We start from the raw sequence: 123,473 nt of genomic DNA, 5'->3' as shown, positions 1-123,473 counted from the left end.
TTGGCCTGTTTGGTACAAAAGTGCCTCTGTGAAGATTGAAACGGATTGTTTGAGAGTGCGTGCCAAAAGACGAGCAAAAGGTTTTTTCCCCTCCCTCATTCTTTAACTATTAAACATGGAAATGTTTGTGTGTGTCTGTGTGATCTTTAGTAAAAGGTGAAAATCTGATTGCTGTGATCTATGACTGCATACAGGGTATGATACATGATTTGATTATTTGTAGTAATGTGGAAAATTTTATTTAAATTTAAATCTGAGGAAGACTCCGTTTCAATGAAATAAGATCTTACCATATTTTTCTTTAAAAAAAAAAAAAAAAATCGAGTCTTACTAAATATCAAGCTTTGTTATACAGGTAGGATTTGCTCTCTGAAAAATATTTACAGAAGTGTTCAGCAGGTGTCAGCAGAGATCTTGTGTAGAGATGCGAACAGACCTGCTGAATACGTACTAAAGACTCTCAAAAAATGGAAAAAAAAATTGAAGAAACGTGGAGAAAAAAAAAAAAAACATTTTTCATGATGAAAAATAACTTTTGCATGATATTCTCTTTTATTTATGGGAAAAGATCTTTCTATCGCACTCTGATGGGAAAAAATCTGTCTGCCGCACTCTGCATTGAGTACAAAATCATACAGTAATCAATGATCACATATGTTTGCACCCAAGTCCCAGTCATTTGATTTGGAGGATCGTTAGATAAGGAGTATCGATCCTATACCTACGCAATGTATTAATATAATCAGGGCCGGAGTGGGACTCATTTTCGGCCCTGGAATTTCATGCCTCAGACCGGCCCACTCATTTAAAATAATGTCATTATGCATACACGTGTTAAGTTCATGTTATATAACTGACTGACTGTCTAGTTACATCGATATATATTCAGGACTCAGGAGGCACTTTCGTGTGTCGCAAGCTTTACTGAACTCTTATTGTGTCACATACAGATACGTCCGTGTCACAACACGAACCCAACACATATAACATCCACTTACACAACACCTCCCCTTCTTAGATGAAACTTTCAATAAACACACGTTATTTTTTTTCTATTTCCAAAACATTCTCATATAACACAATCTTTTACACATTTTTTTCCATTGAACACAATTTCTTTCACTTTTACCTTTCTTCTATTTTTTTTTTCTTCATAAGTCCAAACGAACAGGAGGACGAGACACTCGACCTGAAGATGTGATGTAGTGTGTTTTGTCTGAATTAGATGTGTTTTGATCTTGAGACATGTTAGTAAGTGTGGATGTATTAGCTTTATCTGACTCTACTTCTGGTGTTCCTGAATGTGGTTGTTGAAGTGCGCGCAAGTGTGTGCGATTTCTCCTCATCAGTCTCTACTATGGAGCAACGAGGAGTTGAAGCTGGTTGCACAACTCTACCTTCCACCTCTTCTCTCGGGAGCCACACATTTTGGCCAGGACCAAATGTTGGTAAGGAACGGGCCTGATGACGCTGATTGTAGTTGCGCTGCTGCTTCTCCTTTGCCCGTTTCTCGGATGCTCTGAAGCCTTTGATGTTTGGCCAACGTGGCTGATGATGCACCGGAAGCTGAGGAATAGTAGTGCGTAGCTGTCTCCCCATCAGGAGCTGAGCTGGGGAGTAGCCATTTTCCAGTGGTGTAGCACGATACGTTATCAAAGCTTTTGTTTTCTCACCTCCTTCTTTCCATAGTCCTTTTATGGTCGCCACTGCACGCTCTGCCTCTCCATTTGCCTGTGGGTACCTCGGGCTGCTGGTAAGATGGGTGAATCCATATTCACTGGCAAAGTCTTTGAAGAGAGAACAGCTGTATTGTGAGCCGTTGTCGGACACAACTGTTTGCGGAATTCCATGTCTGCTGAATGCATCCTTCATGGCTGCTATGACGGTTTGTGCTGTCGTGACATTGAGGTGGGCCACCTCAATGTACCTTGAGAAGTAGTCAACTATCAGCAAGTATGACTTCTTCTCCCAGAAGAATATGTCTGTCCCCACTCGCTACCATGGACGTTCCTGCACGGGTGTGGTCATCAGGGGCTCTCTGTGTACAGTCCTCTGTTTGGAGCAAATGTCACAATTTTGTACCACCTGACTGATGTGCACCGACAGACCTGGCCACCAGATGGAGTCGCGGGCCCTTGCTCTGCACTTAACAATGCCTTGGTGGCCACTGTGTATGTCCCGAAGAACTTCTTTTCTCATGCAGCGGGGAATCACAATTCTTTTACCTCTAAGAAGCAGTCCACCAGCCAATGTGAGATTGTCCTTTTCTGGCCAGTACGGTGCCAGCTCGGGAGGAAGAGAATTCTTCCCTGGCTACTTTGTGGAGCAATACTCCATGAGCTTGGCGCATACTGAGTCCGCTTTTTGTTTTTCCGCAATTTCTTTCAGTTTTGTTTCTGTAGCTGGCAGGCTGTTTATGACCACATCCACAAACACGGCAACCTCTTTTTCTTTATCTAGGTCTTCTTGTGTGTACACCTGTCTCACAGGCGCCCTGGATAGCGTGTCTGCGGTTATTAGCTCTTTACCTGGCACATGCATGATGTCAAAGTTGAACTTGAGTAGCCTCAAACGAAATCTCAGGACTCTTGGTGGAAGCTCATCCAAAGCTTTGGTGCTCAGAAGTGGTACCAGTGGCTTATGATCAGTTTCGAGTCTGAATTTCAGCCCCAGAAGGTACGATGACAGCCGCTCGCAGGCCCATGTTGCCGCCAAAGCCTCTTTCTCGATCTGTGCATAATGTCGCTCAGCATCGGACAACCCTCTGGAAATAAACACAACTGGTTTCCACTTGCCATCTGTCTGGCGCTGTGTGAGGACGCCACCTAGCCCGAACGATGAAGCGTCTGCTGAAACGCACGTCTCCGCTGCTGGTGAGTATGGCGCCAATACACATGGTGAACTCAGTTCACTTTTAAGTTTCTGGAAAGCCTGTTTTTGTGCGGTGCCCCAGCACCATTAATTTTTCTCGCTGAGAAGATATTTCAATGGTCTTGTGTATGACGCTAAATGGGGTAAAAACATCCCCAGGTAATTTGCCATTCCCATTACTCTCCTCACTCCTCCCCCATCGGTCGGCTCTGGCATGTCCATTATTGCTTTTATTTTCCCAGGATCTGGTGCCACCCCATCTGCTGAGACGTGGTGCCCGACGAACATGATGCTGTCTCTGGAGAATTGACATTTCTCGTTCAGGGTCAAGCCCTCGGCTTCCAGTCTCTTTAGCACATGATGGAGCCGTGCGTCATGCTCCTGGTTGTCTTTGCCGTAAACGAGTATGTCATCTGCATGACACACTACTCCCTCACAGTCCTCCAGCATCTGTGACATACGGCGCTGAAAGTGCTCGGGGGCTGAGGAGATACCGAATAGCAGCCTGTTGAATGCATAGCGGCCAAACGGTGTGATAAATGTTGTCAGAAGTGCACTCTCTTCTGACAATGGGATTTGCCAAAATCCACTTGTTGCGTCTAGTTTTGTAAAAACTTTTGCCCCTGCCAAACTAGCCAGTGTGTGGTCTCCTGCTGGCAGTATGTGTCTTTCTCTCCGCACCCACTTGTTCAGGTGTGTCAAATCAACACACAGCCTGATTTTGCCTATAGCTTTGGGCACTATGACAATGCCTGCACACCACGGTGTAGCCTGGGTCACTTTGGAAATGACCCCCATGCTCTCCATGCGCTTGAGTTCCGCCCGCACCTTCTCACGCATAGGTAGTGGCACGCGGCGTGGAGATGACAGTGCAAAGGGAACTGCCCCTGGCTCCAACTCAATTTTGTATGGCTCCTTTAATTTCCCCAATCCCCTGAAAACTTTGGGGTACTGAGCCATGATATCATTCTGCTCTGCTTTAATTGTGTGGAGGCGCTGAATTAAGGTAAGAGCTTCAATAGCAGGCAGGGCTAACAGGGGCTTGGACAGTTTATCAATTACATAAATGTCCTGCTCAGCCTTTCTGTTCTCAATGCTTAATTGCCCCTTAAAGAAGCCCCTCACCTCCAGCTTGTGATTTCCTGGTCCATACAGCACTTTTCTTGCTGGCTGAAGAACCCCATGTCTTTTGTGGGAAAACACGCTGCCTGGGATTGCCGTCACTGCTGCGCCCGTGTCCAGTTTAAACAGTCTTTTCTCCATTCAGCTGCAACAGTTCATTCCACTCACTATTTTCCCCTGTATTCATTTCTCCAAGGAAAAGATACTCCTCCGCCTCCAAACTGTCCTTGTTTTCCTCTGTGATGTTGTGAACACTGGCTTTTGATTTGCATTTCTTGGCAAAATGTCCCTTTTTGTGGCACTTCCTGCACTCCGCATCACGAGCCGGACAATCTTTCCACAGGTGTCTTTTTGTATTTCCACATCTCCCGCACTCTGCTGTCTGATCCGCCGCCGTCTGACCTCTCGTTGATCCTTTTGCTTTCGCTGGCCAACTGCTGTGCCATTTTTGTATCGCCTCAACATTTCCAGTCATGGGCTCCATCCCACGCATAGCAGGCTGCTGCTTTTTCACTGCTTCACTTTGTCTGACTTTGGTCATCGCCGTTTCCAATGTTAACGAGGCATCCAGCTGAAGATTTTCTGAAAGCTTGGCATCTCTAATGCCCACTACGATTCGGTCCCTTATTAATTGTTCTCTTAAAGTCCCAAATTCACAATATTCAGCCAAGGCATGTACAGCAGTCAAAAAGGACTCCACGCTCTCCCCGGGCTCTTGAACACGGCGGTTGAAACGTGCCCTCTCGTAGATCACATTTCTTTTGCTAACACAGTGTTTTGCGAAGGCGTCTGTCACGTCTTTGTACGAGCGTTTCTGCTCCTCCGTTAACGACAGCATGCTCATTATATCCTCGGCATCATCGCCAGCCGCATACATGAAAGCGTTCACTTGAAATTCTTCTGCTTGCAAGTTCAGTCCCTAAGCCATCCTATAACGCTCAAAGCGTTTTATCCACTTCGGCCATTCATTTACATTGGAGAAGTCAAACTTGCCTGGCGGAGCTAGCTGTGGCAAAGCTAATTGCGCAGGTGCCACTGCTGGTCGCTGCTCCTGTTGCATCGTCTTTTTTTTTTTATCCACAGACGCGACGTCCGCCTTCCCCACAAAGTGAATTTATTCTGACACCATGTTATATAACTGACTCTCTGTCTAGTTATATCGATATATATTCAGGACTCAGGAGGCACTTTCGTGTGTCGCAAGCTTTACTGAACTCTTATTGTGTCACATACAAATACGTCCGTGTCACAACACGAACCCAACACATATAACATCCACTTACACAACAGTTCACTGTTCTCTAAAGCCGTGTACTGTAATTCTGAGTATATAAAATGTGTATAATATGTAATATAAATGTTTATGCATATGTAAAATATGCAGGTCAATTGCATCTAACATTTATCACTTTCAAATGTGTAGTTTGATTGCAATCTAACTTTTGATAAATAAATGAGCCACTATTATCATTTGGGCATAAAATGTGACTATATTAGAATTGAAGCTTGCTTGTTCACACTGTTACAACGCCTCACCTGTTTTTTCAGCACTGACAGCATCAATGGCAGCAATCCCATCCTCACCACTTCCCCCTGTGTCTGCCACTGACATTAAATTACGTATTAAAGAAATAGTCAATTTTGAACATAACAACAATGCATTCTGATCAATTCAAGTCAGCTCTATGGCACTTTAAAAACGCCACGTAATTGATTATATTAATTCTAATTTTCACTCACTGAACAACATGGCAATCCTACCTTCCAGCTCTGCACCTGTGGTGTGTTCATTATGGCTAATGCTTGCTGCTACCTGTCCTTGTGAGTTGCTACAAGAAGCCAAAGTTTCCACAATTACATATTGTCGTATCACACGGTGCAAGTTGCATTTTATTCGCCATCTGGCCTTACCACTTTCGTTGTAATCCTCTGTAGTTTGAGGCAGCGAGGTCGTTGCATGAAAAAAATTAGCTATTTTTGCGCATTTTGCTGATTCTTTCACGAGTGCTTTTCTCTTTTTAATTTTAATTTTTTCAGCACCACCCTTGCTCTTTTTACCCATCCGAGCACCGAGATAGCTGCTAATTTGGCTCAATACAGACTACAATTAGGGGGCGGAGCTGCATGCTGTAGTTTTCGTCTGCACACGTGAGGATGCGTCTGGGGGGGGGGGGGGGGAAATATATATATATATATATATATATATATATATATATATATTTTTTTAATTTGTTTAGTTAATATTTTTAAGACGGCCCAAAGGGACAGCGGTAACAGAATGTAAGTTATACTCACTAACACTGTCATAAATAAATACCAAACAAAAAATTATAACCGGGAATCGTCCAGAAGCTCCCGATTAGTCACTCCGGGCCTGAATATAATAATTCATTTATAATAATTTTTGTTTCTTTTGACAATTTACTTGCCCGTCTTGATTATTTTGTTGCTTGGTAGCCATGAACGCATTTACTGCCATAAAGTGTTGGATCAAGTACGCGTTTTTTTTTGTTTTCAATTTACGTAAAAGGACAGACATCGGGTCAAAAATACTTAAATTACAAGTATCTAAGAAGAAATGGCTCAAGTTAAAGTACAAAAGTACTTGCTTTAAAATTTAATTGGCAAGTAAAAAAAAAAACTATTTACTCCCGATGCAAAAATTTGAAATATTTATACATGCGTTTTTATATCTGAGCCAATATTACTGCTACTGCTACTACAATACTGCTTAAAAGTGATGTTCCACATGCAAATTAAGCTGGACACAGGTTTCAAGCAGTATGATGGTCAAGGGGGTGCTGGAGCTTATTCAAGCTGACTACGGGCAGGAGGCAGACTAAACCTGGAACTGTGTATGCTAATTGGACACAATGGGACCGTTAATGCTCAAATTTTTACATGGGGACAAATTGGAGAGTTCAATCAGCCTTGCATGCATGTTTTTGAGATTAGAGGGTTTTCTATTTTTTATTCATAAAAATATGATCTGTCGCTGTTTTTTCCCCTGTTAATGACCTGTCTACGGGTGTGACAATATATCGAAATTTTGATATATGGCGATACTTTGTATCCCAAAATGTTATCGATATTCTCCTGCCAAGAATCGATATATCATTTTAAAAAGGTGCTACTGTTGAGAAAGAAAGAAAAAGGAACCAACAGGTTGCTACCCAAAATCTTCCACTATATTAGTATCTGTGTTAGCTTGTTGGCTTTCAGTGACAGCACTAGACGTCCAATCCATTTTTACTGGGAGATTCAAAGATAGAATGGACGTCTAGCGCCGTCACTGGCACTGAAACGGCGCATTCACAGACATTCTCCGGTTTCGGGGGCATTTACAGATCCTTCCTATTGATTTTGAGTCACTTCCTATTCATTTGGGGAAATTCCTGAGTCACTTCCTGTTCAGTAACCCAAAATCAAAAGGAAGTGATCCATAAATGCCCCAACATCAACATGAAATGACCAAAAATCAATATATTGTGTATTGTAGAATGATATCCTGACCCATGTATCGATGATTGTTGTATCGCCATATCGTAAGATAATCGTTATCGTGAGCCTTGTAATGCAAATTGTATCGTGAGGTACTGAAGGAATCTGATCTCTTAGCCAGATTGCCAGAATCAAGACAGCCAAACTGCCGCTCTGCGCTGGCCCAGATCCAATGACCCGGGCCGGCGAGAGCCCGGCCAAAAGGCCAAAGTCCGCGCTTTTACCTTAGTCTAAACCCCTTGTACTGACTCCATTTTGAAAGCTGGAAAAAGGCTTCGGAGCACAAGTTGACAATTTATTCAGGTCGACAGCGGTCAAACGGGAAGGCGAAACAGAATCAGGCGAGGAGGCAGACTCATTCCAAGGTCACCGTATCACAGGTCAACAAAAGGTTCCCGAGAAAAATGGTAACGATTAGTTAAACATTGTCTTTTTGAAGGCCCTCGAGGGGCGGACTGTGGGCAGAAGAAGGGTGTGTTTGGGCGTTGTTTAGGAATATTGTCTGTTTGTGGATTGGACAGGAGGATTCGGGAGTTACTGTTGTCAGGGCAACAAGGGTTGTGGATTTTGCCACCTCAGCGCCACGTTGAGTGCTGAGAGTTCACCTCTCGATCACGGGTTCCTCCTTATCAGATGTTCCTTGACATGATAAGATGTCCCGCCATTTGTTCTGAACTGTCCGGAAGAACTAATTGTGGGAGTCGGTAGTGCAGATGTGGGCTTGTAAATGTCTTGCCTGTCACCTAGTAGTCAGCCGCATGACGCACGCGTTGGGCTTCCGTGATAAAAAGGCATGTATGTCTTTATGCACTATGTAAAATATATTCTGCTTGCTTGTTTTCCTTAAAGGGCAACTGAAGAGCTTTTCGGATTTTGCTCTTGAGTGTTTTACTCAGTTGAATTGTATTAAATGCATCATTCGCTGTCTCAAAAAGTCACATAAAAAAAAAAAAAATAAATAATTGACCGCGTAGTTTTTGAGTTATGGCCATAGCAACACCATAGCAACGAGGGACGCGCCGTCCTGCCGACCGCTACCTCATGACGTAACTTCCAGGAAGCCTCGCCACTACTCTGAACACGGAAGTATAGCACCACGCTATCCTCGCCATATATTGCAAACATTTTCTGGGTTTTACTCGCGGGATTCGTCATGACATCCCGATGTGTAGCGATGAATTGCTCACAGGAAGACTCGAGACTCTAGGAGTGGTCCAAAAAATACTTCTCCTGCAAAGGTTTGGACCGTTTTTGTGAGCATGCATACAGGCTCATTGTTTTCATCATTTCAGCTACGACAGCTTTGAAAACCTACAACAATGCAACCTTGGTTTTACAAATACGTAAGTAGACCCTTACCTTTTTGATTCTAAAATTTGATGCACTTCTGATGATAAACAAGGGGGACTCCTACTGCCTGTTTGTTGAAGCGCGACATTTTTTGTTGTTGTTGCTGTTGCCCTGTCATAAGTAGATAGGTTTGCTGACAGATCTACTCATGTGATTTTATGACTATATCAATAGGTATTATGTACATTCAAATGTTCCCAGCAGCAAATAGGTCCTTGGCTCATTGTTTTTTGGCCTGTCACAGGGTAAATATAAAGCCTACATATAAAACAATCCTCTGCCAGGCCCTAATGTATCAAATACATCTCAATGAAACAATAACTATTATACTCCAACATCAAGGTCTGCCTATTTGAAGAGGGAACAATAGCATCAAATAGATGCTGCTTTGACAGGGGACAAGAAATTATTATTAAATTAAAATTAGGATTCGTCCAATATTTTCATGCTGCTGTGATTTTTTTTTTCTCCAGGAAGCCAAACATAAAAATTTAAGCGGCGGAAACCCTCAACACGATGAAAAAAGCGTTGCAAGTCAGTCGCCACCCAATTTCCCAAAATCAAGAGAGAGTGGGTCGAGTCATATAATGACCCAAGTGATGCGGTGTCCAGCAATGACAACTGAAGAGATCCTATGAGGCCTGCCAGATGCTGAATTTCTTCCGTCTGCGACATCAGATGACAATGACTTTGGAGAAATAAATGTAGCAAATTTTGATGACATGAAATCATAAACTAGTCATATATACAGTACACATTTTTTAAAAGAAAAATCTAGTTACCTTCATATTTTAATGATAATGTATTATCTTTGTATGGAGAACACAATGCTACAGAAAAGAGTATATAAATATTTCCCACTGCCATTATCATTTTTCAATGTTGTGCTAGTCCGTTGCTATCCTAACTTTGTGTTGCTTACTAAATTTATGTTCTTTGATGTGCGCCATTGTGTGCTCACTGCTTGGTATAACTTAGCTTATAGGTTGTGTCACAATCTGACAGCGAAAGCTGATGCTGATTCAACATAAATCTGGGATCACTGTTATTATTGTGGCCTATTGAATATTGTTTCAGAATGTAATATAATTACAATATATTATATACCAATAGAATACATTAAACAGTCAACAAAATGTGTCAATGTTGTTTACAATTTATGGTTTTATTTTTTTAATGTAATTCATGCCCCTGTCAGTGCTTCAGCCTCAAGTTTGGCTCTCACGTCTGGGATCTCCTGACGACATAGGCATACTCTTGGAAGGCTAATTACTTGACGGTTTACAGCAACACCTGGAAAATAAAATAGTTTTGTCATTTATATATATAAATCAATGCCATATCATTCATTTAGCCACATTTGGGCTAGCTTTACAATATTTAGATCGGTAGGAGCTGTCCCATTACCCAATATCCAGTTTTAGCTATGTGGAGAGCATGGAAAAATATACAACCATGTAATCGCATTCTCTCTAATAAAAAAATCACGATGCTGGATTTAGGCTTACCACTCACTCTCCCGTTCGTGAAATGTCGAGCTGTCAATTGGCGTCATGACGCCACCTGCTGTGTCAAGTAAATCGCCGTCATCTGACGCCTCAGGTTCAAACATGTAGGGATTATTAATTGTAGTTCATCTTTCCTGGGAGCCTTTGCCATCGGTAGCGTCACGAAAGAGCGATCCTGAATGGTTACCTTTGGTGGAAATATCACTGACATCGTTGTTGCTGCTATGCTAGCTGTGGATAGTCTTCTCTGTTGCGTCGGGGAATCTACGTCACACTTCCGGGTTTGCGAAGGGACCATTAACGGAATGCAAAAAAACTAAAAAAATGCAAATTATCCTTGCAATTACGTGTTGATAATGTCATGGTTGTTTTGACGAACTCGTCCAAAGTTTATATTCGTAAAATTACACCAAAATCCGGAAAGGTCTTCAGTTGCCCTTTAAATTATTATATAAATGCTATTCATTTTATCTTGGGTGTGTTAGTGATACAAATAGTCAAACAGTAAAAGAAAAGATACTATTCCCTGATTGATTATATTAGGTGTGTTAGAATAATGCAAACAGTTAGACGGTGGCTACGAGAAAAGATACTATCTCCTTAATTCCCCCTCAATGATCCCTGACTATCTCCTTCAGTACCCAGAGGCTTGTTTGTCAATTTTTACGGCAATCCTCGTTGCCTCTATTTTATTAACTGTGTAACTGGTTGCTCATTGATGGCTCTGGGTTACAAGTTGTTTGAGTTACAAATAACATTGGTTTGCATCTTTCTGCCTCCGCTTCATTTATTCTTACCTGCATTGTTTTCACCTGATCAGACAGTAAAAACAATATCAGCCTTTAGCGTCGCTTAATAAATATTACAGTTGAAATTGGAAATGACCACAACAAAGAGAGTCATAAATATTTTTATTCAAATATCATTCTAAGACACCGTAATAAATGCAGTATATGTTTTATTCTTGTGCCGCTTGATAACAAAGCAATTTTTTTGATAGGTGCCATCCGAGTGGCTGCACTCTACACCTGTTGCTGGCACTTTTTTCTTTTTTCAAAACTACAAACCTTGCATGTTGTAATCTGACAATTTTTTTGTGAATTTACATATCAGGAAATCAGGTTTCAAATATGCATATATCAAATTTATTCTCTCTTATAAATACATTCAACTCCCAAAAACTCAAATAATACGAGTTTCTACAATATAATTACGATACTGCTTTCAATTGTTAAATCTGAATTAACATGTCTTCCATTGCAAATGACTGCTGATGTTGGAAGTGGAAAAACTTCTTTTCTGGATATCTTAAAATGACTTCACAAATCCTTTCAACCTCAATTCACAGTAAACATATAATGGCATTTTATAAATTCGGTCTTAATGTCCTCACAGTCACCCGTCATCAGTTAGTCGTGCATCACGTGATCATTTTTTAATGCAATGGAACCATTTTGCTGATATGCCTTCCCTGTGCAAAGCACAGATAGTCAAAACTTAGAAAATAGTATTGTCCTCATGTCTACTGCCAAAAGGCCTATTGTCGACTTGATAAAAAAGCAAATAATATACAGTAGATAGACAAAGTTGGGGGGGGGGGGGTGTCAATAATCCTCTCGATTGAAAGTTAGACATTAGTACAGTTAGACATTAAAAAGAATTACATGAAAAGGCTGTTGAGAAGTTGTTACACACTGGAATAGAAAATGTTCATAAGCAGCACATACTTTTTGTCTGATGCTGGGTAAATGCTATTTCACACTAACAGCAGCCCAGCAAGTAAATCGGCCAGCAGCAAGCGCAAATTGGGATGAGCTACGAGTTGACGCTCTAAGAAAGTGAAAAGTGGGTGGACTCCAGCAAACATATTTACTATAGTCCAAAGCACCAGTGCATTTATTTTTCTTTGTTGCGCAAGAAAACAGCGACTTTTCCTATGTCTAGGAGTATGGAGATTATAATGGCCGTGCAAAGAGATTTACTTGTTTCGGTGAGAAGGTAAAGTCTTTTTTTTGGTGTTTGTTATTTGTGAACTACACTTCCACATAAACAAAGGGCGTAGGTTTGCATAGTGACCGTTGGGACATAGCACCAACGTTGTTGACATCAGCACTGAAAATAGAACACGTTTCTATTTTTTGCCCCGTCTCTTGGCAAAACGACTTGCCGCTCCATCTTTCACTTTCGCCAAGAAGTCTCCTCCCACATACACAATGAATGGGTTGCCACGCGCCCTTTCACACCGGGCTGCCGCGAGTGTGAAACGGCCTTAAGTGCCATACAAACAATAATTTACCCTGACATTTACAACTCTTGGAAATTTCTTGTCTTGAATCAACTTAATATACTTGTTCAATAAGCCATGCAAAATCCTAGTTATTGTTTGTGTTAAATTTCACTATCATGTTAGCATACCAGAAACATGCTATTTTTATTTTGTTTCTATGTCTAAGCAAACCTTAATTGAGATCATGTTATTACATGGTTTGTGCCACCGACTGATTTCATTATTATCTGATTAAAAAAAAAAAAAGGGTAAACTGGCATCGGATGTCACAGTACATGGTCAGATTTATTTAAACATTTACTATTTTTGACTTGTCAAACGTCCAACCCAAAATGTTGTTATATTAGAAATATAAAAGTATATTAGCGATTATGAAATATTCGCTCTTTAAGTAATCGTGCTTGTATATAAACATGACAGTTGGTGACATAAAAATACCCAGTTCTTTTTGACTGTTCTATATTGTGTGACAAAATTGTTAATGAGGGTGAACAAGCATTAAGAAGGAAGTTCAGAATTTTTTACTTTACAGTAGGTTAAATCATCGAGTTAGCGGGGTTTAATTAGTCGGTGGAGTTGATTTCAACAAATTCCGTGCAGTTTGTCAGATATTTGTTGGTTTCACGGCTCCGGAGTGGCTAAGCTAGCGCGAGCCAATGGTACGTTCTTAGCATGCCAATATACCAGTAAATGTTATTAACAGATCTAAGATAGTCAAATGAATTCAAAATGTCCGAAATTCATTGTTCGAAAAACCCATGCGGGCAAAACAATGTCAAACCAAACTGCCATTAACCATTTCATTCTGCAGAACTATTTGTTTTACAATGCGTAATGCAACCAGAATACAGAGGGGTGCTTCAGCCACGCGTGCTCATGCTGCCTTTGAAGAAGGTGGGAAGTCGCACTTATCCCAATGTAAATGGCAAAGATGGCTGAAACCCAAAACGTTTTTTATTTTGGCCATCAAGACATTTTGACCTTCAGCAAACCTGCCTTCTCGTAAGTGATCAAATAGTGCAGGAAAAACGACGGCTGAGGAAAATGACACACACTGTCTGCTTTTCAACGGTAAGCACCATTTTGTCGAGTGACGTCAGAAGCAACTCGTGATATTTGGGTACTTTTTTTCCGACTTGGCGACTAGGACATCCCAGTTCGAGTGGCGCTCCAATGATATATTTCCAGGTCGCAGGTTGGAAACTCCGACTTCCCACCTTCCTCGAATGCAGCATCAGACTGCTCAGTTGACTGTAGGAAAGCAACATAGTGAAATGTGCATTTTGAGGCTGTGGAAACAAGAAATGGGCAAAGGAAAGTTTCCAAAAATTCCTTATGAAACAACAAACAATATAAACTGTGGTTACTTGCTGCTGACTACGACACAAAAAAATCAGCGGTGGAAAAAAAATGATGTGATATCACTCCGCCCTGCTGCCCTGCAGAGCTGCTGGATTAAAAATGTTGCTGTTCATGCTACAATTATTGACATGCAATGCTATGTTTTAATAACTTTATCCTGAAAATGTAGTCAACACTATTGATTGCATGGGTCATTGGTGATTTTCATGCGTGCATATGTTGTTTTTTTTATTGGCATTCTAAGATTGTACCACTGACTCGTGCCAGCTTAGCCACTCTGGAACCCTGAAACTAACAAATACCTAACAAACTGCACGGAATTTGTTGAAATCAATTCAACCTCAATCAACCTCCGCTAACTCCAAAATTAAGCCGACAGTAAAAAATTCTGAACTTCCCTATCGAGAGAAAAAAAAAAGTGAAAAATGTGTGCAAATGTATATCAATGCAATTACATTCATTAATTATACTTTGATTTATCACCATTATTATCACAGTTGTGAATCGATCCCAAGCCAGGATCATTGACGAAAGCAAAAACACAAGAAGCAATTACTGAACATAATTTACATTCACAAATATAACATTTTTTTTTTCCTCCCCAAAAAATGTAACATTTTTTTAACAAGCGTGGTAAACACAGCCTAAAGATGAGCTTGCATCAGCTGAGTCAGTTTTTTTTTATACAAAGATATATTCAATCAAAAAAAGAGGAAAAAATTATTATAGCACTATTCACAAACATTAGTAAGCTTGTGTTTTCCTTTCAATTTAAAAGCAAATGAATAAAATGCATAGAGAAAGTAGTGATTCTCATCATTACTAAGATAAAAATGTTACTAAGATTCCAAAACGTAAACTGCAGAAGTACACTGTAATCCGGTATTATATATAACTGTGCTTTTAGAATACAGGTAGTCCCCGGGTTACAAATGAGTTCCATTCCTACGTTGGCGACGTAAATCGGAATTAACGCTTTAAGTACTTGTAAATCTCAAAATAACTATCCAAAAAGTCCAGAAGTATTGTATCTTGTTCAATGATGGAGGTTACACTGCCCTCTGGTGGCAGCATTGGGTCTGGCTGGACTGTCGCCTTGTATGAATGAGGAGTATACTCGCCTGACATGGACAAATGCAGCTATGGTTTGTCTGTGGTTTGGCCCACATAACACTGTAAGTTGTTTCAGCTAATATATGTTTGTGTATGCATTTGTAATTAAGTTTAGAGCTACAGTTTGTTGAGTTACGTGTGAGCAATTTGCTATGAGGATTGTAAATACTTTAGCATTCGTGTCATTTAAGCTAGCGGGCTTTTGTTAGGCAAATCAGGCTAATTTAATCTACGAAATTTACATATTGATCAGGCTAGATGGACATTTGAACACTTTGTTTTGTGTCAAGTGTTTTATTGTTAAAATGTGTGTCGTTTCGAAATTAAGTGGATATGTGTGTGTTACAGCTTTACAAATTGTCAACAGTGAAGTAAATAGCTTCAAAAACCACAACTGCCTTGTTTGCTGTAAGTCAAGCTAAGCAACTTCACATTTAGTGAGGACAGAACACGTCATATTAATAAAGTAAAGTAAAAAATAAGATACAGTGAGCTATAACAAGGTACTGTTTACGCCATTGGTCCCCAACCTTTTTTGTTCCACGGATCGGTGTTTATGTTGGTCTTTTTTTCCACAAACTGGCAATGTGTGGCAGCAAAATACAAAAAACAGAAAATACCTGATGGAGCTAAAAACGTCCGTTAAGTGTATGGTAAATATAACTCACCATATGTGTGAACCAACTCCTTGGTCGCAGGCATAAAAAATGTTTCTTGGCTTTAGCAATACAGTTCGCCACGAGGTATGATGCTCTCAGCGCATTGGTGATTAGTCTCTATGTGCCAAAGCAGCTTTGAAGGCTTCATTGCCTCCTTTGCTAGCTTTCGGCATCATATTATACAGAGTGGACTTGGCGCCTGAGTCACTTGTGACGACAAACCCATATTATCCCAGGTGGGATTTTTGGTATTTTCTGTAAAAAGTTTTACCGTTGTAAAAAGCTGTTAAAGACTTTTTTTCAGTCATCTTTGCGTTGGGCGGGCTTTTTTCTTTTTTTATTACCGGGAACAAATCTGATGTGCCTATGTCATAGGTAATTGTCGAGGACAGGTGCACATCGATGTAAAAAATAGATCCTAGATGATAGCGCTATCGGATTTCTATGACTACATCCTATTCAGTTTTATTATTATATATAAAGTGTAGAAAGGCAGATTGGTGTGTCAAGAGGCACATAGGCCAGAAGGCGGTGTTTAATACATTATTTTTTATTTCTGTACAGCCCGGTAGCAAATGTGCCACGGCCCGGTGGTTGGGGATCAGTGTTGTTAATCTTACTTTAAAAAAGTAATTAATTACAGTTAGAAATTACTCCTCCCAAAAAGTTATCGAGTTAGTAACTGTTACCTGAATGTGGGACTAATTACTTGGCAAAGTAACTGGTGTTACCTTTCATGGATTTTTTTTTCTCCATTCAAAAAAAACAAAAAAGAAAAAACAGGTCACACTATGTGAAGTTTAAATGGTTTTTGGGACAGTTGGTCCTATCCCAATTCTTTACCCTAAACTTAACTAGACACGGGTATTGCGGATGTTGCGATATCTAGATAGTAACCTTTGCTATGTTTGGAAGTCATTTAATATCGTGAATCAACCGTTAAAGTTGTTAAAATTGCTCCCGTTATTGCATTACTTCCCTTCTGTCTACTTTCGACATGTGAAAGTTTTAAAATGGTTTCATCATTTAAAGATAGATTCAAGTCAAGATTTTGCCCATTTAGAAGTATTTTAGATAAAAAGTTACTTCGGTTCTCTAGGAAGGTTCTCTACAACAGAGCCTTCCTGAGAAGTGTACTGCTTAAAGATAGCGGCTGTTTACTAAGGCTGTCGAGTCTATTATTTTGCATCTAGTTTTCTATAGAGCCTACCCACCAACGTCATAAAACCACGTGCTCGCTGTATGGTTCCGCCCACTTGTCCGTCATTTTGACTCTGTATTAGCATTGTTTTCAATTGATGGCGGAATTTAAAATGCATTTCATGGAAGACCCGGTGCTTTCTGATGGCGCAAACTCACTGGATCTGTTGCATAAAAGGCGTTATGAGGAAAAGCTTCGTTCTATACAGTCGCCAGATCCATATTAGATGCCCAAATCGGTGTTTTTCGACCCACTGTCTTCGCCCTGTCTGCCTGACATCTGCTACGCTGATATTTACAATTATCTTGTCCACACAAAATCAGCATATTCCCACGAAAATTTGAAAAACTTCAAGAGCTTGGAGGCTTATAAATACTTCGTTGCTGGTTGGGTGAAACAGGTCCTCGTTCGGCAGGAATCTACCTTGTGCTTGGAAAGGTGAGTTACGAAATTTTCAATTCAAAATCTTTTGTTATTGCTAACATCCACTGTCAAGTCTAATGTATTTCATGTCGTTTGTCAATGGAGTTAAGGCTTTTAATGTTTATATGGTTTAGCGATAGCACTCTCACGACATACAGTACATACGTGTATGTTGTCGGCGATTAGCCTAGCAATGATCTTAATTGTGGTTATTTGTCAGCCCCGTAGACGAGGCCAGTTTCTTTCACTTGGTACCAGCTAAATATTATTCAAAAAAATAACGATGGTGGAAGAAAGGGAAGTCACAAACATCTTGAATTTGAAACTATGTCGTACTACGTCGTATGTTGTCGGCAATTAGCCTCGCAATGATCTTAATTGTGGTTATTTGTCAGCCCAAAACCCCCTAAGTATATCTTAAATGCATCTTACCGGATATAAAATGACTACTACATAGTCTGTGGTGATTTTTTGGTGCCCAGTTTTCACGTCGAATTGCAGCCGTCCATTTCGCTCTCCTCTTTGGATCCCTCGGAATACGGTAAAACTTCAAGTCTCTCCTTCCATCTTCTCTGTTAGTGCAACCAACAGCCACACACGCCTTCACCATTTTGATTATTAATGTTAAGGAGCAGAAAAACACGCCGTAAATAGGAGAAATGTACGTAGCCGTAACAGGTTAACACTATGTTTTGACGGACAAGTGGGCGGTACCATTTAGGAGAGCGGAGCTGTGACGTCACGTGGGTAGGGTCTATACATGTGCTAACACCCCCATGTCTGTCATTTCGCATCTAGTTCTATAAACATGTGATATCAACCGTAGCATCATGTGGGCGTAGTTTGTAGGCTATCGGCTACAGTCAGGTATTATTGTGGACCCACCTAGCATTTGCGTTTGCAACGGCGTCACAACTCCCTTGACTCCCCCCCACTCCCGCTCTACTCTCTTGTCTCCGTGAGTCCGTGTCTCTCAGAATTTTCTCGCATCCTTCAATCACCGTAGTAACGCATAGTAACGCACGCCTTTACATCCTCAGTAACGGTAACGGCGTTGCCAAGATGAGAAAAGGAGTTAATGAGATTACTCACGACTGAAAAAAAAAAAAAAACGCCGCTAGTAACACTGTTATATTCAAACACCTTTATTAACAACATTGTTGGGGACCACTGGTTCACGAAACTAGAAAAAAAAAAAAAAAACGAGTGGAGAGAAAATGGCGGACGAGACTCCGATGTCGTAAAGTCGAAATCACGTAAGTCGAGAACATTGTAACCCAGGGACTACCTGTATTTGTTTACATTTAGTTTAGAGTTAAACTGTTGTCGGCTAATGTACAGTGGTATGAAAAAGTATCTGAACCTTTTGGAATTTCTCACATTTCTGCATAAAATCACCATCACGTGATCTGATCTTTGTCAAAATCACACCCAAAAAATGCAGTGTCTACTTTAACTAAAACCGCCCAAACATTTATTCATTCTTCTGCCTAAGGAGATTTAAAGAGCAACTGAAACCAATTTTACCAAACATTTTAAGTCAGGTGTGTGCCCAATCACTGATGAGTGGATTAAAGCTGCCCTGCCCACTATAAAACACACACCTGGTAAGAATTGTCTTGATGAGAAGCATTGTCTCATGTGTAAGCATGGCTCGGTCTGAAGACCTGCGATCAAGGATTGTTGATTTGTATAAAGCTGGGAAAGGATACAAAACCATATCTTAAAGTCTGGATGTTCATCAATCGACAGTCAGACAACTTGTCTACAAATGAAGAGAGTTAGGCACTGTTGCTTCTCTCCTAAGGAGTGGCCGTCCACGAAAGATGACGCCAAAAGTTCAGCGCAGAATACTCAGAGAGGTAAAAAAGAACCAGAACGTGTCTGTTAAAGACTTACAGAAATCACTGGCACAGTCCAATATCTCTGCACACACCAACTATATGTAAAACTATGGGCAAGAATGGTATTCATGGGAGGGCTCCTCGGAGGAAGCCACTGCTGTCTAAATAAAAACACTGTTGCTCGTTTAATGTTCGCAGAAAGGCACTTGGACACTCCACAGATGTTTTGGCAAAATATTTTGTGGAAATGATGAAACAAAAGTTTAATTATTTGGGAGTAACACACAACATCATGTGTGGAGGAAAAATGGAACAGCTCACCAACATCAACACTTCAACCCCACCGTGAAGCATAGTGGAGGGAGCATCATAATTTGGGGCTGTTTTGCTGCTTCAGGGCCTGGAAAACTTGCAATCGTTAATGGAGGCATGAATTCAAAACTTCATCCGGATGTTTTGCAGGAAAACCTGAGGGCGTCTGTCAGACAATTGAAGCTAAAAAATGATCCAAAACACAGAACTAAATTAACTTCACTTACTTATTTTCCCCCTTCTGTCATTGCTTATTTCCCCCTTTCTGTCATTGTTTGCATACTATCCTCATTAAAATATGAAAACCTATAAATGTTTGTTTTGGTTAAAGCAGACACTGTTTTTTCATCTGTGTGACTTTGACAAAGATTAGATCACATTTGATGGAGATGTTATGCAGAAATGTGAGTAAAAAGGTTCAAATACTTTTTCATACTAGTGTATGTTTTTGCAAGACAGCCTGGCAGTTCAGTGAAGTAAATGTTAAACCATTGACAATTAACAAACCTTGTGCTACTTCAAAATTGGGAGTTAGTCGCTACGTAGATCCTATTTTATGAATTGTTAAATTACTATGATCGTGGTGCCAGTTTGACTTGGGAGGGAGTATCGTTTTGCAATCTAAACAAACTCGAGGTCGAACAGCTATCTGGAATGGATTGTGTTCAATTTTAGGTGGTGTCACTGTTCCAAATGTCCTTCCTGTTTTCATGAGACATGCATTTGAGAAATGTGCACCTATAAGTGCTTGGAGGGGGAAAAAGTAATTTCCGCTCTTTTTTTTTTAATGACAGGTTTATGTCTATTCCCGTATGTCCCATAAAACAGATGAAAAAAAATATCTGGAAGTCATAAAGATGCTGCATGAAGACATAAAACATCTATGTTTTGTCCAGTATTGCCATGACTAAGCTAAAAAACTTTTTTTCAGATGTCTCTTATCCCTAAATTCTGTGAGATTCTTCAGCAGCCCGTGAGCTGCAATCATTGAAAAAAAAAAAAAAAAAAAAAAAACCGAAACAACAATTACAGAGATTCAGATGTTCTATTTTTTTTTTTTTTTTTTTTTTTTTTAAATGTATCCTGTATGTATTTGTCACCTCTAAATATACACTTGGCATCAGTGTGAAACAATCTTAGAGCAGGATGTCTATCTTATGTTCTGTTATACGTTCATAACAGATTCTTGGTCAAGTTAAGACAAATTGCAATACATGCACCGTTTATGACAATTAAAAAGTAGACTTATCACCCATCAGGAAAGTGAATTAAACGTCACAGTTTTGTCATTGTGGTTTTGAGAGTGATATAATGAGAAATATGATATACAGTGGTATGAAAAAGTATCTGAACTTTTTCACTTTTTTGCATAAAACCACCCATCAAATGTGATCTAAACACACAGATGAAAAAACTGTGTGAAGCTCCCTCCGGATGTTGCAACGAGCACGACACGAAGTTTGATTAAAAAACAGGGTTTAATTCGCTCTTGACAACTCTTGAAAAGCCTTGGCAACCCGTGAGAACTGGTCAAACACATACACAATGAAAAATACACTTAAGAATATATACAGAGATAATTGCAAATTAAATAAAGAAAGTGCACAAACCTCGTGGGCTCACATCCACAAGGAGCTAAAAAGTTCTTCTCCAAACTTCTTAATGCAGTCTTTTTAGGAGTTTGAACAACAAAAAAGAGCAGCACGGAGTTAGCTACCATCCGACCGCTCGCTCGCCTTTTCTTCTCCCTCGCTTAATGATTGCGTCATCCAAAAAGCATCGAGTAGAACAGTTATTCTCTAATTAAGTTCCTACTCACAAATCACCACCAGATGGCGGAAAGGTGCAAGTGCAAGTAAAATAAATGAGAATATGAGAGACTGTAACACTCCCACCAATCACTTGTGATTACTTTGCGTGACTAAAGGTCTGAACTTTTATAACAACTATTTGAAGTTATATTAAATAAACATTTTAATGGCAATGAGTGAGGCTGGACAATATCATTCGGCTTCTAGAAGTGTCACTGTCTTCTGAATCGGCCTTTCAAGGTAGACAGGTTTCAAGATGCGTTTCCCGCTACTATCCAGAGTTGAATCACTCATGAGTAGTTTCACTTTCCTCACTCTTCCATCTTGTCCAGGATACACTTCCACAATTTTTGCCAATTTCCACTGGTTGCGTGCGCTTAAGTCATCTTGTAGAAGCACAATATCATTGACTTGGGCATTTCTGCGTTCCTTAGTCCATTTCTGTCTTCTTTGAAGATTGAGGACATACTCCTTTCTCCACCTCGTCCAGAAAGTATTTGCTAAGAGCTGAACACGACGCCATCTTTTTCTAAGATAAAGATCCTCTCTTACAAATTTCCCTGGAGGTGGTGCAATGATCGTTGATTTCATCGTGAGTATGTGGTTCGGTGTTAGGGGTTCTGGGCCTGATGGATCACACAGATGGTCCGTTGTAAGTGGTCTGCTATTGACAATTGCCATTACTTCATACAGGAATGTGCGGAGTGATGGCCCATCTAGTTGTTTTCCAGATTGTTCGAGGATGGATCCAAGCACGCTTCTTATCGTGCGAATTTGCCGTTCCCATACACCTCCCATATGACTTGATGCTGGGGTATTCATGACAAATTCGCATTCAAGTCTTTCCAATTGGCCTTGATCCATTTCTTTGAATGCGTCCACAAACTCATTTCTGGCACCGATGAAATTTGTGCCTTGATCACACCTTATCTGTCGAACTGGACCTCGAATGGCAATGAATGCACGTAGGGCGTTGATAAAGGCATCTGTACTCAAATCTTCCAGCATTTCAATATGTATGGCTCGGGAACACATGCAGGTGATTACCAAACCATAGCGCTTCAACTCCTTTCTACCGTCTTTGATGTAGAAAGGACCAAAGGAGTCCATCCCACAATATGTGAACGGTGGACTGGTCTCCATTCGTTCTTCAGGGAGATCTGCCATTATCTGTTGTTCTGTGCGTCTCCTGAATTTTCTGCACTTCACACATTTGAAGATGAGTGATGATACAAGCTTACTGCAACCGAGAATCCAATAGCCATTGGAACGAAGTTCATTTACTGTGATACCTCTTCCTTGATGGTATGCTCTTTCATGATAATGTTTAGCAAGCAGCGATGACACATGACCTTTTCTTGGAAGAATCACTGGATGCTTAACGTGAGAATCTAAAGTGGCATGTGTAAGACGTCCTCCAACTCGAAGAATGCCTTGGTCATCTTTGAATGGGCATAACTTGTGCAGCTTGTTGACTTTGTCTTCAGTCTGCATTGTCTTTGAATGTTTAAGCGACTGCATAACATGAGAAAATGCTGTGTCTTGGACCAGTTTTAAGATCAGTACCTCTGCTTCCTTTCTGTCTTGAAGAGTACTTGCTTGACTGGATCCTTTCCTGGGATTCTTTTTGTCCTTCAGGAATCGTGTAAGTCTGGCAATAGCTTTAATCATTCTTGACCAGTTGGAAAATTTGCAAAGGCGATCAAGAAGTGACCTTTGTTCATTTGCTTGAGTGCTCAGAACTTGAACATTTTTAACTTCTGGGTCACAAACAGATAGCTCTCCCACCTTGACTTCAACACTGGGCACAACTTTCTGCCAGAGAAGAGCAGGGCCTGTGAACCAATTTGATCTTTGGAGCTGTTCTGCTGTCAACCCTCTTGACGCATGATCTGCTGGATTTTCTTCAGAGACCACATAGCTCCATTGCGTTGACTCTGTACTTTGTTTGATACGTTCTATACGGTTTGCAACAAAAACGTGGAATCTTCTGGCTTCATTGTTGATGTACCCGAGTACAACTTTGGAGTCTGTCCAGTACACTTCTTTTGACAGTGTAATTTCCAGCTCTCTTTTCAACATGTCACCAGTGCGAACAGCCACTACAGCTGCTGACAACTCAAGTCGTGGTATGGTTGTGACCTTAGAAGGTGGCACTCTTGATTTCCCCATTGCTAAGGAACAATGAACTTCTCCAGCTGTGCTTACTGCTCTAAGGTAGGAACACATTCCATATCCAGATACACTTGCATCGGAGAAATGATGGAGTTCATAGTGCTGAACCTTGAAGCTTGATGGTATGTAGCATCTTTGGACTTTAACTTTCACCAGATTTTGTAGGTCAAGAAGCCATGATTCCCAATGAGGTCTCAAACTGTCTGGTAAGGGGTCATCCCAACTGAGTTTATCCCGACACATTTGTTGCAGGATCTGTTTTCCCAGCAGGATAAAGGGCGACACAAATCCCAGTGGGTCAAATACTGACGCAACTGTGGACAAAACTCCTCTTCGTGTGAGTGGATTTTTCTTGACGACAATCCTGAATTGAAACTCATCCGACTCAACACACCACTGCACGCCAAGCGCTCTTTCTATGTGCATTTCACCTAGTGCCATATCCAAGTCTTTGGCTGCTACAGCACATTCTTCACTTGGGAGTGTAGCTAGGACTTTGGTGCTGTTGGAGATGAATTTGTGCAAACGAAGTTTGCCTTTGCTGCATAGCTCACGTGCCTCTTTTACTAGCTCAATAGCCTGAGGTTCAGTGTCAACACTTGCCAACCCATCATCGACATAGAAGTTGGTTTTAATGAACTTGATGGTGTCGTCACTGAAATGTCCTTCACCTTCAGAGGCTAGGTGCTTGAGTCCATAATTGGCGCAACCGGGGGAGGAAGCTGCACCAAAAAGGTGTACTTTCATCCGGTAAATGACAACCGGTGCTTCCACATCGCCATTCTCCCACCACAAGAATCTTAGATAGTCCTGGTCATTGGCACACACATGAAACTGATGGAACATGCGTTCAATGTCACACATAAACGCCACATGACCTTTACGGAAACGACATAAGACTCCAAGCAAGGTGTTGGTTAAATCTGGGCCTGTCAACAAATGGTCATTTAGACAGGTACCTTTGAATTTGGCGGAGGCATCAAAGACGACACGAATTTTACCTGGCTTTTGTGGATGATACACCCCGTGATGTGGGATATACCAAGCTGGTGTCTTATCACTGTCTTTTTCAGGAACTCTTTCAGCGTCGCCATGGGCTATGATTTCATCCATGAACTTTTTGTAGTCCTTGTAAAACTGCATGTTTCTTTTCAGCTTTCTTTCCAAGCATCTGAGACGATGGATGGCACATTCTTTGTTGTTGGGTAAATCAGGTTTTTCATTTTTGAATGGAAGTGGCATCTCATAATGTCCATTTTCTTTGTGTTTGATACCTTCTTTCAATTTTGCCATAAATCTGATGTCTTCTTGTGAGAGTTGTATGTCCTGTGTAGTTTTTTCAACAAAATCTGACTCCAGCATCTTTATGACATCTGCAGGCGTGACCATTTCTTTTATCTGAGTTCTACAGACATAGTGGACTTGACTGGTGAGACTTGAAGATGGTTGAATGCTTGGCATTACTTGCTTCACGATGATTTGGTGGCTTACACCGATTGCATCGCCATAATCAAGACTTGGATTGCCGAAGCCAACTATACTCCATCCCAAATCTGTTCTTTGCCCAAATGGTTGATTTTCTTTCCCTGAAACTATTTCTCGGGGAACAAGTGCTTGTGGGCAATTGTAGCCAATCAGAAGGCCAACATCACAACTTTGTAAAGGAGCGATTTCATTTGCGATATGCTCAAGATGAGGCCAAACCTTAGCTGTTTTTGGAGTTGGAATATGATCAAGGTTGGCTGGAATGAAATCCCTTGCATAAGAATCAGGTAGAGGAATTAATTTATTTGAATAAAATCCTCTCACTTGCAAACCAGATATCTTGTGACAAGCTATCACGGCATTTCTTGTAGACATTGTGGTGAGCTTTAGTTGGACTGGTTGAAGCGTGGTGTTCAGAGATCTTGCAGTTTCCTCAAGTATGAAAGTTGTGTCACTTTGTGTATCAAGAAGTGCATACACAAGAACTTCATTCTCTGGCTCCTTTTCATTTGACAGCCATACTGGGATGATGGAAGACGTATGAGTGTCTTCATCATTTTGCATAATTCTGTTAGATGTTGCTGCACTTGTTTGTGGAATATTATTGTCGTTTGGTGCACATTCTGTTTGTCTTGAATTTGAAGTGTTACTACTGTTTGTCTTTTTGGTCCTTGCTTGCACTCTCACTTCTTTCGCTTGGTCGTCATGAAGACAGGTTGGGTGTTTTTTACTGCAAGTGTCGCATGTTTCTCTTCCTTCACAATCCTTTGAGCGATGGCCAGACTTTAGGCATCCAAAGCATAACTTCTTTTCTTGGACTAATGCAAGTCTTTGACTGATTGGTTTGTTCATGAACTTCCAACACTTCTGTAGGCTGTGGCCAGCTTTCTCGCAGAAGATGCAACTTACATTGAAAGTCTTTTCATTTGTGTTAGTTGCCAAAACCTTTGTTTCGTAGTTTCTGCTTTTAACGACTTTTATCTTATCAGCTTCACTTGGTTTCAGAGCATGGAGAGATGTTATGGGGTTACATGCAATTTTTGCTTCAATGTTGAGGAACTCAACAAACTGGCTGAAGCTTGGAAATGTTTGACTTTGCTCTTGTGTTTCAGTCACCTTCCGATTCCATCTTGATGTAAGCCAGTCTGGCAGCTTTGACAGCATCTTTTGATTTTCATTGCAGTCATTGAGTATTTCAAGTCCTTTAATCTCTGACATGGCTGACTTGCAACTTCGAAGAAAATCAGCAAACTCTTGTAACTCTATACTGCCCTTTGTGCTTATTTTTGGCCATGCATCAAGTTTGTCTCTGAATGCTTTGGATATAAGGAATGGATTGCCATACCTTTCGTCAAGGACTGCCCATGCAGCATTGTAGGCTGATTCTGTGCCCAACAGAAAGTAGCTTTCTATGGCTTTTCTGGCAGGTCCGCTCACATATTTCCGCAGGTAATATGTCTTCTCTTCAGCTGGAATATTTTTCCTGTCAATGAGAGTCTTAAAGGAATTTTTCCAATCTTTATATCTGAGTGGATCCCCACTGAACATTGCTGGTTCCGGTACAGGAAGTCGACTACAACTTATTGACTCAGCAATGACTTTGACAAGCTCTTTAGTACTTATTTCTTGATTTGGATGAGACACATTTTGAGTTGATGAGCAGGATTTACAATGTGAATCACTTATATTCGATTTTACTTCATTTTGTTGCTTGAAATTTGAATGAAGCAGCTCATGTATTTCTTCATCTGAACATGCGCTTTGCTCATATACTTGTTGTCTTGCCTTAGCTGCTTTCAGCTTCTTGATAGTCTCTAGCCGCTCTAGTTCTCTTCGCTTTGCTTCTAACATTCTTTGCCTTTCTGCTATTTCTGCTTCTTGTCTTTCCATTTCTTTAATATGGCTTTCTTGTTCAAGCAGAACTTCCAAGACTGCTTCATTGGCTGCAACTTCAGCAGCTGCATCTTGTCTTTTAGCAGAACTCAGACTAGAACGTTTTGAAACCTTCGAGTGACTTGAAGACTTTGTGATGTATGATTTGATGCTCATCATTTCAGAATTTGCAGAACTGAACGCAAATTCTGTTTTTACTTTTTCTTCGTAATTTCCCATTTTTTTCATTTCTAAACACTCTTCAGCAGATTGAATAATTGTCTTCGTCACTGCTTCACATGTGTCCATTCTTCGTCTTGTGTCATTATCAGGAAAATCAATGCGTCTTAACTCATCATAAGTTGTGTTCACAATTTTTGAAACTTCCGTAACATTGTTTACAATTTCACGCAAGAGATCTTCTGAGCATCCTTCATTCAAGGCTTTCTTAGCATCCTTAGCAGCATCTTTCCACTTTGCGTAGAAAACACCAAATCGACGTGTAGCTTTACTTACAAGCTCATCGTGCAGCTCTTGGCCCTTTTCCGTCAGCTTGCGGGTTCTTTGGCTCCTTTGTTGCTCTTGTTGAGTTGTAAGTACGTCAATTTTGGCACCTTCACTTGAAAGTGGTTGCTCAATATCACTATCTCTGCTTTTTGACCGAGACTCAAACGTTGCCATTATTAGTTTGACTTACGTTTGATTTGCTTGAAACTTATTGTGAAAAAACGCAATATTTGAATTGGCTATATTTTGAAAATGTTTTGTCACTTACAATTACTGCTAGAATTTACATACACAGTAAACTGCCTTATTTTCAAATGGAAATTAAAGATTCAATTTCAAGAAATATAGTTACACATACATTAGTCAACAATTACACCTTACACACGATAACTTCTTATTTCTAAAGCAATTAAACATTTGCTATTTAAATCACCCCAAAAATGAATGGAAAAACAATTAAACTCACATATAACATTGAATAAAACAGTGTATGAAATAGTGAATACGTTATATTACAGTCCTTTGACAACAAATGTTTCTCTTTTTTTTTTTTTTTTTTTACACCATGAAATGACTCAAGATTGTTTTCAAAAGTGGCTTATCTTGTCACACTCGTGAAGGTGGAGTTCACGTCGTCATTTAAGATGGCGGCACGATGGTCGTTCGCTCTCGCTCTGGCACCGCCTTCCTCGTCAAACCATGCGCCGAGTTGAACAGCTCTCACTCGCCCTGGCACAGTCTTCCTCATCAAACCATGCGTCGGAGTTGGAGAGTTCTCACTGAAGCTCCCTCCGGATGTTGCAACGAGCACGACACGAAGTTTGATTAAAAAACAGGGTTTAATTCGCTCTTGACAACTCTTGAAAAGCCTTGGCAACCCGTGAGAACTGGTCAAACACATACACAATGAAAAATACACTTAAGAATATATACAGAGATAATTGCAAATTAAATAAAGAAAGTGCACAAACCTCGTGGGCTCACATCCACAAGGAGCTAAAAAGTTCTTCTCCAAACTTCTTAATGCAGTCTTTTTAGGAGTTTGAACAACAAAAAAGAGCAGCACGGAGTTAGCTACCATCCGACCGCTCGCTCGCCTTTTCTTCTCCCTCGCTTAATGATTGCGTCATCCAAAAAGCATCGAGTAGAACAGTTATTCTCTAATTAAGTTCCTACTCACAAATCACCACCAGATGGCGGAAAGGTGCAAGTGCAAGTAAAATAAATGAGAATATGAGAGACTGTAACACTGTGTCTGCTTTAACTAAATCCAGCCCAAAATTTATAGGCTTTCGTATTTTAATGAGGATAGTATGCAAACAATGACAGAAGGGGGGAAAAATAAGTAAATGAATAATCACATTTAATATTTTGTGCCCCCCTTTTGCAGTACTAACTTCAAACAGATGCGTCCTGTAGCTGCAGATCAGTCGGGCACATCGATCAGGACTAATTTTGGCCCATTCTTCTCTACAAAACTGCTGTAGTTCAGCCAGATTCCTGGGATGTCTGGCATGAATTGCTGTCTTTAGGTCATGCCACAGCATCTCAATCGGGTTCAAGTTTGGACTTTGACTTGGCCACTCCAGAATGTGTATTTTTTTCTTCTGAAACCATTCTGAAGTTTATTTACTTCTGTGTTATGGATCATTGTCTTGTTGCAACATCCATCCCCTTTTTAGCTTCAACCGTCTGACAGACGACCTCAGGTTTTCCTGCAAAACTTTTGAATTCATTCTTCCATTAATGATTGCAAGTTGTCTAGGCCCTGAGGTAGCAAAACAGCCCCAAATCATGATGCTCCCTCCACCATGCTTCACGGTGGGGATGAGGTGTTGATGTTAGTGAGCTTTTCCATTTTTCCTCCACTCACGACATTGTGTGTTTGTTAGGGTGCGCTGGGAAGTGGACCCCAAAGCAGACAAGGGTGGCTGTGGTGATTTTCAAAAGTTTATTTGAGCACACGTCGCAGCACCGCACGTGCACTTGGCGTGTAGCTGGCAGGTGTTGACAGGAGCTCAATCAGGCGTCGGTACAATTCAGGGAGCAGGCACGGGGAATCCTGGGACGGAACAAGAGGTCTGATTAGCCGGGTAAGAATTAATGTGGTAAATACCTGAATGCTGGACTTCACTGACGGGATTACTGAAAGTTTGGTCTGGCGACGAGCGGCAACGACGAGCTGGCTTATAAAGGCGGCTGATTTCGATGGCTTGCAGCTGTTGGCGTCTTCGCCCGTCTGGTCTCGAGCCTGCAATCAAGGAGCCCTAACAGTGTTACTGCCAAACAATTCAACTTTGGTTTCATCAGTCCACAAAATATTTTGCCAAAACATCTGTGGAGTGTCCAAGTGCCTTTTTGCCAACATTAAACGAGCAACAAGGTTTTTTTAGACAGCAGTGGCTCCCTCCGTGGAGCCCTCCCATGAATACCATTCTTGGCCATAGTTTTACATATAGTTGATGTGTGCACAGAGATATTGGACTGTGCCAGTGATTTCTGTAAGTCTTTAACAGACACTCTCTGGTTCTTTTTTTTAACCTCTCTGAGTATTCTGCGCTGAACTCTTGCCGTTGTCTTTGGTGGACGGCCACTCCTTGGGAGAGAACCAACAGTGCTAAACTCTCTCCATTTGTAGACAACTTGTCTGACTGTCGATTGATGAACATCCAGACTTCTAGAGATAGTTTTGTATCCTTTCCCAACTTTATACAAATCAACAACCCTTATCGCAGGTCTTCGGATGGCTCTTTTGACCGAGCCTTGATGCACATCAGACGGTGCTTCACATCAAGACAATTCTTACCAGGTGTGTGTTTTATAGTGTGCAGGGCAGCTTTAAATCATTCATCAGTGATTGGGCACACACCTGACTTAAATTGTTTGGTAAAAATTGGTTTCAATTTCTTTTTAAGTCTCCTCAGGCAGAGACACTTGCTTATTTTCCCCCTTCTGTCATTGTTTGCATGCTATCCTCATTAAAAAATGACAACCTATAAATGTTTGGGTGGTTTTAGTTAAAGCAGACACTATATTTTCATCTGTGTGATCTTGACAAAAATCAGTTCCCATTTGATGGTGATTTAATGCAGAAATGTGAGAAATTCCAAAAGGTTCGGATACTTTTTCATACCACTGTACTGTATATAGTACAATACAATATACAGAGAGTTGTCAGGTTACGATATCCTCGATTATAACTTTAAGATGCCCGTGCCTCGTCCGCCATTTTGTCCCAAGCACCAATGATTCTGCTTAGCTTGCGCATAGTGCTTGTCTGTGCGTATGTGCCAGTAGTATTTTTGCCTTTTTCACTCTCATTTTTCCCACATTATGACCCCAAAGAAGAAAGCTGGTCCTTTAGGTCTAGCCAAAAGAAAAGTCGCTACCATGGAAATAAGCTTAACATCAATAAAATGATCGGAAAAAGTAGAGACACCGACCGACATCGGCAAAGATATTCTGCGTTTCTGTTGCGCGAAAACACATTTCCTTGTCGCCAAAAGCAGTTTTGTGTTCACACAGACCTTACTTCACTAACAGTAAAAGTCCAGGGTTTCTCTATTAAATAAGATGTTTATTTAATGCTTTGAAATGCCACTTTAAACAATGAATATTTTTAATCGTTGCAAACACAAATACAACTTAAACGCAACAAACAGCTTGATGTAACTTCTGTTTCAGTGAGAACACAAGGCTTAACAAAAAAACTTCACCTCACCAAAACTCTTTACACGGCTGTTATAATGCCCCCTACTCCTTGAAATAGGAAGAGTCGCTGTTAAAACACAACAAACACATTGGAACTTGGGACTAAAGGATACATGCTTGCCACTTTTCACTTGATGACAGCGTCTACGTCAGGCTTCTCCCGTTATGCACTTGCCGTCGACCACTGTTCACACTGGGCTGACGCTAGTGCAAAAGGCCTATCGGGGGTATTTAGGGGCACTTAAAGGGTTAATTTCGATTTACGCGGAAATTCGGGTTACGTCGCCAGCGTAGGAACGGAACTCATTCATAACCCGTGGACTAAATATATTGTGAAATTCAATGTACTGTAACTTTAGCATTTGGTGTTGCTGAACATCTTGCACAGTAGTAGTATATTACTTGTATGATATTAGGAAGATTAAAGTGGCTACTTTGTTTTGCACAAATGTCATCAAATTTTGCAAGACTACAACTTTGTTTTGGTGCCATTCTTTAAATACATATTACTGAAAGAACACAGGTACCCTGAGGTGTGAATGTTTAGTACATGAAACATCATTCATTGAGTTTTTTGCCTTCCCATAAAACTGAATTTATGACATTGTGAAATTTCTATGAGCTTCAAAACTGAGGAAAACAATAGGCTTAAGCTTTTACTCTCACTACATAAACATTTTGTTCATTTTTTATAGTCTCAGCATCAGAGGGACTCTCCTGTTTTTCATAGAGTACATGAAAGACTTTTATCAAGAAAAAATGCATTGTGGGATTAATGTGGATGTAAGGTGCTATGAATTACTACAGTTAGTGACTTTAAAATAGCAGACCATATTTTGGACACAAATCCATCCAGAAAAGAGACAGAAAAGGCCTAGTAATTTGATTAGATCCTAATTAGTCCTCCTTTCTCGGCTGCTTAACCCCACTCACTAAAAAAATCTCCAAACAGAAGATGATGTCACACCCAGAATGAGCTGCAGCTTTTCCATAGGCTTTCTGTTATTCTCTTTTTGTCGTGTGACCGTTCCGTATTCAGTCATCATGTATTAGCTAGCGCAGCACTAGAAATTAGACATGATCAAAAATTCTGGATGTGATGTCACAACCAGAATTGATGAAAAAAAGTGGGTGTTCCCGGATTGTTTTTGTGGAATAACTATGAAATGGTTAAGAAAAAAAACCCAAGCCAAATTTGTTTTCATTTTTTTTTTTTTTTTTTTTTTTTAATTTTTTGAAAATGGTCACCATTTCATAGTGGGAGTCATGATGCAGTGTTGTTGCGAGGCGAATCTGACATTTGCAGGATATGCTGCAGACATAATTCTGAGCTATTACGGCTGATTGCATTGTCAAGTCAAGTGACTATTACCGTAATTTCCCAAATATAAGGTGCACCCGTGTATAACGCGCACCCCAAATTTACTTGTAAAATCTAGGGAACATTATTGTACCCGTGTATAACACGCACCCTAATTTTAGCACTAATAAATAGAAGAATACAAGAAAACAGAGCTTGTGTTCAGATACAGAAATGTCATTTTACTGACTGGTGAAACACAGCACAAGCATAGCACATTGGTAGTTCAAAATATTACCGTAAACTGACAATATGTACGGTAATGATATGATTTGAAAACTTCTCCAACTTACCAGAATCCAGGAGAAAACAAAACAGATGTGGCTTTTCTTTTAAAGGCTGCTGTATAACTTGCTCGTTTCATCATGATGAATAAATGTTTTTTCCATGGATAGATACGGTAAAATAAAAGTGAGGCTAGATGTCGGAAAACCGAAAGCGTGCATCGCTGTAGACTAACAAGAGGAACTATTGTTATTTGGGTTTGAGTTTCCCGAGGGACAGATATAGTTGACGGACACAGAAAGTGTGTGTTGTGTTACATTTGTTACGGTCCGAGTTGTGGAGCTGCAATAAACTTTGACTCAAATGAGTTCAAGAAACTAAATTCTGTGCTTTATGAAGAGTGAAAAAAGCAGAATTTAACACAGACAAAATAATTCGACCAATCAGCGTTAAGTATTACCGTGTAACGAGTTATAACAGAATTCACTGGCGGAACTCATGTTGGCACGTTGTATAGTTCCCGGGGGGAGGTATTTTGTTAAGGGAACAGCCGGAAAGATAGTTATATTCCGCGGGTTGCATGTCAGACAGACATAGCTACTGTATTTTGTTGCAGCCTAAATGTCAATAAAGCAACGCGGATTAGCTCTGTTGTTTGATACTCCGCCTCCTTCCCTAGCTTGCCACGACGAAACAAAATGGTGACGTCACGTACAGTAATGGTCGGCAACGGATCGCCGCATACGTTTCTTCAACACAACATGGCCGTGTCAATAAAAAAAAAAGTCGGTATTTATATATATACAATATATTTATATTTTTGTCTCCGTCCTTTTACCCGTTTATAATGCGCACCATGGTTGTTGATTTTGGGGGAAAAAAGTACGCGTTATATTCGGGAAATTACGGTATGTATATAGCCCTTAATCACAACAAATGTCTCAAAGGGCTTTACAGGCCCACTTAACAGTTTCAACAACCTCTGATCTGAACCCCCAAAACAGCAAGGGAAAGCATATGGATGACTTGATAACAGGCACAAAACAATTTTAAGTTTTTCTTTTCCTAATATAGGGAGTCCTCGGTTATTTACATCTTTAGCGCTGCAATGCATGCTGGGAGGCATGTTGTACGACAAGGGTTGGCAACAGGTGGCAGCAGAGGTTGTTGTCTCCCCCAAGGGAAGTGTGAGATCACACTGAGCAGTGATGGCCAAATGAAGCTTCTTGAAGCAATGAAGCTAATTGCAGCCAGTTGATTCAAAGCTTCATGGTGGTTCATTTGCTCAATGGCGTTATCAAGTGGTCTTAAAGCCCAAACTGCGAACATTGTTTAGAATTTTATGGCTTTTTGTTTAACGACAGAAAGAAAATATGATTGTGCTTGTGTTACTGTCTGAACAAAATGCAATAAGTGCTATAAGAATTTGACAGATGAGTGAGCCTGGGACCAGGTGCTGGTGATCATCGCCAGCAGCTGACCTAATTTGGTCCTTGGCTTCACATCATTGCCAGATCAACAACTCAACTCCACAAGCTTGTGACTCCAACTTTCAGCTAACAAAGAACCTTGTACTCTTGATACTGAACTCGCCAGATCCTGTACTGCTTGCCTAACAGAACACCTGCTTGGCCATTCACCTGCTCTATCAATCTATCTGTTCAGCCCACAGGATTTTTTGAACACTATATGCCACTACCTCTAACAGTCAATCAATTCTTGTCCCCACTGCCAGTTTGCCTCCCGTCTCTGCGCTCGGGTCCTCTGTTACCCCAGAACCTTAAATAATGCAATATGTTGTTTATAGTCTAAAAATAAGTCATTTTTAATGTGGAATTGCTTGTTCAGAATGAATCTTTTTATCCGGGCAGTACATTATGGTTTCAACTACTTTCGACCAGTTCTGGCCCAAAGTGTTTGCTGATCCAGCAAGTGTATCCATACTGAGTTCGGGGCGGATCCGTTTTACGGAATTGGGCCAAAATTTGCATTATGTCTGGTCCATGTCCACTCCAGTTATATTTCCATATCTGAGAATCTGAACTATGTCTAGCCCAGTGCTGGCCAAAATTGGGTACGATGTGTACCATATTCGGGCCAAACATTTGTCATGTCTGCTACTTTGGACCAGTTCTGGCCCAAAACTGTTTGCTGATCTGGCAAGTAAAATCATACTGCGTTTGGCCCATGGTTAAAAAAGATACTGGAGCAGATCCGGCGTACAAAATTAGGCCGAAATTTGCATTACATCTGGCCCATGTCCACTCCAGTTATCTTTTGCTATCTGGATAGTCACCCAGGGCCAGGCCTGACACAGACCTTATGTTACCAAAAGTCGCTCTCTCGCTCAGGCTCATTCTTCTCAGCAGTAATTCTTAGCATATTTTTTGTTTTAAATGTATTTTAGATATTTTATACAAAGTACTTCGACGTAAATATCGCCTGTAAAACACATACACAGACATTCGGGTTACATCGCCAGTGTTGGAACTAAAGTCATTCGAAGCTCATGGACTCGCTGTATAGTGGCACGCATGAAAATTAGCCAAATTGGCAAATACAAGACTGGAGACAAATATTATAACACAAGGTATTTGTCAAACTGGAAGTATGCTTTAACCAACCTAGGAAAATATGGCACTTGGGGACTAAATGGCTGACGAAGCATGAAAGTCGTAAAGTTGAAATGTCGTAGGTCAAGCGCATTGTAACCTGAGGACCCCCTGTAAATAAAAATAACTTGCGCAGTCAAATTGTAGGAGTAAAATGCCCAAGGTCCCAAGACAAAGAAAAATAAATAGATTGATTAGCTTTGTAAAGGGTGAACAGTTTTTTGTCATTTCCTTTCATTATAGCTCACATGCCCATTGCGTTTCAAGTCCTTGTTGAGGCTTTGCTACAATAGGAATTAATTGTGTCATAGAGTTTCTCCTTTGACTTGTTCATTATTGTTGAGTCCTGGTGATGGTTTGCTTCTCATGCCCTCGGTCCCTCCCCGTGATGTTTCTTGGAAGAAGAGGTGTGGCCAACAAATAGACATGATAATACGTTTGTACTCCCTGCGAAAGTTCTGATTCAGTAGGCCGTAGATGATGGCATTAAGGCAACTGTTGAAGTAAGCCATGAAATAGCTGACGACAAAGAGCCACTCTGGGATGCGAGGGGTGACTTCTTCTGGGTCGATGGCGACAGCGAGCCCAATGAAGTTCAGTGGTGCCCAACAAATGGCAAAAAGCACAAACACTACAAACATGGTGATGAAGTTCCTTAAGTCGCTGGGCTTGATGCGAGGACGCACCTCTGATTTCACCTTGCGCCTTACCTGAATAACCAAGATCCATATTCGCATGTAACAGAACGTGACCACAGAAATGGGCACAAAGAAATGGATGACCACCACTGTTATGGTATAGGAAGTGCTGACAGTCTGAGCAAATGTGCACGAGTAGACACGGGGGTCGTACTGCAGGGAGCCAAAAAACAAATTTGGCACAATGGCCGTGAGTGTCAAGCACCAAATAAGTGTGACCAGTAGGAGTGTGTTCCGATTGCTGTACAGCTTGTCGTAGCTGAAGTTGTGGCAGATGTAGCAGTAGCGGTTGATGGCGATGCCCGTGATGTTGAAGATGGAGCCAATGACGCTCAAACCCATCAGGAAGCCACTTACCTGAAAGAGGCAGACATTTATAAAAATAAATGACAGCACAGAATACATATAAATAAACAGCGTTAAGCACAAATGATGTAATGACATGGTTTCGAAGATGAGTATTTGCTTAGTTTTGGAAGGGGAAAAGAAAGGCATTTCACGATTGTTCCACAAAACCTTTTCTCATTCTGTATATGGTTTTGCAAAACACAAAGAAAAATGCAGTTGTCGGCATAGGCAGAGTTTGATATTCGAGGGACGGGGGGGCGAAACATATTGAGGACCCCGAAACGGAGTGTCAGCAATAAAATTAACTTGCAACATACACTCACCGGCCACTTTATTAGGTACACTATGCTAGTAACTGGTTGGACCCCCTTTTGCCTTCAGAACTGCCTCAATTCTTCGTGGCATAGATTCAACAAGGTGCTGGAAGCATTCCTCAGAGAGTTTGGTCCATATTGACATGATGGCATTACACAGTTGGTGCAGATTTGTCGGCTGCACATCCATGATGCGAATCTCCCGTTCCACCACATCCCAAAGATGCTCTATTGGATTGAGATCTGGTGACTGTGGAGGCCATTTGAGTACAGTGAACTCATTGTCATGTTCAAGAAACCAGTCTGAGATGATTCCAGCTTTATGACTTGGCGCATTATCCTGCTGAAAGTAGCCATCAGAAATTGGGTACATTGTGGTCATAAAGGGATGGGCATGGTCAGCAACAATACTAAGGTAGGCTGTGGCATTCCAATGATGCTCAATTGGGACCAAGGGGCCCAAAGAGTGCCAAGAAAATATTCCCTACACCATTACACCACCACCAGCAGCCTGAACCGTTGATAAAAGGCAGGATGGATCCATGGTTTCGTGTTGTTGACGCCAAATTGTGGCCCGACCATCCGAATGTCGCAGCAGAAATCCAGACTCATCAGACCAGGCAACGTTTTTCCAATCTTCTATTGTCCAATTTCGATGAGCTTGTGCAAATTGTAGCCTCAGTTTCCTGTTCTTAGCTGAAAGGAGTGGCATCCGGCGTGGTCTTCTGCTGCTGTAGCCCATCTGCCTCAAAGTTCGAGGTACTGGGCGTTCAGAGATCCTATTCTGCCTACCTTTGTTGTAACGGGTGGTTATTTGAGTCACTGTTGCCTTTCTATTAGCTCGAACCAGTCTGGCCATTCTCCTCTGACCTCTGGCATCAATAAGGCATTTCCGCTCACAGAACTGCCGCTCACTGGATATTTTTTTTTTTTTTTCGGACCATTCTCTGTAAACCCTAGAGTTGTGCGTGAAAATACCAGGAGATCAGCAGTTTCTGAAACACTCAGACCAGCCCTTCTGGCACCAACAACCATGCAACGTTCGAAGTCACTTAAATCACCTTTCTTCCCCATACTGATCCTCGGTTTGAACTACAGGAGATTGTCTTAAACCATGTTTATGTCATGCACTGAGTTGACGCCATGTGATTGGCTGATTAGAAATTAAGCGTTAAGGAGCAGTTGGACAGGTGTACCTAATAAAGTGGCCGGTCTGTGTATATGTGTACAGTGTTCCCTCGTTTTTCGCGGTTAATGGGGACCAGAACCCGCCGTGATAAGTGAAAAACACAACACGTCCAGCTGCAACGAACGTCGCCACACACACACGTTCATTCCAGTGCGCGCTTACTTATCCCCCCGCCCACGCATGCGCACACAGAGCCTGTCTGTTCCAAGGCAACACTCGCAACACTTCAATGAGTTGGTCTACTCAAATCCTCTCACACATGATGAGTTGGCACAGCAACTTTTTAACAACGTAAACGATGATTGACGTATGCAGCGCTTTTGAAGCTCGTGACTCTGGCAAGATTTTCCCATTGACAGTGTATCAAATACACTGCCAATGGGTTTTCCCATTGACAGTGTATCAAATACTTGTTCTCTCCACTGTATATAAACTACAAAGAGATAATGTGCTTTTTCAGTGTGAGTGTTCAAATATATGCAGTGAAAATAGGGGGGGGTGCCAACAAATATGTTGCCTAGGGTACCAAATTGGTCAGGAATGGCCCTGATCTCTAAGGTGCTAGTCACATGATCTGTTCGAAAAAAATTTCTGACCCATTATGAATCACTTGAAGGATTCTTGTTCATTTCATTCATTTTTGTTTTTTTGTTTTATTGCTTTACAACTATTATAGACATTTTACTGGCTACACTGAAAAAAAATAACTGGTGGATTTACTTGATAAAATCACTGTAACAATTTGCACTTCTATTAAGTAAATTTTACTGCTTGTGATACTGCTTGCAATATTTAGTTCAGTTCAGCACTTACTTCTATTAAGTACATTTTACTGCTTGTGATACTGCATGCAATATTTAGTTTAGTTCACAAGCAGTAAAATGTACTTAATAGAAGTAAGTGCAAATTGTTACAATGATTTTATCTAGTAAATCCACCAGTTAATTTTTTTGTACTTACAATTTGCACTTTTATTAAGTGAAATTTTCTGCTTGTGATACTACTTGCAATATTAAGTTCAATTCACAAGCAGTAAAATTTACTGAATAAAAGTGCAAATTGTGACAATGATTTTATCAACTAAATCCACCAGTTATTTTTTTCAGTTTGAGTCTGCATTTTAAATTAATATATAGGAAAGTCAATTACATGCAATGATATTTTTGGCCACCCCAGGCACTTCCCCCTGGCCCCTCTTATACCCCACATATGGTTGTCAGTCAGGTTGAAGTACAGGAATTGGAATTGCCCAATCCTTAAGAGGGTGAAAAATGGAGTCATGAAAAACATGATTACATATAAACCACCGCTACAACACTAAACTCGCTTCAACTTACCCCCATTGCTGTTACCAGCTCAGCTACATTACGTAGAATATAATCATTTTATTATTATTCTTAAAATTTTGTCGATAAACTATTCCATGCGATTGAGATTCAGACTTGTGGGCTTTATGTTCCATGCACATCTAGAGTTTATGCATTCTTGCGCCTGTTGAGAAAGCGTTTTAAACCAGGTGAACATGCACAGTGAAATGAAATGGGCAGCTTTTTTTGCAGGCTATGAGCAATCATCTACAGTTTCACTTTAAAGGTAGTGTGCTAGTGGCATACTACTTTGAGAAAGAAGTTCGTTGGGAGGTAAAAGCGTGCAAAGTGTGACGAACTGCACGCAGACCTTCATGGACAAATTATGTAAATTTAGCGTGGGAGATTGCAGATTGACACTGTGAAGTGGGCAGATTGCCTTTCACCCTGATTGTTTATTTTCGTGTGGGACCACCGAACCAATAGCTGAACTGAGGTGATTGGGATGATTTAAAAAAAAAAAAAAAAAAAAATAGAAGAAGATGGTAAAAACAAAAATGTGTTGAATTAATGATTACTACAAAGATTCAGAGACAAGACAGCATGCCCAGTCACAAGAAGCAAATACCTCTTGAGATACTGTCGTGAGGCTATTGTTAAAACGAGAGTGAATGACTGAGATAATAGAGAACATAATAAAGGTGCTCTTGTGTGAAAGTATGTTATTATTTCATATTTGTAAATATGTTCAGCTTCTTTCATTTCATTTAAAAGTAGGCTAAGTTAAAAATACAAAACATTTATATTTATGTTATAGTCAGGGGTGCACATAAGTGGTCCGCATGCGCGGACTTTTGCTGAAAAGTGGCTGCAGGAGGTACCATGGCTAGAAGTAAATGATGCTCGCACGGAAATGCGGTACAAAATGTGCCATGAGAATCCCAATGTCGCTGATAAGAGCAGCACATTTTATGTAGGTCAAAGAATTTCAGCCATCCAAACTCTGTCTGAAAAGCACGAAAAAACACAGGGAGCATCTGGCAATTAAGCAAACTATCGATGTCAGACAGGACCCCACTCGCCCTATGGACAAGTGGCGGAATAAAGGTAATGAAGAACATCGCCATGTACTGACAAACGTGTTTTTGCCCGCATTTTAAAGCTAAACATGCACGTTCAATGAAGTCTTATGAGGAGGACATCCCACTTTTACAAAGGCTTGGAGTTAATGTGGGAGCCGCATAATGCCCTTTATTTTGAATTGGTTCTTTTATGTTCATTTCTTTACATTTCACTTCAAAGTAATGGCAATTTTGTTGTGCCAGTTGATGTTAATCAAGCATTAATTGTTAATATAATTAATTAAAGTCAATTGGCTCTAAGTAAAGCTTGTCATAATTTTATCGCTTCAGGCGGGCCGGCTCTCAAGCTCAATGAGGACCAAGTCACATCTCCAGGTCCTCCTCTGAGAACCTGGGCAAAAAAAATATGCGCACCCCTGGTTATAGTGGTGTAGATGGTAGCCCAAATAATATGTAATGATAACCTCAATATTGCTACAAATAAAGTAAAGAACAACTGGTTTCACAATCCTGAAAGTAAAGCATTTTTATATGGGTTTTGTAAGTAGATACAAAGGTAATCTCGAGTCAGATCTAGTAACAAATACTGAGTAAATTTTGCGTCAAAGGAAAAAAAAAATTACAGTAAAAATTACTTGAGGATTTTTGATAACAAATAATTATTGATGGCAAGTAAACTATAGTTAAAGATTACCTAAGTAAATATTACAAAGAATTTTATGCGTGGAAATAGTTACCCTACTTTTTTTTCTTTTATTTTTTTGGCACTCCAAATATTTTTTTTTCAGTGATCTTCAAATACCGTACTTGTCTTTAGTCTTCCCATTTTATACATGTGCAGTTTTTTTTTCCCAGGCAAAATTTATTCCTTTTCCTGCTGTCACTATTATTATTATTTTTTTTTAAAGTACAGTATTAAGGAGCACTTTGTTCCACACCTCTCATGTTTGCTTTTATGTGCGTTTGTTGCTTAATTGCTGTCCACTGCAATAAAGCAATTAAAACTCATTTGCATGTGGTATGTGGGAAGAAAAAAAGACATTCACTTTAAACTGCCCACCGCAGCAGTGCGTACTGGGTATCTAGTTGAGGCAGAACATGCACCTCAACAAGAGGTAGGAAAAAAAAACTTTGGAATTGTCCACAAAAAAAGAACAAACAAACAAAAAAAAAAGGACTTAAAGCATCTTACCTGAAAAAGTATCGGAACCTTTTGGAATTTCTCACATTTCTGCATAAAGTCACCATCAAATGTGATCTGATCTTTGTCAAAATCACACAGATGTAAAAACAGTGTCTGCTTTAACTAAAACCACCTAAACATTTATAGGTTTTCATATTTTAATGAGAATATCATGCAAACAATGACAAAAGGGGGACAAATAAGTACCGTATTTTCTTGACTATAAGGCGCACCTGACCATAAGCCGCCACCCACCAAATTTGACATGAAAACGGCATTTGTTCATAGATAAGCCGCACTGGGCATATAAGCCGCAGTTGTCCTCACTGTATTATGAGATATTTACACCAAAAGATATTAACTGGTATAACTTCATTTGACAATGGCAACATAAGACTGTCATGAGACCAAATTAACCACCATTAAGCTTTGAACCACTTGGGTGCAAAGCCTTATTGTTTCTAAAAGCTTCATTTGGCCATCACTGCTCCCTTGGGGGAGACAGTCAACATCTGCTGCCGCCTGCTTTCAGCACTGTTGTCATCCAACATTCCTCCTAGCATGCATTGCGGTGCTAGAGATGTAAATAACAATCGTGTTCTGTGCTAATTATTTCTTCAGTTACTGTTCCAGTTGTTTCATTAATTGCTAGTTAGGGTATTTGGTAACATTTTCTTGGATAGTGGTACCATAATACTGTCATATGACAGTCATAATTATTACATGACAATTTCATGAGCATGAATGAATGCTTATAATAGAGGTCGGTTAGTGTCATCCAGCAAATTATTGACATCTGTCATAAGCATTCAGTAATGCCCATGATAGTGTCATGTCATAATTATGATGTTCTTATGACAGTTTTATGATGCCGCTGTCAAATAAAGTGTTACCTGTTAACCCAAATAAATCAACAAATAAGCCGCACTGGGACTATAAGCCGCAGGATTCAAAATGAGGGAAAAAAGTAGCGGTTTATAGTCCGAAAATTAGGGTAAGTGAACCCTCTGCCTAAGGAGACTTAAAAAACAATTGAAACCAATTTTACCAAACAATATAAGTCAGGTGTGTGCCCAATCATTAGCCACGTTTACATGCTGACTTTTATTCATACCGATTCAAATCATTCCGAATGGAAATTTCACATCAGCTGTTTACATGTCACTTCATCTATTCTGATCCAGCGTTTACATGTGCCTGCCTTTATTCCGAAAGGACGTTTGACAACTGCCGTCTGACATGCGCAGATTAATCAAAACAAAGCGTCACGTTGCAAAACATGGAGATCGATCGTCAGATCAGCTGCTGTTTTAACTTTTCGAGTGGAAACAAAACTTCAGAATGATACGCCGTTCATTTAAAAAGTTGTGTGGGTGCGCTGTGCGTGTGCTTGGAAGCCATGTTGCAAGTGACGTTACTTACGTCACCAAGTGACGTCACCACGTCAGTACGGAGCATGCGCAGAAAGAACGCAACCAGACACCATTCCGCTTCCCTGTTTACATGATATAATTTTACTTCTAATCGGTTTGGGAAAAGGAATATTCCACCCCTGTGAATCGGAATGAAATTCCATTCGGTTTGGGACTGTTCATTCCGAATGAGGTGTTTATATGGGACACATTTATTCGGTTTGAACAAATATTCCGATTGTAATTGGAATATTTGGCTCCATGTAAACGTGGCAATTGATGAGTGGCTTAAAGCTGCCTTGCCCACTGAAAAACACACACCTGATAAGAATTGTCTTGATGAGAAGCATTGTCTGATGTGCATCATGGCTCGGTCAAAAGAGCTGTCTGAAGACCTGCGATCAAGGATTGTTGATGTTGAGGATACAAAACCATCTCTAAAAAGCTGGATGTTCATTAATCGACAATTGGAGAAGTTTTCTACAAATAAAGAGAGTTTGGCACTGTTGCTTCTCTCCCATGGAGTGGCAGTCCACCCAAGGTGGACCCTAGAGTGTCTGCTAAAGACTTCCAGAAATCACTGGCACAGTCCAATATCTCTGTGCGTACATCAACTACTGTATATGTAAAACTATGGCCAAGAATGGTGTTCATGGGAGGACTCCATGGAGGAAGCTACTGCTGTCTAAAAAAAAAAAAAAAAAAAAAACATTGTTGCTCATTTAATTTTCACAAAAACGCACTTGGACACTCGACAGAAGTTTTGGCAAAATATTTTGTGGACTGATGAAACCAAATTTGAATTGTTTGGGAGTAGCACACAACGTTACGTGTGGAGGAAAAATGGAACAGCTCACGAACATCAACACCTCATGCCCACAGAGAAGAATGGTGGAGGGAGCATCATGATTTGGGGCTGTTTTGCTGCCTCAGGGCCTGCACAACTTGCAATCATTAATGAAAGAATGAATTCAAAAGTTCATCAGGATATTTTGCAGGAAAACCTGAGGTCGTCTGTCAGACAGTTGAAGCTAAAAGGAGAATGGATGCTGCAACAAGACAATGATCCAAAACACAGAAGATAATCAACTTCATAATGATTTCAGAAGAACAAAATATACGTTCTGGAGTGGCCAAGTCCAAATCCAGACTTGAACCCCATTGAGATGCTGTGGGATGACCTAAAGACAGCGATTCATGCCAAACATCCCCGGAATCTGACTGAACTACAGTAGTTTTGTAGAGAAGAATGGGCCAAGATTAGTCCTGATCGATGTGCCAGACTGATCTGCAGCTACAGGAAGTGTCTGGTTGAAGTTATTGCTGCCAAAACAAAATATTTAAAGTGATGTTTCACTCACTTATTTTCCCCCTTCCGTCATTGTTTGCATACTATCCTCCTTAAAATATAAAACCTATAAATGTTTGGGTGGTTTTTAATTAAAGTAGAAACTGTTTTTTCATCTGTGTGATTTTGACAAAGCTCGGATTATATTTGATGGTGATTTTATGCAGAAATGTGAGAAATTCCAAAAGGTTCAGATACTTTATCATACCACTGTGTACTTATGAACTATCTTTTTGAACAATGATATCATCGCCAAACATCCTTTTCAATCCATTAAATGGAAAGTGTTCATTTTTTGAAGCTGTCATGAGTGGCGTCGCCGCTATACCTTTACTTGATATGCAGCCCCATATCATGACTGTGGAAATTTTGTGCACATTTTTGAGGCAGTCATCTTCATAAATCTCATTGGAATGACAAAACAAAAGTTCACTCAACACCTTACCCAAAGCAGATTTTCCCTTTCATCACTGAATATCACTTTCATCCAGTCGTCCTTATTGAACGATTGCTGCTCTTCTGGTTACAGGTTCTTTTTTCTTTTCACTTCATTTGGCTTTTCTGCAGGAAAATTCTATTTTTTTCTAGGGGCTTTCTTATCGTTCAGTCATAAAGACTGTACTTATCCTTGTTTACACTGGTTTGTGACTTATTTGTTGTTCAAAAAGTTGATGAGGAGGTGCAGGTTTTTTGTTTGTTTTTCATGAGTTCCTATTTTCACTCCCTCTCTGTTGGACAAAAAAACAACCTTGATACCAAGCTTTATAAATCCAGTCAAAATATCCACATGTACATGGATATCTAAAAACTAACGCACATTTTAATGACATCTGGTTACATCTGAGGATGTACACATGACCTCAGTAGACTATTTTGGCTGCAAGGTTAACTAAGGGGTGAGTTTTGTCCATCATCTGAAGAATTTGTTAATATTTTTTGTGCTTTACTTCCAACAAAACTGTATGAGAGCTTCAAAAGTATGCCAAAAGTAAGCCAAAAATAAAAAAGTAAGCCTTAGATGCTTGAGTGACTAGACCGGACAGTCTTCCATAAGTGGGTCAAGAATGACTACCTTATGCATTTTCTTTGGAATCCAAAGATTGATTGATTTTTATCAACGGTAGCTGTCAGCAATAAATTACCTGGGAATCGCACAAACCAGTGGTCCCCAACCTTTTTTGCACCACGTACCAATGTAATGTGGGCTTTTTGTTCACGGACCAACAATGTGTGGCAGAAAAGGACAGCTAATATAAAACAACACGACAGGGCTGAAAATGAATATTAAGTGCAGGGAAAGTGTCACTCACCTTGCGCTGAATCAACTTTTTTTTTTAGCCTCTCCTAAAACTTGACAGCAAATATCTGTGGTCGCAAGCATAATAAGGTTTCTTGGCTTTAGCAATATGGTGCGCCATGAGGTATGATGCTTTCAGTGCATTCGCTCTGGTTGCCTCGTTTTCTAGCTTTCAGCCACATATTATGCAGAATGGACTTGGTTGTAGGCTCCTCGTCTGGCTCAGCAGGTGGCCTTTTCCCCATAAAAAAGCTGTCCAAAGATGTTGCAGCCCGCAGCATACAGCCAACAGCATCTAAAGTTACTGTTTACATTGACAGGCTCTGGGCTGCTGCAAACACACCAGTAATTGCGGCCAACCACTAGATGGCGACTACACAAAGCTTTACTCAGCTTACTCAATAGAGAAGCATTGGATATTGATGCGTCAAGGCCACAGTGACAGGGCAGATTGCGGTTGTGAACAAATGATTGATTATTTCTCTGCGGCCCGATAGCAAATGCGCCACAGACCGGTACCGGCCCATGGCCCGGTGGTTGGGGATCACTGACACAGACTATATCAGAAGTGTCTTTTTTTTCTCTTTTTTTTAAGATCTTTTACATCTTGAATGTCCAGACTATAAGCCTTTTGAGGCCTGGATTCTGAATTTTTGTGGCTCAACTGTCAAAAGCAGAACCCCATAAAAAAAAAAAAAAAAGACAAAATTACAAAACTACAGAAATCTAAAGGCAAAAAGCTGAAAACCCACAGAAAATGCAAAAAAAAAAAAAAAAAAATAAACACAAAAAACACACAAAAAAGAGCAGAAATGTCTAAAAAACACAAAACAGTGAAAAAAAAATTAGAAAAACTGCATAAAACGCAATCACTGCAAAAAAAAAGAAAAAGGCAACCGCAAAAATGTGAAATCAAACACAACTGTGAAAATTGACGAAAAAAAGTGAAAAACAAACGACTGCGAAAAATGCAAGACATGAGAAAAATTTGCAAAAAAAAATACACATTAACATCACAAGATCAAAAATATCTAGAAAACACAAAACATAGAAAAATTAAGAAAAACTGCGTCAAACACAAGTACTGCTTAAAAATATTTAAAAAAAACAAGAAAAAAGTAACCGCAAAAAAAGTGAAAAAAAAAATCCCCACAAAACTGGTAAAATTACAAATGAATAAAAAAAATTTGAAAAACGAAACAACTGCGAAAAAATGTGAAAAATGGAAGACATGAGAAAACTGCCAAAACCTCCAAAACAGCAGAATCGCAAAATAACAGTAATAATCATATGAAATAATAATGATATTGACAGTGGGCCGCAAATAGCACGAGGACCAGACTTTGGACACAGCTGATGTAAAAGATCAAAACTTAAAATAAAAAGTCAAAAACACTCCTATTATCATCTGTGTTGTGCCCAGGTAATTTATTCCCGGCAGCCACAGTTCAGTTTCCCATTGGATTCCATAGGAAAATGCAAGTGGGTAACTTTTACTTTTGGGTTAGTAATACAGAAACTAAAATTTCTTCAAATGTATAAAAGTGAGGTTAAAACCAGAAATGGGTAGAGTAGCCGACAGTTTTAATCAAGAGTAGCGTGACTTTAAAATAATATTAATCAAGTAAAAGTAAATGTAGCCATCCAAAATTTTACTCAAGTACAAGTAAAAAAGTATTAGTTGAAAAGAATGCTCAAGTAATGAGTAACTTTTTTTTTTTTTTTTTTTTTTTAAACAATCTTATTTTTATCTATATGAACTTTCATTATTATAATGTACTATGACCTATTACATAACAGCATTCGGCCACAGAATACACACACAAAAAAATCATTGAATTCTGGCGTAAAAAAAAAATGTACAGAAATGAAGCATCATTCACACACCCCCAAAAAACAAAAACAAATAAATAAATAATAAATATAACACTAAATGAATTCTGCCATCGAAAAATGTACAGAAATGAAGCATCATTCGTCCAAAGAGCATAAGTGCCCTCTAGTGGAGAAAACATACTTCCTATTATGAAATTAAAAGGCTTATATTGTCCGGTTTTTCGTGGTCAATTGGTGCCAAATAAAATCTGGGAGCGAGGTTAAAATCCGCACTTTCGAGTCATGTTGAGTGCAGCGCTCTATGTCAAATACTTAATGACGCCACATGATTGAACAGGCTGGTGTGATCCTAGGACATCATAGAGTCATGTGATTATTGTTGCAACGTCTCATTGGTGAAACAGGTAGAGCCACTGTTGGCATCGCTGGCAAAAAAAAGTAAAATCCAATACAGTGGGGCAAATAAGTGTTTCGTCAACCACTAATTGTGCAAGTTCTCCCACTTGAAAATATTAGAGAGGCCTGTAATTGTCAACATGGGTAAACCTCATCCATGAGAGACAGAATGTGGGGAAAAAAAAAAACAGAAAATCACATTGTTTGATTTTTAAAGAATTTATTTGCAAATCATGGTGTGAAATACCGTAATTTCCCAAATATAAGGCACACCCGTGTATAAGGCGCACCCCAAATTTACTCGTAAAAACAAGGGGAAATTATTGTACCCATGTATAATGCGCACCCTAATTTTAGCACCAATAAATAGAAGAATACAAGAAAACAGAGCTCGTGTACAGATACAGAAATGTCATTTTACTGACTGGTGAAACACAGCACAAGCATAGCACATTGGTAGTTCAAAATATTACAATAAACTGATAATATGTACGGTAATAAATAATATGATTTGACAACTTCTCCAACTTACCAGAATCCAGGAGAAAACAAAACAGATGTGGCTTTTCTTTTAAAGGCTGCTGTATGCCTTGCTCGTTTCATCATGATGAATAAATGTTTCTTCCATGGATAGATACGATAAAATAAAAGTGAGGCTACAAGTCGGAAAACTGAAAGCGCGCATCGCTGTAGACTAACAACAGGAACTATTGTTATTTGGGTTTGAGTTTCCCGAGGGACAGATATAGTTGACGGACACAGAAAGTTTGTGTTGTGTTACATTTGTTACGGTCAGAGTTACGGAGCTGCAACGGAGTTGCAATAAACCTTGATTCAAATGAGTTCAAGAAACTAAATTCTGCGCTTTATGGAGAGTGAAAAAAGCTGAATTTAACACAGACGAAATAATTCGACCAATCAGAGTGAAGTATTACCGTATACTGAATTCTAACAGACTTAACCGGTGGAACTTATGTTGGCACGTTGTATAGTTCCCGGGGGAGGTATTTTGTTGAGGGAACAGCCGGAAAGATATTCCGCGGGTTGCATGTGAGACAGACATTGCTACCTTATTTTGTTGCAGCCTAAATGTCAATAAAGCAACACGGATTAGCTCCGTTGTTTGATACTCCACCTCCGACTTCTTCCATAGCTCGCCACGACCGAAAGAAAATGGTGACGTCACGTACCGTAATGGTCGGCAACGGATCGCTGCATCCGTTTCTTCAACACAACATGGCCGTGTCAATAAAAAAAAATCGGTCTTTATTTATATATAATATATTTATATTTTTGTCTCCATCCCTGTACCCGTTTATAACACGCACCATGATTTTACAAGTTGATTTTGGGGGGGGGAAATTTGCGTTATATTCGGGAAATTACGGTAAGTATTTGGTCAATACCAAAAGTTAATCTCAATACTTTATGTTCCCTTTGTTGGCAATAACGGAGGCCAATCGTTTTCTGTAACTCTTCACAAGCTTTTCACACACTGTTGCTGGTATTTTGGCCCATTCCTCCATGCAGATCTCCTCTAGAGCAGTGATGTTTTGGGGCTGTCGTTGGGCAACACGGACTTTCAACTCCCGCCGCAGATTTTCTATGGGGTTGAGATCTGGAGACTGGCTAGGCCTTTCCAGGACCTTGAAATGCTTCTTACGAAACCACCCCTTTGTTGCCCTGGCTGTGTGTTTAGGATCATTGTCATGCTGAAAGACCCAGCCACGTCTCATCTTCAATGTCCTTGCTGATGGAAGGAGATTTTCGCTCAAAATCTCTCGATACATGGCCCCATTCGTTCTTTCCTTTACACAGATAGGTCGTCCTGGTCCCTTTGCAGAAAAACAGCCCCAATGCATGATGTTTCCACCCCCAAGCTTCACAGTGGGTATGGTGTTCTTCGGATGCAATTCAGTATTCTTTCTCCTCCAAACACGAGAACCTATGTTTCTACCAAAAAGTTCTATTTTGGTTTCATCTGACCATAACACATCCTCTTCTGGATCATCCAAATGCTCTCTAGCGAACTGCAGACGGGCCTGGACGTGTACTGGCTTCAGCATGGGGACACGTCTAGCAGTGCAGGATTTGAGTCCCTGGCGGCGCATTGTGTTACTGATAGTAGCCTTTGTTACTGTGGTCCCAGCTCTCTGTGGGTCATTCACTAGGTCCCCCCGTGTGGTTCTGGGATTTTTGCTCACGGTTCTTGTTGTCATTTTGACGCCACGGGGTGAGACCTTGCATTGGGCCCCAGATCAAGGGAGATTATCAGTGGTCTTGTATGTCTTCCATTTTCTAATAATTGCTCCCACAGTTGATTTCTTTACACCAAGCATTTTACCTATTGCAGATTCAGTCTTCCCAGCCTGGTGCAGGTCTACAATTTTGTCTCTGGTGTCCTTCGGTGGCTCTTTGGTCTTGGCCATAGTGGAGGTTTGGAGTGTGACTAACTGATGTTGTGGTCAGGTGTCTTTTATACCGATAATGAGTTAAAACAGGTGCCATTAATAAAGGTAACGAGTGGAGCCTCGTTAGACCTCGTTAGAAGAAGTTAGACCTCTTTGAAAGCCAGAAATCTTGCTTGTTTGTAGGTGACCAAATACTTATTTTCCACTATAATTTGGAAATAAATTCTTTAAAAATCAAACAATGTGATTTTCTGTTTTTCTCTCTAATCTTTTCAAGTAGGAGAACTTGCACAATTGAGACATTCCAAAAGGTTCAGATTACTTTTTCATACCACTGTATCAGTTAAAGGAGTCATCATCTACTTATAGTATGTCAAATAATTGATTACCTTGCACTGGGTCTCTCCAAGTGACCACCCATCATGGTAAATTGCATACAACACCAGAGGATAAGGGTAGAATGCTACCATCAAGTCGGCGAAGGCTAGGCTCACCACGAAGGCATTTCCTGATGAAGGTAAGAGAAAGAAAACACAACGATAGTTAGTTTTCCAGAACAGTGGTATTCTATCAATTATTCAAAGCAGAAGACCGAGTCAGTAAGGTTTGAAAGCAGCAGAAAGAAAACATCCCCCTTGGTTGAGAGCCGGGAGAAGCAAACTGCACAGTACCACAAATTACTTACCAAGGAATTCCCGATTTCTCTGCATTTACAATTCAGGACCACAAGGTGAGGCCATATTAATACTAAACTTCAATCTTTGTACCAACTACTTTTGGCAGTTTCCAATTTGGCTTTGTTTTGAATTTTATAGCCTCTGGTACTTTGCCTCCGTATTTCACTTTTCACTATCATCATGAGGTATACATTATTTATTTTTTAGCTTTCCAGGACTATGGACTCCTGACTGTTTTTTAATCTGCCTTTGACTCCAACTGCCTCTTTCCAATCATCCCCTTCCTCCTTCTTATACCTCTACTGTTGACTCGAATCATACCTAAAGCAGCACAAAAATATATATAAATGTTCTATATCTGTAGAAAAATGATCACTGAATATACTTGTTGCTTGGTAAGTATCAATTAGACAGAAAAGGTCATTAGCATATTTTTAGCTTTTGGATGAGAATGTATTTACCAGTTTATGGTAACCGAAGCCGAAACTGGGAAGAAAAGAAAAAACAAAAATTCAAAATGTTACTGTACTGTTTACAGTACCTCCTCTTCCTCTTTTTTCCGGGAGTGTTGCTGAGTATAATACATATGGCAGTTCCGCTCTGAGACCCCCAATTTGGCCAACTTTCAAAATTATCTGATATGCATGTGTGATACATCGTTGGAAAGCTTTAAATCTCAATTTTCTGGGGGAATAAACATTTTGAACAGGAGGGTATTTAAAAAAATAATACAAAATTTAAACAACGTAACCCTATCTGGAGGTGAGAGCACGAAAGAGCAGAATTAAAGACGCCATGACTTTAACGAGATATTATCGCGTATTTACCTTGTTTCGATCAAAAAACTAAAAAAACATGGTAATATAACAAGGGTTGCAATGTAGAAATCGCAGACATCACAATTTTCTTTTCCAGATATTTACACTTATAAACATTTTTTTTTCTCTCAATTTTTCTTTGTTTGGATCGACTGTTTATCATCTAACATATCGAAGAAAATGCAACAGTATCAAAAAAAAAAAATACAATTAAGCGATAGTTATGAGGGAGATATCCGTGACTTATTTACGGATGCCATTTTTTTCATTGTGACGTAATTTGTTTATTGTTACATGATAAATAATCGATCCAAATAAAGAAAAATTGAAAGAAAAAAAGCATTTAAAAGGGTAAATACATGAAAATGAAAATCTCAACCTCTTCTTGATGTCTGCGATTTCTGCATCGTGACCTTTGTTATATCACCATGTTTCACCCATAAAATCCCCCAAAAATCCGGCTGTGGCCATTCACATCTGTGTCTTGACACTCAGATATACATGCTCCATGGAGTTTTTGGATTGAAACATGTGTGATACATCATTGGAAAGCTTAAAATCTCAATTTTCTGGGGGAATAAAAATTATATATTATATATATTAAGTGTACTGCCCAAAAAGTGCACTTTCTTGTGCAATGCTTGACAGCCAGTTAACATTGAAAGTCCTCCAATAAGACTTAATAATAAGGCTTGGTCTTTTCTTGTTTTTATGCCACGTAATTGGTTTAAGTTATATAACAAAGAAATATGCATGCATTCAACACAATTGCACAATACACGCCGGCATACAAATACCAATTAGACACCATACTTCACTTGAGCTATAAGCTATAGGTTAGGTTCAATACAGCAGGACTTATTAACAAATTTCGCTCAGATAGCTTTTGCCCATAAACACTCATATACTGCATGTTAATAAATTGGTATAGATGTAAATTACTTATAGACATACAGTTTCAAAGGGAGAAACGTAACAGAAAGCACTCAACTGTGTCAATGCAACCAACAAGTTGTGTACTGTGCGAGTGAACGAGCCTGTGTTCGATATCGTGTCACACGATGGACGCAATGAATTATTATGACCACAAGGTGGGAGTGATGTACTGTAAACTGTCAATTGGCTTTTAACACTGTCGACTCTAGCCAGCACAAGTTTTTTTCTTTGTTTTTTTGGGATTAAAAACCCAATGTTTTTCACCCGATTCCAATCCTCTAAACAAATGGTGCAATCAGCTCGTTTTCCGATCACGTGGTTGGATCGGGGACATCCCTACCCACTTTTTTTTGTACACGGCACAAAGACTTCTGGGCATGCCTTCCAAGTTGACCATTACTTTACACAGTTGATGAATTCATGACCCGTGTGAGTGTTCTTTAAAATAGAGCAGGGGTCTCCAAACTATTCCAGATAGGGCAGCAGTGGGTGCAGAATTCTTTCCAACCAAACAAGACAGCACCTTTTTACCACTATGGTGTTTTACAGGTGTAATCAATTGGTTAGTCATGTGCAACTTGTGGTAACTGAAACTTCATTTATTGGTTCAATTGTTTGCTCTGGATCAGTTGTAACAAAAACCAAGACCCAAAGCGGCCCTTGAAGACCAGTTTGGAAACCCCTGAATTAGAGTGTAAAATGCGAGCACTTATACTGCTTACTAAAAGGAGGTTAAACTCTTGTTAAGTTAAATATGCACCTAAGAACATACAGTATATACACATTGAGTTGAGATGTGCAGCTCCAAATATTGTCTTCTCTGTGGAAACCGGGTGGAAATTGCTCTTTGTGTGTCAAAGGTTGCAGACCCCTGGTCTATACTGTGAAAGCCAGTGTTGTTTTCGGCAGGGCTTTTCATTTTTGTCTTAGTTTTTTGGACAATAATACTTATTACTTTTAGTCATGTTTTAGTCATCTCAAAATGTGTTTGTCTTCATCTGTTTTTTGTTAAAATAAAACTCAAGACTAATTATGTCTAGTTTTAGTCAACGTTTACTAAAAATGTTTTGGTCTATAAGATTAATAAAATCTTACTCCAAAAATGAACAAGTAATAAAAGATTTCCAACTATTTCGAATGAACTTTTTTTTTTTCTCATTTCATTTCAGGTAGTTACAGCTATCATAAAGAATGCTCAGGAGCATCTGCACTTCCTGAGAGTCCTAAGGAAGAACAAGCTGGACAGAAAGCTGCTGCTGGCCTTGTGCCACTCATCCATTGAAAGCCTGCTAACATACTGTATTTCCACCTTTTACGGGAGCTGCACTGCTGGAGACAGGGAGAGGCTTCAGAGGACAGTCAAGGCAGCACAGAGGATTATTGGCTGTCTTCTCTTCTCCCTCATGGACATCTACTCCTCCAGGTGCCTCAGCAGAGCTCTAAACATCCTCAAGGACAGTTCATTCTGGTTTTCAGCTGTTTGAGCTACTTCCCTCTGGGAGACGCTACGGCCAGGTGTTTAAAAGACTGAGAAACAGTTTATTTGCTAAAGCCATTTCTACTCTGAACTGCCGTATGTAACACCACATCACCAATGACCAATATTCACTTATATGCAATATCCAATGTGCAATACTCACTTACGTGCAATATTAATGTGCAAAATTTAATGTCTTCACTGTCAAACTGCAGCTATTTCACCTTCATTATCTCCACTGCCTAATTATACTTATTTATACTATTATTCTTTTATACCTTGTAAATATTTTTTAAAGATTTTAACGTACCTTATCCTGCACTGTAAAGGGAGATGCCCCATAATTTCATTGTACAACTGTATAATGACAATAAAATGCTAGCCTATTCGATTGTACATTCATTTTTACTAATACAGTTCTGCTTTCAATAATGTTACGGCTCACTCCTCCTCACCTTCACATTCTCCCCACTGACTCTGCTCTGCACACCTGTCACCAATCACCACACCTGCCTCCACTCCACAATCAACCACCTGCCACTATAAGAGACCGGTCTGCACAACATTTGGCGCCAGAGCTTCACCTCACCACGCATGGTAAAAGTACAGGCCTTCCTTTTGCTCACCTTGCAACTCATCTGTGCTTATTTTTCCTCAACAGCAATACTGAGCCAATCCAGCCTTCCAGCACATTCAAGAAAACTGCAGAGCCACCACTTCTCACCAATTTTCCTTTGTTTAATAAACACATCTTGGACTTTGGATTTCTAACTTCTCTTTGCTGTGCTTTTGGGTCACACCGTCTTGCCACCATAACAGTAAGCTCTGGCCAAGGGACCCAGCCAGCATGTCGCAGTCAGAGAGGCCCACGACTCCGAATCCACGTCGGCCCCAGGACCAACTGTTGGCACAACATTCTCACCAGCTTTCGGAGGCTGCTGCTCTCTTCTCTGGATTGAGGGAGGAGGTCCGGGCGGTGTCGGGTCTCCAGCAGGCCCAGGCATCTGAACAACAGTCCCAGGTCAGCCAACTCACACTTCTGGTTCAAGCTCTCACTGACCGAGTCGCTGCTCTCAGCGCACAAATTTCTTCCCCTCCGGGTCCTCCTGCCACAGTCCCTCTGCCAGACGCACCCTCTGCCCAGGAGCCCCACCTTGTTGCTCCGGCCCTGTATGACGGCTCTTTTTCGCTCTGCCGTGAATTCCTCATGCAGTGTGAGTACATATTTGAACTACAACCAAGCATGTATTCTACTACCGCCGCTCGTATAGCCTACATCGCTAACCTCACCACAGGGCAGGCCCGTCGGTGGGTTATGGCTAGCCGAGAGGGCTCTGCACCTTACATGCATGATTACACAGCATTTGTTAAGGAATTCAGGATGGTTTTCGATCATGAGGCCCCTGGGCAGGACGCTGACACTGCCCTTTCAACCCTCCAGCAGGGTTCTCTTTCAGTAGCTGAGTATGCCACTGAATTTCGTATCCTCGCGGCTCGCTCTCAATGGAATGAGCCTGCTCTGTTCAGTGCGTTCCGACGAGGTCTGGCGGAGCCCATAAAGGACGCCTTAGTGGGTATAGAGAGGCCTACTTCTTTGAACCAGCTCATCACACTCTCTATATCCCTTGACGAGCGACGCCGTGAGCGCAAGCGAGAGAGGGCTCACCAGTGTCATGCTGCGACCAGACTACTTCCTTCACCTCCGGTGAGTCGCAACCAGCTTTCTCAGCTCTCCCCTGCTTCCTTGATACCTACTGGTGAGGGGGAGCCCATGCGGTTGGGAGGGGCCCGTTTGACTCCAGCCGAACGTGAACACCGGAGACTATGGGGGCTCTGCTTGTATTGTGCTAGCTCCGCACACTCTGTTGGCTCTTGTCCAAGCCTGTCTTCAAGAGCTCCCTCAGTTCGAACCCCTAAAGACACGGCTCACTCGGTCGGGACGTTCCGTGTAAGCCGCTTGTCCAATCCCCACTCCAGCAGAGCCAGGTTCCTTGTCACTCTCGCCTGGCTGGAGCGGAAACTCACTGTCCCAGCAATGATTGACTCTGGTGCTGATGAATCTTTTGTCGACCGTTCTTATGCCCTAAAGGTTGGACTCCCCATCACGCCCCTGGAGGGGTCGCTCTCAGCGTTTGCGTTGGATGGTCACCCCATGGCTCCCATCACTCATCGGTGTGAGGCTCTCACCCTCACAGTCTCGGGTAACCACGTGGAGATGATCCGTCCCTACGTTATCGCCTCACCTGACACACCCTTCATCCTAGGCAGACCTTGGCTGGAACTCCACACACCGCATGTCTGTTGGCGTTCTGGCCGCATTCTCAGCTGGAGTATCCCTTGCCACGCCCGCTGCCTTCGGTCCGCTCCGACACCATCCTTGGCTGAACGACCCAGTCCCGCTCCACCTGACCTCACCAAGGTTCCTGCTGTGTACCACGACCTGGGAGAGGCTTTCAGTAAGGAGCGCGCTTGTAGCCTTCCTCCGCACAGACCCTACGACTGCGCCATTGAGCTCCGTCCTGGAGCTGAACTTCCAGCCAGTCGCCTCTACAACATCTCCCCCCCTGAGAAGGCGGCGATGGACAGTTACATCAATGAGTGCCTGGCTGAAGGTCTCATACGCCCGTCCACATCTCCGGTGGCTGCTGGCTTCTTTTTCGTCAAGAAGAAGGGTGGAGACCTGAGACCATGCATCGATTACAGACAGCTCAACAGCATCACTATCAAAAATAAGTATCCGCTCCCCCTCATGAGCTCAAATTTTGAACCACTCATCGGTGCTACAGTCTTTACAAAGCTGGACCTCCGAAATGCATACCACCTTGTCCGTATCCGGGAGGGGGACGAGTGGAAAACGGCCTTCAAGACCCCCCGTGGACACTACGAGTACCTTGTTATGCCCTTTGGCCTCACCAATGCCCCTGCTGTCTTCCAGGCACTCATGAATGACATACTCAGGGACATGTTAGATGTTTTTGTAGTCCTTTACCTGGACGACATCCTGGTATTCTCCCGTAGCCTTGAGGAGCATGTCCAACACGTCCGCTTGGTAATCCAGCGCCTTTTGGAGAATAGGCTATATATCAAGGCTGAGAAGTGCGTCTTTCACTCTCGCTCTGTCGAATTCCTCGGTCATATCGTGGAGGACGGCTGTATCCGTCCTGACCCCCGCAAGATTAAAGCCATCCTTGACTGGCCCAGACCGACTACCCGCAAACAGCTCCAGGGGTTCCTAGGCTTTGCAAATTTTTATCGCCGTTTCATACGGAACTATAGCCGCTTAGCTGCGCCCCTCACTCAACTTACCTCCACTCTACGTCCCTATGTCTGGTCGCCGGCAGCCACCGCCGCCTTTGCAGTCCTCAAGAAACATTTCACTACTGCCCCGGTCCTTCTCCATCCTGACCCCTCCAGACCATTTATAGTGGAAGTCGACGCTTCGGACATAGGTATTGGGGCTGTCTTGTCCCAACGTTCCGCGGAGGACCGGAAGCTACACCCCTGTGCCTTCTTCTCCAGCCGGTTACAGCCGGCGGAGGTGAATTATGACATCGCTAACAGGGAGCTGCTTGCTGTGGTAGCCGCTTTTGAAGAATGGCGCCACTGGCTGGAGGGCGCCAAGGAACCTATTGTCGTCTGGTCAGATCACCGGAATCTGACCTTCATCCGGGCCGCCAAACGCCTCAGCTCCCGCCAGGCACGGTGGGCACAGTTCCTGGACAGGTTCAATTACACTCTTACCTACCGACCTGGTTCCAGCAATACCAAGGCTGATGCCCTGTCACGACTCCATGCACCTGAGGAGTCCTCTGCCGAGCCAACGCCCATTGTTCCTGCTTCCCGGATTGTAGGGATGGTGACCCTGGACATAGAAGCCGAGGTCGAACGGGCCCAACAGGCTGAGCCCGGCCCTGGCAACTGTCCTCCCAACCGGCTATTCGTACCAGACTCGATGCGATCCCGGGTGCTTCTGTGGGGCCATTCCAGTCGGTTTGCCTGCCATCCTGGATACCAACGTACCCTCACCTTCCTGAGCCGGAGGTTTTGGTGGCCGACCATGAGGGCGGATGTAAGGGAGTTCGTCGCTGCCTGCGACACCTGTTCCAGAGCCAAGGCATCTCATCAGCCACCAGCTGGCCTTCTGTGCCCTCTTCCAGTGCCCAATCGCCCTTGGTCTCACATTGCTGTGGACTTTGTTTCAGGTTTTCCTCCTTCCCAGGGCAATACCGTCATTCTCACTGTGGTGGATCGATTTTCAAAGGCGGTGCATCTGGTGGCGCTGCCAAAACTCCCCACCTCTGCTGAGATGGCTGATCTGCTTACCCAGCATGTGTTCCGGCTCCACGGGTTTCCCTGCGACATTGTTTCCGACCGGGGACCCCAATTCACGTCTCAGGTCTGGCGTGCCTTCTGCAAAGGTATTGGTGCCGCCGTTAGCCTTTCCTCTGGGTATCACCCCCAAACTAACGGACAGGCTGAACGCACGAACCAGAGCCTTGAGTCAGCCCTCCGCTGTGTGTCGGCTCTTCACCCAACCTCCTGGAGCAAGGATCTGCCATGGGTGGAATATTCTCTCAATACCCTGACCTGTTCCGCCACCGGCAGGTCTCCGTTCGAGGCCTCTCTGGGATACCAACCCCCTCTGTTCTCAGTCCAGGAGTCCGAAGCCTCTGTCCCCTCTGTTCAGGCCCATCTTCGGCGTTGCCAACGGGTGTGGGGGGAGGTCCGCTCCGCCCTACTACGTGCCAACGTGCGCTCCTGCCGTGGGGCCAACCGTCGCCGTACCCCTGCCCCAGTATACCGGACCGGACAAGAGGTCTACCTCTCCTCCGCCGACCTGCCGCTACAAGTGTCATCTAAGAAGTTAGCTCCAAGGTATGTCGGTCCCTTCACAATTGACAGTGTTCTGAGTACCACAGCTGTTCGCCTCAAACTCCCTGCCGCCATGAAGCACGTGCATCCGGTGTTCCACGTCTCCAAGATCAAGCCTGTCTCTTCGAGCCCTCTCATGCCCGCTGCCCCAGCTCCTCCGCCGCCCCAGTTGGTTGATGGGCATCCCCAATGGAAGGTCCGGCGTCTACTGAAGGTCCGTCGCCGTGGCCGCGGCTTTCAGTACCTGGCAGACTGGGAGGGTTACGGCCCGGAGGAACGTTGCTGGATCTCGAAGCGCCTCATCATGTGTCCCTCTCTTCTTCGAGAATTCTACGAGGCAAACCCTGATGCCCCTGGTCGGCCGCCAAGAGGCGCCCCTCGGAGGGGGGGTACTGTTACGGCTCACTCCTCCTCACCTTCACATTCTCCCCACTGACTCTGCTCTGCACACCTGTCACCAATCACCACACCTGCCTCCACTCCACAATCAACCACCTGCCACTATAAGAGACCGGTCTGCACAACATTTGGCGCCAGAGCTTCACCTCACCACGCATGGTAAAAGTACAGGCCTTCCTTTTGCTCACCTTGCAACTCATCTGTGCTTATTTTTCCTCAACAGCAATACTGAGCCAATCCAGCCTTCCAGCACATTCAAGAAAACTGCAGAGCCACCACTTCTTACCAATTTTCCTTTGTTTAATAAACACATCTTGGACTTTGGATTTCTAACTTCTCTTTGCTGTGCTTTTGGGTCACACCGTCTTGCCACCATAACAAATAAACGACAAAAAATACCTGAAAGGGAGTTTTTAGCTCGTTATCGTCATGAAAAAAAGTTGACAAAATATTTTACTTATCGTCGACAAAATAACACATTGACAGACAAGCTCGTATTGTAGTTGCCTGGTACACCAGACTCACCGCTGTTCCAGCTATTGAGTCTGACCACCATTCAGCGGATACAATTTCCAGGGCGGAGCAAGCCACAGCAAACAGACAGCGGAGTGGACCAATCGGCGACGGGCAGACGTGACGTTAGTAAAATGACGAGGGCAGGACGAGGGACTTGCAAGCGGAAGTAAACATACGAGGAGAGCGGAGTTTATTCAACATGGCTAGCGCGAGACAGACTGTTGTCAATGACTCGTGTCGATGTGTTTTTGGTAATTTAAAACTGATTTTAGCGTGGACTGGAACATATTCTCGGCTCTCCTGTTCACCATCTGTGTTGTTGTGGAGATGACTTCCGACGCACAAGAGTGACGTTGCTCGTTGCGAACACGTCACGCAAATAAACAAATCTGATTTGTCGATTGATTTTGTACCTGCTCGAGAGGCCGTTAATGGGCTGGTTCCCAGACTTTTCTCTCAGTGTTTGAAAAATACAGGGAGAACAGTCTAGCCGTGCCAGGCAAGTATTGTACAAGGACAATGCAAACTTAGTGATAATATACATTCAGCAGGAAAACAATGAATTATTTTCACTGAATTATATCCACCTGGACACCACGAACTGAATGTTAAAAAAAAAAAAAAAAAGAGTTTAAGAGGATGCTCGCTGTTAGAATTAGCCTAATGCTGTGCTGACGCTACAAGTTACATTTAGTGTGTGATGATCACTCAGCACAGACCTTAAAACAACATTGCATATACTATCTGTCCAAGATAAGAATTCAAATCCTACCGTGTGCAAGCCTTGAGACTGGAGGACACTGCACTGGTGAGTGGGGTGGGCGGAGCAAGTCACAAGAGTGACACAAGCAGACTGCTACGATGCAGGCTAACGACACAAAGAGTAGCACACTGTGAACATGTGACGGAAACCATTGCGCATATTTATCTCGTTTTTGTCTCATCAGAGGAAAAGTGTTATTGGGCTCGTTATGTTTTAGTCTCCCTAAACACTTTTTAGCTTGTTATCGTCTCGTCATCGTCATGAAAAAAAGTGTTTGTTGACAAAATATTTTTATTATTATCGACGAAAACAACACTAGTGAAAGTGAGATACTATACATTAAATGCACTGGTTTAACAGCCGTATGTTAAATGACCGGCAAGTGACTTCTTTTCATATGCTACCAAAGGGAAACATTATTCATTGCTTAAGGGCAGAGGAAACCTCTTAAACATAGGTGAATGTGAAAAGGCCTATAAAAGCTGGTGTAATCACTCATCTCTAATCTGTTTCATATGGCAGGAAAGTTGCAGACTCAGCACTCTGACCCATGAGGGTGTGTCTATTAAAGGAGAAAGAAGACAGTGTGGAAATTGGTCCATCCATCCATCTTTAACACTTCTTATCCTTCTCAGGGTCATGGTAGCCTATCCCATCTGATTCAGGGAAAGGCATACTACAACATGAACTTGACGCCAGTCAGTCATAGGGCACACAAAAAGACAAACACTTACAATCACAACTCCATTGATCAGTCTCACGCTGCCTGTGCTGAAGTCAGGTGAATGTATCACTACACTGTGAGCGACTTTTGGAAATTGGTAGGAGACTCAAAAAGGTACACTCCAGGGACTGTACTTATACTGTACATAGTTATACCCCCCAAAAAAACTCTGCCTTTGTCAGAGTTCTTAACGCTCACGCATTGAGCGTGTCTCTTTGGCATTTTAAGTCATTGTCACTTTCTACACTAGACCGGACATTTCTCACACATCCCTAAATATAACTACAATAAAATGAAGTCTCCAGATTTAAAACCATTCCATTTCCATTTAATGTGGAGCGCTGAAAATACAATGCGATCCGCCTCAAATACAGTGAGACCTCGTTTTTTGTTAGAGATGTGACTGGAAATTCGGCCTCGAAAACTTTCGCTGAAAAGAGCTAAAATAGCACTTTCAGTTTTCGGTTAAACGGCCAAAAGTTTCCACGGAAAAGTGAAGAACTGTAGTCCTCTTGTGATGACGTCATCAAAACACGGCGATAAGCAACACTAGTGGTTCACCACCAAAATATGTTGTTTTGGTCAACGATGATGATTTTTTTCATGGCGATTATTTCACGATGACGCGCTGAAAATGTGTCTCGAGAGACTAAAACATAACAGGATGGGTTCCAGTTGTCATCTGACGACACGAGAACGAGATGAAAATTCACCATACTTTCCGTCAAATTCACAATGTGTGATATTTTCTTATTGTATGTGTTGTTAGAACACATTTAGCAGTGTTTGCTCGTGTCACTCATGTGACATGCTGCACCTCCCCCCGCCCCACAAACACACACACACACACACACACACACACACACACACACACACACACACACACACACACACACACACACACACACACTTGTGCCCATTCCAGGCTTATTTTGTGAAACATATATGTCAGGTGCTGCTTGGAAAGTTTTGCTATCTTATCTTGGCTAGATACACCATGTTGCTTTAGCCTTTGAAGGTCTGTGCTGAGCGATCATCACGCAATAAACCAACTTGTAGCGTTAGCATTAGCATTTAGAGCGGTGACTCGGTGTCTTCTTAAACTCTTGGAAAACATTTTACATACAGTTCGTGGCGTCCAGGTGAGTTTAATTAATTGCAAATAATGTGCTGTTTTCCTGCTAAGTGTGTATTATCCTGAAAATGGTGATGTCCTTGTAGACTACAATTGTGCTCGTCCGTCATGTTCATTAGAAATTGTTGGAGCCCTTTTATTTATTTTTTTCATGAAGTAAAACTTTTGAAGTTTAGACGAAAACATTTTGGGAATTGTCGACTAAAACTAGATGACATTTGTCTGAGTTTTTGTTGACTAAAACTAGACAAAGACGAACACATTTTGAAATGACTAAAATATGATTAACACTAAATAATTATTTTGTCCAAAAGACTAAGATGAAAATTAAAATGGCTGCCAAAAACAGCACTGCCACCAGCATGTCTGCGGTTTGGAAGTATTATGATGTATTAAAAATACCGTAATTTCCCGAATATATGGCGCGCCCGTGTATAACGCGCACCCCGAATTTACTTGTAAAATCTAGGGAAAATTATTGTACCCGTGTATAATGCGCACCCTAATTTTAGCACCAATAAATAGAAGAATACATGAAAACAGAGCTCGTGTACAGATACAGAAATATCATTTTACTGACTGGTGAAACACAGCACAAGCATAGCACATTGGTAGTTCAAAACATTACCGTAAACTGACAATATGTACGGTAATAATATGATCTGATAAGTTCTTGACCTTACCAGAATGCAAGAGAAAACAAAACAGATGTGACTTTTCTTTTAAAGGCTGCTGTATAACTTGCTCGTTTCTTCATGATGCATAAATGTTTCCTCCATGGATTGATACGGTAAAATGAAAGTGAGAACATAAGTCGGAAACCCGAGAGAGCTCATCGCTTTAGACACGACAGTAACAATAGGAACTATTGTTATTTGGGTTTGAATTTCCCGAGGGACAGGTATAGTTGATGGACACATGAAGTCTGTGTTGTGTTACGTTTGTTATGGTCCGAATTGCGGAGCTGTAATAAACGCTGACTCAAATGAGTTCAAGAAACTAAGCTCTGTGCTTTATGAAGAGTGAAAAAAAGCAGAATTTAACACAGACGAAATCATTCGACCGATCAGAGTGAAGTATTACCAAAACAAAATGGTGACGTCACGTACCGTAATGGTCGGCAAAGGATCGCCGCATACGTTTCTTCAACACAACATGGCCGTGTCAATAAAAAAGAAAAAAAAAAATCGGTTTTTATACATATATAATACATATATATATTTCTGTCTCCATCCCTGTACTCGTGTATAAGGATTTTACAAGTTGATTTTGGGGGGAAAAAAGTGCGCGTTATATTCGGGAAATTACGGTAATTAAATGAAGGACAATGAAATAAATTTGCTTCATCGCTGCCACACGCTCTTTCTAAAGTTGCTTTCCAAAACAACATACTAGTATTAGCAAGGAGGAACATAAGTATAATAAGTTAAAATAAATAAAAAAATGAAATATCCTAATTAAAATAATTGTAGTTCTTCAGATGAGCCAAACCCTCAGCCACAGCTCAACGTTATTATCAGAACAAAAATAATTGAATTGATGTCCAATTTCCGTATTTGTTTTACCACCACTAGATACACTAAACATGCTGGAGTTAACTCGTAGCTGGTGGGAAACGTTCATAAAAGCGTTAACTAACCTTTAATTTTGTATAAAGCGACGGGTGATCACGTGAATGCAAAACCATATTGGTAAGTAAGTATTGGCTTAAGTATTGCCTCCTCTGGCAGTCACCCTCCGCAAACATGTTGGTTGACCCTCTTCCTCTGTGGCCGTCCGAAATACTCCCATACCAATGACTGTTTTCTTCGATGGGAGAAAAGTTAGTTTTGCCTCCTCCAGCCATTGTGTAGCACACCTGACTGACTCCCTGAACAACAACCGGAGTGGGAGAGGTAAGCCCTGTGGCTGCAAGCAAGGGATTTCTCCCTTTGGGACATAAAAGACAGCTAATACCGTAAGAACGGTATGATGGAAAATTTTAGTGGTTTTGAAACAGTGAAGTTATCATACCACTGTATACCTTGAAACCGGTAACTGGCACTTGTCTAATCAAGTACAGAGCATTTGAGCCTGAGCGTGAGTAGTTTGGAGTTTAATCACGACCACTTCCTCTTTTCATCACATTTTCCGGTGACCCCCACTCCTGCCACTCGCCGTTTAATCTGCCCGGGAGCAACTTGGCTGGATTTCGTCGCCGTTAGAACTCGGCCCGCTTTCCTGGCTCTTGCTCGATTTCATTTGCTGCACAAAAAAACACAGTCTTATTTTAAGGAGAAGGATTGATTGTAATAGCCTTGTAAAGAGCTTTACAAGTTTTGACGAGAACGAAATAGCTTTTTAGTTGTTCTTGTGAACTGCAGTTCCACACAAACGTATATTGAGATCACATTTAGCTTTGCAATTGCATTTTTCAAGTGTCCAAAACTTCCATGAAAGTGCATTTAGATAGGTTCCTTAGGCTGTGACATGTGTCTATGTCCACCGAACAGAAGGCTCTGACGATGCCAGTGCTCACTGCTGCCGGGAAGGCACCCTCCCATGGGCAGGGGTGGACCAAGAAAAATATATATGGGGTGGCGAGAGGGGGGCAGGAATTTTTGAGGGGTGGCAAATATTTTACGTTGGTAAAATACATTATCGACTCTTTAATACATCTCACATTTAACTCAATCAGTTTCAATTTACCTACTTCTCAAATTTACCGAAGCTGGCGAGTGCTACCTGACTCACTTGACCCCTACCAAAAAGGCTGTGTTGTCTGTTTTTGCGTGTAAATTGTGCATTACAAAATGTTTGAACAATAAAAACACAATTTCACACACTTTATGTTCTCTTCTTTTTATTGTCCACTTTGAAAAGAGCTTTTTTTTTTCCTTTTGTACCAAACCGTGACCCCCGTACTAAGGTACATACCGAACCATGACTTGTGACTTACACCCTTAATATGTATATATATACCTGTATATTGTGTTTGATAGAACAACATGTCTATATGCTGCCATAGCAGATTCATGGCGCATTAAGCCCCCAAACTATTTTAAAATTTGTCCATTTTACCCTGGAAACCTCTGTTCACAGATGTCACGCAACCGCTTTTGTTTCAACCTAGCCATAAAAAGAAGGTAATTAGGGCCCGAGCACTAGGCGTGCGAAGGCCCTATTGTTTTGCAAAGGATTTTTTTTTTTTTTTTTTTTTTCAGGGCAAATGAAAATGGCCAATTTGGAGGCCTGAACATGCACGAAAAGTCACCAAAATTTGCACATACGTGCAGCTTCGCGTAAATTTCGATAATCTTGCGTCGTTACGAAAAAATGTCGAAAAATGGCTCAGTGGCGCCCCCTTGACCCTTAAAATTTTCAAAAAGGCCTCTCCTCTCAGGTTTTCAACGTAGAGCGATGAAATTTGGGGAGTAGATACCTTATGCCTAACTGCTCAAAAAAGCCTCTTGCACCCATATTCCAAACCCAACAGGAAATCGGGTATTTTGGATCAAATGTGAAATTTTATCGGTTGACAGTTGGAGTTTACATTTGGAGGCCTGAACATGCACGAAAACTCATCAAACTTTGCACATACACGCAACTCTGTGTAAATTTTGATAATCTACGAAAAAATTTAACAAAATGGCTCAGTGGCGCCCCCTTGAAATTTTCAAAAAGGCCTCTCCCATTAGGTTTTTTCAATGTAGGACAATGAAATTTGGCGAGTCGATACATTGTGCAAAACTGCTCCAAAAAGTCTCTTGCACCCATATTCCAAACCCAACAGGAAGCCGGAAATTTTGGATCAAATGTGAAATTTTATCGATTCGCATTTGAGACCTTTTCGCCAAGGGAGTTAGTTGGATCATCTTCAAAATTGGTGAGACTGTTCAGGAGACATATAAGATCTTAAGTTTTCAAAATGGTGAGTTTTCATTAAAGGGTCTGACCTGGGCGTGGTCCCAAAGTCAGCCATTTTTGGGCAAAACACCAAATTCAGAAAATGATTAAAAACTCCGTGATACAACGTTCAATCTTTTTCATTTCTTGCATGTATATGAGATATCCCAGCCTGAACACGACTGCATTGAAATGTTACCCATTAGGCCTGGCGCCCCCTAGTGGGAACAGGAAATGGCCTTCTTTACGAGACAGGCTTCTCCTCCAAGGGAAAAAAATCTATTGACCTCAACCTGGTTCAGGGGAGCCTCAAGACATGTGTTCAGGTGCCTGATGAAAAATATTGAGGTTTCGTTTAAGCGGAGAGGTCCAAACCGGAAGTGAAAATGACCGTCAACAATTTGTCTCGCCAAAAATTTTGAACAGTCATAACTCGGCAGATATACATATCTGTGCCAAAACCTCCCGTGTTTGTTGAGAGTCATAACCTGAAGGGTCTTGTAGGGGTCATTTGCATCAACTCTACAGTGCCAACTAGTGGCGACAGAAAGAAGTTTTAAAAAAGGCCTCTGCTATTGGGTTTTTTCAACGTAGAGCGATGAAATTTGGGGAGTAGATACCTTATGCCTAACTGCTCCAAAAAGCGTCTTGCATCCATATTCCAAATCCAACAGGAAATCGGGTATTTTGGATCGAATTTGAACTTTTTATCGTTTCACATTAGGAGTTTACATTTGGAGGCTTGAACATGCACGAAAACTCACCAAAATTTGCACATACATGCAGCTTTGCGTAACGTTCAATAATCTTGCAACGTTACGAAAACATGTAACAAAATGGCTCAGTGGCGCCCCCTTGAATTTTTCAAAAAGGCCTCTCCATTTAGGTTTTTTCAACATAGAGGGATGAAATTCGGAGAGTCGATACCTTGTACAAAACTGCTCCAAAAAGTCTCCTGCACGCGAATTCCAAACCCAACAGGAAATCAGGTATTTTGGATTGAATGTGAAATTTTTATCGACTTACAGTGTGCACATTTGAGACCTTGGCACCTAGGGAATTTGTTTGATCATCCTCAAAATTGGTGAGACTGTTCATGAGGCATATGAAATCTTAAGTTATCAAAATGGTGTGTTTTCATTCACGGGCCTGACCTGGGCGGGGTGCCAAAGTCGGCCATTTTTTCGGCAAAACACCGAATTCGGAAAATGACTGATAACTCCCTCATACAACGTTCAATCTATTTTAAATCTGGCATGTGTGTGAGGTATCCCAGCCTGAGCAGGACTGGATTGAAAATTTACCATTTGTGCCTGGCGCCTCCTAGTGGGAACAGGAAATGCCCTTTTTTACGGGACACACTCCTCCTCTAAAGGGAAAAAAATCAATCTACCTCAAACCTGCATAAGGGGAGCCTTAGGACATGTGTTCAGATGCCTGATGAAAATGATTGAGGTTTGGTTGAAGCAAAAGGGTCCAACAGGAAAGTGATAATGACTGTCACCCTTCTGTCTCTCCACACATTTTGAACAGTCATAACTTGGCAGATATACATGATATCTGCTCCAAACTTCCCATGCTTGGTGAGAGTCTTGCCCTGAAGAGTCCAGTAGTGGTCATTTGCATTTGTATTTATTATTCGAAATGTCTGTCATTTTTAGCTTAGAATCATTAATTGATGCCTAATATCTAGTTGAAAAAAGACTTTAAAAAATTATTCACTCGCATATGTTAAACTTTTAAACAAATTACGTCACAATGAAAAAATTAGCATCTGTAAAAATGTCACAGATATCTACCTCATAACGCTTAATTGTATTTTTTTCATTACTGTTGCATTTTCCCCAATATTTTAGATGATAAATAATCAATCAAAAAAAAATAAAAAAATAAAAAAAACATTTAAAAGGGTAAATGTATGAAAATGAAAATCTCGACCACTCCTTGATGTCTGCGATTTCTGCATCGTGACCCTTGTTATATTACCATGTTTCACTCATAAAATCCCCCCAAAATCCGGCTGTGGCCATTCACAGCTGTGTCTTGACATGTGGTGATACATGCTACATGGAGTTTTTGGATCGAAAAGAGGTAAGTATGCGATAATATCTCGTTAAAATCATGGCGTCTTTAACCCTTAGATGCACAAGTTATTGGACCCTACACTCTTCCATAAGTGGGTCCAAAATGACCCATATTAGAACCAATGTGTTGTTATGCCATTTTGCTGAAGAATAATTACTTGTATATGAATTAGTATGATATTTAGGGAAACACAAGAATGATTTTGTGCTAGAAATATCTTTATGATTCAATTAACATAAAAAAAAAAAGAAAAAAAAAAGAACAGCAATAGACTTTATCCTTCATTGTATTTTATCATCAATGATGAAGACCTCCCATGCATCTTTTTGGTGAGACAGTGTTGCTAAGCCCTTGTGGAGGCACTGACCGATTTCTGAGGATATTGTGGCTCTGTGTTCTTCCCTGGGCCGGAGGTAATTCCCTCTAGTAAGAGCCCTACCAACTTTGGACCCTTTCTTCTTCAGAGGACACATAAGTGGAATCTTAATAGTCAGATTGATCCTGTTCAGTTGGATTTCCAGGGGGACAACTGTTACTGCCACTTGGACAATAGTCTGGGTCCTCATCATCAGAAATTTCGGACACTTCAGTCCAACCCCGTCACTGTCTCTCCATCATCCAACATTTGTAGGACCATTTCAGCTGTAAATCTAGCAGAAATCCGATTTTTCGTGTTTTTCTGACTTGACTGAACGGTAAGAGTTGCATAAAAGTGGACCATTTTCAAATTTGATCCAAGTCACTTTCGTATTTGGTTAAAATCCCATCCAGGCCACATTTTTCCAGAATGTGGCTGCGGTCCGAACTGTCAAGTCCCCCAAATTGGAATTCATGCAGCAATTTACATCAGCAAAGAGCGAGAAGTCAGGGTGCTACGGTAGCGCTGCAGCTGTGCATTAGCGTTAGCGCCTAGCTTGAACGCGGCTTTTGGGGAAGGGGTGGGCTTGAAACAGTCATAAAAAAAATAAAATGGGTTGAGAATAAGCCTGACAATGCTCGGTTTTCTCTCTGCTCCAATGTTCCTGCACATGCGGGCCAGTTTGTTCAGCGCATCTCGAACTGCGAATTAGACCGCGTGTGTGATACTTGAACAGGCTCAATGGACAAAGGCAGTCTGAACGGGTACACCAAAAAACAGATATGACAAAAAAATTGGAATTTTGCATTACGACCTGCGGTATGAACCTAGACTTAGTTAGCTAGCTAGTTATGAAGTAGGTTAATTTGTTGATAAATAATCAACAAATCAACAAAAGACATGAAACACAAAATACTATATGGACATAATACTTACAGTACACGTATCAGCTCTTGCTGTGTAAAATAATTTTCATAAGGGATGTCACTTTTTACATACCTAGTCTGTGTGGTCCACAGTAAATTTATTTCTGACAGCCAAAGTTGATAAGAATTAAAGATTCCCATTGGATTCCATAGAAAATGCATGTGGGTCATTTTTGACCCACTTGTGGAAGCTTAGGGTAGTAATAAAATGACAATTTCTTCAAATGTATAAAAAGTTCATCAAAAATTTGAATGGCATTATATCAAGAACATGTTTTTTGAGGAATACCTGGACTATGAATTGATAACAATTTTTCATTCCGAAGATATTTCAAGAAAACAACCTTACCGGGTCATTTTTGACCCACTTATGCATCTATGCTCTCGCGTGCTCTTACCTCCAGTTAGGGTTTCGCTGTTTAAATTTAAATTTTTTTAAAAAAATTTTTATAAATGCCCTCCTATTCAAAAAATTTCATCCCCCACAAAATTGAGATTTTAAGCTTTCCAATTATATATCACACATGCATATAGGAAAATTTATCAATTTGGCCAAAGAGGGGGTCTCAGAGCGGAACTTCAAGTCACCTGAGTGTTTTCCGCCATATATATATACAGTGAGGAGCAGAAGTATTTGCACCCCATGTGAGTTTGCAAGTTGACCCATTTAGAAAATAGGGAGAGGTCTGAAATTTCAATCATAGATGCATTTCCACTCACAGAGACATAATCTAAAAAAAAAAAAAATCTGGAACTCACATTGTATGATTTTTCAATAATTTATTTGTAATTTACTGGGGTTCATAAGTATTGTACCCCTGAGAAAATCAGTGCTAATATAATAGATGCTTTCTGTAATTCTTCACCAGGTTTTCACATATGAAAACATGGCTTTTGACCCATTCCTCCACAAAAATCTTCTCTAGAGGTCTCAGGTTTCGGGTCTGTCGTTGAGAAACATGAAGTTTCAGTTGCATCCAAAGATTTTCTCTTGGATTGAGGTCCTGAGACTGGCTCGGCCACTCCAGAACCTTGATCTGCTTTTTACGAAGCCACTCCTTGGTCAGCTTGGCCGAGTGCTAAGGATCATTGTCATGTTGGAAGATACAGCCATGACTTATCTTTAAGCATTTGACTGAGGGAAGGAGGTTGTGGCTCAAAATCTGATGATACATCTCATCATTCATCCTTTGCTTTATACAGCACAGTCGTGCTGTCCCCTTTGCCGAAAAGCAGTCCCAGAGCAGGAGGTTTCCATCCCCATACTTCACAGAGGGGATGGTGTTCTTGGGATTATACTCATCCTTCTTTTTCCTCCACACACGACAAGTCAGGTTTGCACCAAAAAGTTCTACTTTGGTCTCATCTGACCACATGACTTTCTCCTATCACCCCTCTGCATCAAACAGATGGTCCCTCACAGACTTCAGACGGGCCTTCACACGTACTTGCTTCAAAAGTGGATGCTTCTGAGCAATGCATGATTTTAAAACATTGCACCGTAGTGTTCTACTCGCAGTAGCCTTTGAAACTGTGCATGCAGCTCTCTTCAGGTCATTGACCTACTCCTGCTGTGTAGTTGTAGGCTGAGCAATCACTTTTCTCATCATGAGTGATGCCCCCCGAGGTGAGATTTTACATGGAGCCCCAGGCCGAGGTAGATTATCAGTCGTGTTTAGCCTTTTCCATTTTCTAACAATTGCTGCAACTTTTGATTTATTCTCAACAAGCTGATTTCCAATTGTCCCATATCCTTTTCCAGATTTGTGGAGCTCAATAGTGTTTTCTCTGGTGTCTTTCGAAAGCTCTTTGGTCTTGCCCATGGTAGTGGTTGGATTATGGCTAACTGTGGGGTGCAAAGGTGACAATAATAAGATCAAACAGGTGGTGTGTGGGTGGTTACTCATGGGGTAAAGATGGACTTTTTTAAGGTAGACTAACAACTCTTTGAGTTTCATAATTATTGCTGATTCTCACGGGTACAAATACAGTACTTATGAACCCAAGTAAATAAAAAATAAATTAATGAAAAATCATACAATGTGAGTTCCTGATTTGTTTTGTTAGATTATGTCTCTATGAGTGAAAATGATGATGTGGAATGATGTTGATTGAAATTTTAGACCTCTATATATTTTTTAATTGGGTGAACTTCATAATAACAGAGGGTGCAAATACTTCTGCTCCTCACTGCATATGTAGTTAGCCTGCATTTTTTCTTGGCCAGACTGAATATACCATGTTGGTTTAGCCTTTAAGATTTGTGCTGAGGGGTCATCACACAGTAAATGTAGCTCGTAGTGTTAGCATAGCATTCACGTTAGCATTAGGTTAACGCTAACGTCAAGCGTAAAACTCTCGGCGAACTTTTTTGTTTTTACTTACAGTTCGTGGTGTCCAGGTAGGCATAATTAATTGAAAATAATGTACTGTTATCGTCCTGTAACAGAGTGTGTATTATCGCCAAGATGGCGTTGTCCTTGTAGATAGACACTATAATAGGTTCTCGTCTGTCAATGTTCATTCGAAATAGTTGGAAACCTTTACTTAAAGGGACCCTCGATCTTAAAGACATTTAATTCTTGAAAGATAAATGTTAGTAAGAGTTATAATAATTTGATATTAAAACCCCTCTTAATGTTTTCGTTTTAATAACATTTCTACAATTATTTTAACTGATAGGTCGCCGTTCTTGTTGACGTCGAAGTGCGATGACGTCACATGGCCGGCTGCCGAACTTCCAGCGTGTCACTCGTTAGCTACCCTAACATTTTGTCGGTTCTGCCTTTCCAATTTGAACCAGAGCGGAAATGTGAAGAGCAGCACAGCACTGTCCGCCCTTCACAAGACGAGTAGCAAAGGCAAAATGCAGAGCAGGAAATACCTAATGAGACCAGAGTTGTGCAAAACTGGTGGTGCGTCTCAATGACAATGGAGCGAGACAGTGTATGCTGTTGAGAACTCCGGTTTTTGTTAGCAAATCTTCAAGGTGAGCTATTGCATGATCCAACTTATTCCAATATCGTAATGTAGATTGTTAGCATCCAGAGCTGTCGTGTGCTTTACATTCAGTACAGGCCAAAAGTTTGAACACACCTTCTCATTCGTTCATTTATTTTTTTTTCAGGACTATTGACATTATAAACTTTCACTGAAGGTAATAAAACTATGAAAGCAAACCTGTGATAGTCAGGATCGGAATTTTGTCGTGGCTGACTGTACTCATTAAATTCGTCATCTGACGGGATTGAATCCTGGGATCGAGTGTCCTCCATGTCTTGTACGTCCAACTCACGTTTAGCTACGTAAAGGTAGTCCATATTAAGTGCTCGGCGCGCATTAGCTGGCCACTGTACCGTTGCATCGGACGTGTCTGAATCAGTTTAAGTGGCACCTCACTCATATTAGGTGAATACTGAACAGACACACTTACTGCCTGATGAACTGACAGTAGAGGTGAATTATTAGATTCCCCTTTGAATAGTGGTACGCCCGAAGGTTCGCCTACCGCTGTAGCGACAGGAGCGGCTTGCCTGCTTAAGAGAGCGGCAAGAGTTTCTTGTCTTTGGCGCTTTATTGCGTGCTTTTCACTTGCTATCCGAGCGCGTTGAGGCTTCTTGTGAGAGAAAATAGTTGGAACAGGATTTGATTTTATTCGGTGAGCTCTTTCATAAACTGTTGTCGACTAAAAGCCTCAGAAGCGGTAGGAGAAAGATGGCGAGAACAAAGCCTTGGGTCTTTGGGAAGTTTTGTCAGTCTACAGGCATTTTCCCAAACCTTTCTCCTCTTCTTTTCAATAGGCAATCTGTGGAAACTCCCCGCGTTTCCATTTGACTGGAGATTTCATCCAAAAGCAGCACATCGTGGCATTTTACTTAGCGAGTTTAGGCAGCAATACAAAATTGTTGTACACAATTGAAAACGTCCCATTTCCGTCATCACTCCAAGCCCGCAAAACATGGCGCCAACTATCGGTCAAAATATGTACTAAATATTCTAAAATATTGCCATTGATTTAACATTTTATGTATTTCTAACAACATATTTTAGTACAAGAGAACAATTGTGGTTTATTAGAGCCTACGTGTCTTTAAGATCGAGGATCCCTTTAAGAAAGTATTTTTAGTAAACATTGACAAAAACTCGACGAAATTAGTCTTGAGTTTTCGTCAACAAAAGCGTAAAAAAGACAAAGACATTTTACGATTAAAATATGACTAAGGCATTTCACAAGTATTATCGTCCAAATACAAAAATTAAAAGGGCTGCCAAAATAACTTTGCACAGTGGGTGTGTGTGTCTGAAATAAACAAAAAACAAGATTATTCAGGAAATTTATCCTCACTTGCACATCTTAACAAATGGAGTGGAAAATCTGCTTGTATACTAAAGCAGCAATTTTGGCTTTCATTTTATATTTTTAGTCTTTCCACTTAGTCGCTGAGATACATTGACTCAGAATAACACTAATAGAACACAGAGAGTTTATTGAAGTCATTCATCATTAAGTCAAGCAAAAGTACCACGGTCCTTCAAGGGAAGTGATACATCAATGGAAGCAAACTTGATTTTAGCACACTCATGAGTATCATCGGCCTAAGTGGAGCCCTCCAGGACAAAGCCCATAGGGAGTTGGACATGCAAAGCTTTAATATTGATGTTCTGCCCCTTAATGCACATAAATGGCTGAACGACCTACCGTGTCCTTCTCCATGCTCTAAAACCCCTCCTTTTGCATGACTCTAAATCCCCTACAATTCCACTGTCTTCTCTTTTTCACACTGATTACATGGCATTCAATTCCCTCATCCTTCATCTCATCTAACTTTTCCCATTCTTCATGATCTCTATCCCATTCTTTATTAGAACTCCCTCCTGTCCCTTACCTCCATTTAGACCTAAGACCTAGGGACCATTTTGCTGAAATGGAAGCTGGTTGTTCGGGAGATGAGCTTCTGCTCACCTCAGCTGGCAGGAACAACTTTAGAATGATGAAGGTCAGCAGTGATTGATGGCGGCATTAAAGTACAGTGAGGAAAATGGAAAGTAGGAGAAGGATGTACAAGGACTGGGATTTTTCCATGCCATAGGATGTTGGTGCTATATTTGTTGTTAAAAAAAAAAGTTAATAACATTTACTAGATGGTCCCAAATATCTCATTTACATTAATAGGGAATCATCTGGTTCAGAGTACAACGATCCCTCGTTTTTCGTGGTTAATGGGGACCAGAACCCGCCACGATAAGTGAAAAACCGCGAAGTAGCGCCCCTCCCCAATTTTTCATTTTGTGTGTGTGCAATGTATTTATTCTGATTTAGCATTAGAAAGAGATACGTATAAGATATGTTTTTTTTTCACTTTTTTTCCCCAAAGTTTATTTTAAAAAAATAAAACTTTTGTGTACATTGCGGAAAACACAGACAAGGCTGAAAAAGCAGTTTCTGCTCTTGCACCCCTCTTCAAAATAAACTGCTGTATTTTAAGCCAAAAGAACTGTTGTGTTTAATAGAACAATATGTCTATATGCTGCCCTAGCAGTTTCATGGCGCATTAAGTCCCCGAACTATTTTTAATTTGTCCGTTTTGCCCTGGAAACCCATTTACAGACGTCGGCAACCGCTTTTGTTTCAACCTAGCCATAAAAAGAAGCTAAGTAATTATATTTATTATTCAAAATGTCATTTTTTTGCTTAGAATCATTAATCAATGTCTTATATTTCATTTAAAAAAATGAAAATAAAAAAGACTTTAAAAAATTATTCACTCGTATGTTTTGAACTTTTAAACAAAATATGTCACAATGAAAAAATTAGCGTCTGTAAATAAGTCATGGATATCTACCTGATAACTATCGCTTAATTGTATATTTTTTGTTACTGTCGCATTTTCCCCGATATGTTAGATGATAAATAATCGATCCAAACAAAGAAAAAAAAAACAAAAACCCAAAACGTTTAAAAGGGTAAATATATGCAAAAGAAAATCTCGACCACTCCTTGATGTCTATGATTTCTGCGTCGCGACCCTTGTTATATGACTATGTTTCACCAATGAAATCCCCCCTAAATCCGGCTGTGGCCTTTCACAGCTGTGACTCGACACTCAGTGATACATGCTATGTGGAGTTTTTGGATCGAAACAAGGTAAGTACGTGATAATATCTCGTTAAAACCATGGCGTCTTTAATTATGCCCTCTTATGCTCTCACCTCCAGTTAGGGTTTTGCCGTTTAATTTTTTTTAAAAAATGCCCTCCTGTTCAAAAAATTTCTTCCCCCAGAAAACTGAGATTTTAAGCTTTCCATTGATGTATCACACATGCATATTGGACAATTTTGAAATTTCAAAAATCAATTTGGCCAAAGAGGGGGTCTCAGAGCGGAACTTCAAGTCACCGAGTGTTTTCCGCCAAAAATATATTTTAATATAAAGTATCTAAGTAAGCACTTAAAATGTAATAATTATGATAAGATTTAAACATGTAACTGTCCCACTGAATTATTTTTAAACAAGAATAAAGTACAAAAATGCTTCATTGAGCGAATCCCATTAAATCCGCTGAACCTGCTCACTTACACACGATGAGTTGCCACAGCAGCTGTTTAACAAGTTAAATTAGGATTGACGCATGCGGTGCTTTGAAGTCTGAATCTCTGGCAAGATCAAACCATAGACGTCATAATTGTATTGACGGGTCACATCCGTTATGCACTGCGCCACACCTTCAAATAGGGGGCCTGTCCACACCAAGAGGAGTTATTCTCAAACAAACGCATGCAGTGATCTAACGACGGTTTTAGGTTGAAAAAGTATGAAAGCTGTACCGCATACAAACAGGAAGGATTGTCTCAGGAGTGATTTGTTCGAGGATTTAAGGTAATTAGTTTATTTTTCGTACCGTGCATGCATTTTGAAACGTTGTGAAAAAAAAATCAATGGGAGAAACTAGCCGCTACGGCATTGATGTCATAGTTCACAATATATACGTAAAATAAAAGTTAACTGCATGGGTTTTTTTTTTTTTGCTTTTAACCAAGAATCGAGACTATTTTATGTCCATATCTATAAAGAATTCAGGGATTTAAGCATTCATTCAGAAGAATTTTCAACGGAAAAAGCTCTTTGTGGTGATAAAGCGGCGCTACAGTGGCTTAAAGACTAGCTGCACATTCGACATATTTATGTAAAATAAATGTTAACTGCACGTTTTTTTTTTTTTTTTTTTTTTGCTTTTAACAAAGGATGGAGACTGTTTTACATCCATATCTATAAAGAATTCAGGAATTTAAGCTTTTATTCACAAGAATTTTCAAAGGAAAAAGCTCTTTGTGGTGAAATGGTGGCGGTGCAGTGGCTTAAAGACTAGCAGCACAGTGGACATATTTATGTAAAATAAATGTTGACTGCGCGTTTTTTTTTTTTTTTTTTCTGCTTTTAACCAAGAATCGAGACTGTTTTACGTCCATATCTATAAAGAATTGAGGGATTTACGCGTTTATTCACAAGACTTTTCGACAGAAAAAGCTCTTTGTCTGTATTTCCACTCTGTCAGCTTTGACAGAGATAGGCCCCCTATTAATTGGCCCTGCGCCCCGTTTCCTGTAAATATCATTATGAAGTCTATGGTCAAACCTTAATCATCTGTCAATTATCGGTAATATTAATAATTAACTCCAGTGCACTGCCTGACCAACAAAGAGCAGGGAGAGGGAGGGAGGTACGGAGATTGAGACTACCCAATCAGCTCGGAACAGCTCATCTGTGTTTATTATTTAATTTTTTATTGAAAAAAAAAAAAAAATCCGCAATGGACTGAGGGCGTGAAGTTTGACATCTAGATCCCTAAAGTCGTCTGGAGCCAGTCTCCTGTATGTTCCAAGAACAAGAACCAAGCAGGGTGAGGCAGCATTTAGTTATTATGCACCTCACCTCTGGAACAAGTTACCTGAAGTATGCTCAAACTGTTAGCTCCTTTAAATCAGAGCTAAAAACGCTTTTGTTTAGCAAAGCATATCCATAACTGTCTATATATTTCAAGCTATTTGTTTTCTATTCCTCTTGTGCTTTATCTCCATTGCTGATTTCTATTATTATTATTAGTAGTAATTGCATAAGGAGGTTTTTTTTTTTTTTTCGTGATTAAATGCGATTTTTAGGTACAATTTTATTTCCTGTTTCGATTGTCTGTTTTTACATTCTATTGATCTAAAGTGATTTTTATGATCTTCATGTGATGTAAAGCACTTTGAATTGTTATGTGTCAAATTGTGCTATATAAATAAATTTTCCTTGCCTTGCCTAGAATCATATTTTCAGACGATTCGACTATATACAACAATTTGGCAAAGCTCAGATCAAGTCTTTTAATCTGCCGTTTAGCCCGCCGGTCATTATAGCGCTCTAGCGTCCCCAGCCGGAGGATGACGTCGGCAGGGTCACGATTTCATCTGATTTAGAGTTCAGCTCATTGAGAGGAAAGATTCAGACAAGGGCGTAGGTTTGGTCTCAATATTCGACAATACAACAGCATAACCTGCATGTACACTCTTTGCCGGGGACGGGACATTGATAAGATCAAACAGATTCGTTGAAAAGGGGTCAGGGCTACATTTCTCATCAATATGAACCTAATTATTTGATAGGCTAAATAATTAATGCGAAAAAAATCTGTACTGATACTAATTTACACTGCAAATTTATAATGTCTTACTCTGAGTATTTTTCTTAAATCTAGTCGAATAATTTTTCTCCATCTTCTTTTGAGTGTAAAAGACTAGTTAACAGATTAAAGCGTCAGATCCTTCCACTTACTTTAAGTAAATATTACAGTATTTGTTCTTATTAAGCCCATACATCTAAAAGTTGGTCATTTTTCACCTAAATCAAGAAGAAATGAATTATGTTAAGCTATCAGCCAATTAAACTTGCGTTTGAAGGGAATAAAATGGACTGGCCCATTTAGCAAGTGAAAAAGGGGTCAATGTAATTCTAAATATTTTGAAAGTACTGTAATTCACTTAATAATGGTAGGGTTAATACTATCCTTACAACATGGGAAGTCATTGTATAATGCAAATAAGGTTGCTTAAAGGTTGGTGGGGACAATTTGAGCATCCTGAAAAGTTGGTAGTGTTATGTCCCTACCGTCCCTATGCAAACCTATGCCCTTGGATTCAGAACGAGGAAAATGCGACGAAGAGAGCAGAAAATGTCATTGTTTCAATTTCTCTACTCCAATATTCTTACAGGATATTCTTTTTATCCAAGTATTTTCCCCAATTGCTAAATAAATGGTATGGTCATGACAAATAACAGTCTTGTGCTAAATGAAATATGAAATATTAAAAATGCACTGGTTCAGCAAGACAGGGCAAAATTACTCCATAATGGTCAAAACTGTCGACTTCTTGCACCTATCGAACGATATTTCATGCCACCGGAGTTAGTTTGGCTAACCCGAACCGAGCGGCGTTTCCAAGTCTTATTCTTGCCTTTCGAAAACGAAAAAGCACACAAAACTACCCTGGATCATGTCACACAGCGGCTTGGTTGTTGATTGTCTCCACCGATCACCGGTCTTTTAATCTGCGGTTTAGCCACCTACCATTATAGGGCACTAGCATCCCCATTGGGAGGATGACGTCAGCAGGAGAATGGTTTCATCTGATTTAGACTTCAGCCCATTGAGGGGGAATTATTCATTATGAGGAAAATGCAACGAAGAGAGCAGCAAAATGTCATTCTTTCAATCTCTGTACTCCAATATTTTTACAGGATATTCTTTTCATCGAAGTATTTTTCCCCAATTGCTAAATAAATGGTATGGTCATGACAAATAACAGTCTTGTGCTAAATGGAATATGAAATATAAAAAATGCATTTATTCAGTACGACATGGCAAAATAACTCCGTAATGGTCAAAACTGTCCACTTCTTGCACCTCCCAAACTATATTTCATGCCACCGGCTTTTGTCATTTCCCTGCCTGCCCCGGCTCCCGAGACGGAGGAAAGAGCGTAAACAATGGCGGAATGGCAGTGCTATTCGCCGGGAATAAACGCCGAAAATAGCCCATTCTCGGTGGAAAAAAAAAAAAGGCCTACATCAGAGCACAGAGCTGCACGTGGCCAAGCCGAGGAAAGCGCATTCTCGGCGGGCACGCGAGGAGGACCGATCGGGCTGGTCAGCCAACTCGTCTTTGCACTGGGGCCACGGTGGGCTGCCAGGGCTTGTTATCAAGCCGAGGAAAGCACATACTCGGTCCCCGTTTTATTGGGGCCACGGCAGGCTGGCAGTGCTCGTCGCGGGGAATGAACTCCAAAAATAGCCCATTCTCAGCCGACATCGGAGGATGGAGCTGCTCATGGCCAAGCCGAGGAAAGCGCATTCTTGGTGGGCACGCAAAGAGGACCGAATGCAAGCCACTTCCTTATTAAAACGTGTGCCATGATCCGAGTTTTTGACATAGTACAAAACACGATGTTTACTCACTTCCTCGTAAGTCCAATGGTCCCATGTTAATTGTTTACGCCAACCTCGGGGCGAACGGGAACTTTTTGAAACCCAGAAAGGCTCATATGCCTCTTCCTGGTGCAGCAAAAAAATTTTTTAGCACATCTAGCTGGCGTGATGCGAAAAATAAAAGAATTGATCCAAAAAATCTACTGAATCCGCAGTCGTTCTGCATACTGTAGTATTGGATGCATACTGAAGATGGCTATCCCGCTGACATCACATTAGCAATCCTCGTCAAAAGAGGAAGTCGCTCATTTTCATGGCACGGGATTAAAAAAACTAAATCGATCACTTCCACACACATCCAAGCGGTCCATTTCATTCAGGAGCATAAAATAGCACGGAAAATATGAAATAAACATGCTTTTTGCTGTCATACGCACTTTAAATCCTTCTTATTCGCCTGATGAATTGTTGAATATTACAGAAGTTTTTCTACTTTGATGAATTACCTTTATTCGCTTCCTTTGGCTTAAATGGCGTTTTTGACTCCCGGGGACACATTCAAACCATAGACAATTCAATGAATACTGGTGGTTTTATTGACTTGGTAGATGCTGAGTGTTAAAGAAGGCTGGGCTAGTAGAAGGTGATGCTGCGCTCTGATTTTTTTTTTTTTTTTTTTACATGTCAGCACTTGCACATGAGAGAGCCATGCAGACTGTGCATGCGAAAATGATACGTAGTCACTACTTTTATATTGAGTCTATGGGCGCTACTGCCAGTTTGAATTGAATTATTTGTTTATTTGACTAAGGAGCAGAGCTCGGCTCTGGAAGGCTCCGGCCCTCTTTAACCCGGGACTATGAAAATTTCCAGACTCAAATCTCATTGCACATATATTTTGATGATGATGACAATAACAATAAATTCATTCATTCATTCATTCATTCATTCATTCATTTCATTCACATCATCATTCACAAAGGAAAATCAGAGGAACCAGTGAAAATGGCAGGATTTGCCGAAAACAGTGGGTCATAGGATTGATGAATTTATTTAATGCTCAGAATTTCCAAGTAGAGTGAGAAAAACTGAAGAGTAATGAACAAGGAGATTTGTAAGTCAACAGAGACTGAAACAGAGATCATTTGGAATGGAGATTTATCAGAGGCGCACAAACACACAGACACAATCTTATGTGAGGATGGTGGTTATATAATGGGAGTGAGAGAAGACTGAAAACTCCCTGAACAACATAATTCCACCTTCCATCACTACGCGTGTATGTCTCTGTGCTTGTGTGTGACCTGGAGAAAAAAACAGATTGAAACACATGAGACAAAGAAAAAAAAGGCAACACAAGCACAAGTTGTATTAATTATAGATGGTTGCTGACAGCCTCTCAGTTATTAATAGAAAGCTACTATGCCAATTCATTCTTAAGCTTGAATATAGACTCTCAAAGAGAGGCTAGAGCTCAGGGATATTTTGCTGCCTTCTGTGCAGTTTGTCAGTTTGGCTAAGCTAGCACTAGTCAATGGTCCCGTCTTACCATGCCAATAATAAACAACATATGCACGCATGAAAATCACTCATGACCCATGCAATCAATAGTGTTGGCTATGTTTTCAGGATAAAGTTATTAAAACTTGCCATTGCATGTCAATAACTGGAGTATTGACAGCAACATTTGTAATCCAGCAGCTCTGCAGGGAACAGGCTACAGAGCAGAGTGATATTTTTTCGACTAGCAGCAAGTAACCACAGTTTATATTGTTATTTGTTCTTCATAGGGAATTTGTGGAAAATTTGATTTGCCCATTTCTTTGGTCTGTTTCCACAGCCTCTAAATGCACACTTCACCATGTTGCCGTTTTTCAGTCAAGACTCAGTATACTGATACTGCATTCGAGGAAGGTGGGAAGTTTTCCAACCAAGAGATGGTACGCTCGTGCCTTCCTGTTCAAATCGGATTCGAGCAAATGAAGTAGAGGCGTGTTAAAGCAGTGTTCCGAAAACGGTGTCTGGCCATTAAGCACTGCAAACAAGGCCTCGAACATCATATATGTGTCAGCCAATCACACTGTTTCCACAGGAAAATTCAAACTCGATGGGAGCCCGCCCCGCTTGGGCTGGCTCAATTGGTGTTGTCATTTTTCTTGTCATGGCAAATTTTAGTGTATTCGTTCATCCATCCAGCTAAAGTCGAGTCCCTAACCTATACGTTTGCCAGGTGAATCTACTCATGGCCATGTTTTTTCCTGCTTCCCCCCGAAGCTGATAGGCCTTGCACGAGTGCTTTTGCCGTTGCTCTTCAATCCAACAGCGGCCTTAACCTGTAATGCTTGTCGGATGTACCCACGACCTCCTGAACGACAAAAAAATCTCTTTTTACATCATCATCTTTGCAATTGTCTTGCAAGCCTTTTGCGGTCGTGCTGCGAGCCATTTGCTGTCGTGTTGTGGCAGTTGGCGTTCGTGCTTTTGCCAATTTGCAATCGCGCTTTGGGAATTGGGGATTGTGTTGTGGCAACCTGCATTCGTGCTGCGAGCCATTTTCTGTCGTGTTGTGGCAATTGTGGTTCGTGCTTTTGCCAATTTGCGATCTCGCTTTAGGAATTGGGGATCGTGTTGTGGCAGTTTGCAATCGTGCTTTTTTTTCTTTTGCAAAGCGTTTGCAATTGGGGTTCGTGCTTTTTCTATTTGCAAAGTGTTTGGACTTTGCATTTCGCCTGACACCTCTCGGCAACTGTAGATAAAGACCGGTGAACAGAGGTCGCAGGAGGACCGTCGCGATCATAGACATTCTATGGCCGTATTGTTGAGGCAGTTCACCAACGCGTACACCATGCTCATATTTTTCCATTTTCATTTCAATGGTAAGCGTCACCTTTTTCCTTTTTTTCCACCATCTGCACTAACCTTCTTGGGAACTATGTTGATTTCTCTCACAAGAAAATCCGCTGTGCGTCTTGCGAGAAATCAAGGAAATTGTCGAATTTCGAGCATGTCGCCGCATGTAGAAACAAATGGCGAGTCAAATTTTACGTCGGATGTCGAAAAGATCGTGTGTCGAAGCGATCGCGTGTCGAGGTACCAATGTACCTCACAACCTAGCGTACTAACAACAGTGATTTACAAAACAATAGTAGTGAAGCAGAGGGGCAGAAAAAAAGTGGTCTCATGTCACAGTGAGAGGCTTTATTGAAAAGCTTCTCCTTTTATCCAAAAAGTGTCAAGTCTCCAAATTTCACTAATCTTAATCATGATTGCTTGCTCAAGCATGTCTAATATACTATTACATTAAAAGAATAAAGAACCTTACAAGGTCAATTTATAAAACGACATCAAGCAGCAGCAACTGCATCTTGGCCACGGTTGAGAGACTAATGCTTCATCATTTTGCGCAAGCACGTCTACAAAGGAGGAAAACGATAAAGTGGGGCATAAGGACAGAAGCTTCATGCAGGACAGAGGAGAGGGACTGATCCCCTAAGGAAAGAAAAAGGCAGTAGGTGTATGAAAAGGTCTCTCAAATATGGAAGCCCGGGAATTCGCTCTATTCCCAATGCACAGCACTCTAACTGGCTCCCTCATTAGTTCTGGGATTTTAGAGTACTATTGCGACTATCCTGGCATATCAATGAAGTCTTCCTATTGGCCAATTGAAGCATTGTTAGGGATTTGATTGGCCATTGCAGTCATTAGGTTTTAATCTCAAAGAATAAACAATATCAATATGCTTGGAGTAAGGTTTCAAATGTTATTGTATTATCTTTCTCCTAATTTAGAGCAGACAATTTCCAATCCTTGTCACAGTTATGCTTTCATGAGAATAGAATAGAATAGAATAGAATAGAATAGAATAGAATAGAATAGAATAGAATAGAATAGAATAGAATAGAATAGAATAGAATAGAATACCTTTATTGTCATTACACAAAGAGATTCGAAGCTTCCCCATGGAGTGCACACACACACAAAGAATGGATTAAAAAATATGTACACAATAAAAACACAACATAAAAAGACTTGTAATAGTGATACTCTTGCAGTATAGGTAAGGTAACCTGTTATAGCAGCATTCAGTAATAAATATTGGTTATTAACAGTGCAAAAAAAGCATTCCGTAATGATATTGGGTGTTAACAGTGCAAAATACTGTGTATCACAGTTATTGTGCAAATGGCAGTTTGCAGTTCTCCGTCTGAGTTCAAGTGTCCTACGTCAAGAGGTGCAGGTGACCCCCAGTGCAAATATATCAGTTTCTCAATGCAAACTAGAGTTGAGTATCGTGACAGCTTTAGGGAAGAAGCTGTCTTTGAGTCTGCTTGTTCTGGCTGATATGGACCTGTATCACCTGCCAGAGGGTAACAGGTCGAACAGATGGAAGCCGGAGTGTGTACTGTCCTTCATGATGCTTTTTGCTCTGTTCAGGTATCTGGAGTTGTAGATGTCAGTCAACGAAGGCAGGGGGTTGCTGATGATCTTTTGTGCAGTGTTGGTCACCCTCTCTTCCTGTCTGCCACTGTGCAGCTTGAGTGCCACATTGACACAGCATAGGTCAGCAGGCTCTCTATGGTGGAGTGGTAGAAGGTCACCAGCAGGCTTGTGATCAGTTGTTCCTTTTTGAGCACTCTTAGAAAGTGTAGTCGCTGCTGGGCCTTCTTGACCAAGGCCGACGTGTTGGTTGACCAGGATAATAATTTAGGCCTGTGCTGTGTTCATGACCTCTATTCTGTGACTAATGTAAATGGATTACATTAACTGATTAGATAAAGGGATCATTGTAACTTCAGTTTTGTTTTGAACCTTCTTAAAAAAAAACCAGACAGCTTTTAAACAGAGCTCATGCAGAAAAGACATTACTGGTGTTAGATGGCACCAGCAAGACCATTACAGTGATCACTCGCTACTTCGCGCTTCAAGCTTCGTACCCTCAGTCCATCGCGGATTTTTTTCAATAGCGTACTGCACGAATAATATTTTTAGACCGCATGGCTGTGTGACGTCACCATCGTAAACCGCATGGGGGTCAACATAGAAGCACGCTCGCACACAACCCCATGCATGTACTGCTTGTTCTCGGCCAGTAATCTTTCAAAAAAGAACATACCGAGTGCACACTGCTGCTATTGTACTTGTATGAATGACTCTAGACATTACGACCGTCAACATAATCTGCTGGCCAAACGTATTAACACCCCTGCAATTCTGTCAGAAAATGCTCCGTTTCTTGCAGAAAATGATTGCAATTACAAATCCTTTGGTAGTAATATCTTCATTGATTTTGCTTGCAATGATAAAACACAAAAGAGAATGGAAAAAAAAACATAATTTTACACAATACTCCAAAAATGTGCCAGACAAAACACTCTTTGAAAAATCATGTGATGCTTCTCTAATTTGTGAATTTAACAGCACCTGTTACTTACCAGTAGCACATAACAGGTGGTGGCAATACTAAATCACACTTGCAGGCAGTTAAAATGGATTAAAGTTGACTCAACCTCTGTCCTATGTCCTCGTGTGTACCACATTGAACATGGAGAAAAGAAAGAACACCAAAGAACTGTCTAAGAACTTAGCAAGAATTAAGAAAAATTATAAGGAAGCATGGGCAATCTCAAGGCTACAAGTCCATTTCCAAAGACCTGAATGTTCCTGTGTCTACCGTGCGTCGTGTCATCAATAAGTGTAAAGCCAATGGCACTGTGGCTAACCGCCCTAGATGCGGACGAAAAAGAAAAATTGAGTAGAGATTCAACGAAAGATTGTGCTGATGGTGGATAAAGAACCTCGACCAACATACAAACAAGTTCAAGCTGTCCTGCCGTCCGAGCGTACGACAGTGTCAACCTGTACTATCCGTCGGCGTCTGAATGAAAAGGACCCCATGGTAGGATACCCAGGAAGATCCCACTTCTGACCCATAGACATAAAAAAGCCAGGCTGGAGTTTGCTGAAACTTACCTGAGGAAGCCAAAAACGTTTTGGAAGAATGTTGTCTTGTCAGAGGAGACAAGAGTAGAGCTTTTTGGGAAAAGGCATTAACATAGATTTTACAGATAGAAAAAAACGAGGCCTTTAAAGAATTCAATTCAGTTTTATTTGTATAGCCCTAGATCACAACAATGATGTCTCAAAGGGCTTTGCAGAGGCAATATGATACACAAGAAAAGAACACGGTCCCCACAGTCAAACATGGTGGATGTTCTCTGATGTTTTGGGGTTGCTTGCTGCCTATGGCACTGGACTGCTTTACCATGTGCATGGCATTATGAAGTCGAAAGACTACCAACAAATTTTGCAGCATAATGTAAGGTCCTGTGTGAGAAAGCTGGGTCTCCCTCAGAGGTCATGGGTCTTTCCAGCAGGACAATGACCCAAAACACACTTCAAAAAACACTGGAAAATGGTTTGAGAGAAAGCACTGGAGACTTCTAAAGTGGCCAGCAATGAGTCCAGACCTGAATCCCATAAAACACCTGTGGAGAAATCTGAAAATGGCAGTTTGGAGAAGGCATCCTTCAAATCTCAGAGACCTGGAGCAGTTGGCCAAAGAAGAATGATCTAAAATCCCAGCAGAGCATTGTAAGAATCTCATTGATGGATACCAGAAGTGGTTGTTCGCAGTTATTTGGTCTTAAGGTTGTGCTACCAAATATTACGCTCAGGGTGCCAATACTTTTGTCCAGCCCATTTTTGGAGTTTTGTGTAAAATGATAAGGATTTTTTTTTCTTTCGCTTTTGTGTTTTTTCATTGCAAGCAAAATAAATGAAAATATTACTACCAAAGCATTCGTCGGTGCCAATACTTTTGGCCAGCAATGTACATGATGACATTGCCATATCATATATTTTTATGACATCAAAGAACTGTTTGTTTGTTTGTTGTTGTTTGTTTCTTTTTGTATGTATTGTTCTTTATTGCTTCATTTCTTTGTTTCAGGGGGTACTGCCCCCTCATAAATTATGGTCTCACAGGTTGTGAGTTTGATCTCGCTGTTTAAAGTGATCCTCGATTTTAAAGACATGTAGGCTCTAATAAATCACAATTGTTCTCTTGTATTAAAATATGTCGTTAGAAACACATAAAATGTTAAATCAATGGAAATATTTTATAATATTTAGTGCATATCTTGACCGATAGTTGGCGCCATGTTCTGCGGGCGCGGAGTGATGACGTAGATGATATTTTTCCAATCGTGTAGCGTGTGTACAACAACTGTGTATTACTGGCTTAACTCGCGAAGTAAAATGCCACGATGTGCTGCTTATGGATGCAATTTCGAGTCAAATGGAAATAAAGGAGAGTGATGCGAGTCTCCACAAATTTCCTGTTGACAAGAAGAGGAGAAAGGTTTGGGAAAATGCCTGTAGACAAGCAAATCTTCCCAAACAACCAAGGCTTTGTTGTCGCCATTTTTCTCCTACCGCGTTTGAGGATTTTAGTAGATGACAACTAATGAAAGATCTCATCGGAGCGGCTAGATATAAGCGCAGACTAAAACCAAATGCTGTTGCAACTATTTTCCCGCACAAGAAGCCTCAGCCTGCTTGGATATCGAGTGAAATGCGCGCAATGAAGCGAGACGGACGAGACACTCTGGCCGCCCTCTTAAGCACCCAAGCCGCTCCTGTCGCTACAGCGGGAGGCGAACCTTCGGGCGTACCGCTAGTCACAGAGGAAGCTAATAATTCACCTCTACTGTCAGTTCATCAGGCAGTGTGTGTTCAGTATTCAGCTAATATGAGTGATGCTGCCACTCAAACTGATCAAAGCACGTCCAATGCAATTCATTCAATGCAACACAAATGTCCCAACCCCATTGGTAAAGCAATAAATTCTCATCGCCGGAATGGCATACATGTGAAGTCAAAATCCATTTTAGGGGACTCCCTCTGAAAGCTCATCGCGAGAATGGCAAGAGTGCCAAACAGTAATCAGAGAAAAGGGTGGCTACTTTGAAGATACTAGAATATCACACGTTTTTAGTTATTTCACCTTTTTTCTAAGTACACAATACACACGTGTGCATTTGTAGCAAGTTATAACAGAATTCACCGGCGGAAATTATGTTGGCACGTTGTGTGGTTGGGGGGGGTACTTTGTGAAGGGAACAGCTGGAAATAACTGTTACCTTCCGCGGGTCGCATGCCAGACAGACATTGCTATTTCTTGCAGCCTAAATTTCAATAAAACAACGCGGATTAGCTCCGTAGTTTGATACTCCGCATCCTTCCCTAGCTCGCCACACATTCATAGTTTTATTGCCTTCAGTGAGAGTTTATAATGTCAATGGTCAAGAAAATAAAAAGGCACGAATGCCAATGTGTTTTGGCCTGTACTGTATGTAAAGCATACGACAGCTCTGGATGCTAACAATCTACACAATTATATTGGAATGAGTTTGATGACGCAATAACTCACCTTGAAGATCTGCTGACAAAAACCTGAGTTCTCGACAACATACGCTCTCTCGCTCCGTTGTCATTGAGATGCACTTGCCGCAAGTACACCAGAAGTTTAGCCCAACTCTTGCCTCATCAGGTATTTCTTGCTCTGCATTTCGCCTTTGCTGCTCGTCTTGTGAACGACCGACAGTGCTGTCCTGCTCTTCACTTTTCCGCTCTGGTTCAAATTGGAAGGGACGAACTGACGAGATGTTGCTAATGAATGACACGCTGAAGTCTAGAGAAGTCCGGCAGCGGGATTTGTGACATCACAGCACTGCGACGTCAACAACCATGGCGAACAATCAGTTAAAATAATTTTACAAATTTTATTAAAACGAAAACATTAAGAGGGATTTAATGTCAAATTATTATAACTCATACTAAGATGTATCTTTTAAGAATTACTTGTCTTAAAACTAGAGGATCACTTTAACATGTATGCCAAATTAACTTATGTGACTGAAAAACAATAAAAAGTATGTCTGAAAAAAAAGTTTCCCGTTGATAGACACGGAATCAGGGAGCATGTATGAAGTTTAAATGTGGGGATTCAATTTGCCCAGAGACAAACATGACTAATCTACTCAAGCTTGAACCTAAAATATTGCATGTGTTTACACTTCTTTTTGGAAAAAAAAAACAAAAAGCCCTCATTTCACATATTTTCCATTGTTAATTGTATTAGAGTTTAGTTTAAAAAAGTTTGGGGCATCTTTAAATGGGCAAGTTAAGCAGTTTCAAACCTCTGCTCCACCCACATCAACAGAGCAAACAATACACAAGGAAAAATATTCTTTCTCCTCATAGTTTCCCAGGGTGAGAGGTGGTGGGCAGACCTGTGTGGAATTATTCATGTGTCACCAACTGAGTTGTGATAATTCTATCCTCAGAGCAGGGGTAGGCTGCTTTGTGTCTGTCTGTGAGAAGCACAACAGACCTGAATAAACATTATATCCTCTCAGGCTTTTGGTGGTCTTTTATTGTTCTATGTTATCATTTAGTTGATTGACAAGATCTGTTTTCCAAGTTGAAGCCTCTTTTGTCTACGTCTTACTTGATTTTGCCAGTTCAAGGGACTGCACTGCAGCGTGTTGCTCCACCTTTTCTAATACAAATGTCAATTAAGGGTGCAAAAATAATTAGATATTCGTTTTTATATTAATACCTATTGGAGCATTGAAATGCAGCAGGCGATGATTCTTATTCTACTTCTTCTTTTTTAACCTGTCTTGTTCAGCTGCTTAGATACAAAGAATGGGAATATGAGTGTCTTGATACAGTGTTATGAAAAGTATCTGAACCTTTTGAAATTTCTCACATATGTGCATAAAATCACCATCAAATTTGATCTGATCTTTGTCAAAATCACACAGATGAAAATACAGTCTCTGCTTTAACTAAAACCACCCAAACATTTATAGGTTTTCATATTTTAATGAGGATAGCATGCAAACAATCACAGAAGGGGGAAAAATAACTAAGTGAACCCTCTGCCTAAGGAGACTTAAAGAGTAATTGAAACCAATTTTTACCTAACATTTTAAGTCAGGTGTGTGTCCGATCACTGATGAGTGGTTTAAAGCTGCCCTGCCCACTATAAAACACACGCCTGGTAAGAAATGTCTTGATGAGAAGCATTGTCTGATGTGCATCATGGCTCGGTCAAAAGAACTGTCTGAAGACCTGCAATCAAGGATTGTTGATTTGTATAAATTTGTATAAAACCATCTCTAAAAGTCTGGATGTTCATCAATTGGCAGTCAGAGAAGTTATCTACAAATGGAGAGAGTTTGGCACTGTTGTATCGCTCTCAAGGAGTGGCCGTCCACCAAAGATGACGACAACAGTTCAGCGCAGAATAGTCAGAGAGGTAAAAAATAACCCCTAAGTGTCTGCTAAAGACAGAAATTTCTGGCGCAGTCCAATATCTCTGTGCACACATCAACCATGTGGAAAACTATGGCTAAGAATGGTGTTCACTCCACAGAGCATTGTTGCTCGTTTAATGTTCGCAAAAAGGCACTTGGACACTCCACAGAAGTTTTGGCAAAATATTTTGTGGACTGATGAACCAAAGTTGAATTGTTTGGGAGTAACACACAAGGTTGTGTGTGGAGGAAAAATGGAACAGCACACCAACATCAACACCTCATCCCCACCGTGAAGCATGGTGGAGGGACCATGATGATTTGGGGCTGTTTTGCTGCCTCAGGGCCTGGGCAACTTGCAATCATTAATGGAAGAATTACAGGATGTTTTGCAGGAACCACATTGATATTTAGATTATGTGGCACGACCTAAAGACAGCGATTCATGCCAGACATTCCAGGAATCTGACTGAACTGAAGCAGTTTTGTCGAGAAGAATGGGCCAAGATTAGTCCTGATCGATGTGCCAGACTGATCTGCGGCTACAGGAAACATCTGGTTGAAGTTATTGCTTCCAAAGGAGGGGGGGCACAAAATATCAAATGTGATGGTTCACTGACTTATTTTTCCCCCTTTTGTCATTGTTTGCATACTATCCTCATTAACCAATAAATGTTTGGGTGGTTCTATTTCATCCCTGCTGACCACCAGAGGCGGTGCTGAAAGCACTGAATGATCCCTTCGCGCATGCGCAGTGCGAGTATTAATACCAAAGAAGTCACCTGTGACCCCAGGTTGACCCCCTGCCATGGTATAAGTTCCGGCGTCAACCTAGTACCAGCCCCTTTTTTCTTCTCGCGTGGCAGTTGCTACTTGTGTCGCGGATAGCCTTGTTTGACTAGGTGTGGGAGCTGCGGGTTCGCCCTCCTAAGGCTGCGTCACTTTATTGGCAATCGGGAAGTCTAGGGCTTTTTGCTTTTTGTTTTTTTCCGGACTTGGGACTACTGACGACCCGTGCCGGTGATGGCTTCGTGCGCGACCCCTCTTCCGGCCGGCGGCATCTGTGTTGGGTGAGTGATCCCGGCTGGCTCGCTGTTTGCGTGGCCTCCGGCTCCGTTCGCCCGTTAGTTTTTTTCCCAACGGCATGTTGCTGGCGTCAGCGCTCACGACCGCCGCGTTGGCTTCAGTGCCGCCTTTTTTGGTTGTGCGCTGGCCTTCGCCGTGTGGCGTCGGTTTTCCGCCGCTTATGAGCGATCGGTGGCTGGCCTTCTTGTGGTCTGCCTTTTCGCTGGCCTACCTGTGGTTGGCCCCTTTGCTAGCGTACCTGGGGTTATCTTTTTTTCGCTAGCCTACCTGTGGTTAGCCTTTTTCGCTAGCATACCTGTGGTTAGCCTTTTCGCTAGCCTGCCTGCGGTTCGCCTTTTTCACTAAGCTTGCCTGCGCTTGCCGTGTAGGTGGCGTTCACGCCACCTTCCCTCGGCTCGCTGTTATCGCGGTTGCGTCGCTATGGAGGGCTCTCACTGCTGTGTTACCTGCGGTTCCCTCCTTGGGCCGTCCGACACCCTGGGCCGGTGTGCGGCTTGCCGTGGCCTGTCTTACGCTCCATGCGGGGGGTTTGCGGAAGTTTGTTCGTCCCCCCCTCCCATTCGTGCTCGGGGGCCCGTCCGCGTCTGGGACGAAGCCCCCCTTCTGGGCTCAGGCGCTCGAAGCGCCGTGGTCCTTCGGCTCCTCCGTCCAGCCCACGTCCGAAGAAAGCGAAGGTTGACCAGCTGCTTGCCTCTGATGTTGAGCGGCTGCGCAGAGAAGTGGCGGAGTTGAGGTCTCTTTTGGGTGACCGTCCCCCGGGTGCCTCGGCGGCTGTTTTTGACCCGCGTTCCACCTGGCATTCCCGACCTCGACCTGGAGGCCGATGCCGTCTCGCTGGCGGCTTCTGCTTCCCTGTTCCACGATGACATGGGTGAGTCGGCGTTTGTGTCTTCAGAGCTCGGCTCCTCGTCCTCTGAGCTGGGCTCGTCAGCCGGCTCCCCTGACACTTTTATGCTGGAGGTGCTGCGCGGCGCATTGGCGCATCTACAGCTGGACTCGCCTCAACAGCCCACTTTGGCGCTGGCGAGCGCCTTTGAACTGTCTTGCGGACTCCTTGTACCGCCGTCGTCTCCCACCGGGGGAGTAGCGCCTCCATCCTGAGGTGGTGTGCGCGATTTGGAGTGTTTTCGGCCGAGCCGAGGTGGACCTCTTCGCCTCCCAGGAGTCGACCCATTGCCCTCTCTGGTTTTCCCTGGGGGAGCGCTCCAGCCCTCTCGGTCAGAATGCGCTGTCCCACCCTTGGCCGAGGGTCCTGCTCTACGCCTTCCTGCCGCTCCCTCTGATATGGCTGACGCTTCGGAGGGTGTTTCTGGAGGGGCACTCGTTGCTGCCGGTGGCCCCCTTCTGGCCGGCTCGCCTATGGTTTCCCCTACTGCGCAGCCTGTGTGTCCTCAAACCTTGGTGCCTCCCCGAAAGGCGGGATCTACTGTCCCAGTTGGGGGGCCGGTTATGGCATCCCGATCCTCGCCGTCTCCGCCTGCACATCTGGCTGCTGAGGGGACCGACTCGCTGTTTGACGCCTGCTCGGGTTCAGTCAGGCGGACGCTTTTGAACGCCCGGGCGCCCTCCACCCAGCTGCAGTATGCTGGTCGGTGGAGGTTGTTTGTGAAGTGGTGCGGGGACCGTGGGGATGACCCGGTGAGTTGTTCTGTCCCCACTGTTCTGGACTTCTTGCAGTCCCTCCTTGATATGGGTCCCTCTCCGTCCGCCCTCAAGGTCTACGTCGCTGCCATTTCTGCTCATCACGCCAAGGTCTCCAGTGGATATGTGGGGAGCCACGGCCTGGTCTCTACGTTCCTCAAGGGGGCTCTGAGGCTCCACCCCCGCAGGTATCCTCGCGCCCCGGTCTGGGATCTGCAGTTGGTGCTTGACAGCTTGTGCCGCCCCCTCTTCCAGCCTCTGGCTGCGGCCGAGCCTCAGTAGGTCGCCCGCAAGGCGGCGTTCCTGCTGGCCATTGCCTCTGCTAAGCGAGTCGGCGAACTGCACGCCCTCTCGGTTAGCCCGTCGTGCATGTTTTGGCACCCCGGGGGTTCGGGTGTCACACTGTGGCCTAACATTGCGTTTGTGCGCAAGGTGTTGGCTGGCTCCCATTGCAATTGTCCCTTACACCTTGCTCATTACCGCCCCCCGCCTGGGAAGGGTGGGAGCAGACCGGAGCTGTTGTGCCCGGTGAAGGCCCTGAGGCTTTATGTGGACTCTACGGCGAGTTTTCGTAAGTCTTCCCAAATTTTGTCTGCTACGGGGCACGTGGCCGGGGCTCTGCCCTCTCCAAGCAGCGCCTCTCTTATTGTGTCGTGGATACTATTTCTCACTCCTATCAGATGGCTCGTTGCCCCCTGCCGTCAGGGGTATGCTGTCACTCTACCAGGGGTGTTGCCACATCCTGGGCTGCCTTGAAGGGGGTGCCTCTGGAGGACATCTGTGCCACTGCCTCATGGTCGGCGCCTGGCACCTTCTTCAGGTTCTACTGTTTGGATGTCACCTCTCCCCACCCGCTGGGTGCGATCTTCGGCTCTGCGGGGGCTTCCATGTGAGGTTTGTGTCTGGTTCTTCGTGACCCCGCTGGTATTGGTCATTCAGTGCTTTCAGCACCGCCTCTGGCGGTCAGCAGGGATGAAATAGAACGAAAGTTACGTATGTAACTACGGTTCTATGAATCCTGAATGACCGCCAGAGGATTCTGTCACTCAGAATCCTCGTGCCACACGCGAGAAAGTTCTGTAGGGGCTGGTACTCGGTTGATGCCGGAACTTATACCCTGGCAGGGGGTCAACCTGGGGTCACAGGTGACTTATTTGGTATTAATACTGGCACTGCGCATGCGCGAAGGGATCATTCAGTGCTTTCAGCACCGCCTCTGGCGGTCATTCGGGATTCATAGAACCGTAGTTACATTCGTAACTTTCTTTTTAGTTAAAGCAGACACTGTATTTTTCATCTGTGTGTTTTTGACAAAGATCTGCTCACATTTGATACGAATCCAGCTGCTCCCTGTTAAGACCAAGATAAGGTATGTTTTTGTTTGCGCTAATATGCTTGTTTATGCATTCATTATTTAGTTTAGAAGTATATTTAGCAGTTTTTTTCTGGGAATATGTGTTTGAATGATTTGTTTAGAGCAGGGGTCCCCAAACTACGGCCCGCGGGCCGGATACGGCCTGCCTCCACATTTGGTCCGGCCCCCTGAACAAAAAAATTATTGTTATTTTTTTCAGTAGTGTTATTTATTTGACTGCTTTTTTCTGTGAAGAAACCAGAGAGGGTTATTTGGTTATTATCTATTTAATGAATCGTGTTCTTATTATTTATTATAATATATTACATTACATTATGTTTTATTAGATTATGTTATATTATGTCAATATTATTCTTATTTTATTTACTTTTGTTCTGTGAAGAATCCAGAAAGAGTTATTTGATTGTGGCTTTCTGAAAAACAATAAATTTTTACATTTAGGCACTCCTGCAATCGTCTCACCTTTTCTGTTACAAACTGACCCCGGCCCCTCATCAGAGAAGGGAAAAGTTATGTGGCCCTCACAGGAAAAAGTTTGGGGACCCCTTGTTTAGAGCATTGAAAAAAAAAAGTTTAGCATTTCATGGCATTTATGCTAGTGGACGTTTGCAATGCAAGCTAGCCAATTGTTCTTTTGTTGTATTTAGACCTTCATTTATTTATTTATTTTTATATCGCTTAAGGCTAAGCTTAGGTATTTTAATTTATTTTAAATACATTGAAATGAAAGTGCAATTCTGCATAGTTTAAAGAAACACTCAGGAATTTCATTTTGTATTTGTATTTAATGCTCTTTTGAAAGTGTAATCTTAGCAAGCCATTATATATACTACTGTAAGCATAAACACTTGTTTATTTTACATATCCGAAAATTTATTCTGCAACGCATTAAATGTTCGTAATTTGAATACTCGATTATTCAAACTAAGTAATTGAAAGATAAATCGATTACCTAAATAATCGATAGCTGCAGCACTAACGCCAATAACAAGAGAACATGGCAAGAGAAAGTAAAAACTCTGCTGCACCGCTCTCACTCTCTCGTCAGTCACACGGTGCATTAAAGACCAGCATGCAAAACACAACTGCCTCATTAGAACCCAATTTGTTACATTATCTTTATTATTATTATTACAATTTTTATTTATAATTTATTTGTTTTGTTGAGTGTAATTGCTATTTATAATTGTACCTTTAGGTTTTATTAAGGATTTGGCGTTGGTTTTTGGACTGTGGAACGAATTAGTCCAATTTTAACGTATTCTGATGGGAAAATCCGACTCCACATACGACCATTTCGACGTACAAACTAGGTTCTGGCACAAATTAAATTTGTATGTAGAGGTACCACTGTACTTAGTCAACAGATAGTATAACTTCTGTCAAGCCAGCCTTCCTTGTCTTGAGCTTCGTATTCTATGTTAATTTGCTTTCCTGCCCCCAACTTCTTGCCTGGCACAGTTCGTGGTGTCCAGGTGGATATAATTCAGTGAAAATAATTCATTGTTTTCCTGCTGAATGTATATTATCACTAAGTTTGCATTGTCCTTGTACAATACTTGCCTGGCACGGCTAGACTGTTCTCCCTGTATTTTTCAAACACTGAGAGAAAAGTCTGGGAACCAGCCCATTAACGGCCTCTCGAGCAGGTACAAAATCAATCGACAAATGAGATTCGTTTTTTGCGTGACGTGTTCTTAACGAGCAACGTCACTCTTCCGCGTCGGAAGTCGTCTCCACAACAACACAGATGGTGAACAGGAGAGCAGGGAATATGTTCCAATCCACGGTAAAATCAGTTTTAAATCACCAAAAAACCATTGACACAAGTCATTGACAACAAGTCTGTCTCGCGCTAGCCATAATGAATAAACTCCGCTCTCCTCGTATGTTTACTTCCGCGCGCAAGTCCCTCGTCCCACCCGTCGCTGATTGGTCCACTCCGCTGTCTGTTTGCTGTGGCTTGCTCTGCCCTGGAAATTTTATCCGCTTAATGGTAGCCAGACTCAATAGCTGGAACAGCGGTGAATCTGGAGTACCCGGCTACCCAACTTCGCCCTTCTCTATTTCTTGTCCTTTCCCTTGTGATCCCTCAGTGAACGGGAGCCAGAGCGTCCAAGCCTGACATAGAATTTTTTTTTAGGGCATCTCAATCGATAGGAACTTTATCGATCGTTTGCATACATTTTCTTGCTAGATCCTACAGTGCTGGCCAAAAGTGTTGGCACTCCTGCAATTCTGTCAGATAATGCTTAATTTCTCCCAGAAAATGTTTGCAATTACAAATGCTTTGGTATAAATATCTTCATTTGTTTTGCTTGCAATGAACAAACACAAAGAGAATGGACGGGAAAAAAAATAAATCATTATCATTTTACACAAGACTCCAAAAATGGGCCGGACAAAAGTATTGGCACCCTTTGAAAAATAATGTGATGCTTCTCTAATTTGTCTAGTTAACACCACCTGTTACTTACCTGTGGCACATAACAGGTGTAGGCAAAAACTAAATCACACTTGCAGCCAGTAAAAATGGCCAAAAGGTGACTCAACCTCTGTCCTGTGTACTTGTGTGTGCCACATTGAGCATGGAGAAAAGAAAGAAGACCAAAGAACTGTCTAAGGACTTGAGAAGCAAAATTGTGAGGAAGCATGGGCAATCTCAAGGCAACAAGTCCATCTCCAAAGACCTGAATGTTCCTGTGTCTACCGTGTGCAGTGTAATCAATAAGTGTAAAGCCCATTGCAATGTGGCTAACCTCCCTAGATGCGGACAGAAAAGAAAATTTAAATGAAAGATTGTGCGGATGGTGGATAAAGAACCTCGACTAACATCCAAACAAGTTCAAGCTGTCCTGCAGTCCGAGGGTACAATAGCGTCAACCCGTACTATCTGTCGGCGTCTGAATGAAAAGGCTCCATGATAGGATACCCAGGAAGACCCCACTTCTGACCCATAGACATGAAAAAGCCAGGCTGGAGTTTGCCGAAACTTACCTGATACAGCCAAAAATGTTTTGGAAGAATGATCTCTGGTCAGATGAGACAAAAGTAGAGCTTTTTAGGAAAAGGTATCAACATAGAATTTAGAGAAGAAAAAAACGAGGCCTTCAAAGAAAAGAACACGGTCCACACAGTCAAACATGTTGGAGGTTCGCTGATGCTGTGGGGTTGCTTTGCTGCCTCAGGCACTGGATTGCTTGATCTATTGCCTGGCATTATGAAGTCTGAAGACTACCAACAAATTTTGCAGTGTGATGTAGGGCCCAGTGTGAGAAAGCTGGGTCTCCCTCAGAGGTCATGGGTCTTCCAGCAGGACAATGACACAAAACACCCTTCAAAAAGCACTAGAAAATGGCTGTAGAGAAAGCACTGGAGACTTCCAAAGTGGCCAGCAATGAGTCTAGACCTGAATCCCATAGAATACCTGTGGAGAGATCTGAAAACACCAGTTTGGAAAAGGCACCCTTCAAATCTCAGAGACCCGGAGCAGTTGGCCAAAGAAGAATAGTCCAAAATTTCAGCAGAGCATTGTAAGAATCTCATTGATGGATATCGAAGCAGTTGTTTGCGGTTATTTTGTCTAAAGGTTGTGCTACCAAGTATTAGGCTGAGGGTGCCAATACTTTTGTTTGGCCCATTTTTTGAGTTTTGTGTAAAATTATGTTTTTGTTTTTTTTTTCATTTCCTTTTGTGTTTTTTCATTGTAAGCAAAATAAATGAAGATATTACTACCAAAGCATTTGTAATTGCAATCATTTTCTGGGAGAAATTCAGCATTATAGAGAATTGCAGGGGTGCCAATACTTTTGGCCAGTACTGTAGGTGTAAATAAACCTAGCATTTCCTAAATAACCCTGACAGAGTTTGTCGGCAAAATGCTTCCAAGAAAAGTAATATTTAGAAAAGATATTTGTTTAAAGAAATACCTTTGGTTTAAAAACCAAGCTTGAATAACTCCCCTGAAAAAGTTAACTAAAACTCAATTTTAAACTTAGCTAACTTCTGTAATCTATGTTGTGTAAATAACCCTCCCCACTAATAAAAGCCCTTAAACACTTCACCTGGTTGCCCAAGTAATAAACTTGAGCAAGCAAGCCAAAGAAATGTGTGTGTTTTGTTGATGACTTTTTTTTCTGCTGGCGTCAGCTACAGCCATATATTAGCTTTGTTTTTTTGCCAATAAATGGAGTTCACTGACTAACATCTCCCGTGAGGGTAAAAAAATCTTAATGTGTGAAAAACTTGCTCCACTTATGACTCCTTTCAACTCTAAAGATATGATAATAATAGCCCAAATATCATGAATTTTATGTATGATGTCTGCCAACCTATATAAATATATCTATCTTTGCCTATTATTATTGCAGTACCTCAGTGATGGACATGGCGTTGCAAAGATGCAAAAGTAATTAATTAAAGATTACTCACTACAAAAAAAAAAAAAAAAAAAAAACTGTTAGAAACTTCACTATTAACAACACTGGTCATAATTTCTCCCAGAAAACGATTGAAATTACAAATGCTTTGGTAGTAATAACTTCATTTATTTTGCTTGCAATAAAAAAACATACGCACAAAAAAAATCATTATCATTTTACACAAAACTCCACAAGTAGGCCGGACAAAAGTATTGGATATTTTTCTTTTCCGTCCACATCTAGGGAGGTTAGCCACAGTGCCACGAGCTTCACACTTATTGATGACACTGCGCACGGTAGACACAGGAACATTCAGGTCTTTGGAGATGGACTTATAGCCTTGAGATTGCCCATGCTTCCTCACAATTTTGCTTCTCAAGTCATCAGACAGTTCTTTGGTGTTCTTTCTTCTCTCCATGCTCAATGTGGTACACACAAGGACACGGGACAGTGTTTGAGTCAAATTTAATCAATTTTAACTATTGCCACTACATGTTTCACGGTATGTAACAGGTGCTGGTAATGACACAAATTAGAGAAGCATCACATCATTTTTCAAAGGGTGCCAATACTTTTGACCAGACCATTTTTGGAGATTTGTGTAAAATGATAATGATGAATTTTTTTTCATTCTGTTTTGTGTTGGGCTGCCAATACTTTTGACCAGCAGTGTACAATGCTTGCAAAATCTCAACACAATCTGCAATGTCGCTGTTAAAGTGAGAAGCATGAAGTCGATGCGCATAATTTGCTTTCACGGGCCACACAAAATCATGTGGCGAAATGCATCTGGCCCTCAGGAGAAAAATGGATAACGTCCAAAAATGATCCCCAATTAGAAAGAACGGCAAACATCACTATAGTTAATCAGATTACTGGTTGTTTTTTCATTTTATGGTGAAAAAAAAGCATAGTCACGTAGTAGCTATGCCATCAACAGTATTGTTAATCTTATTTTAAAAAGTAATTCGTTACAGTTACAAATTGCTTCTCCCAAAAAGTAATTGCATTAGTAACTCACTTACCTCATTGTAAGAGTAATTAGGTACTCATGTTGTACACGTCATTACATTATACATCCTATAACATCTTTCACATCAAATATGTTTATATTAACTGATTTAATTAAATTTTTTCATTAAAAAAAAAAAAAGAAATATATTGGTCACACTTTTTACATTTTTTTGGTATGAATTTCACCTACTACAGACTTTAAAACTTTCAAATGCCGTGAGAAAAAAAGCGTTTTGTATTGAACCCGCACCTAACCATTACTTGTGTGTATCATCACACCCGAAATATATATAAGTATATTTTTCAAAATGCAGGAGATGCTCTACATGTCCTGCCTCTCCTATCTTTGTTCGAGTTGTATTGATAGAAAAAAAAAAACACAAGGTTCATGGATACGTCATTCAAGAAAAGTTTGGGGCAAGTGACAATTTTTGGAAATTCAAAAAAACAACAAATTATTATTATATTGTAGCGTCTACAAGGACAATTTGGTAATGATAATACACACTCAGCAGTAAAATATTAATATTCTTTTCAATTACCGGTAATTGTCCCCACCTGGAGGCTACGAACTATATGTTAAAAAAAAAATGTTGCCCGAGAGTTGAAGATGACAGTCGCCACACTAAATGCTAATGCTAACGAGAATGTGAATGCTATGCTAACGCTATGAGCCACCTAGCCAATTATCATCGCGTTTGCAACGGCGTCACCACCCTTTTCCCTCCAACCCCCTCCCACTCTGACAGGGCCGTGCAGAGACTAATGGAGGGGCAGGTGCTCAATAGATAAAAAGGGGGACATGAACAAGAATTTAACACACCATACAAATGGTGGTAAACTTATATAGGACTTTTCCACCTTTCAAGGTGCTGAAAGCGGTTTACACTACATCGCCATCTACCTACTGATGAAGCAGCACCAGGAGCAATGTTGGGTTCAGTATCTTGCTCATGAATACTTAGACGAGTTGATCAGGGCAGAGAATCGAACCCACAGCCTCTGGGACGGGGGACAACTACTCTACCACTGAGACACGCCATCCCCTCAACAGCATAAATCAGTTTAAACAGCTTTACATTATAATTGGCTGTGACTGTGACAGACCTTAATTGGGAGCCGGGAATAGCAAATAAAAAACAACACTGTCATCAACACTTTGTGGCTGGGACTCAGTCTCTGCCTCTTTTCTTCCTTCAACGTCTGTATCAAAATCCCTTCCTAAAATTGTTGTTCATCTGAGAACAAGTCACATCAGATGTTCACTGAGCCACCATCAGCATAGTTTTTTCAAAACTATTATTTCATTATTTTCATACTTGACAACTCTAGCACCAAATAATTAATAAAATATTGACATAAAATGTTATAGAACAATAACATTGTAATTGTGTTTATAGTTGTTGGATTTTATACCTGAATATCCTTTGCAAACTGTTATTCCTACCTATGTAAGTGTATGTGCTCTTCACCCAGCTAATGAGGGATCCACTGCCTTTAGCAGCCTCATCCAGCTATTTTTTATTTTTTTTAATCCCTCAACCTCTTTTCCTGACGAGGCATGTCTACATAATGAAGTACAAACCATACATTTAAAAAATCAGATTCCCTGGTGGCTTTTTATTTTTAAAGCGTTCTTAATTTCTTCCTCTCTCAATAACGTTGTAAAGAGAGAGAGAAGACAGAAAACTTAACAAGGTGCCCAGTGGGAACAATAAAAAAATATCAATGTTACTACAAAATACATAGAAATGGAATTACCAAATTATCACATTAAGATTCATACAAACACCGGAATCACAGAAAACAGATTGCAGATATTAAATTTAGATTTAGATTAAAACAAGTGCGTATGACACCAAAAAGCATGTTTATTTCATATTTCACGCTTTGTTTCATATTTTATGCTCCTGAATGAAATGGACCGCTTGGATGTGTGTGGAAGCGATCGTTTTATATATTCAATTATTGAATCCCGCGCCATGCAAATGAGTGACTTCCGGCTGCAGTCTCGGGTTTAGGACGAATGCGAATCACCCTGGTAAGCATCTCACAATACAGCATTGCTTGATAGCATGCGGATTCAGCTGATTTTGTGGATTTATTCGTTTATTTTTCACAGCATGCCAGCAAAACAGCTGCAGGCTTTTGTAGCTGCACCACGGAGAGGCGTGTGAGCCTTTTTGGGTTTCAAAAAGCATCGTATTTTGTATTATGTCAAATACTAGGATCATTGCACACGTTTCCCTTGTCCACCGAGAATGCCACTCGGCCGACGACCGGCGGCTTGTCATACATGCCCCCAACGGGAAGGCGCTATACTCGGCTTATTGCCCTCATCGTGTGACTGGTGTTCTGTCAAATTTTCCACCTAATCAGAAATGGCAACTTTGTGTTAAAAATGGCCGCTATACAGCAATTACAAAGTAAACACTACAAACTTTCTTTAAATCAAGGACTATTCACTTTGATCATGGACGGACATGTAGAAAAGTTCTCCTCAGAAAACATCCTGCTATGTTAGCTGCACCACAACTGCAGCCGCTCTCTCACTGTTTATGTCTTCACCGTGTAGTTAAGCATTAATTTACTCCATATTCGTGTTGACCATGTGGCAGCTACGCGCTCCTCCAACGTCGGCCAGTTTGTCCGGCAGTAATTCTCCAGCTGCTTCCCCGGCAAACACGCTCTCCTGCCCACAGCAGGGGACGAGCTGTAACTTGCTTTCCGTCGGGTGGGTTGCCGATCGGCAAAGACAATCGACAACCCCGCGTGTGAAATGATCCCGAGTAGTTTTGAGTGATTTTTCGCTTTGAAAGCCGTGAATAGACTTAAAAAAATCACTCGGTTTGAGTTAGCATGTCGGGTAGGTTTGTTTACGCTCTCCGAAGCCAGGGCAGGGGAATGACAAAAGCCGGACTAATTCCGGTGGCATAAAATGTCATTCTGGAGGTGCGTCAGTAAAGGTGAAGTCAACAGTTTTGACCATTATGGAGTAATTTTGCCATGTCGTACTGAATAATTGCATTTTTAATATTTCATATTCCATTTAGCACAAGACTTATTTGTCACGACCATACCATTTATTTAGCAATTGGGGAAAAATACTTAGCTGAAAAGAATATCCTGTAAAAATATTCAAGTCGAGAGACTGAAACAATGACATTTTGCGGCTGTCTTCGTTGCATTTTCCTCGTTCTGAATAATTCCCCTCAATGGCCTGAATTCTAAATCAGATGAAACCATGACCCTGCCGACGTCATCCTCCTGTTGGAGACGCTAGAACTCTATAATGGTAGGTGTAGCTAAACGGCAGATTAAAACACTAATTTCTCGTCATCTGCGCTTTACCAAATTGTTGTATATAGTCGAATCGTCTCAAAATATGATTCTAATTCACATATTAATGCTTTTAAAGACTTTTTTTCTCTTGTCATAGGCACTTTAAAGAGTGTGTGCACCTTTCTAGATAACGTTGTGAAGAGAACGGACAAATATGATTGCCTATAAAGAGTAGCGACACATGGATCGAAATAGCCATGGGGGGTTAATTACAGTTATTAAAGTGGAAAACTATATAAGAAAAAAGTATGTATAATTATTTATATAAAAAAAAAAATCCCCCAATAAACCTGGTGTTATTAAAAGTAAATAAAAATAAAATCATTAGATGAGTTAACCCAACATTACACCATTAAATGCCCATTCCCACCGCCCCAGATGAAAAAAAAAAAAAAAAAAAAAAAGATGAAGGATAAAAAGTCTTTTTCTGTCAAATTTTTTTTCCCCATTGAAAGGCTTTCGAGGTTACCAGCAAGCAGGGTAGCCCAACTAGCTGGCTAATGACGTTAGCCTGTACATTAGATGCACACATTAGGAAATACAATTTTTTAGCGTTAGGCAATTATGAAATTCAGTTTTGTACAACATATAAACATCTGCACATACTGCATCATCTCAGTTATTATTCATTCAATTAAATATAAAGCACACAGTAGCCGACTACCTGCGTTTACAATTACTGCTGGTGGGTACTGCTGGTGTTCTTGATAATTAAGAAAGAGCACTCAATGAGACCATCCAACTGCAACGATATTCAATTTTATCAAAACTAACCCAGATGTTGTGATTCAGAACAAAGTCCTTTCCATTGATTTTTTTCACTCACTTTTTCCTAACTTCTTGGTCCTCTGCGTGTCCAGGAAATAGATGCAACACGGACAGTCTATTGTGGCGGCTTAGCGGCACACAGACGGCTTTATTTATTAATATATCCATTTATTTCTAAAGGTGTTTTTTTGTTTTCAAGTAAAGTACTCTGTGGCGTGCCTGCACAGTCGGCCAGCACACACATACGCACAAAAAAAAAAAAAAAAAGCCCAGTCAAAAGGGGCACTTTGGGCCTACACTCATATCTCTAAGCTGTCACAAAATCAGAGAACTTGCGTATCGTTCAACCAAATTGTAGTAACGCGCCCCTTCACATCATCAGTAACGGTAACGGCGTTGCAAAGATGAGAAAAGTAATTGATTAGATTGCTCACTACTGAGAAATTTACGCCATTATTCAACCTCTGAATGCAGCTAGTAATGTTCCGCTTCAGAGTGCAAACATAGCGGAACGCGGTAATGTATCATACATGTGACTACGTCGCAAGTTGGTAAAGTACCGGCTAATGTCCAGGTCAACTGAGCCGGCACATCGCGTTCACACATGGCCAGGTATATAACGGAACATGTATCAGACTTTAGAGTATACACTCAAAAAAATGAAACATGGTATTTATGCAAGGACCTTATTTCAAGTGGTTACACACAACTGCGTTAAGTAACTTTTAAGTTATGTCGTTAAATGAAAATTGCCTAAATGATTTAAGTAAGACGTAATAAACTGCTTGAACAAGTTAAGCAATTTTACATGCAAAATGTGTAACCGCCTTTTGTTTTCTTACAATACGAGTGGTAATTTTAAATATTCATTGTGATGTTGTTAATTTTCTGGATGAGTGGGGGACCCAAGTGCAGAACATGGGCCTAACTGGCAATTGTACCCTACTGTTGCACTCGTGAGAGGTAACAGGGACTTTGCATCCCTATGTAAGCACAGAAGTCATGCTCACTATTATATGTTTTTTCAAATGAACATACTCCAGGTATTTACAGACAACAGTACTTACAGTTGTGGCGTGAATTCACCCACAAGTCTTTGCGCCTGCTTTGTTTTATAACTCGTGCACTTAAAGTGGGTGTGGCTGATTAACTCTGGTAGTAGATTTAACTCTGCCAGCGGTGTCTGTGTTAATTAACATCACTCCAAGAGCAATCTAAACACTGCTAGTTTTAAAACAACACCCAAATCAACACCTATCCACTCAAAAATAATTTACACCAAAAAATCAACTCCACACATTTTGCAGTGTACAGCAACCTCAGAGGGTCAGAAGTTATACAATTTGTGCAATCACGTTACATAAATACAGGCATGAAAATGTCTCACCTTTTGGAGAAATTTTTTAAATGTCTGACGCTTGGTATGCGGGGAAAGCGGCACAAAGCCAAAAAAGCGCACCAGAGTGGCCAAAACATTGACTTATTTCAACGAAACAAAGGAGGGTACACTACTGTGTCCTGTCTCTTCAATGCCAATGTTTGCATACCAGGCTGCTCGTCGGCCGTGAATGAACACCTAAAGCGCCGTCACCCAGCTGTAATTTTGGAAGACGACAGGAGACAATTACCAGCTGGCGTGCATACATTTTTGCGTGCATGTACACGTGCGTGTTGTTGGCATATGAGACTCCAGTTCCTTCACAGATGTTTATTGGTCATCAACACGCCATAGCATTAAAGTTCAGACATATAAAATAAGGAAACACATCTATATTAAACACTGTAGAAGTTAGCATTGCTACATTGAGGCTAATGGGGAAAAGAGACAACCTACTTTAGCCTGATATAAAACATTGGCAGTCTTCTCCAAAACGCAAACTTGCGGTTAAAAGGTGACACTTCAAACATGAAAAATCGCTGGTTAACAGCATTTGCTAACGTCAAAAAAAAAAAGAAAAAAATTGATTACTGACGCCACATGCATTGACATAAAGAGCTTTTTTTTTTTTGCAGAGTGCAAAGCTTATGGTTAGCGGCTTAGCGAACATACTTATGGTGAACATTTCAAAATAAAAGCACGTCATGTTCGTCATATAAATAACAACTTCTTGAGTTCATCCCAAATACTTCAGATTATACACTCAGAATAGCTTTAAAATGACACCCTTATGAAAAATCTGATGGGCAATGAATAATTATTACACTACTATTATATATAGTAGTATACTATAATATTAATGCTAATTTTTTTTTTAAATTGTTTTGAATCATGTTGGAAAGGGGAAGTCAGTGTTCTGAATCTGTTTACATTCCATTCTTTTGCACTAGTTAATGTTATCAGCATTTGACCTCATTGTTTATTTGTGATTTATTGTTGTTATCTATCTGTTTATTTGTAATTTAATAAAGAATTTAAGTGTTCCAAAATGTTTTTGTGAATTAATAAGTGTCATCATGAGATGTTGTGGCTCAGTGATACTGTAGTCGTTCCCCACCCAGAGGTTGTGGGTTTGATTCTCGTCTCATGAACTCGTCTAAGTATCCTTGAGCAAGATACTGAACCCAATGTTGCTCCTGGTGCTGCGTCACCAGTAGGTAGATGAGGAGACAGTGTAAAGCGCTTTGAGGGCCTCAAAAGGTGGAAAGGCGCTATACAAGTGTAACACCATTTACCATAAAAAATTTCATTGCTAAATTAGTAAAAAGAAAAAAAAGAAAGAAAAAAAAAAGGGGGGGGGGGCATTATTCGATTATTTGACTAATCGTAAAAATAATCAGCTCATTAATCGGGAGAAAATTAGTCGTTTGGGACAGCCCTAGTTGTACAGTGTACCGGAACATATTTCCTTCTCACCTTTTTAACCCCTGACCCATTTTCATGCCTGTATATATTAAATAATGCTTTTTCATAAGTGTTTTAATGGACTCTCTTACATGATTACAACAATGGGTTCAGTAATTTGTAAAAACATAAAGCTAATATGTATATACAATAAAAAACACCAATTTCAAATGTAATTTTATTTAATTTAATCACGTTACATATCAGTGACGTGCGGTGAGGTTCATGGTTGGTGAGGCACTGACTCCTTTAGTGTCAGATTTCCAAATATATAAACCAAAAACGGTAGCTTATTCAATTGGCTACTGGTTATTTCATATCTCATCAGCATTCTTCACAAAATACACACACACGGTACATATTATCGATACGTAAAAGTAAGAAAATAACATGCATTTGCCCCACACCCTCAATGTGTTGGTCGTCGCAATTCTATAATTCATGCAACATAAATGAGAGTAAAGAGTGGTGTACAAAGCCACAGAATTCAATTCTGACCTTTGGTGAAATATTCAGTTGTTTTTAAAACTTTTAATTCTGATACTTTAATCAATTTATTACAGATTGCTAAACAAAAAGTGTGAAAAGAAAAACAAAGAATATTTTATTTAAGGCCAAAATTTAGTTTTTAAATATTCTATTGTATTTTTCTTGGTCTAAGCTCTTTTTTTTAATTTAAATTTTTTTTTTTTTTTTTATAAGATTGAAATGAAAACTGTTTGTGCTCTTGCGCTTGTCCTTCACCACAAAAACCGGCATTACTTTGGAAGGGCATAGGTTTGGTATCAACATTCGTAGGGACGATATAACAGCATAACCTGCATGTAGGTACACTTTTTGCTGGGGACGGGACATTAATTAGACCAAACAGATTTAATGCAGGGGGCAAAGGGCCACATTTCTCATGTATATGAACCTAATTAATTAATAGGCAAAATGATCAATGCAAAATAAATCCTTATCTTCTGATAATAACTTTTACATGCATTGGTTCAGATGATACACTGTTCGATTCAAATCTTTGTTTTCAAAAAATACTAAAGAAACGTTTTGAAAACTTCCTGAATAAATGTCTGGTTTTTATTAGCAAACATAAACATAATGAAAATAATTCACTTAATAATGGTAGGGTCAATTCTATCCTTACAACATATGGAACTATTGAAAGATCTAAATTCTCTATATAACTGAACATTATATCATGCAAAAAAGGTAAGGTTGCTTAAAAGTTGGTGGGGACAATTTTAGCATCCTGAAAAGTTGGTAGTGTTATGTCCCTACCGTCCCTATGCAAACCTACGCCCTTTTTGTAAAAGTCCTCCTTATTTTCCTTTACTTAAAAAAAAAAAAAAATATCTCCGCCTCAGTGGAGAGGATTGCTTCAATTAGATCGTTCTGTGTTCTATTTGACAAGCCAGAAAACACAGTGGATGTGTCCAAAAGTCTAGCTAACCTTTCATCTTTCTCAGCAAAACCATGTAATCGTTCTACATATATGCCACGTTTAGAAGAGCTTACACGCTCATCGTTACCACGAAATGTTAACTCCTGTTTAGCTAGGATGCAGGTTGCATTAATGAGGTCTTTCAAACTCTTTTCTTTACCTTAGCATTGAGGATGCTACCGTTGAGCTTCCGCTGTTCGTCAAAGCCAACTCGATCCTTGAGCTTCCAAAAGTTTTTAAAGCAATCAGGTTTTGAATGTGGGTGGTCGAGCTCTCATGTTTGCTGAGGCTTCGTCGTAGTTTTTGAATGTCACAATATCTCGTGTTAGTCCAGACATTGGCACAAGTTGAGAAGAAAAGGCAGGGAAAGCAGCAAAGGCGATTTTTCGAAGGACAGCCACATAGCCAGTCTTTTCGGGTGTACCAGTCCGTTTGAAAAGCGCGAGTTATCTTCTGTCCCGTAGTTTGAAGCAAACCTTCTAGCTCCGGTGTTGTGTTAACCGCGTCCACATTTAACGGAAAGTCCAGTTTCACGTACGCCCCCTTGCAGTGCGGCAGAGTACTATCTGCCGCAGCATGTGCCTTTTCACTGCGGTTTTATGTTCCATCAGCAAAACTAAATATGTCGCTAACAAACATTAAACTTTAAGGGATAAAGACATTAGCCAGAATGTGGAAAATCAGGTCAAATAAACGTATCTGGAAACATTATAACGGCGACATGCAGATGTACGGCAACCAGCACGCTCCAATTCCATGTATCAACCCAGTTTGTTATGGATTGCGCAATCAGAGGTGAGGCTTTACTCGTTGCTGCCGCACCTTTCGTTTAATTTCTTTATTGGAACAGGAAATAGGCAAATTCAGCGATTTTGACTATAAAAAATGTTTGAAATGAGTCATACATAAAGAGCAATGGACAAATATTCATATAAATTTGATGCTATAATTATTTTTTTGTCATGATGACAGGTGAGGCTCTGCCTCACCTGCCTCCCCTGACCGCACGTCACTGTCAAATATATTAAGCAATGCTTTTTCATAAGTGTTATTATTGACTCTTTTACATAATTGATACAACAATGGATTCAGTCATGTGTAAAAACACAAAGCACAGTGGATTCAGTAATGTGTAAAAACACAAAGCTAATGTGTATATACAATGAAAAACACCTATTTAAAAGTTGAAAGAGTGCATGTGCATTTTTTTGGGTGTAGGCTTAAGTGACACAAAGGTAAGCTTTTTTTTTTTTTTTTTTTTTTTTACTTAAAAGCATTTTAAACTGTCCCCTTGGGAGACTAACATAATAACAAATGGCAGTTGCAATTTTCTGTGTTTGATCTTAGAGACTGTTAAACATTAATATGAAAGACTTTCTGCAAGACAATTATGAAATTATGGTAATTTATTCTTTTTACTGGCCGGAGCAGTATTCCAAAGCACAAAAAGACAAGTAAAAATTGAATACTGTATGAAATATGACTTATGACTTTTTCTGTAACACTATCGTGAGACACGAGATGAAGAATTTAAGTGAAACCATCTGGCATTTTTCCTACATATATTATGACACATCTGCATAGTCCACTGATATTTAAATATATCCATGTGAGGGGGGGAAAGCTGACCCGTGCAGAAAATAGTCATCAAGACTGATCAACCATAGGGTGGATTCAAAAACTTAAGCAGAAAAAGTTGGTGCAAGTGGAAGGTACAGGATAACAGCAGAAGTGGGTAGAGTAACCAAATATTTTACTCAAATAAGAGTAGCGTTGCTTCAAAATAATATTGCTCCAGTAAAAGGAAAAAAAAAAAAAAAAAAAAACTCAAGTACATGTAAAAAGTATTTGGTTAAAAGAATAGGAACTACCTACTTACTACTGTCTTTTTTTGTTTTTAAATAAAGGTATAATTTTATTTTAAAATTCTATAAAATTTTATAATTTTCTTCATCTTTATGTACTGTTGTTATTATTATCCTGTACTATAACCTGTTATTTGTCCGTATTAGGCCAAAAAATACATATAAATTATTGAATTCCGACTTGAAAAATGTACAGAAATGAAACATCACCACTCCAAAGCGGATGAGTGCCCTCTAGTGGAGAAATGTTGAAATATTAAGGTCACTGAATGAATCATTGAATTGCAAATCTTTAATACAGCTGATTTAAAACAAGATTTGCTTTCAGTAATCGGGAGTCAATATGACACTTGTAGTACAAGTATGTGTGTAATCAAGTATGTGTACTTTAAGTATGTGTACTTCAAGTATGTGTACTTCATGTACATGTACTTGAACTACAAGTACTTTTAGTATGTGTACTACATTTACTACAAGTTCTTGTAGTAAAAGTAAACATACTTGAAGTACAATGTGTGTAATTGTACTAAAAATATATGCACAAGTACTCCTGCATGTACTTATATGTGTACTACAAGTACTTTTAGTACGTGTATTACAAGTAATATTTGTAGCACACATACTAAATGTACTTGTAGTACAATATTTGTACTTGTACTACAAGTATCATGCAAGTATGTGTACTTGTAGTACATGTACTTTTAGTACGATTAGTGCAAGTACTTGTAGTACTTAATAAAAGTTCTTGTAGTAAAAGTACACGTACTTGTAGTATAAGTATGTGCACTTGTACTACAATTACAAGTTATACTTGTACTTGTACCACATGTACTTGTACTTGGACTATAAGAATACTGACTAGCACAGCAAAGCTATCCACGCAATGTCTCCAGAAATTAAATTTTCTAGTTTCGGATTGAAATGCAACATATGTATGATAACACAACTTGATTCTCCATTGCGAAGCACTTATCTACCAGCTTTCCGAAACTGCTATACCTGCAAACGGGAGAGATTGTAAATGTCAGGTTTATTTAGGCCTACTATATTTAGCTCCTGTTGAAATGATTGCCAAATATGCCAGCGCCATGTGTCCTTGTTATTTAGAGGTAGAAAAATTCCAAGGTTCTTTATTTTGGTGCACAAGCAAATGAACTGAACACAACAGAGGGAAGTCAATCTTCTTGGAGCATATCTAATCTGGCATTTCTAATTAGTGCATCAGAAGCACTGGAATGAAAATTCCCTTTCTCCTCACTCTGGCACTGTGGCCTGGGGATGTTGATGTTGGTCTTTCAGTAGCTTTGCCTGTTCAACATAGATACTTGCATCACATTCACCACTCTTATTGAAAGTCACCATTGAAAATGAACAAAAAAGGTTCTCAAATGAATATTGAAATCGGGGTTTGCAGTTTAAATGTTTTGTATTAAATTGATTTAAATAATGGTATAATATAACGATTTCCCTTGACCTTAGAAGTACATTTTTTCTCCCAAAAAAACCAAACAAACAAAAAACCTTTACTCCATTACATTTACTTGAGAAACGCATTACTACCCTCCCCTGCCTGTGACCGTTGTGTCATTACATCAACATGTACTAGCTAGCAAAGCACTAAAAGCTAAACATGATCTTTAATTCTGGTTGTGATGTCATAATCATAATTTCTGAAAAAAGTAAGCGTTCCTTGATGCATTGTTTTGAGTGGAATAACTGAAATGGTAAGTGCCAGTGGTCATTCGCAAATTGGTTTTCAACGTGTAAAATTAAATTGGTGCAGTCATGATGTTCAATGTATTTCTTGTTGTTGTTTGTGTATGTGTTTCTTTTCTTTCTTCTCTTGTGTTTCTTTTCTTCTGCCCCCCCATAATCCATTCCTGTTCGCTGCTTTGTCATGATAAAAAGGTATTTTGAATGATCACAATGGGAGTATGTCAGACTCTCAATTTGAAACATTAAAACTGTTCAGACTATCCGGGCACTTAGACTTAGACTTAGACTCTCTGAGTCAAACAGCTGAACAGGACAGGTTAAAAAAGATGAATAAATAAATAAATAAATAAATAAATAAATTAGTGCAGTCATTTTCATTTTTTGACATGGTAACCATTTCATAGCACCTGTAAATTGAACTTTCTGAAACTCACTGTACCTCTATAAACAATAAACAGGACCCCAGCCTACCCTATTAACTGAAACTATTCAAATGAATATGGTGCATATCAGACGGAACCATTGCAGGAGATTGGAAATTTGACCTTTCAGTGTTAAACTTGCCGCGTTGACATTTTTAACTACTGACTCTCAACTACAGTAGACACTTTTTTGGCTTTAATATTAAAAACCTCTTGAGTATAAAGGTAGAATCCATGCAATTCAAAAACAGGCAAAAGCCACAGCTTTCTTGGGACAAAATACTTGAGAATATTAGTATGGATAAAAATCAACATTTTAAAAAGTCATCAGTTGATTTGAAGAGGTTGTATTGTTGTTAGGTGATTGTTAATCATCCTCTTTTATTGTAGAGAGGTACCTCTACACATATGATCCTTTCGACGTCTGACGTAAAAATTGACTCGTCATTTGTCCCCACATATGGCGACATGCTTAAGACGATTTACGACAGCATCGCAATTTCCTTGTATTCCCGCAAGACGCATGACGGATTTTCTTGTGAGAGAAATCAACATGTGTCCCAAGAAGTTAAGTGCAGGTGGTGAAAAAAGGAAAAAGGTGAAGCTCGTGGCAATAGAATCGCTACGATCTCGACGGTCCTTCTCCGATCTCTCTTCGCGAGTCTTTATAAGTTATGGTGACAATCATTATTATTGTAACATTGCCAAGGAAGTCGCCAGCTTTGTCAGGTTTTGAATCATTTATTTCAGAAATTGTGCAATGCAACACTTGTTGGTGCCAGAAGGGCTGGTCTGAATATTTCAGAAACTGCTGATCTACTGAGATTTTCATGCACAACCATCTTTAGGGTTTACAGACAATGGTCCGAAAAAGAAAAAATATCCAGTGAGCTGCAGTTCTGTGGGCGGAAATGCCTTGTTGATGCCAGCGGTCAGAGGAGAATGGCCAGACTGGCTCGAGCTGATAGAAAGGCAACAGTGACTCAAATAACCACCCGTTACAACCAAGGTAGGCAGAAGAGCATCTCTGAACGCACAGTACGTCGAACTTTGAGGCAGATGGGCTACAGCAGCAGAAGACCACGCCGGGTGCCACTCCTTTCAGCTAAGAACAGGAAACTGAGGCTACAATTTGCACAAGCTCATCGAAATTGGACAATAGAAGATTGGAAAAACGTTGCCTGGTCTGATGAGTCTGGATTTCTGCTGCGACATTCGGATGGTCGGGCCAGAATTTGGCGTCAACAACATGAAACCATGGATCCATCCTGCCTTTTATCAACGGTTTAGGCTGGAGGTGGTGGTGTAATGGTGTGGGGAATATTTTCTTGGCACTCTTTGGGCCCCTTGGTACCAATTGAGCATCGTTGGAACGCCACAGCCTACCTGAGTATTGTTGCTGACCATGTCCATCCTTTTATGACCACAATGTACCCAACTTCTGATGGCTACTTTCAGCAGGATAATGCGTGATGTCATAAAGCTGGAATCATCTCAGACAGGTTTCTTGAACATGACAATGAGTTCACTGTTCTCAAATGGCCTCCACAGTCACCAGATCCCAATCCAATACAGCATCTTTGAGATGTGGTGGAACGGGAGATTCGCATTATGGATGTGGAGCCAACAAATCTGCACCAACTGTGTGATGCCATCATGTCAATATGGACCAAACTCTCTGAGGAATGCTTCCAGCACCTTGTTGAATCTATGCCACGAAGAATTGAGGCTGTTCTGAAGGCAAAAGGGGGTCCAACCCGTTACTAGCATGGTGTACCTAATAAAGTGGCCGGTGAGTGTATATATATATATCAAAATTATCGCGTTAACGCGCGGTAATTAATTTTTTTAATTAATCACGTTAAAATATTTGACGCAATTAACGCACATGTCCCGCTCAGACAGTATTCTGCCTTTTGGTAAGTTTTACAGCAAGGCTTTTTGTGCTGTCTAACAGCGAACTCTTGTGGTCGCTTTGCGACATGGTTTATTTTTTTCTTGCCAGTTCAATATGGCTGCACGACGTCTCGGGCTGACGCCTACGTTGTAATGTTGTGCTTATATGATCCTTGGACAAGATTTGTCCGTAAGTATGGTTGTTGTAAAAAATGTACATATTATGTTAGTAAGCGAAATGTTCTAATTTTTGTATGAGACGCTTTTTGTTTATGTTTAGTGAACCTGTATAGCGTGCTAAGCTAACGTTGTTGCTAATGCAATGCTTGTGTACTTTTTTTTTTTGTAGTTTTACGACGGTCTAAAGAGGACAATGGTTTGAGACTATTTTATTAATAAATCAGATGAAAAAGGAAGAAGTCTGATTCAATGCTTGTGTACTTTTTTTTTTTGTAGTTTTACGACGGTCTAAAGAGGACAATGGTTTGAGACTATTTTATTAATAAATCAGATGAAAAAGGAAGAAGTCTGATTATTAAGGCGTCGTTCACTAGCTGTCTAGCTTTGGAAAAAGTAGACGCTTCGGAGTGAGGACAGCATAGACAGATTTAAATAACAGTAGAGTGAAATGCCCACTACAGTCCTTATGTACTGTATGTTGAATGTACAGTGGGGAGAACAAGTATTTGATACACTGCCATTGGGAAAACCCATTGGCAGTGTATCAAATACTTGTTCTCCCCACTGTTTATATCCATCTTGTGTCTTATCTTTCCATTCCAACAATTTATTTTACAGAATATATATATAATTTACAGAAAAATATGGCATATTTTATAGATGGTTTGAATTGTGATTAATTACGATTAATTAATTTTTAAGCTGTAATTAACTCGGTTAAAAATTTTAATCGTTTAACAGCCCTAATATATATATATGTATATTTATATGTATATGAACTTGAAGTTCCGCTCTGAGACCCCCAATTTGGCGAAATTTCAAAATTGCCGGATATGCATGTGTGATACATCACTGGAAAGCTTAAAGTCTTTTTCTGGGGGATGAAAATTTTTGAACAGCAGGGCATTTAAAAAAAAAATAAATTAAAACAGCGAAACCCTAACTGGAGTTGAGAGCATGAGATAGCAGAATTAAAGACGCCACGATTTTAACGCGATATTATCACATACTTACCTCTTTTCGATCCCAAAACTCCAAAAATAAGTACAAATGACCTATATTATGCAGAGTGATATGGAATATATTTTGAAGATAACGCAAACGTTGATCTTTTATATTGCTGTCTATGCAATTGTACCTGCAGTGTTTATCAAGGACTTCGTACAGGTTTTTGGTCTGTGGAATGCGTAATGCATTCTTATGGGAAATTCTCTAATTTTGACTTACAAACCAGGCCCTGGAACTTATTAAATTCGTTTGTACAAGTACCAGTGTACTATTCCTATTGTCTTAGCTTCAGAATGTACATTCCTGTAAAGTTCCTATAACTACTGTATATTCAATGAATTAAATCGACTTAAACATGAGTGTATTTTCATGCTGTCATCACCACAACGCTGCTGGGCAGGTGTGCAGTGTACACCCTGAACTGGTTGCCAACCAGTCGAAGAGCAGAAAAAGACAGACAACCATTTACACTGACATATTCACACCAAATGCAGTCAATGTAACATGCATATTTTTGGGACGAATGAGGAAATCACAGTACCCAGAGTAAACCCGCACAAATTTAAACCCTCAAACTCAGATCTGTGAGTTGAAATGGTTACCAGTTAACCACTGATCCTCCTAGACAGAATCAGTAAAAGTTAATGGGAACGTTACCAATGTAATGCAGAACTGCAGACTGTAGGTATAATAACATGAAGTACTTATACGTAAGTACTTGAGTAACCTTTTGAGAAAAATTGACTCCAACAGTAGTTTTACCACGCCATACTTTTTACTTTGACTTGAGTAGATTTGTGAAGAAGAGACTCTTCTCTTACTTCGCTACTTTGGGCTACACCAGAGTCGTTATATTTTTTCCTCTACATTCTACATATTAGATTTGACTTGCCAAAGATGTCGCCGGTGTCTTGACCAGTTTCACCAATGAGACGTCGCAACAATAATCACATAACTAATTATACCAATCAGAAGTAACGATACAGACACATGACCAGAGATGGGTAGAGTGGCCAAAAGATGTACTCAAGTAAATGTAGTGTTATTTCAAAATAATATTACTCAACTAAAAGTAAAAAGAGTCATCCAAAAATGTACTCAAGTATAATTTAAAAAACGGCATTTGGTGAAAAGAATGGTCAAGTAATGAGTAACATTGTCAGTAACTGCTTACAATTTTTGCTCTTTTTTTTTTTTTTTTTTTTTTTTTTTTTGAAACAATGGTATTTTTTTTCCTCAGCACAGTTATCTATATGACCCGTTATTATTATTATTATTATTATTACTACAACAAAAATCCTAAAATTCCGGACAGAGAAAAAATCTACGAAATGACGCATTATTTGTCCATAGACCATGAGTGACCTCTAGTGGAGAAAACAAATTTCTTTTTGTAAAACCAAAAGCATAATGTCTGTTTTTCCGTGGTCAATCGGTGCCAAATAAAAACTGGGAGATTAAAATCACGCTTTCGAGTCTGGGTGCTCTATGTCAAATACTTAAGTTTTTACGACGCTTTACAGACGTGACGTGATTGAACAGGCAGGCTTGATCATTAAACGGCAAGCTGTGAATATTGTTGAGACGTTTCATTGGTGAAACTGGTAGAGCCACTGTTGGCGTTTTTGGCAAAAAAAGTAAAATCTAATACTATATTTAGAATAAAGAGGAAAAATGTAACGACTAGTGTCGCCCCAGTCGCGGAGTATGAGTATCATTTCTTCTTCACAAATCTACTTAAGAGTAAAAAGCATGGCTTAATAAGCCAACTCCTGGAAGTACATTTTTCTCAAAAAGTTAATCAAGTAAATGTAAAGCATTACTGCCTATTTCTGCACATGACCACACACAAGCTTGCAGTCGGAAGTCCTATGATCATGCCAGCCTGTTCAATCACGTGGCGTCTTTAGATAGAGAAAGATAAACAATTTGACATCGAGTGCTGACATCAACATTACTCGAAATTGCAGTTTCCAAACTCCCTCACCAGTGTTGTTAATCTTACTTTAAAAAAGTAATTAATTACAGTTACAAATTACTTCTCCCAAAAAGTAATTGAGTTAGTAACTCAGTTACCTGAGCGTAAGAGTAATTAGTTACTTGGTAAAGTAACTGGTGTTACTTTTCATGTTTTTTTTTTGCTTTGTTTTTTCATTCCCCCCCAAAAAAATAAAAATAAAAATTGGCTACAGTCAGATATTATTGGAGCCACCTAGCATCGCGTTTGCAACGCCGTCACAACTACCTGAAAAAAATAACGCCATTAATACTCTTAAGCCGTTATTAACAACACTGTCTCTCACTGTTTTTATTTGGCACCAATAGACCACGAAAAACCGGAGATATGGTCGTTTCAATTTCATGGTAAGAATTTTGTTCTTACCCAGAGGGAACTTATGCTCTCAGAAGGGTGATGTTTCATTTCTGTAGATTTTTCTAGTCAGACTTCAATGATTTTTTTCTGTTTATTGGGGCTTAATATGGTCATGCAATAATTTACAGTAAAGTATAACAATAACAGTTGAAGTGCTGAGGAATAAAAATATACCATCGCTTGAAAAAAAAAATTGACAATGCAAGCAGTTACTTGAGTAATCTTTTCACTGAATGCTTTTTTATTTGCCCTTGACTAAATTTTTGGATGACTGCTTTTAAATGAGTAATAACGCGATTCTTAAAAATTGTTTGCGAGTCAACCCATCTCTGGTATTGATCAAATTTATTTGTAATAAGCATATAATTATTGATGAATAAGATTTTTTTTAATGGTTATTTGTGATAAATGTTAACCCGTTAAAATAACCCCCCAAATAAAGTAATGTCATGGCACATTCTAATGACCCCTTTAGAGTCAGTCACTTGATGTGACCAAACCAAAGTAGTGAATAAGTGAAAACTCCAACTTGCTAGAATTAAGTTGTTGGTGCCGTGTGGAAAGTGAATCGGCAAGACAAGTTTTGTAGGACTTACAGTATTAGTCTTTAATGAATCAAGCGGTCTGCTGAAAACAATGCGTTCACTTTGGTCCATGAATGAATTAAAATCCATTCACTTTTACTGTTTGCGCTCATTCAGTCAAGGTTAATTCACATAAAACCACATGCTTGTACTCTCAGCCGACGCCACACGCGTGGGGCTGTTTGTTGACACGCGCATTTGGTGACCAATTCATTTGAGATTCTTACCCACATTTCGGAGTTTGCGATTCCTTGCCACAGAGATGATGACCAGCAGGTTTCCCAACACATCCACAACAGTAGTGAAGATCAGCACGCTGGCCAGCGCCGTAACTGCCCATGCGGGACGCACGCTTCCCCGACTTGGCTCCTCTCCGTCTTCCGTCTGATTCTTCAACGAGTCATCCTCCGGCATGTCCATAGCCCCCTCTAGCTCTCCTTTTCCCTTCACTCCCCTGCGTGGCAGATAGCTTGTGTTTTCTTTCTTCTCCCCCCCAACATGTCCCAAATATCAGCTGCTTGCCCCTCAATCACCACGGGCATTCTTTGCGCTCTTCCTCCACAGTCCAGAGCCACTCCGCCGGCCCGCAGCCAGTCCACACGGGGCGGACAGCAGCAAGCCGAGACCCATGTACACTAAAGGGACCCAGGATGCTGAGAGCAGAGATGCAACCACGCGGGTCTCCACACCTCCTCCCTTTTATTCTCTCTGCTGCTCTGTCTCTCTAAAGCTGCTGCTCCTCATTTCTCTTCATTTTAGCCTCCTTCAACACATCTCATTTCCATCCCCCTCCTCTAATCTCTGAGGAACTAGAGGCAACTTGCTTAAATCTTTTTTGGGATTCTGTTGCTGTCTTTGCACAATGGCTCTGTTTCAACGTCTCAATCATTTTGGGGGGATTTTATAAGCTTTTGCCTATTTATTACCATCAAATGTCACATCATATGATAAGTCACTAACTACAAATTCAGAATTTTGGACAGTGACACATTTTAAAGATGTTAACAATAAGTACAATATTTACGAACCAGCGTTGTTCTTGACAGTCCTTTTGATTTTCGTCTTTTGGACGATAATATTTACCGGTATTAGTCTTAGTCATATATTAGTAATTTCCAACGTTTCGTAAATGTTTTCATCCGTAAAATTGTAAAGTTTTATTCCAAAAATAGATAGATAAAAAAAAAAAAGGTTTCCAAGTTCCAGCGATTTGAAATGAACATTGACAGACAAGCACATATTGTAGCACCTACAAACATCTACAAATCTATCACATGATAATACACACTCAATAGGAAAAAAGCACGTTATTTTCAAATAATTATACCCACTTGGACGCCACGAATTGTATGTAAAAAAGTTGTCTGAGAGTTTAAGAGGACGCTCGACGTTAGCAATAGCCTAATGCGAACGCTATGCTAGTTACATTTAGTGTGTGATGATCAATTAGCACAGACCTTTAAAGGTTAAAACAACATTGTATATTCTCTCTTGCCAAGATAAGAGGACAAAACCTACTGTGTATGTCTAGCAAGGATGAGACCTGAGAGGACACCGGTTGGTGAGTCTTATTAGGTATCACTAGTATCACTAGACACATACTGGTACAGTCGTATGAAAAAGTATTTGAACCTTTTGGAATTTCTCACATTTCTGCATAAAATCACCACAAAATGTGATCTGATCGTTGTCAAAATCACATACATGAAAATGCAGTGTCTGCTTTAACTAAAACAACCCAAACATTTATAGGTTTTTATATTTTAATGAGGATAGCATGCAAACAATGACAGAAGGGGGTAAAATAAGTAAGTGAACCATCACGTTTAATATTTTGTTGCCCCCCTTTGACAGCAATAACTTCAACCAGACGCTTCCTGTAGCTGCAGATCAGTCTGGCACAACCAGGCCCGGAGTGACTATATGGGAGCTTCTGGACGAGTCCCAATGGGCCCGCCGGCCAGATGGGCCGGACCGGGTTTTATATAAAAAAAAATTACACTGTTAAAATTTTTTGTTTGGTACTTATTTATGACAGTGTCAGTGAGTATAACTTACATTCTGTTACCGCTGTCCCTGTGGGGCGTCTTAAAAAAAAAAAAAAAAAAAAAAAAATTATATATACATATATATATATATATATATATATATATATATATATATATATATATATATATATGTAAAAAAAAAAATTTCCAGACGCATCCTCATGTGTGCAAACGGAAAATACAGCATGCAGCTCCGCCCCCTAACTGTAGTCTGTATTGAGCCAAATTAGCTGCTATCTCGGTGCTCGGATGGATAAAAAGAGCAAGGGTGGTGCTGTAAAAATAAGAATTTAAAAGAGAAAAGCACTCGTGAAAGAATCGACAAAATGTGCAAAAATAGCTATTTTTTTCCATGCAACGACCTCGCTGCTTCAAACTACAGAGGATTACAACGAAAGAGGTAAGGCCAGATGGCGAATAAAATGCAACTTGCACCGTTTGCTACGACAATATGTAATTGTGGAAACTTTGGCTTCTTGTAGCACCTCACAAGGGATATGTAGCTGCAAGCATTAGCCATAATGAACACACCACAGGTGCAGAGCTGGAAGGTAGGATTGCCATGTTGTTCAGTGAGTGAAAATTAGAATTAATATAATCAATTAAGTGGCGTTTTTAAAGTGGAAATGGAAAATTGATAATAGTATCATTAGAAGTTGTTACAATGTGCAATACTTATTCTTTATTTTTCATTTTGTTATGTTGCTATGTTTGTTTTATCTGTAAGCACTCATTTTGTTATTATTTGATGTTGCAGAAAAGGTCTTATTTATTAATTTATTTTTCAAATGTATCATTTAATATAGTTTTTTTAAATCCATTTTTAAATTAGTTCAAAATGATGTTGTGTTGCACTTATTGAAATAAAGCCACCTTGTTAAACAACCATTACCTGCACTGAATTGGAATACACACAATTACAGTACATGGCTTTAGAGAACACTGAACTTAACACGTGTATGCATAATGACATTATTTTAAATGAGTGGGCCGGTCTGAGGCATGAAATTCCAGGGCCGAAAATGAGTCCCACTCCGGCCCTGGGCACAACGATGTTAAACAATCGACAGTCAGAGAAGTTGTCTACAAATGGAGAGAGTTTGGCACGATTGCTTCTCTCCAAAGGAGTGGCTGTCCACCAAAGATGACGCCATGATTTCAGCGCAGAGTACTCAGAGAGGTTAAAAAGAACCCTGTCTGCTAAAGACTTACAGAAATCACTGGCACACTCCAATATCTTTGTGCACACATTAACTATATGTCAAACTATGGCCAAGAATGTTTCAAATTTATTTTTGCCTTTAAACACATTTTTTTTTTGATTGAAACAACTTTTTTTTGGTTGAAAATATATATTTTGATTGAAGCAACTTTTTTTATTGAATAATAAAGACACAAATCTACCTCCAAATGGCTCCGCCCAGGGGATACAATTTTTTAATGGGGTAACTACATTGGCACGGCACCGCTGGGCGTACCAAATTCAATGGATGACGATCTTAGCGAAAAGTATTGCCTTAGCAGCCTGATTAAGAATTCCTCTCGAGAATGATGGGAAAGAAAAAATGCTCATTGTCAACTTATTATTTTAAATATTCTTGTAAGTTAATTTCATTGCTGACACTGTTAAAGAAAATATTAAATGTGATGGTTCACTTACTTATTTTTCCCCCTTCTGTCATTGTTTGCATACTATTCTCATTAAAATATGAAAACCTATAAATGTTTGGGTGGTTTTAGTTAAAGCAGATACTGTTTTTCATCTGTGTGTTTTTGACAAATATCGGATCACATTTGATGGTGATTTTATGCAGAAATGTGAGAAATTCCAAAAGGTTCAGATACTTTTTTATACCACTATATATGATGGATATGTTGGTTCCAGGATTAGCAATTACATAGTTACAAATAGGAGGTCATTTATTTATGCCTACAGATGATTTATTTTCAAACTGGCTTTCCCATTACACATCACTAACATTGCTTGTGCACTCATGCTGCCCCATCACACTCCTATCTGACACCATCTGGTGTCCTAAAATGTTATCCCTGGGTAAGAGTAGTCACATCGAGCTCACATCGCTCCATAACCTAGGTAAAATACATATTTATTCATATTTCTGAGTGTCACAGCCCTCCATCTTCCTCCTGTCACACAGCCAGATTTTTTTTCTCTCTCTCTCAGAGCTCTACTCTGCTTACAACCTTAAAAAGGCTTTCGTCTCAGTCCCCAAGCTCACCATCCCAGAGGCTCGGTGCCAATTCGAGGCGGAGGTTGATGGCTTAAACTTGGGAATTCTTTCAAAGGGCCAAGAATTGATGAAAACTGGTGTTTTAACTGAGGTTGTTGGTTGTTATTTGCAATATTCAATATGGTTAGCACATCCCCCTCACAGCTCTGAGATCAAGGGTTCAATCCCAACCTCCGACCTCCCTGTGTGGCGTTTTCATATTCTCCCTGTGCCCGCGTGTGTTTTTTCCCCCGGGTATTCCCATTTCCTCTTTTCAAACAGTAATAGATACGCCCAAATAAATGCAGGGAGAACACTCGATGGATTTATTCAGGGGAATTATGCTTTTTTAAAATGCTCAACAATGCATTCAAGTCACAATAGACATTGGCTCTTGACACTCTGCTGAAAGCTTTGTTAATGCTTGATGTGAAATGAACAATCAGTAGTGTAACCCTATACTCTGATCCCTCGTTTTTCGTGGTTAATGGGAACCAGAGCCCGCCGCGATAAGAGAAAAAGCGCGAAGTAGCGGCCTCCATCACCAAAAAATATTTGTGTGTGTGTGTGTGTTCAATGTATTTATTCAGATTTAGCATTGGAAAGTGAGAATATATACTGAATCAGACATGTTTTTTCACTTTTCCCCAAAGTATAAGAAAAAATAAGTATATACATAGTACTTTATATATATATATATATATATATATATATATATATATATAT

At 40.6% G+C, this 123,473-nt stretch overlaps 2 protein-coding genes across 3 annotated transcripts; both read right to left on the bottom strand.

Moving 5' to 3' along the window:
- Nucleotides 1-20,996: 20,996 nt before the first annotated feature.
- Nucleotides 20,997-28,601, bottom strand: LOC130916965 (uncharacterized). 2 transcript variants are annotated; one of them, XR_009063391.1, is made up of 3 exons: nt 28,375-28,601; nt 21,164-28,290; nt 20,997-21,079 (listed from the first exon to the last, which is right to left on the bottom strand). XR_009063391.1 is itself a non-coding variant. In XM_057837968.1 (2 exons), exon 2 carries the CDS (start codon nt 27,575-27,577, stop codon nt 21,557-21,559), a length of 6,021 nt encoding a protein of 2,006 aa, XP_057693951.1. In that variant the 5' UTR covers nt 27,578-28,290; nt 28,375-28,601; the 3' UTR covers nt 21,035-21,556. The 2 variants fall into 2 exon arrangements, 1 of the variants encoding a protein (XP_057693951.1); XM_057837968.1 differs by having other exon boundaries at nt 21,035-28,290.
- A 6,700-nt stretch (nt 28,602-35,301) lies between these two features.
- LOC130917920 (melatonin receptor type 1B-like) lies at nt 35,302-119,153 on the bottom strand. The gene is made up of 3 exons (XM_057839700.1): nt 118,696-119,153; nt 50,522-50,640; nt 35,302-36,366 (listed from the first exon to the last, which is right to left on the bottom strand). The coding sequence occupies exons 1-3, from the start codon at nt 118,886-118,888 to the stop codon at nt 35,617-35,619; spliced, it is 1,062 nt and encodes a 353-aa protein (XP_057695683.1). The 5' UTR covers nt 118,889-119,153; the 3' UTR covers nt 35,302-35,616.
- Nucleotides 119,154-123,473: the final 4,320 nt, after the last annotated feature.

The sequence above is a fragment of the Corythoichthys intestinalis genome, chromosome 6 (assembly GCF_030265065.1).
Source record: "Corythoichthys intestinalis isolate RoL2023-P3 chromosome 6, ASM3026506v1, whole genome shotgun sequence".
NCBI classification, from domain to species: Eukaryota; Metazoa; Chordata; class Actinopteri; order Syngnathiformes; family Syngnathidae; genus Corythoichthys; species Corythoichthys intestinalis.
This window is presented reverse-complemented; position numbering and strand designations above follow the sequence as displayed.

Coding starts and splice junctions, on each gene's coding strand:
- LOC130916965 (XM_057837968.1), bottom strand. CDS start 27,577: ATGGCAACGTTTGAGTCTCGGTCAAAAAGCAGAGATAGTGATATTGAG.
- LOC130917920 (XM_057839700.1), bottom strand. CDS start 118,888: ATGGACATGCCGGAGGATGACTCGTTGAAGAATCAGACGGAAGACGGA. Junction 50,641..118,695: donor TCGCAAACTCCGAAATGTGG/GTAAGAATCTCA, acceptor TACCTTCATCAG/GAAATGCCTTCGTGGTGAGC. Junction 36,367..50,521: donor TTGGAGAGACCCAGTGCAAG/GTAATCAATTAT, acceptor TGCCTCTTTCAG/GTAAGTGGCTTCCTGATGGG.